This window comes from Heterodontus francisci, chromosome 35, assembly GCF_036365525.1.
Source record: "Heterodontus francisci isolate sHetFra1 chromosome 35, sHetFra1.hap1, whole genome shotgun sequence".
NCBI classification, from domain to species: domain Eukaryota; kingdom Metazoa; phylum Chordata; class Chondrichthyes; order Heterodontiformes; family Heterodontidae; genus Heterodontus; species Heterodontus francisci.
In genome coordinates, this window is record NC_090405.1 from 10337703 (window position 1) to 10481881 (window position 144179).

Below are 144179 nucleotides of genomic sequence, written 5' to 3' on the forward strand. Positions count from 1 at the left end.
CACTCTTTGACACTCTCAGACACTGTCTGACACTCTCTGAAACTCTCTGACACTCTCTGAAAATCCCTGACACTCTCTGAAGTTTTCGGAAAATCTCTGACACTCTGTGACACCCTCTGAAACTCTCTGAAACTCTCGGACACTCTCTGAAACTTTCTGACACTCTCTGAAAGTCTCTGAAACTCTTTGTAACTCTCTGACACTCTCAGAAACTCTCAGAAGCTCTCTGAAACTCTCTGAAACTCTCTGACACTCTCTGACACTCTCTGACACTCTCTGAAACTCTCAGACACTCTCAGACACTCTCTGACACTATCAGGGAGGAAGTTGTCGATCGAGGGAGTCGTGGTTTACTCAAGAAGTTGAAGCGCTTGTCAAGAGGAAGAAGGTGGCTTATGTTAGGATGAGACGTGAAGGCTCAGTTAGGGCGCTTGAGAGTTGCAAGCTAGCCAGGAAGGATCTAAAGGGAGGGCTAAGAAGAGCAAGGAGAGGACACGAGAAGTCATTGGCGTATAGGATCAAAGAAAACCCTAAGGCTTTCTATAGGTATATCAGGAATAAGCGAATGATAAGAGTTAGAACAGGGCCAATCAAGGATAGTAGTGGGAAGTTGTGTGCGGAATCAGAGGAGATAGGGGAAGCGTTAAATGAATATTTTTCGCCAGTATTTACAGTAGAAAAAGAAAATGTTGCCGAGGAGATTACTGAGATACAGCCAACTAGGCTAGATGGGATTGAGATTCACAAGGAGGAGGTGTTAGCAATTTTGGAAAGAGTGAAAATAGATAAGTCCCCTGGGCCAGATGGGATTTATCCTAGGATTCTCTGGGAAGCCAGGGAGGAGATTGCAGAGCCGTTGTTGTTGATCTTTAAGTCGTCATTGTCGACAGGAGTAGTGCCGGAGGACTGGAGGATAGCAAATGTTGTCCCCTTGTTCAAGAAGGGGAGTAGAGACAGCCCTGGTAATTATAGACCTGTGAGCCTTACTTCGGTTGTGGATAAAATGTTGGAAAAGGTTATAAGAGACAGGATTTATAATCATCTTGAAAAGAATAAGTTCATTTGCGATAGTCAGCACGGTTTTGTGAAAGGTAGGTCGTGCCTCACAAACCTTATTGAGTTTTTCGAGAAGGTGACCAAACAGGTGGATGAGGGTAAAGCCGTGGATGTGGTGTATATGGATTTCAGTAAGGCGTTTGATAAGGTTCCCCACGGTAGGCTATTGCAGAAAATACGGAAGTATGGGGTTGAAGGTGATTTAGAGCTTTGGATCAGAAATTGGCTAGCTGAAAGAAGACAGAGGGTGGTGGTTGATGGCAAATGTTCATCCTGGAGTTTAGTTACTAGTGGTGTACCGCAAGGTTCTGTTTTGGGGCCACTGCTGTTTGTCATTTTCATAAACGACCTGGATGAGGGTGTAGAAGGGTGGGTTAGTAAATTTGCGGATGACACGAAGGTCGGTGGAGTTGTGGATAGTGTCGAAGGGTGTTGTAGGTTACAGAGGGACATAGATAGGCTGCAGAGCTGGGCTGAGAGATGGCAAATGGAGTTTAATGCGGAGAAGTGTGAGGTGATTCACTTTGGAAGGAGTAACAGCAATGCAGAGTACTGGGCTAATGGGAAGATTCTTGGTAGTGTAGATGAGCAGAGAGATCTTGGTATCCAGGTACATAAATCCCTGAAAGTTGCTACCCAGGTTAATAGGGCTGTTAAGAAGGCATATGGTGTGTTTGCCTTTATTAGTAGGGGGATCGAGTTTCGGAGCCACGGGGTCATGATGCAGCTGTACAAAACTCTGGTGAGGCCGCACCTGGAGTATTGCGTGCAGTTCTGGTCACCGCATTATAGGAAGGATGTGGAAGCTTTGGAAAGGGTGCAGAGGAGATTTACTAGGATGTTGCCTGGTATGGAAGGAAGGTCTTACGAGGAAAGGCTGAGGGACTTGGGGTTGTTTTCGTTAGAGAGAAGGAGGAGGAGAGGTGACTTAATAGAGACATACAAGATAATCAGAGGGTTAGATAGGGTGGATAGTGAGAGTCTTTTTCCTCGGATGAGGATGGCAAACACGAGGGGACATAGCTTTAAGTTGAGGGGTGAAAGATATAGGAAAGATGTCAGAGGTACTTTCTTTACGCAGAGAGTAGTAGGGGCGTGGAACGCCCTGCCTGCAACAGTAGTAGACTCGCCAACTTTAAGGGCATTTAAGTGGTCATTGGATAGACATATGGATGTAAATGGAATAGTGTAGGTCAGATGATCGGCGCAACATCGAGGGCCGAAGGGCCTGTACTGCGCTGTAATATTCTAATTCTAATAAAAAAATCTGAGACTCTCTGAAACTCTCTGACACTCTCTGACACTCTCTGAAACTCTCTGAAACTCTCTGACACTCTCTGACACTCTCTGAAACTCTCCGACACTCTCTGACACTCTCAGACACTCTCTGACACTCTGTGACACTTTCTGAAACTCTCTGACACTATCTGACACTTTCTGAATCTCTCGGACACTCTCTGAATCTCTCTGAAACTCTCCGACACTCTATGACACTCTCTGAAACTTTCTGGCACTCTCTGACACTCTCTGAAGATCTCTGGCACTCCCTGAAAATCTCTGACACTCTCTGCAACTCTGTGACACTCTCTGAAAGACTCTGACACTCTCTGACACTCTCAGGCACTCTCTGACACTCTCAGACACTTTCTGAAACTCTCTGACACTCTCTGACTCTTTCTGAAACTCTCGGACACCCTCTGACACACTCTGCAACTCTGTGACACTCTGTGACACTCTCTGACACTCTCTGAATCTCTCTGAAAAGCTCTGACACTCTGTGACACTCTCTGAAACTCTCTGAAACTCCCTGACACTCTGTGACTCTCTCTGAAACTTTCTGACACTCTGTGACACTCTGTCAACATCTCTGAAATTCTCTGAAACTCTCTGACACTCTCTGACACTCCCTGACACTCTCTGAAACTCTTTGACACTCTTTGACAATCTCAGACACTGTCTGACTCAATCTGAAACTCTCTGGCACTCTCTGACACTCCCTGACACTGTCTGAAGCTCTCTGACACTCTCTGACACTCTCTGAAACTCTCTGACGATCTCTGACACTCTCAGACACTCTCTGAAACTCTCTGACACTTTCTGAAACTCTCTGACACAATCTGACACTTTCTGAATCTCTCGGACACTCTCTGAATCTCTCTGAAACTCTCCGACACTCTGTGACACTCTCTGAAACTTTCTGGCACTCTCTGACACTCTCTGAAGATCTCTGAAACTCTCTGTCACTCTCTGACACGCTCTGAAACTCTCTGACAATCTCTGGCACTCTCAGACACTCTCAGACACTCTCTGAAGATCTCTGAATCTCTCTGACACTATATGACACTTTCTGAATCTCTCGGACACTCTCTGAATCTCTCTGAAGCTCTCTGACACTCTGTGACACTCTCTGAAACTTTCTCGCTCTCTCTGACACTCTCTGAAGATCTCTGAACCTCTCTGAAATTCTCTGACACTATCAGAAACTCTGTGAAACTCTCTGAAACACTCTGACACTCTCTGACATTCTCAGACACTCTCTGACACTCTCTGACACTTTCTGAAAATCTCTGACACTATCTGACACTTTCTGAAACTCTCTGACACTATCTGACACTTTCTGAAACTCTCGGACACTCTCTGACACACTCTGCAACTCTGTGTCATTCTGTGACACTCTCTGACATTCTCTGACACTCTCTGAATCTCTCTGAAACTCGCTGACACTCTGTGACACTCTCTGTAACTCTCCGAAACTCCCTGACACTCTCGGACACTCTCTGAAACTTTCTGACACTCTCTGACACTCTCTGAACATCTCTGAAATTCTCTGAAAATCTCTGACACTCTCTGACACTCTGTGACACTCTCAGATACTCTCTGACTCCCGCGGACACACTTCGACACACTCAGAAACTCTCAGAAACTCTCTGGCACTCTCTGACACTTTCAGAATGTCTCTGAAACTCTCTGACACACTCTGAAACTCTCTGACACTCTCTGACACTCTCTGAAACTCTTTGACACTCTTTGACACTCTCAGACACTGTCGGACTCTCTCTGAAACTCTCTGACACTCTCTGACACTCCCTGACACTCTCTGAAACTCTCTGACACTCTCTGACACTCTCTGAAACTCTTTGACACTTTCTTACAATCTCCGACACTGTCTGATTCTATCTGAAACTCTCTGACACTCTCAGACACTCCCTGACACTGTCTGAAGCTCTCTGACACTCTCTGAAACTCTCTGAAACTCTCTGACACTCTCTGACACTCTCTGAAACTCTCTGACACTCTCTGAAACTCTCCGAAACGCTCTGACACTCTCTGACACTCTCTGAAACTCTCTGACAATCTCTGACACTCTCAGACACTCTCTGACACTCTCTGTCACTTTCTGAAACTCTCTGACACTATCTGACACTTTCTGAATCTCTCGGACACTCTCTGAATCTCTCTGAAACACTCCGACACTCTGTGACATTCTCTGACACTCTCTGAAACTCTCTGACACTCTCTGAAACTCTCCGAAACGCTCTGACACTCTCTGACTCTCTCTGAAACTCCCTGACACTCTCCGACTCTCTCTGAAACTTTCTGACACTCTCTGACAATCTCTGAACATCTCTGAAACTCTCTGAAATTCTCTGACACTCTCTGACACTCTGTGACACACCCAGATACTCTCCGACTCCCGCAGACACACTTCGACGCACTCAGAAACTCTCTGGCACTCTCTGACACTCTCCGAAAGTCTCTGAAACTCTCTGACACTCTCTGAAACTCTTTGACACTCTTTGACAATCTCAGACACTGTCTGACTCCATCTGAAACTCTCTGACACTCCCTGACACTGTCTGAAGCTCTCTGACACTCTCTGAATCTCTCTGAAACTCTCTGACACTCTCTGACATTCTCTGAAACTCTCTGACAATCTCTGACACTCTCAGACACTCTCTGACACTCTCTGACACTTTCTGAAACTCTCTGACACTATCTGACACTTTCTGAATCTCTCGGACACTCTCTGAATCTCTCTGAAACTCTCCGACACTCTGTGACACTCTCTGAAACTTTCTGGCACTCTCTGACACTCTCTGAAGATCTCTGAAACTCTCTGAAAATCTCTGACACTCTCTGACACTCTCTGACACTCACTGAAACTCTGTGGCACTCACTGAAACTCTCTGAAGATCTCTGAAACTCTCTGAAAATCTCTGACACTCTCTGACACTCTCTGACACTCACTGAAACTCTGTGGCACTCACTGAAACTCTCTGAAGATCTCTGAACCTCTCAGACACTACCTGACACTTTCTGAATCTCTCGGACAAACTCTGAATCTCTCTGAAACTCTCCGACACTCTGTGACACTCTCTGAAACTTTCTCGCACTCTCTGACACTCTCTGAAGATCTCTGAAACTCTCTGAAAATCTCTGACACTCTCTGAAACTCTTTGACACTCTTTGACACTCTCAGACACTGTCTGACTCTCTCTGAAACTCTCTGACACTCTCTGACACTCCCTGACACTCTCTGAAACTCTCTGACACTCTCTGACACTCTCTGAAACTCTTTGACACTTTCTTACAATCTCCGACACTGTCTGATTCTATTTGAAACTCTCTGACACTCTCAGACACTCCCTGACACTGTCTGAAGCTCTCTGACACTCTCTGACACTCTCTGAAACTCTCTGAAACTCTCTGACACTCTCTGACACTCTCTGAAACTCTCTGACACTCTCTGAAACTCTCTGAAACGCTCTGACACTCTCTGACATTCTCTGAAACTCTCTGACAATCTCTGACACTCTCAGACACTCTCTGACACTCTCTGTCACTTTCTGAAACTCTCTGACACTATCTGACACTTTCTGAATCTCTCGGACACTCTCTGAATCTCTCTGAAACTCTCCGACACTCTGTGACTCTCTGTGACACTCTCTGAAACTTTCTGGCAATATCCGACACTCTCTGAAGATCTCTGAAACTCTCTGAAAATCTCTGACATTCTCTGAAACTCTCTGACACTCACTGACACTCTGTGGCACTCACTAACACTCACTGAAGATCTCTGAAACTCTCTGAAAATCTCTGACACTCTCTGAAACTCTGCGACACTCTCTGAAACACTCTGACTCTCTCTGAAACTCCCTGACACTCTCCGACTCTCTCTGAAACTTTCTGACACTCTCTGACAATCTCTGAACATCTCTGAAACTCTCTGAAATTCTCTGACACTCTCTGACACTCTGTGACACACCCAGATACTCTCCGACTCCCGCAGACACACTTCGACGCACTCAGAAACTCTCTGGCACTCTCTGACACTCTCCGAAAGTCTCTGAAACTCTCTGACACTCTCTGAAACTCTTTGACACTCTTTGACAATCTCAGACACTGTCTGACTCCATCTGAAACTCTCTGACACTCCCTGACACTGTCTGAAGCTCTCTGACACTCTCTGAATCTCTCTGAAACTCTCTGACACTCTCTGACATTCTCTGAAACTCTCTGACAATCTCTGACACTCTCAGACACTCTCTGACACTCTCTGACACTTTCTGAAACTCTCTGACACTATCTGACACTTTCTGAATCTCTCGGACACTCTCTGAATCTCTCTGAAACTCTCCGACACTCTGTGACACTCTCTGAAACTTTCTGGCACTCTCTGACACTCTCTGAAGATCTCTGAAACTCTCTGAAAAATCTCTGACACTCTCTGACACTCTCTGACACTCACTGAAACTCTGTGGCACTCACTGAAACTCTCTGAAGATCTCTGAAACTCTCTGAAAATCTCTGACACTCTCTGACACTCTCTGACACTCACTGAAACTCTGTGGCACTCACTGAAACTCTCTGAAGATCTCTGAAACTCTCAGACACTATCTGACACTTTCTGAATCTCTCGGACAAACTCTGAATCTCTCTGAAACTCTCCGACACTCTGTGACACTCTCTGAAACTTTCTCGCACTCTCTGACACTCTCTGAAGATCTCTGAAACTCTCTGAAAATCTCTGACACTCTCTGAAACTCTTTGACACTCTTTGACACTCTCAGACACTGTCTGACTCTCTCTGAAACTCTCTGACACTCTCTGACACTCCCTGACACTCTCTGAAACTCTCTGACACTCTCTGACACTCTCTGAAACTCTTTGACACTTTCTTACAATCTCCGACACTGTCTGATTCTATCTGAAACTCTCTGACACTCTCAGACACTCCCTGACACTGTCTGAAGCTCTCTGACACTCTCTGACACTCTCTGAAACTCTCTGAAACTCTCTGACACTCTCTGACACTCTCTGAAACTCTCTGACACTCTCTGAAACTCTCCGAAACGCTCTGACACTCTCTGACATTCTCTGAAACTCTCTGACAATCTCTGACACTCTCAGACACTCTCTGACACTCTCTGTCACTTTCTGAAACTCTCTGACACTATCTGACACTTTCTGAATCTCTCGGACACTCTCTGAATCTCTCTGAAACTCTCCGACACTCTGTGACACTCTGTGACACTCTCTGAAACTTTCTGGCAATATCTGACACTCTCTGAAGATCTCTGAAACTCTCTGAAAATCTCTGACAATCTCTGAAACTCTCTGACACTCACTGACACTCTGTGGCACTCTCTGAAACACTCTGACTCTCTCTGAAACTCCCTGACACTCTCCGACTCTCTCTGAAACTTTCTGACACTCTCTGACAATCTCTGAACATCTCTGAAACTCTCTGAAATTCTCTGACACTCTCTGACACTCTGTGACACACCCAGATACTCTCCGACTCCCGCAGACACACTTCGACGCACTCAGAAACTCTCTGGCACTCTCTGACACTCTCCGAAAGTCTCTGAAACTCTCTGACACTCTCTGAAACTCTTTGACACTCTTTGACAATCTCAGACACTGTCTGACTCCATCTGAAACTCTCTGACACTCCCTGACACTGTCTGAAGCTCTCTGACACTCTCTGAATCTCTCTGAAACTCTCTGACACTCTCTGACATTCTCTGAAACTCACTGACAATCTCTGACACTCTCAGACACTCTCTGACACTCTCTGACACTTTCTGAAACTCTCTGACACTATCTGACACTTTCTGAATCTCTCGGACACTCTCTGAATCTCTCTGAAACTCTCCGACACTCTGTGACACTCTCTGAAACTTTCTGGCACTCTCTGACACTCTCTGAAGATCTCTGAAACTCTCTGAAAATCTCTGACACTCTCTGACACTCTCTGACACTCACTGAAACTCTGTGGCACTCACTGAAACTCTCTGAAGATCTCTGAAACTCTCTGAAAATCTCTGACACTCTCTGACACTCTCTGACACTCACTGAAACTCTGTGGCACTCACTGAAACTCTCTGAAGATCTCTGAAACTCTCAGACACTATCTGACACTTTCTGAATCTCTCGGACAAACTCTGAATCTCTCTGAAACTCTCCGACACTCTGTGACACTCTCTGAAACTTTCTCGCACTCTCTGACACTCTCTGAAGATCTCTGAAACACTCTGAAAATCTCTGACACTCTCTGAAACTCTTTGACACTCTTTGACACTCTCAGACACTGTCTGACTCTCTCTGAAACTCTCTGACACTCTCTGACACTCCCTGACACTCTCTGAAACTCTCTGACACTCTCTGACACTCTCTGAAACTCTTTGACACTTTCTTACAATCTCCGACACTGTCTGATTCTATCTGAAACTCTCTGACACTCTCAGACACTCCCTGACACTGTCTGAAGCTCTCTGACACTCTCTGACACTCTCTGAAACTCTCTGAAACTCTCTGACACTCTCTGACACTCTCTGAAACTCTCTGACACTCTCTGAAACTCTCTGAAACGCTCTGACACTCTCTGACATTCTCTGAAACTCTCTGACAATCTCTGACACTCTCAGACACTCTCTGACACTCTCTGTCACTTTCTGAAACTCTCTGACACTATCTGACACTTTCTGAATCTCTCGGACACTCTCTGAATCTCTCTGAAACTCTCCGACACTCTGTGACACTCTGTGACACTCTCTGAAACTTTCTGACACTCTCTGACAATCTCTGAACATCTCTGAAACTCTCTGAAATTCTCTGACACTCTCTGACACTCTGTGACACACCCAGATACTCTCCGACTCCCGCAGACACACTTCGACGCACTCAGAAACTCTCTGGCACTCTCTGACACTCTCCGAAAGTCTCTGAAACTCTCTGACACTCTCTGAAACTCTTTGACACTCTTTGACAATCTCAGACACTGTCTGACTCCATCTGAAACTCTCTGACACTCCCTGACACTGTCTGAAGCTCTCTGACACTCTCTGAATCTCTCTGAAACTCTCTGACACTCTCTGACATTCTCTGAAACTCTCTGACAATCTCTGACACTCTCAGACACTCTCTGACACTCTCTGACACTTTCTGAAACTCTCTGACACTATCTGACACTTTCTGAATCTCTCGGACACTCTCTGAATCTCTCTGAAACTCTCCGACACTCTGTGACACTCTCTGAAACTTTCTGGCACTCTCTGACACTCTCTGAAGATCTCTGAAACTCTCTGAAAATCTCTGACACTCTCTGACACTCACTGAAACTCTGTGGCACTCACTGAAACTCTCTGACGATCTCTGAAACTCTCTGAAAATCTCTGACACTCTCTGACACTCTCTGACACTCACTGAAACTCTGTGGCACTCACTGAAACTCTCTGAAGATCTCTGAAACTCTCAGACACTATCTGACACTTTCTGAATCTCTCGGACAAACTCTGAATCTCTCTGAAACTCTCCGACACTCTGTGACACTCTCTGAAACTTTCTCGCACTCTCTGACACTCTCTGAAGATCTCTGAAACTCTCTGAAAATCTCTGACACTCTCTGAAACTCTTTGACACTCTTTGACACTCTCAGACACTGTCTGACTCTCTCTGAAACTCTCTGACACTCTCTGACACTCCCTGACACTCTCTGAAACTCTCTGACACTCTCTGACACTCTCTGAAACTCTTTGACACTTTCTTACAATCTCCGACACTGTCTGATTCTATCTGAAACTCTCTGACACTCTCAGACACTCCCTGACACTGTCTGAAGCTCTCTGACACTCTCTGACACTCTCTGAAACTCTCTGAAACTCTCTGACACTCTCTGACACTCTCTGAAACTCTCTGACACTCTCTGAAACTCTCTGAAACGCTCTGACACTCTCTGACATTCTCTGAAACTCTCTGACAATCTCTGACACTCTCAGACACTCTCTGACACTCTCTGTCACTTTCTGAAACTCTCTGACACTATCTGACACTTTCTGAATCTCTCGGACACTCTCTGAATCTCTCTGAAACTCTCCGCACTCTGTGACACTCTGTGACACTCTCTGAAACTTTCTGGCAATATCTGACACTCTCTGAAGATCTCTGAAACTCTCTGAAAATCTCTGACAATCTCTGAAACTCTCTGACACTCACTGACACTCTGTGGCACTCACTAACACTCTCTGAAGATCTCTGAAACTCTCTGAAAATCTCTGACACTCTCTGAAACTCTGCGACACTCTCTGAAACACTCTGACTCTCTCTGAAACTCCCTGACACTCTCCGACTCTCTCTGAAACTTTCTGACACTCTCTGACAATCTCTGAACATCTCTGAAACTCTCTGAAATTCTCTGACACTCTCTGACACTCTGTGACACACCCAGATACTCTCCGACTCCCGCAGACACACTTCGACGCACTCAGAAACTCTCTGGCACTCTCTGACACTCTCTGAAAGTCTCTGAAACTCTCTGACACTCTCTGAAACTCTTTGACACTCTTTGACAATCTCAGACACTGTCTGACTCCATCTGAAACTCTCTGACACTCCCTGACACTGTCGGAAGCTCTCTGACACTCTCTGAATCTCTCTGAAACTCTCTGACACTCTCTGACATTCTCTGAAACTCTCTGACAATCTCTGACACTCTCAGACACTCTCTGACACTCTCTGACACTTTCTGAAACTCTCTGACACTATCTGACACTTTCTGAATCTCTCGGACACTCTCTGAATCTCTCTGAAACTCTCCGACACTCTGTGACACTCTCTGAAACTTTCTGGCACTCTCTGACACTCTCTGAAGATCTCTGAAACTCTCTGAAAATCTCTGACACTCTCTGACACTCTCTGACACTCACTGAAACTCTGTGGCACTCACTGAAACTCTCTGAAGATCTCTGAAACTCTCAGACACTATCTGACACTTTCTGAATCTCTCGGACAAACTCTGAATCTCTCTGAAACTCTCCGACACTCTGTGACACTCTCTGAAACTTTCTCGCACTCTCTGACACTCTCTGAAGATCTCTGAAACTCTCTGAAAATCTCTGACACTCTCTGAAACTCTTTGACACTCTTTGACACTCTCAGACACTGTCTGACTCTCACTGAAACTCTCTGACACTCTCTGACACTCCCTGGCACTCTCTGAAACTCTCTGACACTCTCTGACACTCTCTGAAACTCTTTGACACTTTCTTACAATCTCCGACACTGTCTGATTCTATCTGAAACTCTCTGACACTCTCAGACACTCCCTGACACTGTCTGAAGCTCTCTGACACTCTCTGACACTCTCTGAAACTCTCTGAAACTCTCTGACACTCTCTGACACTCTCTGAAACTCTCTGACACTCTCTGAAACTCTCTGAAACGCTCTGACACTCTCTGACATTCTCTGAAACTCTCTGACAATCTCTGACACTCTCAGACACTCTCTGACACTCTCTGTCACTTTCTGAAACTCTCTGACACTATCTGACACTTTCTGAATCTCTCGGACACTCTCTGAATCTCTCTGAAACTCTCCGACACTCTGTGACACTCTGTGACACTCTCTGAAACTTTCTGGCAATATCTGACACTCTCTGAAGATCTCTGAAACTCTCTGAAAATCTCTGACAATCTCTGAAACTCTCTGACACTCACTGACACTCTGTGGCACTCACTAACACTCTCTGAAGATCTCTGAAACTCTCTGAAAATCTCTGACACTCTCTGAAACTCTGCGACACTCTCTGAAACACTCTGACTCTCTCTGAAACTCCCTGACACTCTCCGACTCTCTCTGAAACTTTCTGACACTCTCTGACAATCTCTGAACATCTCTGAAACTCTCTGAAATTCTCTGACACTCTCTGACACTCTGTGACACACCCAGATACTCTCCGACTCCCGCAGACACACTTCGACGCACTCAGAAACTCTCTGGCACTCTCTGACACTCTCCAAAAGTCTCTGAAACTCTCTGACACTCTCTGAAACTCTTTGACACTCTTTGACAATCTCAGACACTGTCTGACTCCATCTGAAACTCTCTGACACTCCCAGACACTGTCTGAAGCTCTCTGACACTCTCTGAATCTCTCTGAAACTCTCTGACACTCTCTGACATTCTCTGAAACTCTCTGACAATCTCTGACACTCTCAGACACTCTCTGACACTCTCTGACACTTTCTGAAACTCTCTGACACTATCTGACACTTTCTGAATCTCTCGGACACTCTCTGAATCTCTCTGAAACTCTCCGACACTCTGTGACACTCTCTGAAACTTTCTGGCACTCTCTGACACTCTCTGAAGATCTCTGAAACTCTCTGAAAATCTCTGACACTCTCTGACACTCACTGAAACTCTGTGGCACTCACTGAAACTCTCTGAAGATCTCTGAAACTCTCTGACACTATCAGAAACTCTGTGAAACTCTCTGAAACACTCTGACACTCTCTGACATTCTCAGACACTCTCTGACACTCTCTGACACTTTCTGAAACTCTCTGACACTCTCTGAAACTTTCTGAAACTCTCTGACACTCTCTGAAAATCTTTGACACTCTTTGACACTCTCAGACACTGTCTGTCTCTCTCTGAAACTCTCTGACACACTCTGAAGCTCTCTGAAACACGCTGACACTCGGTGACACTCTCTGAAACTCTCTGACACTCTCTGAAACTTTCTGACACTCTCTGAAAATCTCTGAAGCTCTCTGAAACTCTCTGAAACTCTCTGACTCTCTCAGAAACACTCAGAAACTCTCTGAAACTCTCTGACACTCGCTGACACTCTGTGACACTCTCTGAAATTCTCTGACAATCTCTGACTCTCTCTGACAAACTCAGAAACTTTCAGAAACTCTGTGACACTCTCTGAAACTCTCAGACACTCTCTGAAACTCTCTGACACTCTCTGAAACTCTCTGAAACTCTCTGACAATCAGTGACACTCTCTGAAATTCGCTGACAATCCCTGACACCCTGTGACACTCTCTGAAACTCTCAGACACTCTCTGACACTCTCTGACACTCTCTGAAGCTCTCTGAAACCCTCTGACACCCTGTGACACACTCTGAAACTCTCTGACAGGCTCTGACACTCTCTGAAACTCTCTGAAGCTCTCTGAAACTCTCTGAAACTCTCGGAAAGTCTCTGACACTCTCTGAAAATCTCTGACACTCTCTGACAAACTCAGAAACTCTCAGAAACTCTCTGACACTCTCTGAAACTCTCTGACACTCTGACTCTCTCTGAAACTCTCTGACACTGTGACATTCTCTGAAACTCTCTGACATTCTCTGACACTCTCTGACACTCCCTGACACTCTCTGAAACTCTCTGAAATTCTCTGACACTCTCTGACACTCTGTGACACACCCAGATACTCTCCGACTCCCGCAGACACACTTCGACGCACTCAGAAACTCTCTGGCACTCTCTGACACTCTCTGAAAGTCTCTGAAACTCTCTGACACTCTCTGAAACTCTTTGACACTCTTTGACAATCTCAGACACTGTCTGACTCCATCTGAAACTCTCTGACACTCCCAGACACTGTCTGAAGCTCTCTGACACTCTCTGAATCTCTCTGAAACTCTCTGACACTCTCTGACATTCTCTGAAACTCTCTGACAATCTCTGACACTCTCAGACACTCTCTGACACTCTCTGACACTTTCTGAAACTCTCTGACACTATCTGACACTTTCTGAATCTCTCGGACACTCTCTGAATCTCTCTGAAACTCTCCGACACTCTGTGACACTCTCTGAAACTTTCTGGCACTCTCTGACACTCTCTGAAGATCTCTGAAACTCTCTGAAAATCTCTGACACTCTCTGACACTCACTGAAACTCTGTGGCACTCACTGAAACTCTCTGAAGATCTCTGAAACTCTCTGACACTATCAGAAACTCTGTGAAACTCTCTGAAACACTCTGACACTCTCTGACATTCTCAGACACTCTCTGACACTCTCTGACACTTTCTGAAACTCTCTGACACTCTCTGAAACTTTCTGAAACTCTCTGACACTCTCTGAAAATCTTTGACACTCTTTGACACTCTCAGACACTGTCTGTCTCTCTCTGAAACTCTCTGACACACTCTGAAGCTCTCTGAAACACGCTGACACTCGGTGACACTCTCTGAAACTCTCTGACACTCTCTGAAACTTTCTGACACTCTCTGAAAATCTCTGAAGCTCTCTGAAACTCTCTGAAACTCTCTGACTCTCTCAGAAACACTCAGAAACTCTCTGAAACTCTCTGACACTCGCTGACACTCTGTGACACTCTCTGAAATTCTCTGACAATCTCTGACTCTCTCTGACAAACTCAGAAACTTTCAGAAACTCTGTGACACTCTCTGAAACTCTCAGACACTCTCTGAAACTCTCTGACACTCTCTGAAACTCTCTGAAACTCTCTGACAATCAGTGACACTCTCTGAAATTCGCTGACAATCCCTGACACCCTGTGACACTCTCTGAAACTCTCAGACACTCTCTGACACTCTCTGACACTCTCTGAAGCTCTCTGAAACCCTCTGACACCCTGTGACACACTCTGAAACTCTCTGACAGGCTCTGACACTCTCTGAAACTCTCTGAAGCTCTCTGAAACTCTCTGAAACTCTCGGAAAGTCTCTGACACTCTCTGAAAATCTCTGACACTCTCTGACAAACTCAGAAACTCTCAGAAACTCTCTGACACTCTCTGAAACTCTCTGACACTCTGACTCTCTCTGAAACTCTCTGACACTGTGACATTCTCTGAAACTCTCTGACATTCTCTGACACTCTCTGACACTCCCTGACACTCTCTGAAACTCTCTGAAATTCTCTGACACTCTCTGACACTCTGTGACACACCCAGATACTCTCCGACTCCCGCAGACACACTTCGACGCACTCAGAAACTCTCTGGCACTCTCTGACACTCTCTGAAAGTCTCTGAAACTCTCTGACACTCTCTGAAACTCTTTGACACTCTTTGACAATCTCAGACACTGTCTGACTCCATCTGAAACTCTCTGACACTCCCTGACACTGTCGGAAGCTCTCTGACACTCTCTGAATCTCTCTGAAACTCTCTGACACTCTCTGACATTCTCTGAAACTCTCTGACAATCTCTGACACTCTCAGACACTCTCTGACACTCTCTGACACTTTCTGAAACTCTCTGACACTATCTGACACTTTCTGAATCTCTCGGACACTCTCTGAATCTCTCTGAAACTCTCCGACACTCTGTGACACTCTCTGAAACTTTCTGGCACTCTCTGACACTCTCTGAAGATCTCTGAAACTCTCTGAAAATCTCTGACACTCTCTGACACTCTCTGACACTCACTGAAACTCTGTGGCACTCACTGAAACTCTCTGAAGATCTCTGAAACTCTCAGACACTATCTGACACTTTCTGAATCTCTCGGACAAACTCTGAATCTCTCTGAAACTCTCCGACACTCTGTGACACTCTCTGAAACTTTCTCGCACTCTCTGACACTCTCTGAAGATCTCTGAAACTCTCTGAAAATCTCTGACACTCTCTGAAACTCTTTGACACTCTTTGACACTCTCAGACACTGTCTGACTCTCACTGAAACTCTCTGACACTCTCTGACACTCCCTGGCACTCTCTGAAACTCTCTGACACTCTCTGACACTCTCTGAAACTCTTTGACACTTTCTTACAATCTCCGACACTGTCTGATTCTATCTGAAACTCTCTGACACTCTCAGACACTCCCTGACACTGTCTGAAGCTCTCTGACACTCTCTGACACTCTCTGAAACTCTCTGAAACTCTCTGACACTCTCTGACACTCTCTGAAACTCTCTGACACTCTCTGAAACTCTCTGAAACGCTCTGACACTCTCTGACATTCTCTGAAACTCTCTGACAATCTCTGACACTCTCAGACACTCTCTGACACTCTCTGTCACTTTCTGAAACTCTCTGACACTATCTGACACTTTCTGAATCTCTCGGACACTCTCTGAATCTCTCTGAAACTCTCCGACACTCTGTGACACTCTGTGACACTCTCTGAAACTTTCTGGCAATATCTGACACTCTCTGAAGATCTCTGAAACTCTCTGAAAATCTCTGACAATCTCTGAAACTCTCTGACACTCACTGACACTCTGTGGCACTCACTAACACTCTCTGAAGATCTCTGAAACTCTCTGAAAATCTCTGACACTCTCTGAAACTCTGCGACACTCTCTGAAACACTCTGACTCTCTCTGAAACTCCCTGACACTCTCCGACTCTCTCTGAAACTTTCTGACACTCTCTGACAATCTCTGAACATCTCTGAAACTCTCTGAAATTCTCTGACACTCTCTGACACTCTGTGACACACCCAGATACTCTCCGACTCCCGCAGACACACTTCGACGCACTCAGAAACTCTCTGGCACTCTCTGACACTCTCCAAAAGTCTCTGAAACTCTCTGACACTCTCTGAAACTCTTTGACACTCTTTGACAATCTCAGACACTGTCTGACTCCATCTGAAACTCTCTGACACTCCCAGACACTGTCTGAAGCTCTCTGACACTCTCTGAATCTCTCTGAAACTCTCTGACACTCTCTGACATTCTCTGAAACTCTCTGACAATCTCTGACACTCTCAGACACTCTCTGACACTCTCTGACACTTTCTGAAACTCTCTGACACTATCTGACACTTTCTGAATCTCTCGGACACTCTCTGAATCTCTCTGAAACTCTCCGACACTCTGTGACACTCTCTGAAACTTTCTGGCACTCTCTGACACTCTCTGAAGATCTCTGAAACTCTCTGAAAATCTCTGACACTCTCTGACACTCACTGAAACTCTGTGGCACTCACTGAAACTCTCTGAAGATCTCTGAAACTCTCTGACACTATCAGAAACTCTGTGAAACTCTCTGAAACACTCTGACACTCTCTGACATTCTCAGACACTCTCTGACACTCTCTGACACTTTCTGAAACTCTCTGACACTCTCTGAAACTTTCTGAAACTCTCTGACACTCTCTGAAAATCTTTGACACTCTTTGACACTCTCAGACACTGTCTGTCTCTCTCTGAAACTCTCTGACACACTCTGAAGCTCTCTGAAACACGCTGACACTCGGTGACACTCTCTGAAACTCTCTGACACTCTCTGAAACTTTCTGACACTCTCTGAAAATCTCTGAAGCTCTCTGAAACTCTCTGAAACTCTCTGACTCTCTCAGAAACACTCAGAAACTCTCTGAAACTCTCTGACACTCGCTGACACTCTGTGACACTCTCTGAAATTCTCTGACAATCTCTGACTCTCTCTGACAAACTCAGAAACTTTCAGAAACTCTGTGACACTCTCTGAAACTCTCAGACACTCTCTGAAACTCTCTGACACTCTCTGAAACTCTCTGAAACTCTCTGACAATCAGTGACACTCTCTGAAATTCGCTGACAATCCCTGACACCCTGTGACACTCTCTGAAACTCTCAGACACTCTCTGACACTCTCTGACACTCTCTGAAGCTCTCTGAAACCCTCTGACACCCTGTGACACACTCTGAAACTCTCTGACAGGCTCTGACACTCTCTGAAACTCTCTGAAGCTCTCTGAAACTCTCTGAAACTCTCGGAAAGTCTCTGACACTCTCTGAAAATCTCTGACACTCTCTGACAAACTCAGAAACTCTCAGAAACTCTCTGACACTCTCTGAAACTCTCTGACACTCTGACTCTCTCTGAAACTCTCTGACACTGTGACATTCTCTGAAACTCTCTGACATTCTCTGACACTCTCTGACACTCCCTGACACTCTCTGAATCTCTCTGAAACTCTCTGACACACTCTGACACTCTCTGAAACTCTCTGAAACCATCTGACATTCTCTGACGCGCTCTTAAACTCTCTGACACTCTGTGACACTCTCTGAAACTCTATGACAATCTCCGACACACTCAGAATCTGTCAGAAACTCTCAGGCACTCTCTGACACTCTCAGAAAGTCTCTGAAACTCTCTGCTCTCTCTGAAACTCTCTGACACTCTCTGAAGCTCTCTGATACTCTCTGACACTCTGTGACACTCTCTGAAACTCTCTGAAAGGCTCTGACACTCTCTGGCACTCTCCGAAACTTTCCGACACTCTCTGAAACACACTGAAGCTCTCTGAAACTCTCTGACACTCTCAGAAACTCTCTGATACTCTCTGAAACTCTCTGACTCTCAGAAACTCTCAGAAACTCTCTGAAACTTTCTGACACACTCTGACACTCTCTGACACTCTCTGACACTCACTGACACTCTGTGACACTCTCTGAAACTCTCTGACAGTCTCTGACACTCTCTGACACTCTATGAAACTCTCAAACACTCTCTGACACTATCTGACACTCTCTGAAACTCTCGGACACTCTCTGACACTCTGTGACACACTGTGTATCTCTCTGACACTCTCTGACACTGACACTCTGTGGCACTCTCTGAAACTCTCTGACAGTCTCTGACACTCTCTGAAACTCTCTGACACTCTCTGACACACTCAGAAAATCTCAGAGCCCTCTGAATGTCTCTGACACTATCTGACACTCTCTGAAACTCACAGATAATTTCTGAATCTCTGTGATACTATCTGAAACTTTCTGAAACACTCTGACACTCTCTGACACTCTCTGAAGATCTCTGACACTCTCTGAATCTCCCTGAAGCACTCTGACACTCTGTGACACTCTCTGAAACTCTCTGACAGTCTCTGAAACTTTCTGACACTCTCTGAAACTCTCTGAAGCTCTCTGAAACTCTCTGAAACTCTCTGACTCCCTCAGAAACACTCAGAAACTCTCTGAAAGTCTCTGAAACACTCTGACACTCTCTGACACTCTCTGAGACTCTCTGAAACTCTCTGACACTCTCTGACACTCTCTGAAACTCTCTGGAACTCTCTGACACTCTCTGAAACTCTCTGACAATCTCTGACACTCTCAGACACTCTCTGACACTTTCTGAAACTCTCTGACACTATCTGACACTTTCTGAATCTCTCGGACACTATCTGAATCTCTCTGAAACTCTCCGACACTCTGTGACACACTCTGAAACTTTCTGGCACTCTCTGACACTCTCTGAAGATCTCTGAAACTCTCTGAAAATCTCTGACACTCTCTGAAACTCTGTGACACTCTCTGAAACACTCTGACACTCTCTGACATTCTCAGACACTCTCTGACACTCTCTGACACTTTCTGAAGCTCTCTGACACTATCTGACACGTTCTGAATATCTCGGACACTCTCTGGCACACTCTGCAACTCTGTGTCACTCTGTGACCCTTCCTGACACTCTCTGAATCTCTCTGAAACTCTCTGACAATCTGTGAAACTCTCTGTAACTCTCTGAAATTCTTTGACACTCTCTGACACTCTCTGAAACTTTCTGACACTTTCTGAACATCGATGAAACTCTGTGTCACTCTGTGACACTCTGTGACACTCTTCAAAACTCTCTGAATCTCTCTGAAACTCTCTGACACTCTGTGACACTCTCTGTAACTCTCTGACACTCTCTGACACTCTGTGACACTCTCAGATACTCTCTGACTCCCGCAGACACACTTCGACACACTCAGAATCTCTCAGAAACTCTCTGGCACTCTCTGACACTCTCGGAAAGTCTCTGAAACTCTCTGACACTCTGTGAAACTCTCTGACACTCTCTGAAACTCTCTGAAACTCTTTGACACTCTTTGACACTCTCAGACACTGTCTGTCTCTCTCTGAAACTCTCTGACACTCTCTGAAGCTCTCTGAAACTCTCTGACACTCTCTGAAGCTCTCTGAAACTCTCTGACACTCTCTGAAACTTTCTGACACTCTCTGAAACTCTCTGAAGCTCTCTGAAACTCTCTGAAACTCTCTGACTCTCTCAGAAACACTCAGAAACTCTCTGACACTCTCTGACACTCGCTGACACTCTGTGACACTCTCTGAAATTCTCTGACACTATCTGACTCTCTCTGACAAACTCAGAAACTTTCAGAAACTCTGTGACACTCTCTGAAACTCTCAGACACTCTCTGAAACTCTCTGACACTCTCTGAAACTCTCTGAAACTATCTGACAATCAGTGACACTCTCTGAAATTCGCTGACAATCCCTGACACCCTGTGACACTCTCTGAAACTCTCAGACACTCTCTGACACTCTCTGACACTCTCTGAAGCTCTCTGAAACCCTCTGACACCCTGTGACACACTCTGAAACTCTCTGACAGGCTCTGACACCCTCTGAAACTCTCTGAAGCTCTCTGAAACTCTCTGAAACTCTCTGAAACTCTCTGACATTCTCTGACACTCTCTGACACTCCCTGACACTCTCTGAATCTCTCTGAAACTCTCTGACACACTCTGACACTCTCTGAAACTCTCTGAAACCATCTGACATTCTCTGACGCGCACTTAAACTCTCTGACACTCTGTGACACTCTCTGAAACTCTATGACAATCTCCGACACACTCAGAATCTGTCAGAAACTCACAGGCACTCTCTGACACTCTCAGAAAGTCTCTGAAACTCTCTGCTCTCTCTGAAACTCTCTGACACTCTCTGAAGCTCTCTGATACTCTCTGACACTCTGTGACACTCTCTGAAACTCTCTGAAAGGCTCTGACACTCTCTGGCACTCTCCGAAACTTTCCGACACTCTCTGAAACACACTGAAGCTCTCTGAAACTCTTTGAAACTCTCTGACTCTCTCAGAATCTCACAGAAACTCTCTGACACTCTCTGACACTCTCTGACACTCTCTGACACTCACTGACACTCTGTGACACTCTCTGAAACTCTCTGACAGTCTCTGACACTCTCTGACACTCTCTGAAACTCTCAAACACTCTCTGACACGATCTGACACTCTCTGAAACTCTCGGACACTCTCTGACACTCTGTGACACACTGTGTATCTCTCTGACACTCTCTGACACTGACACTCTGTGGCACTCTCTGAAACTCTCTGACAGTCTCTGACACTCTCTGAAACTCTCTGACACTCTTTGACACACTCAGAAAATCTCAGAACCCTCTGAAAGACTCTGACACTATCTGACACTCTCTGACAAACTCAGAAACTCTCAGAAACTCTCTGACACTCTCTGAAACTCTCTGATACTCTCTGACACTCGCTGACACTCTCTGATAATCTCTGACACTCACTGACACTATCTGACACTCTCTGAAACTCTCTGACACTCACTGACACTCTGTGACAATCTCTGAAACTCTCTGACACTCTCTGGCACTCTCTGAAACTCTCTGACACTCTCTGACACACTCAGAAAATCTCAGAGCCCTCTGACAGTCTCTGAAACTCTCTGACACTCTCTGAAACTCACAGATAATTTCTGAAACTCTGTGATACTATCTGAAACTTTCTGAAACACTCTGACACTCTCTGACATTCTCTGACACTCTGTGAATTTCTCTGAAACCCTCCGAAACTCTGTTACACTCTCTGAAAATCTCTGAAGATCTCTGAAACTCTCTGAAACTCCGTGACACACTCTGACACACTCCGACACACTCAGAAAGTCTCCGTAACTCGCTGGCACTGTCTGACACTCTCAGAAAGTCTCTGAGACTCTCTGACATTCTCTGAAAATCTCTGACTCTCTCTGAAGCTCTCTGAAACTCTCTGACACCCGGTGACACTCTTTGACACTCTCTGAAACTCTCTGAAGCTTTCTGAAACATTCTGAAACTCTCTGAAACTCTCAGAAACTCTCAGAAACTCTCTGAAAGTCTCTGACTATCTCTGACACTCTGTGAAACTCTCTGAAAATCTCTGACACTCTCTGGCACTCTCTGACAAACTCAGAAACTCTCAGAAACTCTCTGACACTATCTGAAAATATCTGACAATCTCTGACACGCTCTGAAACTCTCTGACACTATCTGACACTTTCTGAAACTTCCTGACTCTCTCTGACACTCTCTGACACTCTCTGATACTCTCATAAACTCTCTGACTCTCTCTGACACTCTCTGACACTCTCAGACACTCTCTGAAACTCTCTGAAACTCTCTGACACTCTCTGACACTCTCTGAATCTCACTGACACTCTCTGACACTCTCTGAAAATCTCTGACACTCTCTGACACTCTCTGAAACACTCTGACACTTTCTGAAACTCTTTGACACTCGCTGACACTCTCAGACACTCTCTGACACTCTCTGACACTTTCTGACACTCTCTGACACTCTCTGAAGCTCTCTCAAACTCTCTGACACCCTGTGACTCTCTCTGAATCTCTCTGACAGGCTCTGACACTCTCTGAAACTCTCTGACGCTCTCTGACACTCTCTGAAACCCTCTGGCACCCTCTGAAACTCTCTGAAACTCTCTGACACTCTCAGACACTCTCTGACACTCTCTAACACTCTCAGACACTCTCTGACTCTCTCTGACACTCTCTGATACACTCTGACACTCTCTGACACTCATTGAAACTCTTCGACACATTCTGGCACTCTCAGATACTATCTGACACTCTTTGAAAATCTCTGACATTCTCTGACACTCCCTGACACTCTCTGAATCTCTCTGAAACTCTCTGACCCTCTGTGACACTCAATGAAACTTTCTGACACTCTGACACTCTCTGAAGATCTCTGAAATCCACTGAAAATCTCTGACACTCTCTGACACTCTGTGACACTCTCTGAAACTCTCTGACACTCTCTGAAACTCTCTGACACTCTCCGACACACTCAGAAATTGTCAGAAACTCTCAGGCACTCTCTGACACTCTCAGAAATTCTCTGAAACTCTATGACACTCTCTGACACTCTCTGAAACTCATTGACACTCTTTGACACTCTCAGACACTGTCTGACACTCTCTGGAACTCTCTACACTCTCTGAAACTCTGTTACACTCTCTGAAAATCTCTGAAGATCTCTGAAACTCTCTGAAACTCTGTGACACACTCTGACACTCTCTGACACACTCCGACACACTCAGAAAGTCTCCGAAACTCGCTGGCACTGTCTGACACTCTCTGAAAGTCTCTGAGACTCTCTGACATTCTCTGAAAATCTCTGACTCTCTCTGAAACTCTCTGACACCCGTTGACACTCTTTGACACTCTCTGAAACTCTCTGAAGCTCTCTGAAACATTCTGAAACTCTCTGAAACTCTCTGAAACTCTCAGAAACTCTCTGAAAGTCTCTGACACTCTCTGACACTCTGTGAAACTCTCTGAAAATCTCTGACACTCTCTGGCACTCTCTGACAAACTCTGAAACTCTCTGACACTCTCTGACACTCTCTGAAACTCTCTGACAATCTCTGACACTCTCAGACACTCTCTGACACTTTCTGAAACTCTCTGACACTATCTGACACTTTCTGAATCTCTCGGACACTCTCTGAATCTCTCTGAAACGGTCCGACACTCTGTGACACTCTCTGACACTCTCTGATACTCTCATAAACTCTCTGACTCTCTCTGACACTCTCTGACACTCTCAGACACTCTCTGAAACTCTCTGAAACTCTCTGACACTCTCTGACACTCTCTGAATCTCACTGACACTCTCTGACACTCTCTGAAAATCTCTGACACTCTCTGACACTCTCTGAAACTCTCTGACACTTTCTGAAACTCTTTGACACTCGCTGACACTCTCAGACACTCTCTGACACTCTCTGACACTTTCTGACACTTTCTGAAACTTCCTGACTCTCTCTGACACTCTCTGACACTCTCTGATACTCTCATAAACTCTCTGACTCTCTCTGACACTCTCTGACACTCTCAGACACTCTCTGAAACTCTCAAACTCTCTGACACTCTCTGACACTCTCTGAATCTCACTGACACTCTCTGACACTCTCTGAAAATCTCTGACACTCTCTGACACTCTTTGAAACTCTCTGACACTTTCTGAAACTCTTTGACACTCGCTGACACTCTCAGACACTCTCTGACACTCTCTGACACTTTCTGACACTCTCTGACACTCTCTGAAGCTCTCTCAAACTCTCTGACACCCTGTGACTCTCTCTGAATCTCTCTGACAGGCTCTGACACTCTCTGAAACTCTCTGACGCTCTCTGACACTCTCTGAAACTCTCTGGCACCCTCTGAAACTCTCTGAAACTCTCTGACACTCTCAGACACTCTCTGATACTCTCTAACACTCTCAGACACTCTCTGACTCTCTCTGACACTCTCTGATACACTCTGACACTCTCTGACACTCATTGAAACTCTTCGACACATTCTGGCACTCTCAGATACTATCTGACACTCTTTGAAAATCTCTGACATTCTCTGACACTCCCTGACACTCTCTGAATCTCTCTGAAACTCTCTGACCCTCTGTGACACTCAATGAAACTTTCTGACACTCTGACACTCTCTGAAGATCTCTGAAATCCACTGAAAATCTCTGACACTCTCTGACACTCTGTGACACTCTCTGAAACTCTCTGACACTCTCTGAAACTCTCTGACACTCTCCGACACACTCAGAAATTGTCAGAAACTCTCAGGCACTCTCTGACACTCTCAGAAATTCTCTGAAACTCTATGACACTCTCTGACACTCTCTGAAACTCATTGACACTCTTTGACACTCTCAGACACTGTCTGACACTCTCTGGAACTCTCTACACTCTCTGAAACTCTCTGAAACTCTGTGACACACTCTGACACTCTCTGACACACTCCGACACACTCAGAAAGTCTCCGAAACTCGCTGGCACTGTCTGACACTCTCTGAAAGTCTCTGAGACTCTCTGACATTCTCTGAAAATCTCTGACTCTCCCTGAAACTCTCTGACACCCGTTGACACTCTTTGACACTCTCTGAAACTCTCTGAAGCTCTCTGAAACATTCTGAAACTCTCTGAAACTCTCTGAAACTCTCAGAAACTCTCTGAAAGTCTCTGACACTCTCTGACACTCTGTGAAACTCTCTGAAAATCTCTGACACTCTCTGGCACTCTCTGACAAACTCTGAAACTCTCTGACACTCTCTGACACTCTCTGAAACTCTCTGACAATCTCTGACACTCTCAGACACTCTCTGACACTTTCTGAAACTCTCTGACACTATCTGACACTTTCTGAATCTCTCGGACACTCTCTGAATCTCTCTGAAACGGTCCGACACTCTGTGACACTCTGTGAAACTTTCTGGCACTCTCTGACACTCTCTGAAAATCTCTGACACTCTCTGACACTCTCTGAAACTCTCTGACACTTTCTGAAACTCTTTGACACTCGCTGACACTCTCAGACACTCTCTGACACTCTCTGAAACTCTCTGGCACCCTCTGAAACTCTCTGAAACTCTCTGACACTCTCAGACACTCTCTGATACTCTCTAACACTCTCAGACACTCTCTGACTCTCTCTGACACTCTCTGATACACTCTGACACTCTCTGACACTCATTGAAACTCTTCGACACATTCTGGCACTCTCAGATACTATCTGACACTCTTTGAAAATCTCTGACATTCTCTGACACTCCCTGACACTCTCTGAATCTCTCTGAAACTCTCTGACCCTCTGTGACACTCAATGAAACTTTCTGACACTCTGACACTCTCTGAAGATCTCTGAAATCCACTGAAAATCTCTGACACTCTCTGACACTCTGTGACACTCTCTGAAACTCTCTGACACTCTCTGAAACTCTCTGACACTCTCCGACACACTCAGAAATTGTCAGAAACTCTCAGGCACTCTCTGACACTCTCAGAAATTCTCTGAAACTCTATGACACTCTCTGACACTCTCTGAAACTCATTGACACTCTTTGACACTCTCAGACACTGTCTGACACTCTCTGGAACTCTCTACACTCTCTGAAACTCTCTGAAACTCTGTGACACACTCTGACACTCTCTGACACACTCCGACACACTCAGAAAGTCTCCGAAACTCGCTGGCACTGTCTGACACTCTCTGAAAGTCTCTGAGACTCTCTGACATTCTCTGAAAATCTCTGACTCTCTCTGAAACTCTCTGACACCCGTTGACACTCTTTGACACTCTCTGAAACTCTCTGAAGCTCTCTGAAACATTCTGAAACTCTCTGAAACTCTCTGAAACTCTCAGAAACTCTCTGAAAGTCTCTGACACTCTCTGACACTCTGTGAAACTCTCTGAAAATCTCTGACACTCTCTGGCACTCTCTGACAAACTCTGAAACTCTCTGACACTCTCTGACACTCTCTGAAACTCTCTGACAATCTCTGACACTCTCAGACACTCTCTGACACTTTCTGAAACTCTCTGACACTATCTGACACTTTCTGAATCTCTCGGACACTCTCTGAATCTCTCTGAAACGGTCCGACACTCTGTGACACTCTGTGAAACTTTCTGGCACTCTCTGACACTCTCTGAAAATCTCTGACACTCTCTGACACTCTCTGAAACTCTCTGACACTTTCTGAAACTCTTTGACACTCGCTGACACTCTCAGACACTCTCTGACACTCTCTGACACTTTCTGACACTCTCTGACACTCTCTGAAGCTCTCTCAAACTCTCTGACACCCTGTGACTCTCTCTGAATCTCTCTGATAGGCTCTGACACTCTCTGAAACTCTCTGAAGCTCTCTGAAACATTCTGAAACTCTCTGAAACTCTCAGACACTCTCTGACACTTTCTGAAACTCTCTGACACTATCTGACACTTTCTGAATCTCTCGGACACTATCTGAATCTCTCTGAAACTCTCCGACACTCTGTGACACACTCTGAAACTTTCTGGCACTCTCTGACAATCTCTGAAGATCTCTGAAACTCTCTGAAAATCTCTGACACTCTCTGAAACTCTGTGACACTCTCTGAAACACTCTGAAACTCTCTGACATTCTCAGACACTCTCTGACACTCTCTGACACTTTCTGAAGCTCTCTGACACTATCTGACACTTTCCGAAACTCTCGGACACTCTCTGGCACACTCTGCAAATCTGTGTCACTCTGTGACACTCTCTGACACTCTCTGAATCTCTCTGAAACTCTCTGACAATCTGTGAAACTCTCTGTAACTCTCTGAAACTCTTTCACACTCTCTGACACTCTCTGAAACTTTCTGACACTTTCTGAACATCGATGAAACTCTCTGACACTCTGTGACACTCTCTGACACTCTTTAAAACTCTCTGAATCTCTCTGAAACTCTCTGACACTCTGTGACACTCTCTGTAACTCTCTGACACTCTCTGACACTCTGTGACACTCTCAGATACTCTCTGACTCCCGCAGACACACTTCGACACACTCAGAATCTCTCAGAAACTCTCTGGCACTCTCTGACACTCTCGGAAAGTCTCTGAAACTCTCTGACACTCTGTGAAACTCTCTGACACTCTCTGAAACTCTCCGAAACTCTTTGACACTCTTTGACACTCTCAGACACTGTCTGTCTCTCTCTGAAACTCTCTGACACTCTCTGAAGCTCTCTGAAACACTCTGACACTCTGTGACACTCTCTGAAACTCTCTGACACTCTCTGAATCTTTCTGACTCTCTCTGAAACACTCAGAAACTCTCTGAAACTCTCTGACACTCGCTGACACTCTGTGACACTCTCTGAAATTCTCTGACACTATCTGACTCTCTCTGACAAACTCAGAAACTTTCAGAAACTCTGTGACACTCTCTGAAACTCTCAGACACTCTCTGAAACTCTCTGACACTCTCTGAAACTCTCTGAAACTATCTGACAATCAGTGACACTCTCTGAAATTCGCTGACAATCCCTGACACCCTGTGACACTCTCTGAAACTCTCAGACACACTCTGACACTGTCTGACACTCTCTGAAGCTCTCTGAAACCCTCTGACACCCTGTGACACACTCTGAAACTCTCTGACAGGCTCTGACACTCTCTGAAACTCTCTGAAGCTCTCTGAAACTCTCTGAAACTCTCAGAAAGTCTCTGACACTCTCTGAAAATCTCTGACACTCTCTGACAAACTCAGAAACTCTCAGAAACTCTCTGACACTCTCTGAAACTCTCTGACACTCTCTGACTCTCTCTGAAACTCTCTGACACTGTGACATTCTCTGAAACTCTCTGACATTCTCTGACACTCTCTGACACTCCCTGACACTCTCTGAATCTCTCTGAAACTCTCTGACACACTCTGACACTCTCTGAAACTCTCTGAAACCATCTGACATTCTCTGACGCGCTCTTAAACTCTCTGACACTCTGTGACACTCTCTGAAACTCTATGACAATCTCCGACACACTCAGAATCTGACAGAAACTCACAGGCACTCTCTGACACTCTCAGAAAGTCTCTGAAACTCTCTGCTCTCTCTGAAACTCTCTGACACTCTCTGAAGCTCTCTGATACTCTCTGACACTCTGTGACACTCTCTGAAACTCTCTGAAAGGCTCTGACACTCTCTGGCACTCTCCGAAACTTTCCGACACTCTCTGAAACACACTGAAGCTCTCTGAAACTCTTTGAAACTCTCTGACTCTCTCAGAATCTCTCAGAAACTCTCTGACACTCTCTGACACTCTCTGACACTCACTGACACTCTGTGACACTCTCTGAAACTCTCTGACAGTCTCTGACACTCTCTGACACTCTCTGAAACTCTCAAACACTCTCTGACACGATCTGACACTCTCTGAAACTCTCGGACACTCTCTGACACTCTGTGACACACTGTGTATTACTCTGACACTCTCTGACACTGACACTCTGTGGCACTCTCTGAAACTCTCTGACAGTCTCTGAAACTCTCTGACACTCTTTGACACACTCAGAAAATCTCAGAGCCCTCTGAAAGACTCTGACACTATCTGACACTCTCTGACAAACTCAGAAACTCTCAGAAACTCTCTGACACTCTCTGAAACTCTCTGACACTCTCTGACACTCGCTGACACTCTCTGATAATCTCTGACACTCACTGACACTATCTGACACTCTCTGAAACTCTCTGGCACTCACTGACACTCTGTGACAATCTCTGAAACTCTCTGACACTCTCTGGCACTCTCTGAAACTCTCTGACACTCTCTGACACACTCAGAAAATCTCAGAGCCCTCTGACAGTCTCTGAAACTCTCTGACACTCTCAGAAACTCACAGATAATTTCTGAAACTCTGTGATACTATCTGAAACTTTCTGAAACACTCTGACACTCTCTGACATTCTCTGACACTCTGTGAATTTCTCTGAAACCCTCCGAAACTCTGTTACACTCTCTGAAAATCTCTGAAGATCTCTGAAACTCTCTGAAACTCCGTGACACACTCTGACACACTCCGACACACTTAGAAAGTCTCCGAAACTCGCTGGTACTGTCTGACACTCTCAGAAAGTCTCTGAGACTCTCTGACATTCTCTGAAAATCTCTGACTCTCTCTGAAGCTCTCTGAAACTCTCTGACACCCGTTGACACTCTTTGACACTCTCTGAAACTCTCTGAAGCTTTCTGAAACATTCTGAAACTCTCTGAAACTCTCAGAAACTCTCAGAAACTCTCTGAAAGTCTCTGACACTCTCTGACACTTTGTGAAACTCTCTGAAAATCTCTGACACTCTCTGGCACTCTCTGACAAACTCAGAAACTCTCAGAAACTCTCTGACACTATCTGAAAATATCTGACAATCTCTGACACGCTCTGAAACTCTCTGACACTATCTGACACTTTCTGAAACTTCCTGACTCTCTCTGACACTCTCTGACACTCTCTGATACTCTCAGAAACTCTCTGACTCTCTCTGACACTCTCTGACACTCTCAGACACTCTCTGAAACTCTCTGAAACTCACTGACACTCTCTGACACTCTCTGAATCTCACTGACACTCTCTGACACTCTCTGAAAATCTCTGACACTCTCTGAAACTCTCTGACACTTTCTGAAACTCTTTGACACTCGCTGACACTCTCAGACACTCATTGACACTCTCTGACACTTTCTGACACTCTCTGACACTCTCTGAAGCTCTCTCAAACTCTCTGACACCCTGTGACTCTCTCTGAATCTCTCTGACAGGCTCTGACACTCTCTGAAACTCTCTGACGCTCTCTGACACTCTCTGAAACTCTCTGGCACCCTCTGAAACTCTCTGAAACTCTCTGACATTCTCTGACACTCTCAGACACTCTCTGACACTCTCTAACACTCTCAGACACTCTCTGACTCTCTCTGACACTCTCTGATACACTCTGACACTCTCTGACACTCATTGAAACTCTTCGACACATTCTGGCACTCTCAGATACTATCTGACACTCTTTGAAAATCTCTGACATTCTCTGACACTCCCTGACACTCTCTGAATCTCTCTGAAACTCTCTGACCCTCTGTGACACTCAATGAAACTTTCTGACACTCTGACACTCTCTGAAGATCTCTGAAATCCACTGAAAATCTCTGACACTCTCTGACACTCTGTGACACTCTCTGAAACTCTCTGACACTCTCTGAAACTCTCTGACACTCTCCGACACACTCAGAAATTGTCAGAAACTCTCAGGCACTCTCTGACACTCTCAGAAATTCTCTGAAACTCTATGACACTCTCTGACACTCTCTGACACTCTCTGAAACTCTTTGACACTCTTTGACACTCTCAGACACTGTCTGTAACTCTCTGGAACTCTCTACACTCTCTGAAACTCTGTTACACTCTCTGAAAATCTCTGAAGATCTCTGAAACTCTCTGAAACTCTGTGACACACTCTGACACTCTCTGACACACTCCGACACACTCAGAAAGTCTCCGAAACTCGCTGGCACTGTCTGACACTCTCTGAAAGTCTCTGAGACTCTCTGACATTCTCTGAAAATCTCTGACTCTCCCTGAAACTCTCTGACACCCGTTGACACTCTTTGACACTCTCTGAAGCTCTCTGAAACATTCTGAAACTCTCTGAAACTCTCTGAAACTCTCAGAAACTCTCTGAAAGTCTCTGACACTCTCTGACACTCTGTGAAACTCTCTGAAAATCTCTGACACTCTCTGGCACTCTCTGACACACTCCGACACACTCAGAAAGTCTCCGAAACTCGCTGGCACTGTCTGACACTCTCTGAAAGTCTCTGAGACTCTCTGACATTCTCTGAAGCTCTCCGACACTCTCAGACTCTTTCTGAAACTCTCTGACACTATCTGACACTTTCTGAATCTCTCGGACACTCTCTGAATCTCTCTGAAACTCTCCGACACTCTATGACATTCTCTGAAACTTTCTGGCACTCTCTGACACTCTCTGAAGATCTCTGGCACTCTGTGAAAATCTCTGACACTCTCTGAAACTCTCTGAAGCTCTCTGAAACATTCTGAAACTCTCTGAAACTCTCAGAAACTCTCAGAAACTCTCTGAAAGTCTCTGACACTCTCTGACACTCTGTGAAACTCTCTGAAAATCTCTGACACTCTCTGGCACTCTCTGACAAACTCAGAAACTCTCAGAAACTCTCTGACACTATCTGAAACTCTCTGACAATCTCTGACACGCTCTGAAACTCTCTGACACTATCTGACACTTTCTGAAACTTCCTGACTCTCTCTGACACTCTCTGACACTCTCTGATACTCTCAGAAACTCTCTGACTCTCTCTGACACTCTCAGACACTCTCTGAAACTCTCTGAAACTCTCTGACTCTCTCTGACACTCTCTGAATCTCACTGACACTCTCTGACACTCTCTGAAAATCTCTGACACTCTCTGACACTCTCTGAAACTCTCTGACACTTTCTGAAACTCTTTGACACTCGCTGACACTCTCAGACACCCTCTGACACTATCTGACTCTCTCTGACAAACTCAGAAACTTTCAGAAACTCTGTGAAACTCTCTGAAACTCTCAGACACTCTCTGAAACTCTCTGACACTCTCTGAAACTCTCTGAAACTATCTGACAATCAGTGACACTCTCTGAAATTCGCTGACAATCCCTGACACCCTGTGACACTCTCTGAAACTCTCAGACACTCTCTGACACTCTCTGACACTCTCTGAAACTCTTTGACACTCTTTGACACTCTCAGACACTGTCTGTAACTCTCTGGAACTCTCTACACTCTCTGAAACTCTGTTACACTCTCTGAAAATCTCTGAAGATCTCTGAAACTCTCTGAAACTCTGTGACACACTCTGACACTCTCTGACACACTCCGACACACTCAGAAAGTCTCCGAAACTCGCTGGCACTGTCTGACACTCTCTGAAAGTCTCTGAGACTCTCTGACATTCTCTGAAAATCTCTGACTCTCCCTGAAACTCTCTGACACCCGTTGACACTCTTTGACACTCTCTGAAACTCTCTGAAGCTCTCTGAAACATTCTGAAACTCTCTGAAACTCTCTGAAACTCTCAGAAACTCTCTGAAAGTCTCTGACACTCTCTGACACTCTGTGAAACTCTCTGAAAATCTCTGACACTCTCTGGCACTCTCTGACAAACTCAGAAACTCTCAGAAACTCTCTGACACTATCTGAAAATCTCTGACAATCTCTGACACGCTCTGATACTCTCAGAAACTCTCTGACTCTCTCTGACACTCTCAGACGCTCTCTGAAACTCTCTGAAACTCTCTGACACACTCTGACACTCTCTGAATCTCACTGACACTCTCTGACACTCTCTGAAAATCTCTGACACTCTCTGACACTCTCTGAAACTCTCTGACACTTTCTGAAACTCTTTGACACTCGCTGACACTCTCTGACACTCACTGACACTTTCTGACACTTTCTGACACTCTCTGACACTCTCTGAAGCTCTGTCAAACTCTCTGACACCCTGTGACTCTCTCTGAATCTCTCTGACAGGCTCTGACACTCTCTGAAACTCTCTGAAGCTCTCTGAAACATTCTGAAACTCTCTGAAACTCTCTGAAACTCTCAGAAACTCTCAGAAACTTTCTGAAAGTCTCTGACACTCTCTGACACTCTGTGACACTCTCTGAAACTCTCTGAAACTCTCTGACACTCTCTGACACTCTCTAAATCTCGCAGACACTCTCTGAAACTCTTTGACACTCTCTTAAACTCTCTGACGCTCTCTGACACTCTCTGAAACTCTCTGGCACCCTCTGAAACTTTCTGAAACTCTCTGTCACTCTCTGACACTCTCAGACACTCTCTGACACTCTCCAACACTCTCAGACACTCTCTGACACTTTCTGACACTCTTTGACAATCTCTGACTCTCTCTGACACTCATTGAAACTCTGCGACACATTCTGGCACTCTCAGATACTATCTGACACTCTTTGAAAATCTCTGACATTCTCTGACACTCCCTGACACTCTCTGAATCTCTCTGAAACTCTCTGACCCTCTGTGACACTCAATGAAACTTTCTGACACTCTGACACTCTCTGAAGATCTCTGAAATCCACTGAAAATCTCTGACACTCTGACACTCTGTGACACTCTCTGAAACTCTCTGACACTCTCCGACACACTCAGAAATTGTCAGAAACTCTCAGGCACTCTCTGACACTCTCAGAAAGTCTCTGAAACTCTCTGACTCTCTCTGAAACTCTCAGAAACTCTTTGACACTCTTTGACACTCTCAGACACTGTCTGACTCTCTCTGGAACTCTCTACACTCTCTGAAACTCTCTGACACTCTCTGAAGCTAGCTGATACTCGCTGACACTCTGTGACACTCTCTGAAACACTCTGAAAGTCTCTGACACTCTCTGGCACTCTCTGAAACTCTCTGACAATCTCTGACACTCTCTGAAACTCTCTGACACTCTCTGAAGCTCTCCGACACTCTCAGACTCTTTCTGAAACTCTCTGACACTATCTGACACTTTCTGAATCTCTCGGACACTCTCTGAATCTCTCTGAAACTCTCCGACACTCTATGACATTCTCTGAAACTTTCTGGCACTCTCTGACACTCTCTGAAGATCTCTGGCACTCTGTGAAAATCTCTGACACTCTCTGAAACTCTCTGAAGCTCTCTGAAACATTCTGAAACTCTCTGAAACTCTCAGAAACTCTCAGAAACTCTCTGAAAGTCTCTGACACTCTCTGACACTCTGTGAAACTCTCTGAAAATCTCTGACACTCTCTGGCACTCTCTGACAAACTCAGAAACTCTCAGAAACTCTCTGACACTATCTGAAACTCTCTGACAATCTCTGACACGCTCTGAAACTCTCTGACACTATCTGACAGTTTCTGAAACTTCCTGACTCTCTCTGACACTCTCTGACACTCTCTGATACTCTCAGAAACTCTCTGACTCTCTCTGACACTCTCAGACACTCTCTGAAACTCTCTGAAACTCTCTGACTCTCTCTGACACTCTCTGAATCTCACTGACACTCTCTGACACTCTCTGAAAATCTCTGACACTCTCTGACACTCTCTGAAACTCTCTGACACTTTCTGAAACACTTTGACACTCGCTGACACTCTCAGACACCCTCTGACACTATCTGACTCTCTCTGACAAACTCAGAAACTTTCAGAAACTCTGTGAAACTCTCTGAAACTCTCAGACACTCTCTGAAACTCTCTGACACTCTCTGAAACTCTCTGAAACTATCTGACAATCAGTGACACTCTCTGAAATTCGCTGACAATCCCTGACACCCTGTGACACTCTCTGAAACTCTCAGACACTCTCTGACACTCTCTGACACTCTCTGACGCTCTCTGAAACCCTCTGACACCTTGTGACACACTCTGAAACTCTCTGACAGGCTCTGACACCCTCTGAAACTCTCTGAAGCTCTCTGAAACTCTCTGAAACTCTCGGAAAGTCTCTGACACTCTCTGAAAATCTCTGACACTCTCTGACAAACTCAGAAACTCTCAGAAACTCTCTGACACTCTCTGAAACTTTCTGACACTCTCTGACTCTCTCTGAAACTCTCTGACACTGTGACATTCTCTGAAACTCTCTTACATTCTCTGACACTCTCTGAATCTCTCTGAAACTCTCTGACACACTCTGACACTCTCTGAAACTCTCTGAAACCATCTGACATTCTCTGACGCGCTCTTAAACTCTCTGACACTCTGTGACACTCTCTGAAACTCTATGACAATCTCCGACACACTCAGAATCTGTCAGAAACTCACAGGCACTCTCTGACACTCTCAGAAAGTCTCTGAAACTCTCTGCTCTCTCTGAAACTCTCTGACACTCTCTGAAGCTCTCTGATACTCTCTGACACTCTGTGACACTCTCTGAAACTCTCTGAAAGGCTCTGACACTCTCTGGCACTCTCCGAAACTTTCCGACACTCTCTGAAACACACTGAAGCTCTCTGAAACTCTTTGAAACTCTCTGACTCTCTCAGAATCTCTCAGAAACTCTCTGACACTCTCTGACACTCTCTGACACTCTCTGACACTCACTGACACTCTGTGACACTCTCTGAAACTCTCTGACAGTCTCTGACACTCTCTGACACTCTCTGAAACTCTCAAACACTCTCTGACACGATCTGACACTCTCAGAAACTCTCGGACACTCTCTGACACTCTGTGACACACTGTGTATCTCTCTGACACTCTCTGACACTGACACTCTGTGGCACTCTCTGAAACTCTCTGACAGTCTCTGACACTCTCTGAAACTCTCTGACACTCTTTGACACACTCAGAAAATCTCAGAGCCCTCTGAAAGACTCTGACACTATCTGACACTCTCTGACAAACTCAGAAACTCTCAGAAACTCTCTGACACTCTCTGAAACTCTCTGACACTCTCTGACACTCGCTGACACTCTCTGATAATCTCTGACACTCACTGACACTATCTGACACTCTCTGAAACTCTCTGACACTCACTGACACTCTGTGACAATCTCTGAAACTCTCTGACACTCTCTGGCACTCTCTGAAACTCTCTGACACTCTCTGACACACTCAGAAAATCTCAGAGCCCTCTGACAGTCTCTGAAACTCTCTGACACTCTCAGAAACTCACAGATAATTTCTGAAACTCTGTGATACTATCTGAAACTTTCTGAAACACTCTGACACTCTCTGACATTCTCTGACACTCTGTGAATTTCTCTGAAACCCTCCGAAACTCTGTTACACTCTCTGAAAATCTCTGAAGATCTCTGAAACTCTCTGAAACTCCGTGACACACTCTGACACACTCCGACACACTCAGAAAGTCTCCGAAACTCGCTGGCACTGTCTGACACTCTCAGAAAGTCTCTGAGACTCTCTGACATTCTCTGAAAATCTCTGACTCTCTCTGAAGCTCTCTGAAACTCTCTGACACCCGTTGACACTCTTTGACACTCTCTGAAACTCTCTGAAGCTTTCTGAAACATTCTGAAACTCTCCGAAACTCTCAGAAACTCTCAGAAACTCTCTGAAAGTCTCTGACACTCTCTGACACTCTGTGAAACTCTCTGAAAATCTCTGACACTCTCTGGCACTCTCTGACAAACTCAGAAACTCTCAGAAACTCTCTGACACTATCTGAAAATATCTGACAATCTCTGACACGCTCTGAAACTCTCTGACACTATCTGACACTTTCTGAAACTTCCTGACTCTCTCTGACACTCTCTGACACTCTCTGATACTCTCAGAAACTCTCTGACTCTCTCTGACACTCTCTGACACTCTCAGACACTCTCTGAAACTCTCTGAAACTCTCTGACACTCTCTGACACTCTCTGAATCTCACTGACACTCTCTGACACTCTCTGAAAATCTTTGACACTCTCTGACACTCTCTGAAACTCTCTGACACTTTCTGAAACTCTTTGACACTCGCTGACACTCTCAGACACTCTCTGACACTCTCTGACACTTTCTGACACTCTCTGACACTCTCTGAAGCTCTCTCAAACTCTCTGACACCCTGTGACTCTCTCTGAAACTCTCTGACGCTCTCTGACACTCTCTGAAACTCTCTGGCACCCTCTGAAACTCTCTGAAACTCTCTGACACTCTCTGACACTCTCAGACACTCTCTGACACTCTCTAACACTCTCAGACACTCTCTGACACTCTCTGACACTCTCTGATACACTCTGACACTCTCTGACACTCATTGAAACTCTTCGACACATTCTGCCACTCTCAGATACTATCTGACACTCTTTGAAAATCTCTGACATTCTCTGACACTCCCTGACACTCTCTGAATCTCTCTGAAACTCTCTGACCCTCTGTGACACTCAATGAAACTTTCTGACACTCTGACACTCTCTGAAGATCTCTGAAATCCACTGAAAATCTCTGACACTCTCTGACACTCTGTGACACTCTCTGAAACTCTCTGACACTCTCTGAAACTCTCTGACACTCTCCGACACACTCAGAAATTGTCAGAAACTCTCAGGCACTCTCTGACACTCTCAGAAATTCTCTGAAACTCTATGACACTCTCTGACACTCTCTGACATTCTCTGAAACTCTTTGACACTCTTTGACACTCTCAGACACTGTCTGTAACTCTCTGGAACTCTCTACACTCTCTGAAACTCTGTTACACTCTCTGAAAATCTCTGAAGATCTCTGAAACTCTCTGAAACTCTGTGACACACTCTGACACTCTCTGACACACTCTGACACACTCAGAAAGTCTCCGAAAATCGCTGGCACTGTCTGACACTCTCTGAAAGTCTCTGAGACTCTCTGACATTCTCTGAAAATCTCTGACTCTCTCTGAAACTCTCTGACACCCGTTGACACTCTTTGACACTCTCTGAAACTCTCTGAAGCTCTCTGAAACATTCTGAAACTCTCTGAAACTCTCTGAAACACTCAGAAACTCTCTGAAAGTCTCTGACACTCTCTGACACTCTGTGAAACTCCCTGAAAATCTCTGACACTCTCTGGCACTCTCTGACAAACTCAGAAACTCTCAGAAACTCTCTGACACTATCTGAAAATCTCTCACAATCTCTGACACGCTCTGAAACTCTCTGACACTATCTGACACTTTCTGAAACTTCCTGACTCTCTCTGACACTCTCTGACACTCTCTGATACTCTCAGAAACTCTCTGACTCTCTCTGACACTCTCAGACGCTCTCTGAAACTCTCTGAAACTCTCTGACACACTCTGACACTCTCTGAATCTCACTGACACTCTCTGACACACTCTGAAAATCTCTGACACTCTCTGACACTCTCTGAAACTCTCTGACACTTTCTGAAACTCTTTGACACTCGCTGACACTCTCAGACACTCTCTGACACTCTCTGACACTTTCTGACACTCTCTGACACTCTCTGAAGCTCTCTCAAACTCTCTGACACCCTGTGACTCTCTCTGAATCTCTCTGACAGGCTCTGACACTCTCTGAAACTCTCTGAAGCTCTCTGAAACATTCTGAAACTCTCTGAAACTCTCTGAAACTCTCAGAAACTCTCAGAAACTTTCTGAAAGTCTCTGACACTCTCTGACACTCTGTGACACTCTCTGAAACTCTCTGAAACTCTCTGACACTCTCTGACACTCTCTAAATCTCGCAGACACTCTCTGAAACTCTCTGACACTCTCTTAAACTCTCTGACGCTCTCTGACACTCTCTGAAACTCTCTGGCACTTTCTGAAACTCTGTGAAACTCTCTGACACTCTCTAACACTCTCAGACACTCTCTGACACTCTCCAGCACTCTCAGACACTCTCTGACACTCTCTGACACTTTCTGACACTCTTTGACAATCTCTGACTCTCTCTGACACTCATTGAAACTCTGCGACACATTCTGGCACTCTCAGATACTATCTGACACTTTTTGAAAATCTCTGACATTCTCTGACACTCCCTGACACTCTCTGAATCTCTCTGAAACTCTCTGAAACTCTCAGAAACTCTAAGAAACTTTCTGAAAGTCTCTGACACTCTCTGACACTCTGTGACACTCTCTGAAAATCTCTGACACTCTCTGACACTCTCAGACACTCTCTGACACTCTCCAACACTCTCAGACACTCTCTGACACTCTCTGACACTTTCTGACACTCATTGAAACTCTTCGACACATTCTGGCACTCTCAGATACTATCTGACACTCTTTGAAAATGTCTGACATTCTCTGACACTCCCTGACACTCTCTGAATCTCTCTGAAACTCTCTGACCTCTGTGACACTCAATGTAACTTTCTGACACTCTGACACTCTCTGAAGATCTCTGAAATCCACTGAAAATCTCTGACACTCTCTGACACTCTGTGACACTCTCTGAAACTCTCTGACACTCTCTGAAACTCTCTGACACTCTCCGACACACTCAGAAATTGTCAGAAACTCTCAGGCACTCTCGGACACTCTCAGAAAGTCTCTGAAACTCTCTGACACTCTCTGACACTCTCTGAAACTCTTTGACACTCTTTGACACTCTCAGACACTGTCTGACTCTCTCTGGAACTCTCCACACACTCTGAAACTCTCTGACACTCTCTGAAGCTAGCTGATACTCGCTGACACTCCGTGACATTCTCTGAAACACTCTGAAAGTCTCTGACACTCTCTGGCACTCTCTGAAACTCTCTGACAATCTCTGACACTCTCAGACACTCTCAGACACTCTCTGAAGATCTCTGAAACTCTCTGACAATATCTGACACTTTCTGAATCTCTCGGACACTCTCTGAATCTCTCTGAAACTCTCCGACACTCTGTGACACTCTCTGAAACTTTCTCGCACTCTCTGACACTCTCTGAAGATCTCTGACACTCTCTGACATTCTCAGACACTCTCTGACACTCTCTGACACTCTCTGAAACTCTCTGACAGTATCTGACACTTTCTGAAACTCTCGGACACTCTCTGACACACACTGCAACTCTGTGTCACTCTGTGACACTCTGTGACACTCTCTGACACTCTCTGAATCTCTCTGTAACTCTCTGAAACTCCCTGACACTCTCTGAACATCTCTGAAGCTCTCTGAAAATCTCTGACACTCTCTGACACTCTGTGACACTCTCAGATACTCTCTGACTCCCGCAGACACACTTCGACACACTCAGAAACTCTCAGAAACTCTCTGGCACTGTCTGACACTCTCAGAAACTCTCTGAAACTCTTTGACACTCTCTGAAACTCTCTGACACTCTCTGACACTCTCTGAAACTCTCAGACACTCTCTGACATTCTCTGACTCTTTCTGAAACTCGTGACACTCTCTGAAACTCTCTGATACTCTCTGACAATCTCTGACACGCTCTGAAACTCGCTGACACTCTCTGAAACTCTCTGACACTCTCTGACAATTTGTGAAACTTTCTGACACTCTCTGACACTCTCTGACACTCTCTGGCTCTCTCTGATACTCTCGGACACTCTCGGACACTCTCTGACACTCTCTGAAACTCTCTGACACTCTCTGACACTCTCCGATACTGTCTGACACTCGCTGAAACTCTCTGACACTCTCTGAAACTCTCTGACACTCTCTGACTCTCCCTGACACTCTCTGAATCTCTCTGAAACTTTCTGACACTCTCGGACAATCTCTTACAAACTCCGAAACTCTCAGAAACTCTCTGACACTCTCTGAAACTCTCTGACACTCTCTGACTCTCTCTGAAACTCTCTGACACTGTGACACTCTCTGAAACTCTCTGACATTCTCTGACAGTCTTTGACACTCCCTGACACGCTCTGAATCTCTCTGAAACTCTCTGACACACTCTGACATTCTCTGAAACTCTCTGAAACCATCTGACAATCTCTGACGCGCTCTGAAACTCTCTGACACACTCTGAAACTCTATGACACTCTCCGACACACTCAGAATCTGTCAGAAACTCTCAGGCACTCTCTGACACTCTCAGAAAGTCTCTGAAACTCTCTGTAACTCTCTGACACTCTCTGAAACCCTTTGACACTCTTTGACTCTATCAGACACTGTCTGACTCTCTCTGAAACTCTCTACTCTCTCTGACACTCTCTGACACTCTCTGAAGCTCTCTGATACTCTCTGACCCTCTGTGACACTCTCTGAAACTCTCTGAAAGGCTCTGACACTCTCTGAAACTCTCAGAAACTCTCTGAAAGTCTCTGACACTCTCTGACACTCTCTGACAAACTCAGAAACTCTCTGACATTCTCTGAAACTCTCTGACACTCTTTGAAACTCTCAGACACTCTCCGACATTCTCTGACACTCTCTGAAACACTCTGACACTCTCTGAAACTCTCTCATACTCTCTGACAATCTCTGACACGCTCTGAAACTCTCTGACACTCTCTGACACTCATAGCCACTCTCTGACACTCTCTGACACTTTCTGAATCTCTCTGACATTATCTGACACTTTCTGAAACTTTCTGACACTCTCCGACACTCTCTGATACTCTCTGACACTCTCGGACACTCTCTGACACTCTCTGAAACTCTCTGACACTCTCTGACACTCTCAGATACTGTCTGACACTCGCTGAAACTCTCTGACACTCTCTGAAACTCTCTGACACTCTCTGACTCTCCCTGACACTCTCTGAATCTCTCTGAAACTTTCTGACACTCTCGGACAATCTCTGAAAATCTCTGACACTCTCTGAAAATCTCCGACACTCTCAGAAACTTTCAGAAACTCTCTGAAACTCTCTGACACTCTCTGACACTCTGTGACACTCTCTGAAATTCTCTGACAATCTCTGACACACTCTTACAAACTCAGAAACTCTCAGAAACTCTCTGACACTCTCTGACAATCTCAGACACTCTCTGAAACTCTTTGACACTCTCTGAAAATCTCTTAAACTCTCAGAAGGTCTCTGACACTCTCTGACACTCTCTGAAAATCTCTGACACTCTCGGACACTCTCTTACAAACTCCGAAACTCTCAGAAATTCTCTGACACTCTCTGAAACTCTCTGACACTCTCTGACTCTCTCTGAAACTCTCTGACACTGTGACACTCTCTGAAACTCTCTGACATTCTCTGACAGTCTTTGACACTCCCTGACACTCTCTGAATCTCTCTGAAACTCTCTGACACACTCTGACATTCTCTGAAACTCTCTGAAACCATCTGACAATCTCTGACGCGCTCTGAAACTCTCTGACACTCTCTTACAAACTCCGAAACTCTCAGAAACTCTCTGACACTCTCTGAAACTCTATGACACTCTCTGACACTCTCTGACACTCTCTGACAAACTCAGAAACTCTCTGACATTCTCTGAAACTCTCTGACACTCTCTGAAACTCTCAGACACTCTCTGACAGTCTCTGACACTCTCTGAAACACTCTGACACTCTCTGAAACTCTCTGATACTCTCTGACAATCTCTGACACGCTCTGAAACTCTCTGACACTCTCTGACACTCACAGCCACTCTCTGACACTCTCTGACACTTTCTGAAACTCTCTGACTCTTTCTGACACTCTCTGAAACACTTTGACACCCTTTGACACTCTCAGACAGTGTCTGACTCTCTCTGAAACTCTCTGACACTCTCTGAAACTGACTGAAACTCTCTGACACTCTCTGACACTCTCTGACACTCTCTGAAGCTCTCTGAAACTCTATGACACCCCGTGACATTCTCTGAAACTCTCTGACAGGCTCTGACACTCTCTGAAACTCTCTGAAGCTCTCTGAAACTCTCTGAAAGGCTCTGACACTATCTGAAACTCTCTGAAGCTCTCTGAAACTCTCTGAAACTCTCAGAAACACTCAGAAACACTCTTAAAGTCTCTGACACTCTCTGACACTCTCTGAAACTCTGAAACTCTCTGAAACTCTCTGATACTCTCTGACAATCTCTGACACGCTCTGAAACTCTCTGACACTCTCTGAAACTCTCAGACACTCTCTGAAACTCTCTGACACTTTCTGAAACTCTCTGACACTATCTGATACTTTCTGAAACTTTCTGACACTCTCTGACACTCTCGGACACTCTCTGATACTCTCTGACACTCTCGGACAATCTCTGACACTCTCTGACAAACTCACAAACTCTCAGAAACTCTCTGACTCTCTCTGACTCTCTCAGACACTCTCAGAAACTCTCAGAAACCCACTGGCACTCTCTGACACTCTCAGAAAATCTCTGAAACTCTCTGACACACTCTGAAACTCTTTGACACTCACTGAAACTCTCTGACACTCTCTGACACTCTCTGAATCTCTCAGACACACTCTGACACTCTCTGACACTCTCTGACACTCTTTGAAAATCTCTGAAACTCTCTGACACTCTCTGAATCTCTCTGAAACCCTCTGGCACCCTCTGAAACTCTCTGACACGCTCTGACACTTTCTGAAACTCTCTGACACTCTCTGACACTCTCTGACACTTTCTGACACTCTCTGGCACTCTCTGAAGCTCTCTCAAACTGTCTGACACCCTGTGACACTCTCTGAAACTCTCTGACAGGCTCTGACACTCACTGAAACATTCTGAAACTCTCTGAAACTCTCAGAAACTCTCAGAAACTCTCTGAAAGTCTCTGACACTCTCTGACGCTCTGTGAAACTCTCTGAAAATCTCTGACACTCTCTGGCACTCTCTGACAAACTCAGAAACTCTCAGAAACTCTCTGACACTATCTGAAACACTCTGACACTCTGTGACACTCTCTGAAAATCTCTGACACTCTCTGACACTCTCTGACAAACTCAGAAACTGTCAGAAACTCTCTGACACTCTCTGAAACTCTCTGACAATCTCTGACACGCTCTGAAACTCTCTGCCACACTCTGACACTCACAGATAATTTCTGAAACTCTCTGACACTATCTGACACTTTCTGAAGCTCTCTGAAACTCTCTGACGCCCTGTGACACTCTCTGAAACTCTCTGACAGGCTCTGACAATCTCTGAAACTGTCTGAAGCTCTCTGAAAGTCTCTGAAACTCTCTGAAACTCTCAGAAACTCTCTGAAACTCTCTGAAAGTCTCTGACACTCTCTGACACTCTGTGACACTCTCTGAAAATCTCTGACACTCTCTGACCAGCTGAGAAACTCTCAGAAACTCTCTGACACTCTCTGAAACTCTCTGACACTCTCTGACACTCTCTGAAAATCTCAGACACTCTCTGACATTGTCTGACACTCTCTGAAACTCTCTGACACTCTCTGAAACTCTCTGATACTCTCTGACAATCTCTGACACGCTCTGAAAATCGCTGACACTCTCTGACACTCTCTGACAATTTCTGAATCTCTCTGAAACTCTCCGACACTCTGTGACACTCTCTGAAACTTTCTGGCACTCTCTGACAATCTCTGAAGATCTCTGACACTTTCTGAAACTCTATGACACTATCTGATTCTTTCTGAAACTCTCGGACACTCTCTGACACTCTCTGAATCTCTCTGAAACTTTCTGACACTCTGTGACACTCTCTGAACATCTCTGAAACTCTCTGAAAATCTCTGACACTCTCTGACACTCTGTGACACTCTCAGATACTCTCTGACTCTCTCAGACACACTCCGACACACTCAGAAACTCTCAGAAACTCTCTGACATTCTCTGACGATCTCTGACACTCTCTGAAACTCTGTGACACTCTTTGACACTCTCTGACACTCACAGACTCTCTCTGAAACTCTCTGACACTCTCTGAAACTCTCTGAAACTGTCTGACGCTCTCTGACAATCTCTGACTCTCTCTGAATCTCTCCGAATCACTCTGACACTCTGTGACACTCTCTGAAACTCTCTGACACTCTCTGAAACTTTCTGACACTCTCTGAAAATCTCTGAAGCTCTCTGAAACTTTCAGAAACTCTCTGTATCTCTCAGAAACACTCAGAAACGCTGTGAAACTCTCTGACACTCTCTGACACTCTCTGAGACTCTCTGAAACTCTCTGACACTCTCTGAAACTCTCTGAAACTCTGTGAAACTCTCTGACACTATCTGATTCTTTATGAAACTCTCGGACACTCTCTGACACTCTCTGAATCTCTCTGAAACTTTCTGACACTCTGTGACACTCTCTGAACATCTCTGAAACTCTCTGAAAATCTCTGACACTCTCTGACACTCTGTGACACTCTCAGATACTCTCTGACTCTCTCAGACACACCCCGACACACTCAGAAACTCTCAGAAACTCTCTGACACTCTCTGACGATCTCTGACACTCTCTGAAACTCTGTGGCACTCTTTGACACTCTCTGACACTCACTGACTATCTCTGAAACTCTCTGACACTCTCTGAAACTCTCTGAAACTGTCTGACGCTCTCTGACACTCTCTGACAAACTCAGAAACTGTCAGAAACTCTCTGACACTCTCTGAAACTCTCTGACAATCTCTGACACGCTCTGAAACTCTCTGACACTCTCAGACACTCTCTGACACTCTCTGACACTTTATGAAACTCTTTGACACTATCAGACACTTTCAGAAACTTCCTGACACTCTCTGACAATCTCTGACACTCTCTGACACTCTCTGATACTCTCTGACACTCTCGGACAATCTCTGACACTCTCTGACAAACTCACAAACTCTCAGAAACTCTATGACTCTCTCAGACACTCTCAGACACTCTCTGGCACTCTCTGAAACTTTCTGACACTCTCTGAAACACACTGAAGCTCTCTGAAACTCTCTGAAACTCTCTGACAATCTCAGGAACTCTCTGACACTCTCTGAAACTCTCTGAAACTCTCTGACACTCTCTGACACTCTCTGAAGCTCTCTGAAACTCTCTGAAACTCTCTGACACTCTCTGAGACTCTCAGAAACTCTCTGACACTCTCTGACACTCGCTGCACTCTCTGCCTCCGCTGACACTGTCTGATACTCTCTGACACTCACTGACACTATCTGACACTCTCTGAAACTCTCTGACACTCACTGACACTCTGTGACACTCTCTGAAACTCTCTAACGCTCTCTGACACACTCTGAAAATCTCTGACACTCTCTGACACACTCAGAAAATCTCAGAGCCCTCTGACAGTCTCTGAAACTCTCTGACATTCTCTGACACTCTGTGAATATCTCTGAAACTCTCTGAAACTCCCTGACATTCTCTCAAACTCTGTGACACTCTCTGAAAATCTCTGAATATCTCTGAAACTCTCTGACACTCTGTGACACTCTCTGACACTCTCTGACACTCTCCGACACACTCAGTAACTCTCAGAAAACTCTCTGGCATTCTCTGACACTCTCAGAATGTCTCTGAGACTCTCTGACACTCTCTGAAACTCTCTGAAACTCTCTGACACTATCTGACACTCTCTGAAACACTTTGACACTCTTTGACACTCTCAGACACTGTCTGAAACTCTCTGAAACTCTCTGACACTCTCTGAAACTGTCTGAAACTATCTGACACTCTCTGACACTCTCTGAAGCTCTCTGAAACTCTCTGACACCCTGTGACACTCTCTGAAACTCTCTGACAGGCTCTGACACTCTCTGAAGCTCTCTGAAACTCTCTGAAACTCTCAGAAACTCTCTGAAACTCTCTGAAAGTCTCTGACACGCTCTGACACTCTCTGACACTCTGTGACACTCTCTGAAAATCTCTGACGCTCCCTTACACTCTCTGACACTCTCTGACTCTCGCTGACACTCTCTGATACTCTCTGACATTCACTGACACTATCTGACTCTCGCTGACAATCTCTGATACTCTCTGACACTCACTGACAATATCTGACACTCTCTGAAACTCTCTGACAGTCTCTGACAATCTCTGACACTCTCTGACAGTCTGTGACACTCTCTGAAAATCTCTGACACTCTCTGAAACTCTCTGACGCCCTGTGACACTCTCTGAAACTCTCTGACAGGCTCTGACAATCTCTGAAACTGTCTGAAGCTCTCTGAAAGTCTCTGAAACTCTCTGAAACTCTCAGAAACTCTCTGAAACTCTCTGAAAGTCTCTGACACTCTCTGACACTCTGTGACACTCTCTGAAAATCTCTGACACTCTCTGACCAGCTGAGAAACTCTCAGAAACTGTCTGACACTCTCTGAAACTCTCTGACACTCTCTGACACTCTCTGAAAATCTCAGACACTCTCTGACATTGTCTGACACTCTCTGAAACTCTCTGACACTCTCTGAAACTCTCTGATACTCTCTGACAATCTCTGACACGCTCTGAAAATCGCTGACACTCTCTGACACTCTCTGACAATTTCTGAATCTCTCTGAAACTCTCCGACACTCTGTGACACTCTCTGAAACTTTCTGGCACTCTCTGACAATCTCTGAAGATCTCTGACACTTTCTGAAACTCTATGACACTATCTGATTCTTTCTGAAACTCTCGGACACTCTCTGACACTCTCTGAATCTCTCTGAAACTTTCTGACACTCTGTGACACTCTCTGAACATCTCTGAAACTCTCTGACACTCTCTGACACTCTGTGACACTCTCAGATACTCTCTGACTCTCTCAGACACACTCCGACACACTCAGAAACTCTCAGAAACTCTCTGACACTCTCTGACGATCTCTGACACTTTCTGAAACTCTGTGACACTCTTTGACACTCTCTGACACTCACTGAAACTCTCTGAAACTCTCTGACACTCTCTGAAACTCTCTGAAACTGTCTGACGCTCTCTGACACTCTCTGAAGCTCTCTGAAACTCTCTGACACCCTGTGACACTCTCTGAAACTCTCTGACAGGCTCTGACACTCTCTGAAGCTCTCTGAAACTCTCTGAAACTCTCAGAAACTCTCTGAAACTCTCTGAAAGTCTCTGACACGCTCTGACACTCTCTGACACTCTGGACACTCTCTGAAAATCTCTGACGCTCCCTTACACTCTCTGACACTCTCTGACTCTCGCTGACACTCTCTGATACTCTCTGACATTCACTGACACTATCTGACTCTCGCTGACAATCTCTGATACTCTCTGACACTCACTGACAATATCTGACACTCTCTGAAACTCTCTGACAGTCTCTGACAATCTCTGACACTCTCTGACAGTCTGTGACACTCTCTGAAAATCTCTGACACTCTCTGAAACTCTCTGACGCCCTGTGACACTCTCTGAAACTCTCTGACAGGCTCTGACAATCTCTGAAACTGTCTGAAGCTCTCTGAAAGTCTCTGAAACTCTCTGAAACTCTCAGAAACTCTCTGAAACTCTCTGAAAGTCTCTGACACTCTCTGACACTCTGTGACACTCTCTGAAAATCTCTGACACTCTCTGACCAGCTGAGAAACTCTCAGAAACTGTCTGACACTCTCTGAAACTCTCTGACACTCTCTGACACTCTCTGAAAATCTCAGACACTCTCTGACATTGTCTGACACTCTCTGAAACTCTCTGACACTCTCTGAAACTCTCTGATACTCTCTGACAATCTCTGACACGCTCTGAAAATCGCTGACACTCTCTGACACTCTCTGACAATTTCTGAATCTCTCTGAAACTCTCCGACACTCTGTGACACTCTCTGAAACTTTCTGGCACTCTCTGACAATCTCTGAAGATCTCTGACACTTTCTGAAACTCTATGACACTATCTGATTTTTTCTGAAACTCTCGGACACTCTCTGACACTCTCTGAATCTCTCTGAAACTTTCTGACACTCTGTGACACTCTCTGAACATCTCTGAAACTCTCTGACACTCTCTGACACTCTGTGACACTCTCAGATACTCTCTGACTCTCTCAGACACACTCCGACACACTCAGAAACTCTCAGAAACTCTGTGACACTCTCTGACGATCTCTGACACTTTCTGAAACTCTGTGACACTCTTTGACACTCTCTGACACTCACTGAAACTCTCTGAAACTCTCTGACACTCTCTGAAACTCTCTGAAACTGTCTGACGCTCTCTGACACTCTCTGACACTCTCTGAAACTCTCTGACAATCTCTGACACTCTCAGACACTCTCTGACACTCTCTGACACTTTCTGAATCTCTCTGACACTATCTGACACTTTCTGAATCTCTCGGACACTCTCTGAATCTCTCTGAAACTCTCCGACACTCTGTGACACTGTCCGAAACTTTCTGGCACTCTCTGACACTCTCTGAAGATCTCTGAAACTCTCTGAAAATCTCTGACACTCTCAGAAACTCTCTGACACTCACTGACACTCTGTGGCACTCACTGACACTCTCTGAAGATGTCTGAAACTCTCTGAAAATCTCTGACACTCTCTGAAACTCTGTGACACTCTCTGAAACACTCTGACACTCTCTGAAATTCTCTGAAACTCTCAGACACTCTCTGAATCTCTCTGAAATTCTCCGACACTCTGTGACACTCTCTGAAACGTTCTGGCACTCTCTGACACTCTCTGAATATCTCTGGCACTCTCTGACACTCTCAGACACTCTCTGCCACTCTCTGACACTTTCTGAAACTCTCTGACACTCTCTGACTCTTTCTGAAACTTTCGGACACTCTCTGACACACTCTGCAACTCTCTGACACTCTGTGACACTCTCTGACACTCTCTGAAACTCTCTGAAACTCCCTGACACTCTCTGACTCTCTCTGAAACTTTCTGACACTCTCTGACACTCTCAAAACATCTGTGAAACTCTCTGAAACTCTCTGACACTCTCTGACACTCTGTGACTCTCTCAGATACTCTCTGACTCTCTCAGACACACTCCGACACACTCAGAAACTCTCAGAAACTCTCTGGAACTCTCTGACACTCTCAGAAAGTCTCTGACACTCTCTGAAACTCTCTGACACTCTCTGACGCTCCCTGACACTCTCTGAAACTCTGTGACACTCTTTGTTACTATCTGACACTCACTGACTCTCTCTGAAACTCTCTGACACTCTCTGAAACTCTCTGAAACTGTCTGACACTCTCTGACAATCTCTGACACTCTCTGAATCTCTCTGAATCACTCTGACACTCTGTGACACTCTCTGAAACTCTCTGACACACTCTGAAACTTTCTGACACTCTCTGAAACTCTCTGAAGCTCTCTGAAACTCTCTGAAACTCTCTGACACTCTCTGACACTCTCTGAAACTCTCTGACACTCTCTGACACTCTCTGAAACTCTCTGAAACTCTCTGACACTCTCTGAAACTCTCTGAAACTTTCTGACAATCTCTGGCACTCTCAGACACTCTCAGACACTCTCAGACACTCTCTGAAGATCTCTGAATCTCTCAGACACTATCTGACACTTTCTGAATCTCTCGGACAAACTCTGAATCTCTCTGAAACTCTCCGACACTCTGTGACACTCTCTGAAACTTTCTCGCACTCTCTGACACTCTCTGAAGATCTCTGAAACTCTCTGAAAATCTCTGACACTCTCTGAAACTCTTTGACACTCTTTGACACTCTCAGACACTGTCTGACACTCTCTGAAACTCTCTGACACTCTCTGACACTCCCTGACACTCTCTGAAACTCTCTGACACTCTCTGACACTCTCTGAAACTCTTTGACACTCTTTGACAATCTCAGACACTGTCTGACTCTATCTGAAACTCTCTGACACTCTCTGACACTCCCTGACACTGTCTGAAGCTCTCTGACACTCTCTGACACTCTCTGAAACTCTCTGAAACTCTCTGACACTCTCTGACACTCTCAGACACTCTCTGACACTCTCTGACACTTTCTGAAACTCTCTGACACTATCTGACACTTTCTGAATCTCTCGGACACTCTCTGAATCTCTCTGAAACTCTCCGACACTCTGTGAAACTCTCTGAAACTTTTTGGCACTCTCTGACACTCTCTGAAGATCTCTGAAACTCTCTGAAAATCTCTGACACTCTCAGAAACTCTCTGACACTCACTGACACTCTGTGGCACTCACTGACACTCTCTGAAGATGTCTGAAACTCTCTGAAAATCTCTGACACTCTCTGAAACTCTGTGACACTCTCTGAAACACTCTGACACTCTCTGAAATTCTCTGAAACTCTCAGACACTCTCTGACACTCTGTGGCACTTTCTGAAACTCTCTGACACTATCTGACACTTTCTGAATCTCTCGGACACTCTCTGAATCTCTCTGAAATTCTCCGACACTCTGTGACACTCTCTGAAACGTTCTGGCACTCTCTGACACTCTCTGAATATCTCTGGCACTCTCTGACACTCTCAGACACTCTCTGCCACTCTCTGACACTTTCTGAAACTCTCTGACACTATCTGACTCTTTCTGAAACTTTCGGACACTCTCTGACACACTCTGCAACTCTCTGACACTGTGACACTCTCTGACACTCTCTGAAACTCTCTGAAACTCCCTGACACTCTCTGACTCTCTCTGAAACTTTCTGACACTCTCTGACACTCTCAGAACATCTGTGAAACTCTCTGAAAATCTCTGACACTCTCTGACACTCTGTGACTCTCTCAGATACTCTCTGACTCTCTCAGACACACTCCGACACACTCAGAAACTCTCAGAAACTCTCTGGAACTCTCTGACACTCTCAGAAAGTCTCTGACACTCTCTGAAACTCTCTGACACTCTCTGACGCTCCCTGACACTCTCTGAAACTCTGTGACACTCTTTGTTACTATCTGACACTCACTGACTCTCTCTGAATCACTCTGACACTCTGTGACACTCTCTGAAACTCTCTGACACACTCTGAAACTTTCTGACACTCTCTGAAACTCTCTGAAGCTCTCTGAAACTCTCTGAAACACTCTGACACTCTCTGAAATTCTCTGAAACTCTCAGACACTCTCTGACACTCTGTGACACTTTCTGAAACTCTCTGACACTATCTGACACTTTCTGAATCTCTCGGACACTCTCTGAATCTCTCTGAAACTCTCCGACACTCTGTGACACTCTCTGAAACATTCTGGCACTCTCTGACACTCTCTGAATATCTCTGGCACTCTCTGACACTCTCAGACACTCTCTGCCACTCTCTGACACTTTCTGAAACTCTCTGACACTATCTGACTCTTTCTGAAACTATAGGACACTCTCTGACACACTCTGCAACTCTCTGACACTCTGTGACACTCTCTGACACTCTCTGAAACTCTCTGAAACTCCCTGACACTCTCTGCCTCTCTCTGAAACTTTCTGACACTCTCTGACACTCTCAAAACATCTGTGAAACTCTCTGAAAATCTCTGACACTCTCTGACACTCTGTGACTCTCTCAGATACTCTCTGACTCTCTCAGACACACTCCGACACACTCAGAAACTCTCAGAAACTCTCTGGAACTCTCTGACACTCTCAGAAAGTCTCTGACACTCTCTGAAACTCTCTGACACTCTCTGACGCCCTCTGACACTCTCTGAAACTCTGCGACACTCTTTGTTACTATCTGACACTCACTGACTCTCTCTCTGAAACTCTCTGACACTCTCTGAAACTCTCTGAAACTGTCTGACACTCTCTGACAATCTCTGACACTCTCTGAATCTCTCTGAATCACTCTGACACTCTGTGACACTCTCTGAAACTCTCTGACACACTCTGAAACTTTCTGACACTCTCTGAAACTCTCTGAAGCTCTCTGAAACTCTCTGAAACTCTCTGACACTCTCTGACACTCTCTGAAACTCTCTGAAACTCTCTGACACTCTCTGAAACTCTCTGAAACTTTCTGACAATCTCTGGCACTCTCAGACACTCTCAGACACTCTCTGAAGATCTCTGAATCTCTCAGACACTATCTGACACTTTCTGAATCTCTCGGACACTCTCTGAATCTCTCTGAAACTCTCCGACACTCTGTGACACTCTCTGAAACTTTCTCGCACTCTCTGACACTCTCTGAAGATCTCTGAAACTCTCTGAAAATCTCTGACACTCTCTGAAACTCTGTGAAACTCTCTGATACACTCTGACACTCTCTGACATTCTCAGACACGCTCTGACACTCTCTGACACTTTCTGAAACTCTCTGACAGTATCTGACACTTTCTGAAACTCTGGGACACTCTCTGACACACTCTGCAACTCTGTGTCACTCTGTGACACTCTCTGACACTCTCTGACACTCTCTGAATCTCTCTGAAACTCCCTGACACTCACTGACACTCTCTGAAACTCTCTGACACTGTCTGACACTCTCTGACAATCTCTGACACTCTCTGAATCTCTCTGAATCACTCTGACACTCTGTGACACTCTCTGAAACTCTCTGACACACTCTGAAACTTTCTGACACTCTCTGAAACTCTCTGAAGCTCTCTGAAACTCTCTGAAACTCTCTGACACTCTCTGACACTCTCTGAAACTCTCTGAAACTCTCTGACACTCTCTGAAAATCTCTGAAAATTTCTGAAAATCTCTGGCACTCTCAGACACTCTCAGACACTCTCAGACACTCTCTGAAGATCTCTGAATCTCTCAGACACTATCTGACACTTTCTGAATCTCTCGGACACTCTCTGAATCTCTCTGAAACTCTCCGACACTCTGTGACACTCTCTGAAACTTTCTCGCACTCTCTGACACTCTCTGAAGATCTCTGAAACTCTCTGAAAATCTCTGACACTCTCTGAAACTCTGTGAAACTCTCTGATACACCCTGACACTCTCTGACATTCTCAGACACGCTCTGACACTCTCTGACACTTTCTGAAACTCTCTGACAGTATCTGACACTTTCTGAAACTCTGGGACACTCTCTGACACACTCTGCAACTCTGTGTCACTCTGTGACACTCTCTGACACTCTCTGACACTCTCCGAATCTCTCTGAAACTCCCTGACACTCTCTGACACTCTCTGAAACTCTCTGAAACTGTCTGACACTCTCTGACAATCTCTGACACTCTCTGAATCTCTCTGAATCACTCGGACACTCTGTGACTCTCTCTGAAACTCTCTGACACTCTCTGAAACTTTCTGACAATCTCTGAAAATCTCTGAAGCTCTCTGAAACTTTCTGACACACTCTCTGAATCTCTCAGAAACACTCAGAAACTCTGTGAAACTCTCTGACACTCTCTGACACTCTCTGAGACTCTCTGAAACTCTCTGACACTCTCTGAAACTCTCTGAAACTCTCTGACACTCTCTGACACACTCTGACACTCTCTGAAACTCTCTGACAATCTCTGGCACTCTCAGACACTCTCAGACACTCTCTGAAGATCTCTGAAACTCTCTGACACTATCTGACACTTTCTGAATCTCTCGGACACTCTCTGAATCTCTCTGAAACTCTCCGACACTCTGTGACACTCTCTGAAACTCTCTGAAACTCTCTGACACTCTCTGACACTCTCTGAAACTCTCTGACACTCTCTGGCACTCTCAGACACTCTCAGACACTCTCAGACACTCTCTGAAGATCTCTGAAACTCTCAGACACTATCTGACACTTTCTGAATCTCTCGGACACTCTCTGAATCTCTCTGAAACTCTCCGACAATCTGTGACACTCTCTGAAACTTTCTCGCACTCTCTGACACTCTCTGAAACTCTCTGACAATCTCTGGCACTCTCAGAAACTCTCAGACACTCTCTGACATTCTCAGACACTCTCTGACACTCTCTGACACTTTCTGAAACTCTCTGACATTATCTGACACTTTCTGAAACTCTCGGACACTCTCTGACACACTCTGCAACTCTATGACACTCTGTGACACTCTCTGACACTCTCTGACATTCTCTGAATCTCTCTGAAACTCTCTGACACTCTGTGAATCTCTCTGAAACTTTCTGACACTCTCTGACACTCTCTGAACATCTCTGAACATCTCTGAAAATCTCTGACACTCTCTGACACTCTGTGACACTCTCAGATACTCTCTGACTCCCGCAGACACACTTCGACACACTCAGAAACTCTCAGAAACTCTCTGGCACTCTCTGACACTCTCAGAAACTCTCTGAAACTCTTTGACACTCTCTGAAATCCTCTGACACTCTCTGACACTCTCTGACAGTCTCTGAAACTCTTTGACACTCTTTGACACTGTCTGACTCTCTCTGAAACTCTCTGACAGTCTCTGACACTCCCTGACACTCTCTGAAACTCTCTGACACTCTCTGAAGCTCTTTGACACTCTTTGACAATCCCAGACACTGTCTGACTCTATCTGAAACTCTCTGACACTCTCTGACACTCCCTGACACTGTCTGAAGCTCTCTGACACTCTCTGACACTCTCTGAAACTCTCTGAAACTCTCTGACACTCTCTGACACTCTCTGAAACTCTCTGACAATCTCTGACACTCTCAGACACTCTCTGACACTCTCTGACACTTTCTGAAACTCTCTGACACTATCTGACACTTTCTGAATCTCTCGGACACTCTCTGAATCTCTCTGAAACTCTCCGTCACTCTGTGACACTCTCTGAAACTTTCTGGCACTCTCTGACACTCTCTGAAGATCTCTGAAACTCTCTGAAAATCTCTGACACTCTCAGAAACTCTCTGACACTCACTGACACTCTGTGGCACTCACTGACACTCTCTGAAGATCTCTGAAACTCTCTGAAAATCTCTGACACTCTCGGAAACTCTCTGACACTCTCTGACACTCTCAGACACTCTCTGACACTCTCTGAAGATCTCTGAAACTCTCTGAAAATCTCTGACACTCTCAGACACTCTCTGCCACTCTCTGACACTTTCTGAAACTCTCTGACACTTTTATCTGACTCTTTCTGAAACTTTCGGACACTCTCTGACACACTCTGCAACTCTCTGACACTCTGTGACACTCTCTGACACTCTCTGAAACTCTCTGAATCTCCCTGACACTCTCTGACTCTCTCTGAAACTTTCTGACACTCTCTGACACTCTCAAAACATCTGTGAAACTCTCTGAAAATCTCTGACACTCTCTGACACTCACTGACTCTCTCTGAAACTCTCTGACACTCTCTGAAACTCTCTGAAACTGTCTGACACTCTCTGACAATCTCTGACACTCTCTGAATCTCTCTGAATCACTCTGACACTCTGTGACACTCTCTGAAACTCTCTGACACACTCTGAAACTTTCTGAAACCCTCTGAAACACTCTGAAGCTCTCTGAAACTCTCTGAAACTCTCTGACACTCTCTGACACTCTCTGAAACTCTCTGAAACTCTCTGACACTCTCTGACACTCTCTGAAAATCTCTGACAATCTCTGGCACTCTCAGACACTCTCAGACACTCTCAGACACTCTCTGAAGATCTCTGAAACTCTCAGACACTATCTGACACTTTCAGAATCACTCGGTCACTCTCTGAATCTCTCTGAAACTCTCCGACACTCTGCGCCACTCTCTGAAACTTTCTCGCACTCTCTGACACTCTCTGAAGATCTCTGAAACACTCTGAAAATCTCTGAAACTCTGTGAAACTCTCTGATACACTCTGACACTCTCTGACATTCTCAGACATTCTCTGACACTTTCTGAAACTCTCTGACAGTATCTGACATTTTCTGAAACTCTGGGACACTCTCTGACACACTCTGCAACTCTGTGTCACTCTGTGACACTCTCTGACACTCTCTGACACTCTCTGAATCTCTCTGAAACTCCCTGACACTCTCTGACACTCTCTGAACATCTCTGAAACTCTCTGAAACTCTCTGAAACTGTCTGACACTCTCTAACAATCTCTAACACTCTCTGAATCTCTCTGAATCTCTCGGACACTCTGAGACACTCTCTGAAACTCTCTGACACTCTCTGAAACTTTCTGACACTCTCTGAAAATCTCTGAAGCTCTCTGAAACTTTCTGACACACTCTCTGAATCTCTCAGAGACACTCAGAAACTCTGTGAAACTCTCTGACACTCTCTGACACTCTCTGAGACTCTCTGAAACTCTCTGACACTGTCTGAAACTCTCTGAAACTCTCTGACACTGTCTGACACACTCTGAAACTCTCTGACAATCTCTGGCACTCTCAGACACTCTCAGACACTCTCTGAAGATCTCTGAAACGCTCTGACACTATCTGACACTTTCTGAATCTCTCGGACACTCTCTGAATCTCTCTGAAACTCTCCGACACTCTGTGACACTCTCTCAAACTTTCTCGCACTCTCTGACACTCTCTGAAGATCTCTGAAACTCTCTGACATTCTCAGACACTCTCTGACACTCTCTGACACTTTCTGAAACTCTCTGACAGTATCTGACACTTTCTGAAACTCTCGGACACTCTCTGACACACTCTGCAACTCTATGACACTCTGTGACACTCTCTGACACTCTCTGACATTCTCTGAATCTCTCTGAAACTCTCTGACACTCTGTGACACTCTCTGAATCTTTCTGACACTCTCTGACACTCTCTGAACATCTCTGAAACTCTCTGAAAATCTCTGACACTCTCTGACACTCTGTGACACTCTCAGATACTCTCTGACTCCCGCAGACACACTTCGACACACTCAGAAACTCTCAGAAACTCTCTGGCACTCTCTGACACTCTCAGAAACCCTCTGACACTCCTTGACACTCTCTGAACCCCTCTGACACTCTCTGACACTCTCTGACAGTCTCTGAAACTCTTTGTCACTCTTTGACACTCTCAGACACTGTCAGACTCTCTCTGAAACTCTCTGACACTCTCTGACACTCCGTGACACTCTCTGAAACTCTCTGACACTCTCTGACACTCTCTGAAACTCTTTGACACTCTTTGACAATCTCAGACACCGTCTGACTCTATATGAAACTCTCTGACACTCTCTGACACTCCCTGACACTGTCTGAAACTCTCTGACACTCTCTGACACTCTCTGAAACTCTCTGAAACTCTCTGACACTCTCTGACACTCTCAGACACTCTCTGACACTCTCTGACACTTTCTGAAACTCTCTGACACTATCTGACACTTTCTGAATCTCGCGGACACTCTCTGAATCTCTCTGAAACTCTCCGACACTCTGTGACACTCTGAGACTTTCTGGCACTCTCTGACACTCTCTGAAGATCTCTGAAACTCTCTGAAACTCTCTGACAATCTCTGGCACTCTCAGACACTCTCAGACACTCTCAGACACTCTCTGAAGATCTCTGAAACTCTCAGACACTATCTGACACTTCCTGAATCTGTCGGACACTCTCTGAATCTCTCTGAAACTCTCCGACACTCTGCGACACTCTCTGAAACTTTCTCGCACTCTCTGACACTCTCTGAAGATCTCTGAAACACTCTGAAAATCTCTGAAACTCTGTGAAACTCTCTGATACACTCTGACACTCTCTGACATTCTCAGACATTCTCTGACACTTTCTGAAACTCTCTGACAGTATCTGACATTTTCTGAAACTCTGGGACACTCTCTGACACACTCTGCAACTCTGTGTCACTCTGTGACACTCTCTGACACTCTCTGACACTCTCTGAATCTCTCTGAAACTCCCTGACACTCTCTGACACTCTCTGAACATCTCTGAAACTCTCTGAAACTCTCTGAAACTGTCTGACACTCTCTAACAATCTCTAACACTCTCTGAATCTCTCTGAATCACTCGGACACTCTGTGACACTCTCTGAAACTCTCTGACACTCTCTGAAACTTTCTGACACTCTCTGAAAATCTCTGAAGCTCTCTGAAACTTTCTGACACACTCTCTGAATCTCTCAGAGACACTCAGAAACTCTGTGAAACTCTCTGACACTCTCTGACACTCTCTGAGACTCTCTGAAACTCTCTGACACTGTCTGAAACTCTCTGAAACTCTCTGACACTCTCTGACACACTCTGAAACTCTCTGACAATCTCTGGCACTCTCAGACACTCTCAGACACTCTCTGAAGATCTCTGAAACTCTCTGACACTATCTGACACTTTCTGAATCTCTCGGACACTCTCTGAATCTCTCTGAAACTCTCCGACACTCTGTGACACTCTCTCAAACTTTCTCGCACTCTCTGACACTCTCTGAAGATCTCTGAAACTCTCTGACATTCTCAGACACTCTCTGACACTCTCTGACACTTTCTGAAACTCTCTGACAGTATCTGACACTTTCTGAAACTCTCGGACACTCTCTGACACACTCTGCAACTCTATGACACTCTGTGACACTCTCTGACACTCTCTGACATTCTCTGAATCTCTCTGAAACTCTCTGACACTCTGTGACACTCTCTGAATCTTTCTGACACTCTCTGACACTCTCTGAACATCTCTGAAACTCTCTGAAAATCTCTGACACTCTCTGACACTCTGTGACACTCTCAGATACTCTCTGACTCCCGCAGACACACTTCGACACACTCAGAAACTCTCAGAAACTCTCTGGCACTCTCTGACACTCTCAGAAACCCTCTGACACTCCTTGACACTCTCTGAACCCCTCTGACACTCTCTGACACTCTCTGACAGTCTCTGAAACTCTTTGTCACTCTTTGACACTCTCAGACACTGTCAGACTCTCTCTGAAACTCTCTGACACTCTCTGACACTCCCTGACACTCTCTGAAACTCTCTGACACTCTCTGACACTCTCTGACACTCTCTGAAACTCTTTGACACTCTTTGACAATCTCAGACACCGTCTGACTCTATATGAAACTCTCTGACACTCTCTGACACTCCCTGACACTGTCTGAAGCTCTCTGACACTCTCTGACACTCTCTGAAACTCTCTGAAACTCTCTGACACTCTCTGACACTCTCTGAAACTCTCTGACAATCTCTGACACTCTCAGACACTCTCTGACACTCTCTGACACTTTCTGAAACTCTCTGACACTATCTGACACTTTCTGAATCTCGCGGACACTCTCTGAATCTCTCTGAAACTCTCCGACACTCTGTGACACTCTGAGACTTTCTGGCACTCTCTGACACTCTCTGAAGATCTCTGAAACTCTCTGAAACTCTCTGACAATCTCTGGCACTCTCAGACACTCTCAGACACTCTCAGACACTCTCTGAAGATCTCTGAAACTCTCAGACACTATCTGACACTTCCTGAATCTGTCGGACACTCTCTGAATCTCTCTGAAACTCTCCGACACTCTGCGACACTCTCTGAAACTTTCTCACACTCTCTGACACTCTCTGAAGATCTCTGAAACACTCTGAAAATCTCTGAAACTCTGTGAAACTCTCTGATACACTCTGACACTCTCTGACATTCTCAGACACTCTCTGACACTTTCTGAAACTCTCTGACAGTATCTGACACTTTCTGAAACTCTGGGACACTCTCTGACACACTCTGCAACTCTGTGTCACTCTGTGACACTCTCTGACACTCTCTGACACTCTCTGAACATCTCTGAAACTCTCTGAAACTCTCTGAAACTGTCTGACACTCTCTGACAATCTCTGACACTCTCTGAATCTCTCTGAATCACTCGGACACTCTGTGACACTCTCTGAAACTCTCTGACACTCTCTGAAACTTTCTGACACTCTCTGAAAATCTCTGAAGCTCGCTGAAACTTTCTGACACACTCTCTGAATCTCTCAGAAACACTCAGAAACGCTGTGAAACTCTCTGACACTCTCTGACACTCTCTGAGACTCTGAAACTCTCTGACACTGTCTGAAACTCTCTGAAACTCTCTGACACTCTCTGACACACTCTGACACACTCTGAAACTCTCTGACAATCTCTGGCACTCTCAGACACTCTCAGACACTCTCTGAAGATCTCTGAAACTCTCTGACACTATCTGACACTTTCTGAATCTCTCGGACACTCTCTGAATCTCTCTGAAACTCTCCGTCACTCTGTGACACTCTCTGAAACTTTCTCGCACTCTCTGACACTCTCTGAAGATCTCTGAAACTCTCTGACATTCTCAGACACTCTCTGACACTCTCTGACACTTTCTGCAACTCTCTGACAGTATCTGACACTTTCTGAAACTCTCGGACACTCTCTGACACACTCTGCAACTCTATGACACTCTGTGACACTCTCTGACACTCTCTGAATCTCTCTGAAACTCTCTGACACTCTGTGACACTCTCTGAAACTTTCTGACACTCTCTGACACTCTCTGAACATCTCTGAAACTCTCTGAAAATCTCTGACACTCTCTGACACTCTGTGACACTCTCAGATACTCTCTGACTCCCGCAGACACACTTCGACACACTCAGAAACTCTCAGAAACTCTCTGGCACTCTCTGACACTCTCAGAAACTCTCTGACACTCTTTGACACTCTCTGAACCCCTCTGACACTCTCTGACACTCTCTGACAGTCTCTGAAACTCTTTGTCACTCTTTGACACTCTCAGACTCTGTCAGACTCTCTCTGAAACTCTCTGACAATCTCTGACACTCCCTGACACTCTCTGAAACTCTCTGACACTCTCTGACACTCTCTGAAACTCTTTGACACTCTTTGACAATCTCAGACACCGTCTGACTCTATCTGAAACTCTCTGACACTCTCTGACACTCCCTGACACTGTCTGAAGCTCTCTGACACTCTCTGACACTCTCTGAAACTCTCTGAAACTCTCTGACACTCCCTGACACTCTCTGACAATCTCTGACACTCTCAGACACTCTCAGACACTCTCTGACACTTTTTGAAACTCTCTGACACTATCTGACACTTTCTGAATCTCTCGGACACTCTTTGAATCTCTCTGAAACTCTCCGACACTTTGTGACACTCTGAGACTTTCTGGCACTCTCTGACACTCTGTGAAGATCTCTGAAACTCTCTGAAAATCTCTGACACTCTCAGAAACTCTCTGACACTCACTGACACTCTGTGGCCCTCACTGACAATCTCTGAAGATCTCTGAAACTCTCTGAAAATCTCTGACACTCTCTGAAACTCTGTGACACTCTCTGAAACACTCTGACACTCTCTGAAATTCTCTGAAACTCTCTGACACTCTCTGACACTCTCTGAAACTCTCTGACACTCTCTGACACTCTCAGACACTCTCTGACACTCTGTGACACTTTCTGAAACTCTCTGACACTATCTGACACTTTCTGAATCTCTCGGACACTCTCTGAATCTCTCTGAAACTCTCCGACACTCTGTGACACTCTCTGAAACGTTCTGGCACTCTCTGACACTCTCTGAATATCTCTGGCACTCTCTGACACTCTCAGACACTCTCTGCCACTCTCTGACACATTCTGAAACTCTCTGACACTATCTGACTCTTTCTGAAACTTTCGGACACTCTCTGACACTCTCTGCAACTCGCTGACACTCTGTGACACTCTCTGATACTCTCTGACACTCTCTGAAACTCCCAGACACTCTCTGACTCTCTCTGAAACTTTCTGACACTCTCTGACACTCTCAGAACATCTCTGAAACTCTCTGAAAATCTCTGACACTCTCTGACACTCTGTGACACTCTCAGATACTCTCTGACTCTCTCAGACACACTCCGACACACTCTGAAACTCTCAGAAACTCTCTGGAACTCTCTGACACTCTCAGAAAGTCTCTGACACTCTCTGACACTCTCTGACACTCTCTGACGCTCCCTGACACTCTCTGAAACTCTGTGACACTCTTTGTTACTCTCTGACACTCACTGACTCTCTCTGAAACTCTCTGACACACTCTGAAACTCTCTGAAACTGTCTGACACTCTCTGACAATCTCTGACACTCTCTGAATCTCTCTGAATTACTCTGACTCTCTGTGACTCTCTCTGAAACTCTCTGACACACTCTGAAACTTTCAAACACTCTCTGAAACTCTCTGAAGCTCTCTGAAACTCTCTGAAACTCTCTGACACTCTCTGACACTCTCTGAAACTCTCTGAAACTCTCTGACACTCTCTGACACTCTCTGAAACTCTCTGACAATCTCTGGCACTCTCAGACACTCTCAGACACTCTCTGAAGATCTCTGAAACTCTCAGACACTATCTGACACTGTCTGAATCTCTTGGAGACTCTCTGAATCTCTCTGAAACTCTCCGACACTCTGTGACACTCTCTGAAACTTTCTCGCACTCTCTGACACTCTCTGAAGATCTCTGAAACTCTCTGAAAATCTCTGACACTCTCTGAAACTCTGTGAAACTCTCTGATACACTCTGACACTCTCTGACATTCTCGGACACTCTCTGACACTCTCTGACACTTTCTGAAACTCTCTGACAGTATCTGAAACTTTCTGAAAGTCTCGGACACTCTCTGACACACTCTGCAACTCTGTGTCACCCTGTGACACTCTCTGACACTCTCTGACACTCTCTAAATCTCTCTGAAACTCCCTGACACTCTCTGACACTCTCTGAACATCTCTGAAACTCTCTGAAAATCTCTGACACTCTCTGACACTCTGTGACACTCTCAGATACTCTCTGACTCCCGCAGACACACTTCGGCACACTCAGAAACTCTCTGGCACTCTCTGACACTCTCAGAACCTCTCTGAAACTCTTTGACACACTCTGAAACTCTCTGACACTCTCTGGCACTCTCTGACACTCTCAGAACCTCTCTGAAACTCTTTGACACTCTCTGAAACTCTCTGACTCTCTCTGAAACTCTCTGACACTCTGTGACACTCTCTGAAACTTTCTCGCAATCTCTGACACTCTCTGAAGATCTCTGAAACACTCTGAAAATCTCTGAAACTCTGTGAAACTCTCTGATACACTCTGACACTCTCTGACATTCTCAGACACTCTCTGACACTTTCTGAAACTCTCTGACAGTATCTGACACTTTCTGAAACTCTGGGACACTCTCTGACACACTCTGCAACTCTGTGTCACTCTGTGACACTGTCTGACACTCTCTGACACTCTCTGAATCTCTCTGAAACTCCCTGACACTCTCTGAGACTCTCTGAACATCTCTGAAACTCTCTGAAACTTTCTGAAACTGTTTGACACTCTCTGACAATCTCTGACACTCTCTGAATCTCTCTGAATCACTCGGACACTCTGTGACACTCTCTGAAACTCTCTGACACTCTCTGAAACTTTCTGACACTCTCTGAAAATCTCTGAAGCTCTCTGAAACTTTCTGACACACTCTCTGAATCTCTCAGTAACACTCAGAAACGCTGTGAAACTCTCTGACACTGTCTGAAACTCTCTGAAACTCTCTGACACTCTCTGACACACTCTGACACACTCTGAAACTCTCTGACAATCTCTGGCACTCTCAGACACTCTCAGACACTCTCTGAAGATCTCTGAAACTCTCTGACACTATCTGACACTTTCTGAATCTCTCGGACACTCTCTGAATCTCTCTGAAACTCTCCGACACTCTGTGACACTCTCTGAAACTTTCTTGCACTCTCTGACACTCTCTGAAGATCTCTGAAACTCTCTGACATTCTCAGACACTCTCTGACACTCTCTGACACTTTCTGAAACTCTCTGACAGTATCTGACACTTTCTGAAACTCTCGGACACTCTCTGACACACTCTGCAACTCTATGACACTCTGTGACACTCTCTGACACTCTCTGACATTCTCTGAATCTCTCTGAAACTCTCTGACACTCTGTGACACTCTCTGAAACTTTCTGACACTCTCTGACACTCTCTGAACATCTCTGAAACTCTCTGAAAATCTCTGACTCTCTCTGACACTCTGTGACACTCTCAGATACTCTCTGACTCCCGCAGACACACTTCGACACACTCAGAAACTCTCAGAAACTCTCTGGCACTCTCTGACACTCTCAGAAACTCTCTGACACTCTTTGACACTCTCTGAACCCCTCTGACACTCTCTGACACTCTCTGACAGTCTCTGAAACTCTTTGTCACACTTTGACACTCTCAGACACTGTCAGACTCTCTCTGAAACTCTCTGAAACTCTCTGACACTCCCTGACACTCTCTGAAACTCTCTGACACTCTCTGACACTCTCTGAAACTCTTTGACACTCTTTGACAATCTCAGACATCGTCTGACTCTATCTGAAACTCTCTGACACTCTCTGACACTCCCTGACACTGTCTGAAGCTCTCTGACACTCTCTGACACTCTCTGAAACTCTCTGAAACTCTCTGACACTCCCTGACACTCTCTGAAACTCTCTGACAATCTCTGACACTCTCAGGCACTCTCTGACACTTTCTGAAACTCTCTGACACTATCTGACACTTTCTGAATCTCTCGGACACTCTCTGAATCTCACTGAAACTCTCCGACACTCTGTGACACTCTGAGACATTCTGGCACTCTCTGACACTCTCTGAAGATCTCTGAAACTCTCTGAAAATCTCTGACACTCTCAGAAACTCTCTGACACTCACTGACACTCTGTGGCACTCACTGACAATCTCTGAAGATCTCTGAAACTCTCTGAAAATCTCTGACACTCTCTGAAACTCTGTGACACTCTCTGAAACACTCTGACACTCTCTGAAATTCTCTGAAACTCTCTGACACTCTCTGACACTCTCTGAAATCCTCTGACACTCTCTGACTCTCTCAGACACTCTCTGACACTCTGTGACACTTTCTGAAACTCTCTGACACTATCTGACACTTTCTGAATCTCTCGGACACTCTCTGAATCTCTCTGAAACTCTCCGACACTCTGTGACACTCTCTGAAACGTTCTGGCACTCTCTGACACTCTCTGAATATCTCTGGCACTCTCTGACACTCTCAGACACTCTCTGCCACTCTCTGCCACTTTCTGAAACTCTCTGACACTATCTGACTCTTTCTGAAACTTTCGGACACTCTCTGACACACTCTGCAACTCTCTGACACTCTGTGACACTCTCTGATACTCTCTGACACTCTCTGAAACTCCCAGACACTCTCTGACTCTCTCTGAAACTTTCTGACACTCTCTGACACTCTCAGAACATCTCTGAAACTCTCTGAAAATCTCTGACACTCTCTGACACACTGTGACACTCTCAGATACTCTCTGACTCTCTCAGACACACTCCGACACACTCTGAAACTCTCAGAAACTCTCTGGAACTCTCTGACACTCTCAGAAAGTCTCTGACACTCTCTGACACTCTCTGACACTCTCTGACGCTCCCTGACACTCTCTGAAACTCTGTGACACTCTGTGTTACTCTCTGACACTCACTTACTCTCTCTGAAACTCTCTGACACACTCTGAAACTCTCTGAAACTGTCTGACACTCTCTGACAATCTCTGACACTCTCTGAATCTCTCTGAATTACTCTGACTCTCTGTGACTCTCTCTGAAACTCTCTGACACACTCTGAAACTTTCAAACACTCTCTGAAACTCTCTGAAGCTCTCTGAAACTCTCTGAAACTCTCTGACACTCTCTGACACTCTCTGAAACTCTCTGAAACTCTCTGACACTCTCTGACACTCTCTGAAACTCTCTGACAATCTCTGGCACTCTCAGACACTCTCTGACACTCTCTGAAGATCTCTGAAACTCTCAGACACTATCTGACACTGTCTGAATCTCTTGGACACTCTCTGAATCTCTCTGAAACTCTCCGACACTCTGTGACACTCTCTGAAACTTTCTCGCACTCTCTGACACTCTCTGAAGATCTCTGAAACTCTCTGAAAATCTCTGACACTCTCTGAAACTCTGTGGAACTCTCTGATACACTCTGACACTCTCTGACATTCTCAGACACTCTCTGACACTCTCTGACACTTTCTGAAACTCTCTGACAGTATCTGAAACTTTCTGAAACTCCCGGACACTCTCTGACACACTCTGCAACTCTGTGTCACCCTGTGACACTCTCTGACACTCTCTAAATCTCTCTGAAACTCCCTGACACTCTCTGACACTCTCTGAACATCTCTGAAACTCTCTGAAAATCTCTGACACTCTCTGACACTCTGTGACACTCTCAGATACTCTCTGACTCCCGCAGACACACTTCGGCACACTCAGAAACTCTCTGGCACTCTCTGACACTCTCAGAACCTCTCTGAAACTCTTTGACACTCTCTGAAACTCTCTGACACTCTCTGGCACTCTCTGACACTCTCAGAACCTCTCTGAAACTCTTTGACACTCTCTGAAACTCTCTGACTCTCTCTGAAACTCTCTGACACTCCCTGACACTCTCTGAAACTCTCTGACACTGTCTGACTCTATCTGAAACTCTCTGACACTCTCTGACACTCCCTGACACTGTCTGAAGCTCTCTGACACTCTCTGACACTCTCTGAAACTCTCTGAAACTCTCTGACACTCTCTGACACTCTCTGAAACTCTCTGACAATCTCTGGCACTTTCTGAATCTTTCGGACACTCTCTGAATCTCTCTGAAACTCTCCGACACTCAGTGACACTCTCTGAAACTTTCTGGCACTCTCTGACACTCTCTAAAGATCTCTGAAACTCTCTGAAAATCTCTGACACTCTCTGAATCTCTCTGACACTCACTGACACTCTGTGGCACTCACTGACACTCTCTGAAGATCTCTGAAACACTCTGAAAATCTCTGACACTCTCTGAAACTCTGTGATACTCTCCGGCACACTCAGAAACTGTCAGAAACTCTCATGCACTCTCTGACACTCTCAGAAATTCTCTGAAACTCTCTGACACTCTCTGAAACCCTCTGACACTCTCTGACACTCTCTGAAACTCTTTGACACTCTTTGACACTCTCAGACACTGTCTGACTCTCTCTGAAACTCTCTGAAACTCCCTGACACTCGCTGACACTCCCTGACACTCTCTGAAGCTTTCTGAAACTCTCTGACACTCTGTAACACCCTCTGAAACTCTCTGAAACTCTAGGACACTCTCTGAAACTTTCTGACACTCTCTGAAACACTCTGAAACTCTTTGTAACTCTCTGACACTCTCAGAAACTCTCAGAAGCTCTCTGAAACTCTCTGACACTCTCTGACACTCTCTGAAACTCTCAGACACTCTCACACACTCTCTGACACTCTCTGACACTATCTGAGACTCTCTGAAACTCTCTGACACTCTCTGAAACTCTCTGACACTCTCTGACACTCTCTGACACTCTCTGAAACTCTCTGACAATCTCTCACACTCTCAGACAATCTCTGACACTCTGTGACACTTTCTGAAACTCTCTGACACTATCTGACACTTTCTGAATCTCTCGGACACTCTCTGAATCTCTCTGAAACTCTCTGACACTCTGTGACACTCTCTGAAACTTTCTGGCACTCTCTGACACTCTCTGAAGATCTCTGGCACTCTCTGAAAGACTCTGACACTCTCTCACACTCTCAGACACTCTCTGACACTCTCTGACACTCTCTGACACTTTCTGAAACTCTCTGACACTATATGACTCTTTCTGAAACTCTCGGACACTCTCTGACACACTCTGCAACTCTATGATACTATGTGACACTCACTGACACTCTCTGAATCTCTCTGAAAAGCTCTGACACTCTGTGACACTCTCTGACACTCTCTGAAACTCTCTGTAAGTCCCTGACACTCTCTGACTCTCTCTGAAACTTTCTGACACTCTCTGACACTCTCTGAACATCTCTGAAACTCTCTGAAAATCTCTGACACTCTCTGACACTCTGTGACACTCTCAGATACTCTCTGACTCTCTCAGACACACTCCGACACACTCAGAAACTCTCAGAAACTCTCTGGAACTCTCTGACACTCTCAGAAATTCTCTGAAACGCTCAGACTCTCTCTGAAACTCTCTGACACTCTCTGACGCTCTCTGACTCTCTCTGAAACTCTGTGACACTTTCTGACACACTCTGAAACTCTCTGAAGCTCTCTGAAACTCTCTGAAACTCTCTGACACTCTCTGACACTCTCTGAAACTCTCTGAAACTCTCTGACACTCTCTGACACTCTCTGAAACTCTCTGACAATCTCTGGCACTCTCAGACACTCTCAGACACTCTCTGAAGATCTCTGAAACTCTCTGACACTATCTGACACTTTCTGAATCTCTCGGACACTCTCTGAATCTCTCTGAAACTCTCCGACACTTTGTGACACTCTCTGAAGCTTTCTGGCACTCTCTGACACTCTCTGAAGATCTCTGAAACTCTCTGAAAATCTCTGACACTCTCTGAAACTCTGTGAAACTCTCTGAAACACTCTGACACTCTCTGACATTCTCAGACACTCTCTGACACTCTCTGACACTTTCTGAAACTCTCTGACAGTATCTGACACTTTCTGAAACTCTCGGACACTCTCTGACACACTCTGCAACTCTGTGTCACTCTGTGACACTCTCTGACACTCTCTGAATCTCTCTGAAACTGTCTGATACTCTGTGACACTCTGTAACTCTCTGAAACCCCCTGACACTCTCTGAAACTTTCTGACACGCTCTGACACTCTCTGAACATCTCTGAAACTCTCTGAAAATCTCTGACACTCTCTGACACTCTGTGACACTCTCAGATACTCTCTGACTCCCGCAGACACACTTCGACACACTCAGAAACTCTCAGAAACTCTCTGGCACTCTCTGACTTTCTCAGAAACTCTCTGAAACTCTTTCACACTCTCTGAAACTCTCTGAAACTCTCTGACACTCCCTGACACTCTCTGAAACTCTCTGACACTCTCTGAAACTCTTTGACACTCTTTGACAATCTCAGACACTGTCTGACTCTATCTGAAACTCTCTGACACTCTCTGACACTCCCTGACACTGTCTGAAGCTCTCTGACAATCTCTGACACTCTCAGACACTCTCTGACACTCTTTGACACTATCTGACACTATCTGAGACTCTCTGAAACTCTCTGACACTCTCTGAAACTCTCTGAAACTCTCGGACACTCTCTGAAACTCTCTGACAATCTCTGACACTCTCAGACACTCTCTGACACTCTCTGACACTTTGTGAAACTCTCTGACACTATCTGACACTTTCTGAATCTCTCGGACACTCTCTGAATCTCTCTGAAACTCTCCGACACTCTGTGACACTCTCTGAAACTTTCTGGCACTCTCTGACACTCTCTGAAGATCTCTGGCACTCTCTGAAAATCTCTGAAACTCTCTGAAACTCTGTGACACTCTCTGAAAGACTCTGACACTCTCTCACACTCTCAGACACTCTCTGACACTCTCTGACACTCTCTGACACTTTCTGAAACTCTCTGACACTATATGACTCTTTCTGAAACTCTCGGACACTCTCTGACACACTCTGCAACTCTATGACACTATGTGACACTCACTGACACTCTCTGAATCTCTCTGAAAAGCTCTGACACTCTGTGACACTCTCTGACACTCTCTGAAACTCTCTGTAAGTCCCTGACACTCTCTGACTCTCTCTGAAACTTTCTGACACTCTCTGACACTCTCTGAACATCTCTGAAACTCTCTGAAAATCTTTGACACTCTCTGGCACTCTGTGACACTCTGAGATACTCTCTGACTCTCTCAGACACACTCCGACACACTCAGAAACTCTCAGAAACTCTCTGGAACTCTCTGACACTCTCAGAAATTCTCTGAAACGCTCTGACTCTCTCTGAAACTCTCTGACACTCTCTGACGCTCTCTGACTCTCTCTGAAACTCTGTGACACTTTCTGACACACTCTGAAACTCTCTGAAGCTCTCTGAAACTCTCTGAAACTCTCTGACACTCTCTGACACTCTCTGAAACTCTCTGAAACTCTCTGACACTCTCTGACACTCTCTGAAACTCTCAGACACTCTCAGACACTCTCTGAAGATCTCTGAAACTCTCTGACACTATCTGACACTTTCTGAATCTCTCGGACACTCTCTGAATCTCTCTGAAACTCTCTGACACTTTGTGACACTCTCTGAAACTTTCTGGCACTCTCTGACACTCTCTGAAGATCTCTGAAACTCTCTTAAAATCTCTGACACTCTCTGAAACTCTGTGAAACTCTCTGAAACACTTTGACACTCTCTGACATTCTCAGACACTCTCTGACACTCTCTGACACTTTCTGAAACTCTCTGACAGTATCTGACACTTTCTGAAACTCTCGGACACACTCTGACACACTCTGCAACTCTGCGTCACTCTGTGACACTCTCTGACACTCTCTGAATCTCTCTGAAACTGTCTGATACTCTGTGACACTCTGTAACTCTCTGAAACCCCCTGACACTCTCTGACACTCTCTGAAACTTTCTGACACGCTCTGACACTCTCTGAACATCTCTGAAACTCTCTGAAAATCTCTGACACTCTCTGACACTCTGTGACACTCTCAGATACTCTCTGACTCCCGCAGACACACTTCGACACACTCAGAAACTCTCAGAAACTCTCTGGCACTCTCTGACTTTCCCAGAAACTCTCTGAAACTCTTTGACACTCTCTGAAACTCTCTGAAACTCTCTGACACTCTCTGCCACTCTCCAAAACTCTTTGACACTCTTTGACACTCTGTGACACTGTCTGACTCTCTCTGAAACTCTCTGACACTCTCTGACACTCCCTGACACACTCTGAAACTCTCTGACACTCTCTGAAACTCTCTGACACTCTCTGCCACTCTCCAAAACTCTTTGACACTCTTTGACAATCTCAGACACTGTCTGACTCTATCTGAAACTCTCTGACACTCTCTGACACTCCCTGACACTGTCTGAAGATCTCTGACACTCTCTGACACTCTCTGAAACTCTCTGAAACTCTCTGAAACTCTCTGACACTCTCTCAAACTCTCTGACAATCTCTGACACTCTCAGACACTCTCTGACACTCTCTGACTCTTTGTGAAACTCTCTGACACTATCTGACACTTTCTGAATCTCTCGGACACTCTCTGAATCCTTCTGAAACTCTCCGAAACTCTGTGACACTCTCTGAAACTTTCTGGCACTCTCTGACACTCTCTGAAGATCTCTGAAAATCTCTGAAAATCTCTGACACTCTCTGAAACTCTCTGACACTCACTGACACTCTCAGACACTCTCTGACACTCTCTGACACTTTCTGAAACTCTCTGACACTATCTGACACTTTCTGAATCTCTCGGACACTCTCTGAATCTCTCTGAAACTCTCCGACACTCCGTGACACTCTCTGAAACTTTCTGGCACTCTCTGACACTCTCTGACACTCTCAGATACTCTCTGACTCTCTCAGACACACTCCGACACACTCAGAAACTCTAAGTAACCCTCTGGAACTCTCTGAAACTCTCAGAAAGTCTCAGAAACACTCTGACACTCTCTGAAACTCTGTGACACACTTTGACACTCTCTGACACTCACTGACTCCCTCTGAAACTCACTGACATTCTCTGAAACTCTCTGAAACTGTCTGACAATCTCTGGCAATCTCTGACACGCTCTGAATCTCTCCGAATCACTCTGACACTCTGTGACACTCTCTGAAACTCTCTGACACTCTCTGAAACTTTCTGACACTCTCTGAAACTCTCTGAAGCTCTCTGAAACTCTCTGACACTCTCTGAAACTCTCTGAAACTCTCTGAAACTCTCTGACACTCTCTGTCTCTCTCTGAATCTCTCTGACAATCTCTGGCACTCTCAGACACACTCAGACACTCTCTGAAGATCTCTTAAACTCTCTGACACTATCTGACACTCTGTCACACTCTCTGAAACTTTCTGACACTCTCTGAATCTCTTTGACACTCTTTGACAATCTCAGACACTGTCTGACTCTATCTGAATCTCTCGGACACTCTCTGAATCTCTCTGAAACTCTCCGACACTCTGTCACACTCTCTGAAACTTTCTGAATCTCTCTGACACTATCTGACACTTTCTGAAACTCTCGGACACTCTCTGACACACTCTGCAACTCTGTGTCGCACTGTGACACTCTCTGACACTCTTTGACACTCTCTGAATCTCTCTGAAACTCTCTGACACTCTGTGACACTCTGTAACTCTCTGAAACTCCCTGACACTCTCTGATACTCTCTGAAACTTTCTGACACTCTCTGACACTCTCTGAACATCTCTGAAACTCTCTGAAAATCTCTGACACTCTCTGACACTCTGTGACACTCTGAGATACTCTCTGACTCTCTCAGACACACTCCGACACACTCAGAAACTCTCAGAAACTCTCTGACACTCTCTGACGATCTCTGACACTCTCTGAAACTTTGTGACACTCTTTGACACTCTCTGACACTCACAGACTCTCTCTGAAACTCTCTGACACTCTCTGAAACTCTCTGAAACTGTCTGACGCTCTCTGACAATCTCTGACTCTCTCTGAATCTCTCTGAATCACTCTGACACTCTGTGACACTCTCTGAAACTCTCTGACACTCTCTGAAACTTTCCGACACTCTCTGAAAATCTCTGAAGCTCTCTGAAACTTTCTGAAACTCTCTGTATCTCTCAGAAACACTCAGAAACGCTGTGAAACCCTCTGACACTCTCTGACACTCTCTGAGACTCTCTGAAACTCTCTGACACTCTCTGAAACTCTCTGAAACTCTGTGAAACTCTCTGACACTATCTGATTCTTTATGAAACTCTCGGACACTCTCTGACACTCTCTGAATCTCTCTGAAACTTTCTGACACTCTGTGACACTCTCTGAACATCTCTGAAACTCTCTGAAAATCTCTGACACTCTCTGACACTCTGTGACACTCTCAGATACTCTCTGACTCTCTCAGGCACACTCCGACACACTCAGAAACTCTCAGAAACTCTCTGACACTCTCTGACGATCTCTAACACTCTCTGAAACGCTGTGACACTCTTTGACACTCTCTGACACTCACTGACTCTCTCTGAAACTCTCTGACACTCTCTGAAACTCTCTGAAACTGTCTGACGCTCTCTGACACTCTCTGACAAACTCAGAAACTGTCAGAAACTCTCTGACACTCTCTGAAACTCTCTGACAATTTCTGACACGCTCTGAAACTCTCTGACACTCTCAGACACTCTCTGACACTCTCTGACACTTTATGAAACTCTTTGACACTATCAGACACTTTCAGAAATTTCCTTACAATCTCTGACAATCTCTGACACTCTCTGACACTCTCTGATACTCTCTGACACTCTCGGACAATCTCTGACACTCTCTGACAAACTCACAAACTCTCAGAAACTCTATGACTCTCTCAGACACTCTCAGACACTCTCTGGCACTCTCTGAAACTTTCTGACACTCTCTGAAACACACTGAAGCTCTCTGAAACTCTCTGAAACTCTCTGACAATCTCAGGAACTCTCTGACACTCTCTGAAACTCTCTGACACTCTCTGACACTCTCTGAAGCTCTCTGACACTCTCTGAAACTCTTCGACACTCTCTGAGACTCTCAGAAACTCTCTGACACTCTCTGACACTCGCTGCACTCTCTGCCTCCGCTGACACTGTCTGATACTCTCTGACACTCACTGACACTATCTGACACTCTCTGAAACTCTCTGACACTCACTGACACTCTGTGACACTCTCTGAAACTCTCTAACGCTCTCTGACACACTCTGAAAATCTCTGACACTCTCTGACACACTCAGAAAATCTCAGAGCCCTCTGACAGTCTCTGAAACTCTCTGACATTCTCTGACACTCTGTGAATATCTCTGAAACTCTCTGAAACTCCCTGACATTCTCTCAAACTCTGTGACACTCTCTGAAAATCTCTGAATATCTCTGAAACTCTCTGACACTCTGTGACACTCTCTGACACTCTCTGACACGCTCCGACACACTCAGTAACTCTCAGAAAACTCTCTGGCACTCTCTGACACTCTCAGAAAGTCTCTGAGACTCTCTGACACTCTCTGAAACTCTCTGAAACTCTCTGACACTCTCTGACACTCTCTGAAACTCTTTGACACTCTTTGACACTCTCAGACACTGTCTGAAACTCTCTGAAACTCTCTGACACTCTCTGAAACTGTCTGAAACTATCTGACACTCTCTGACACTCTCTGAAGCTCTCTGAAACTCTCTGACACCCTGTGACACTCTCTGAAACTCTCTGACAGGCTCTGACACTCTCTGAAGCTCTCTGAAACTCTCTGAAACTCTCAGAAACTCTCTGAAACTCTCTGAAAGTCTCTGACACGCTCTGACACTCTCTGACACTCTCTGACACTCTGTGACACTCTCTGAAAATCTCTGACGCTCCCTTACACTCTCTGACACTCTCTGACTCTCGCTGACACTCTCTGATACTCTCTGACACTCACTGACAATATCTGACACTCTCTGAAACTCTCTGACAGTCCCTGACAATCTCTGACACTCTCTGACAGTCTGTGACACTCTCTGAAAATCTCTGACACTCTCTGAAACTCTCTGACGCCCTGTGACATTCTCTGAAACTCTCTGACAGGCTCTGACAATCTCTGAAACTGTCTGAAGCTCTCTGAAAGTCTCTGAAACTCTCTGAAACTCTCAGAAACTCTCTGAAACTCTCTGAAAGTCTCTGACACTCTCTGACACTCTGTGACACTCTCTGAAAATCTCTGACACTCTCTGACCAGCTGAGAAACTCTCAGAAACTGTCTGACACTCTCTGAAACTCTCTGACACTCTCTGACACTCTCTGAAAATCTCAGACACTCTCTGACATTGTCTGACACTCTGAAACTCTCTGACACTCTCTGAAACTCTCTGATACTCTCTGACAATCTCTGACACGCTCTGAAAATCGCTGACACTCTCTGACACTCTCTGGCAATTTCTGAATCTCTCTGAAACTCTCCGACACTCTGTGACACTCTCTGAAACTTTCTGGCACTCTCTGACAATCTCTGAAGATCTCTGACACTTTCTGAAACTCTATGACACTATCTGATTCTTTCTGAAACTCTCGGACACTCTCTGACACTCTCTGAATCTCTCTGAAACTTTCTGACACTCTGTGACACTCTCTGAACATCTCTGAAACTCTCTGGACATCTCTGACACTCTCTGACACTCTGTGACACTCTCAGATACTCTCTGACTCTCTCAGACACACTCCGACACACTCAGAAACTCTCAGAAACTCTCTGACACTCTCTGACGATCTCTGACACTTTCTGAAACTCTGTGACACTCTTTGACACTCTCTGACACTCACTGAAACTCTCTGAAACTCTCTGACACTCTCTGAAACTCTCTGAAACTGTCTGACGCTCTCTGACAATCTCTGACTCTCTCTGAATCTCTATGAATCACTCTGACACTCTGTGACACTCTCTGAAACTCTCTGACACTCTCTGAAACTTTCTGACACTCTCTGAAAATCTCTGAAGCTCTCTGAAACTTTCCGAAACTCTCTGAATCTCTCAGAAACACTCAGAAACGCTGTGAAACTCTCTGACACTCTCTGACACTCTCTGAGACTCTCTGAAACTCTCTGACACTCTCTGAAACTCTCTGAAACTCTGTGAAACTCTCTGACACTATCTGATTCTTTATGAAACTCTCGGACACTCTCTGACACTCTCTGAATCTCTCTGAAACTTTCTGACACTCTGTGACACTCTCTGAACATCTCTGAAACTCTCTGAAAATCTCTGACACTCTCTGACACTCTGTGACACTCTCAGATACTCTCTGACTCTCTCAGACACACTCCGACACACTCAGAAACTCTCAGAAACTCTCTGACACTCTCTGACGATCTCTGACACTCTCTGAAACTCTGTGACACTCTTTGACACTCTCTGACACTCACTGACTCTCTCTGAAACTCTCTGACACTCTCTGAAACTCTCTGAAACTGTCTGACGCTCTCTGACAATCTCTGACTCTCTCTGAATCTCTCTGAATCACTCTGACACTCTGTGACACTCTCTGAAACTCTCTGACACTCTCTGAAACTCTCTGACAATCTCTGGCACTCTCAGACACTCTCAGACACTCTCTGAAGATCTCTGAAACTCTCTGACACTATCTGACACTTTCTGAATCTCTCGGACAATCTCTGAATCTCTCTGAAACTCTCCGACACTCTGTGACACGCTCTGAAACTTTCTCGCACTCTCTGACACTCTCTGAAGATCTCTGAAACTCTCTGACATTCTCAGACACTCTCTGACACTCTCTGACACTTTCTGAAACTCTCTGACAGTATCTGACAGTTTCTGAAACTCTCGGACACACTCTGACACACTCTGCAACTCTATGACACTCTGTGACACTCTCTGACACTCTCTGACATTCTCTGAATCTCTCTGAAACTCTCTGACACTCTGTGACACTCTCTGAAACTTTCTGACACTCTCTGAACATCTCTGAAACTCTCTGAAAATCTCTGACACTCTCTGACACTCTGTGACACTCTCAGATACTCTCTGACTCCCGCAGACACACTTCGACACACTCAGAAACTCTCAGAAACTCTCTGGCACTCTCTGACACTCTCAGAAACTCTCTGAAACTCTTTGACACTCTCTGAAACCCTCTGACACTCTCTGACACTCTCTGACACTCTCTGAAACTCTTTGACACTCGTTGACACTCTCAGACACTGTCTGACTCTCTCTGAAACTCTCTGACACTCTCTGACACTCCCTGACACTCTCTGAAAGTCTCTGACACTCTCTGACACTCACTGAAACTCCCTGACACTGTCTGAAGCTCTCTGACACTCTCTGAAACTCTCTGAAACTCTCTGACACTCTCTGACACTCTCTGAAACTCTCTGACAATCTCTGACACTCTCAGACACTCTCTGACACTCTCTGACACTTTCTGAAACTCTCTGACACTATCTGACACTTTCTGAATCTCTCGGACACTCTCTGAATCTCTCTGAAACTCTCCGACACTCTGTGACACTCTCTGAAACTTTCTGGCACTCTCTGACACTCTCTGAAGATCTCTGAAACTCTCTGAAAATCTCTGACACTCTCAGAAACTCTCTGACACTCACTGACACTCTGTGGCACTCACTGACACTCTCTGAAGATGTCTGAAACTCTCTGAAAATCTCTGACACTCTCTGAAACTCTGTGACACTCTCTGAAACACTCTGACACTCTCTGAAATTCTCTGAAACTCTCAGACACTCTCTGACACTCTGTGACATTTTCTGAAACTCTCTGACACTATCTGACACTTTCTGAATCTCTCGGACACTCTCTGAATCTCTCTGAAATTCTCTGACACTCTGTGACACTCTCTGAAACTTTCTGGCACTCTCTGACACTCTCTGAATATCTCTGGCACTCTCTGACACTCTCAGACACTCTCTGCCACTCTCTGACACTTTCTGAAACTCTCTGAGACTATCTGACTCTTTCTGAAACTTTCGGACACTCTCTGACACACTCTGCAACTCTCTGACACTCTGTGACACTCTCTGACACTCTCAGAAACTCTCTGAAACTCCCTGACACTCTGTGACTCTCTCTGAAACTTTCTGACACTCTCTGATACTCTGTGACTCTCTCAGATACTCTCTGACTCTCTCAGACACACTCCGACACACTCAGAAACTCTCAGAAACTCTCTGGAACTCTCTGATACTCTCAGAAAGTCTCTGACACTCTCTGAAACTCTCTGACACTCTCTGACGCTCCCTGACACTCTCTGAAACTCTGTGACACTCTTTGTTACTATCTGACACTCACTGACTCTCTCTGAAACTCTCTGACACTCTCTGAAACTCTCTGAAACTGTCTGACACTCTCTGACAATCTCTGACACTCTCTGAATCTCTCTGAATCACTCTGACACTCTGTGACACTCTCTGAAACTCTCTGACACACTCTGAAACTTTCTGACACTCTCTGAAACTCTCTGAAGCTCTCTGAAACTCTCTGAAACTCTCTGACACTCTCTGACACTCTCTGAAACTCTCTGAAATTCTCTGACACTCTCTGAAACTCTCTGAAACTTTCTGGCAATCTCTGGCACTCTCAGACACTCTCAGACACTCTCACACACTCTCTGAAGATCTCTGAATCTCTCAGACACTATCTGACACTTTCTGAATCTCTCGGACAAACTCTGAATCTCTCTGAAACTCTCCGACACTCTGTGACACTCTCTGAAACTTTCTCGCACTCTCTGACACTCTCTGAAGATCTCTGAAACTCTCTGAAAATCTCTGACACTCTCTGAAACTCTTTGACACTCTTTGACACTCTCAGACACTGTCTGACTCTCTCTGAAACTCTCTGACACTCTCTGACACTCCCTGACACTCTCTGAAACTCTCTGACACTCTCTGACACTCTCTGAAACTCTTTGACACTCTTTGACAATCTCAGACACTGTCTGACTCTATCTGAAACTCTCTGACACTCTCTGACACTCCCTGACACTGTCTGAAGCTCTCTTACACTCTCTGGCACTCTCTGAAACTCTCTGAAACTCTCTGACACTCTCTGACACTCTCTGAAACTCTCTGACAATCTCTGACACTCTCAGACACTCTCTGACACTCTCTGACACTTTCTGAAACTCTCTGACACTATCTGACACTTTCTGAATCTCTCGGACACTCTCTGAATATCTCTGAAACTCTCCGAAAATCTGTGACACTCTCTGAAACTTTTTGGCACTCTCTGAAGATCTCTGAAACTCTCTGAAAATCTCTGACACTCTCAGAAACTCTCTGACACTCACTGACACTCTGTGGCACTCACTGACACTCTCTGAAGATGTCTGAAACTCTCTGAAAATCTCTGACACTCTCTGAAACTCTCTGAAATTCTCTGACACTCTCTGAAACTCTCTGAAACTTTCTGGCAATCTCTGGCACTCTCAGACACTCTCAGACACTCTCACACACTCTCTGAAGATCTCTGAATCTCTCAGACACTATCTGACACTTTCTGAATCTCTCGGACAAACTCTGAATCTCTCTGAAACTCTCCGAAACTCTGTGACACTCTCTGAAACTTTCTCGCACTCTCTGACACTCTCTGAAGATCTCTGAAACTCTCTGAAAATCTCTGACACTCTCTGAAACTCTTTGACACTCTTTGACACTCTCAGACACTGTCTGACTCTCTCTGAAACTCTCTGACACTCTCCGACACTCCCTGACACTCTCTGAAACTCTCTGACACTCTCTGACACTCTCTGAAACTCTTTGACACTCTTTGACAATCTCAGACACTGTCTGACTCTATCTGAAACTCTCTGACACTCTCTGACACTCCCTGACACTGTCTGAAGCTCTCTGACACTCTCTGGCACTCTCTGAAACTCTCTGAAACTCTCTGACACTCTCTGACACTCTCTGAAACTCTCTGACAATCTCTGACACTCTCAGACACTCTCTGACACTCTCTGACACTTTCTGAAACTCTCTGACACTATCTGACACTTTCTGAATCTCTCGGACACTCTCTGAATATCTCTGAAACTCTCCGACACTCTGTGACACTCTCTGAAACTTTTTGGCACTCTCTGACACTCTCTGAAGATCTCTGAAACTCTCTGAAAATCTCTGACACTCTCAGAAACTCTCTGACACTCACTGACACTCTGTGGCACTCACTGACACTCTCTGAAGATGTCTGAAACTCTCTGAAAATCTCTGACACTCTCTGAAACTCTGTGACACTCTCTGAAACACTCTGACACTCTCTGAAATTCTCTGAAACTCTCAGACACTCTCTGACACTCTGTGGCACTTTCTGAAACTCTCTGACACTATCTGACACTTTCTGAATCTCTCGGACACTCTCTGAATCTCTCTGAAATTCTCCGACACTCTGTGACACTCTCTGAAACGTTCTGGCTCTCTCTGACACTCTCTGAATATCTCTGGCACTCTCTGACACTCTCAGACACTCTCTGCCACTCTCTGACACTTTCTGAAACTCTCTGACACTATCTGACTCTTTCTGAAACTTTCGGACACTCTCTGACACACTCTGCAACTCTGTGACACTCTGTGACACTCTCTGACACTCTCTGAAACTCTCTGAAACTCCCTGACACTCTCTGACTCTCTCTGAAACTTTCTGACACTCTCTGACACTCTAAAAACATCTGTGAAACTCTCTGAAAATCTCTGACACTCTCTGACACTCTGTGACTCTCTCAGATACTCTCTGACTCTCTCAGACACACTCCGACACACTCAGAAACTCTCAGAAACTCTCTGGAACTCTCTGACACTCTCAGAAAGTCTCTGACACTCTCTGAAACTCTCTGACACTCTCTGACGCTCCCTGACACTCTCTGAAACTCTGTGACACTCTTTGTTACTATCTGACACTCACTGACTCTCTCTGAAACTCTCTGACACTCTCTGAAACTCTCTGAAACTGTCTGACACTCTCTGACAATCTCTGACACTCTCTGAATCTCTCAGAATCACTCTGACACTCTGTGACACTCTCTGAAACTCTCTGACACACTCTGACACTCTCTGAAACTCTCTGAAACTCTCTGACACTCTCTGAAACTCTCTGAAACTTTCTGACAATCTCTGGCACTCTCAGACACTCTCAGACACTCTCAGACACTCTCTGAAGATCTCTGAATCTCTCAGACACTATCTGACACTTTCTGAATCTCTCGGACACTCTCTGAATCTCTCTGAAACTCTCCGACACTCTGTGACACTCTCTGAAACTTTCTCGCACTCTCTGACACTCTCTGAAGATCTCTGAAACTCTCTGAAAATCTCTGACACTCTCTGAAACTCTGTGAAACTCTCTGATACACTCTGACTCTCTCTGACATTCTCAGACACGCTCTGACACTCTCTGACACTTTCTGAAACTCTCTGACAGTATCTGACACTTTCTGAAACTCTGGGACACTCTCTGACACACTCTGCAACTCTGTGTCACTCTGTGACACTCTCTGACACTCTCTGACACTCTCTGAATCTCTCTGAAACTCCCTGACACTCTCTGAAACTGTCTGAAACTATCTGACACTCTCTGACACTCTCTGAAGCTCTCTGAAACTCTCTGACACCCTGTGACACTCTCTGAAACTCTCTGACAGGCTCTGACACTCTCTGAAGCTCTCTGAAACTCTCTGAAACTCTCAGAAACTCTCTGAAACTCTCTGAAAGTCTCTGACACGCTCTGACACTCTCTGACACTCTGTGACACTCTCTGAAAATCTCTGACGCTCCCTTACACTCTCTGACACTCTCTGACTCTCGCTGACAATCTCTGATACTCTCTGACACTCACTGACAATATCTGACACTCTCTGAAACTCTCTGGCAGTCTCTGACAATCTCTGACACTCTCTGACAGTCTGTGACACTCTCTGAAAATCTCTGACACTCTCTGAAACTCTCTGACGCCCTGTGACACTCTCTGAAACTCTCTGACAGGCTCTGACAATCTCTGAAACTGTCTGAAGCTCTCTGAAAGTCTCTGAAACTCTCTGAAACTCTCAGAAACTCTCTGAAACTCTCTGAAAGTCTCTGACACTCTCTGACACTCTGTGACACTCTCTGAAAATCTCTGACACTCTCTGACCAGCTGAGAAACTCTCAGAAACTGTCTGACACTCTCTGAAACTCTCTGACACTCTCTGACACTCTCTGAAAATCTCAGACACTCTCTGACATTGTCTGACACTCTCTGAAACTCTCTGACACTCTCTGAAACTCTCTGATACTCTCTGACAATCTCTGACACGCTCTGAAAATCGCTGACACTCTCTGACACTCTCTGGCAATTTCTGAATCTCTCTGAAACTCTCCGACACTCTGTGACACTCTCTGAAACTTTCTGGCACTCTCTGACAATCTCTGAAGATCTCTGACACTTTCTGAAACTCTATGACACTATCTGATTCTTTCTGAAACTCTCGGACACTCTCTGACACTCTCTGAATCTCTCTGAAACTTTCTGACACTCTGTGACACTCTCTGAACATCTCTGAAACTCTCTGAAAATCTCTGACACTCTCTGACACTCTGTGACACTCTCAGATACTCTCTGACTCTCTCAGACACACTCCGACACACTCAGAAACTCTCAGAAACTCTCTGACACTCTCTGACGATCTCTGACACTTTCTGAAACTCTGTGACACTCTTTGACACTCTCTGACACTCACTGAAACTCTCTGAATCTCTCTGACACTCTCTGAAACTCTCTGAAACTATCTGACGCTCTCTGACAATCTCTGACTCTCTCTGAATCTCTCTGAATCACTCTGACACTCTGTGACACTCTCTGAAACTCTCTGACACTCTCTGAAACTTTCTGACACTCTCTGAAAATCTCTGAAGCTCTCTGAAACTTTCTGAAACTCTCTGAATCTCTCAGAAACACTCAGAAACGCTGTGAAACTCTCTGACACTCTATGACACTCTCTGAAACTCTCTGACACTCTGTGACACTCTCAGATACTCTCTGACTCTCTCAGACACACTCCGACACACTCAGAAACTCTCAGAAACTCTCTGACACTCTCAGACGATCTCTGACACTCTCTGAAACTCTGTGACACTCTTTGACACTCTCTGACACTCACTGACTCTCTCTGAAACTCTCTGACACTCTCTGAAACTCTCTGAAACTGTCTGACGCTCTCTGACAATCTCTGACTCTCTCTGAATCTCTCTGAATCACTCTGACACTCTGTGACACTCTCTGAAACTCTCTGACACTCTCTGAAACTTTCTGACACTCTCTGAAAAGCTCTGAAGCTCTCTGAAACTTTCTGAAACTCTCTGAATCTCTCAGAAACACTCAGAAACGCTGTGAAACTCTCTGACACTCTCTGACACTCTCTGAGACTCTCTGAAACTCTCTGACACTCTCTGAAACTCTCTGAAACTCTGTGAAACTCTCTGACACTCTCTGACACTCTCTGAAACTCTCTGACAATCTCTGGCACTCTCAGACACTCTCAGACACTCTCTGAAGATCTCTGAAACTCTCTGACACTATCTGACACTTTCTGAATCTCTCGGACAATCTCTGAATCTCTCTGAAACTCTCCGACACTCTGTGACACTCTCTGAAACTTTCTCGCACTCTCTGAAGATCTCTGAAACTCTCTGACATTCTCAGACACTCTCTGACACTCTCTGACACTTTCTGAAACTCTCTGACAGTATCTGACAGTTTCTGAAACTCTCGGACACTCTCTGACACACTCTGCAACTCTATGACACTCTGTGACACTCTCTGACACTCTCTGACATTCTCTGAATCTCTCTGAAACTCTCTGACACTCTGTGACACTCTCTGAAACTTTCTGACACTCTCTGACACTCTCTGAACATCTCTGAAACTCTCTGAAAATCTCTGACACTCTCTGACACTCTGTGACACTCTCAGATACTCTCTGACTCCCGCAGACACACTTCGACACACTCAGAAACTCTCAGAAACTCTCTGGCACTCTCTGACACTCTCAGAAACTCTCTGAAACTCTTTGACACTCTCTGAAACCCTCTGACACTCTCTGACACTCTCTGACACTCTCTGAAACTCTTTGACACTCGTTGACACTCTCAGACACTGTCTGACTCTCTCTGAAACTCTCTGACACTCTCTGACACTCCGTGACACTCTCTGAAACTCTCTGACACTCTCTGACACTCACTGAAACTCTTTGACATTCTTTGACAATATCAGACACTGTCTGACTCTATCTGAAACTCTCTGACACTCTCTGACACTCACTGACACTGTCTGAAGCTCTCTGACACTCTCTGAAACTCTCTGAAACTCTCTGACACTCTCTGACACTCTCTGAAACTCTCTGACAATCTCTGACACTCTCAGACACTCTCTGAAACTCTCTGACACTTTCTGAAACTCTCTGACACTATCTGACGCTTTCTGAATCTCTCGGACACTCTCTGAATCTCTCTGAAACTCTCCGACACTCTGTGACACTCTCTGAAACTTTCTGGCACTCTCTGACACTCTCTGAAGATCTCTGAAACTCTCTGAAAATCTCTGACACTCTCAGAAACTCTCTGACACTCACTGACACTCTGTGGCACTCACTGACACTCTCTGAAGATGTCTGAAACTCTCTGAAAATCTCTGACACTCTCTGAAACTCTCTGAAACTGTCTGACGCTCTCTCACAATCTCTGACTCTCTCTGAATCACTCTGAATCACTCTGACACTCTGTGACACTCTCTGAAACTCTCTGACACTCTCTGAAACTTTCTGACACTCTCTGAAAAGCTCTGAAGCTCTCTGAAACTTTCTGAAACTCTCTGAATCTCTCAGAAACACTCAGAAACGCTGTGAAACTCTCTGACACTCTCTGACACTCTCTGAGACTCTCTGAAACTCTCTGACACTCTCTGAAACTCTCTGAAACTCTGTGAAACTCTCTGACACTCTCTGACACTCTCTGAAACTCTCTGACAATCTCTGGCACTCTCAGACACTCTCAGACACTCTCTGAAGATCTCTGAAACTCTCTGACACTATCTGACACTTTCTGAATCTCTCGGACAATCTCTGAATCTCTCTGAAACTCTCCGACACTCTGTGACACTCTCTGAAACTTTCTCGCACTCTCTGACACTCTCTGAAGATCTCTGAAACTCTCTGACATTCTCAGACACTCTCTGACACTCTCTGACACTTTCTGAAACTCTCTGACAGTATCTGACAGTTTCTGAAACTCTCGGACACTCTCTGACACACTCTGCAACTCTATGATACTCTGTGACACTCTCTGACACTCTCTGACATTCTCTGAATCTCTCTGAAACTCTCTGACACTCTGTGACACTCTCTGAAACTTTCTGACACTCTCTGACACTCTCTGAACATCTCTGAAACTCTCTGAAAATCTCTGACACTCTCTGACACTCTGTGACACTCTCAGATACTCTCTGACTCCCGCAGACACACTTCGACACACTCAGAAACTCTCAGAAACTCTCTGGCACTCTCTGACACTCTCTGAAACCCTCTGACACTCTCTGACACTCTCTGACAATCTCTGAAACTCTTTGACACTCGTTGACACTCTCAGACACTGTCTGACTCTCTCTGAAACTCTCTGACACTCTCTGACACTCCCTGACACTCTCTGAAACTCTCTGACACTCTCTGACACTCACTGAAACTCTTTGACACTCTTTGACAATCTCAGACACTGTCTGACTCTATCTGAAACTCTCTGACACTCTCTGACACTCCCTGACACTGTCTGAAGCTCTCTGACACTCTCTGAAACTCTCTGAAACTCTCTGACACTCTCTGACACTCTCTGAAACTCTCTGACAATCTCTGACACCCTCAGACACTCTCTGAAACTCTCTGACACTTTCTGAAACTCTCTGACACTATCTGACACTTTCTGAATCTCTCGGACACTCTCTGAATCTCTCTGAAACTCTCCGACACTCTGTGACACTCTCTGAAACTTTCTGGCACTCTCTGACACTCTCTGAAGATCTCTGAAACTCTCTGAAACTCTTTGACACTCTCTGAAACCCTCTGACACTCTCTGACACTCTCTGAAACTCTTTGACACTCGTTGACACTCTCAGACACTGTCTGACTCTCTCTGAAACTCTCTGACACTCTCTGACACTCCGTGCACTCTCTGAAACTCTCTGACACTCTCTGACACTCACTGAAACTCTTTGACACTCTTTGACAATATCAGACACTGTCTGACTCTATCTGAAACTCTCTGACACTCTCTGACACTCCCTGACACTGTCTGAAGCTCTCTGACACTCTCTGAAACTCTCTGAAACTCTCTGACACTCTCTGACACTCTCTGAAACTCTCTGACAATCTCTGACACTCTCAGACACTCTCTGAAACTCTCTGACACTTTCTGAAACTCTCTGACACTATCTGACGCTTTCTGAATCTCTCGGACACTCTCTGAATCTCTCTGAAACTCTCCGACACTCTGTGACACTCTCTGAAACTTTCTGGCACTCTCTGACACTCTCTGAAGATCTCTGAAACTCTCTGAAAATCTCTGACACTCTCAGAAACTCTCTGACACTCACTGACACTCTGTGGCACTCACTGACACTCTCTGAAGATGTCTGAAACTCTCTGAAAATCTCTGACACTCTCTGAAACTCTCTGAAACTGTCTGACGCTCTCTGACAATCTCTGACTCTCTCTGAATCTCTCTGAATCACTCTGACACTCTGTGACACTCTCTGAAACTCTCTGACACTCTCTGAAACTTTCTGACACTCTCTGAAAATCTCTGAAGCTCTCTGAAACTTTCTGAAACTCTCTGAATCTCTCAGAAACACTCAGAAACGCTGTGAAACTCTCTGACACTCTCTGACACTCTCTGAGACTCTCTGAAACTCTCTGACACTCTCTGAAACTCTCTGAAACTCTGTGAAACTCTCTGACACTCTCTGACACTCTCTGAAACTCTCTGACAATCTCTGGCACTCTCAGACACTCTCAGACACTCTCTGAAGATCTCTGAAACTCTCTGACACTATCTGACACTTTCTGAATCTCTCGGACAATCTCTGAATCTCTCTGAAACTCTCCGACACTCTGTGACACTCTCTGAAACTTTCTCGCACTCTCTGACACTCTCTGAAGATCTCTGAAACTCTCTGACATTCTCAGACACTCTCTGACACTCTCTGACACTTTCTGAAACTCTCTGACAGTATCTGACAGTTTCTGAAACTCTCGGACACTCTCTGACACACTCTGCAACTCTATGATACTCTGTGACACTCTCTGACACTCTCTGACATTCTCTGAATCTCTCTGAAACTCTCTGACACTCTGTGACACTCTCTGAAACTTTCTGACACTCTCTGACACTCTCTGAACATCTCTGAAACTCTCTGAAAATCTCTGACACTCTCTGACACTCTGTGACATTCTCAGATACTCTCTGACTCCCGCAGACACACTTCGACACACTCAGAAACTCTCAGAAACTCTCTGGCACTCTCTGACACTCTCTGAAACCCTCTGACACTCTCTGACACTCTCTGACACTCTCTGAAACTCTTTGACACTCGTTGACACTCTCAGACACTGTCTGACTCTCTCTGAAACTCTCTGACACTCTCTGACACTCCCTGACACTCTCTGAAACTCTCTGAAACTCTCTGACACTCACTGAAACTCTTTGACACTCTTTGACAATCTCAGACACTGTCTGACTCTATCTGACACTCTCTGAGACTCTCTGAAACTCTCTGACACTCTCTGAAACTCTCTGACACTCTCTGAAACTCTCTGAAACTCTCTGACACTCTCTGACACTCTCTGAAACTCTCTGAAACTCTCTGACACTCTCTGACACTCTCTGAAACTCTCTGACAATCTCTGACACTCTCAGACACTCTCTGAAACTCTCTGACACTTTCTGAAACTCTCTGACACTATCTGACACTTTCTGAATCTCTCGGACACTCTCTGAAACTCTCTGAAACTCTCCGGCACTCTGTGACACTCTCTGAAACTTTCTGGCACTCTCTGACACTCTCTGAAGATCTCTGAAACTCTCTGAAAATCTCTGACACTCTCAGAAACTCTCTGACACTCACTGACACTCTGTGGCACTCACTGACACTCTCTGAAGATGTCTGAAACTCCCTGAAAATCTCTGACACTCTCTGAAACTCTGTGACACTCTCTGAAACACTCTGACACTCTCTGAAATTCTCTGAAACTCTCAGACACTCTCTGACACTCTGTGACATTTTCTGAAACTCTCCGACACTATCTGACACTTTCTGAATCTCTCGGACACTCTCTGAATCTCTCTGAAATTCTCTGACACTCTGTGACACTCTCTGAAACGTTCTGGCACTCTCTGACACTCTCTGAATATCTCTGGCACTCTCTGACACTCTCAGACACTCTCTGCCACTCTCTGACACTTTCTGAAACTCTCTGACACTATCTGACTCTTTCTGAAACTTTCGGACACTCTCTGACACACTCTGCAACTCTCTGACACTCTGTGACACTCTCTGACACTCTCTGAAACTCTCTGAAACTCCCTGACACTCTCTGACTCTCTCTGAAACTTTCTGACACTCTCTGACACTCTCCAAACATCTGTGAAACTCTCTGAAAATCTCTGACACTCTCTGACACTCTGTGACTCTCTCAGATACTCTCTGACTCTCTCAGACACACTCCGACACACTCAGAAACTCTCAGAAACTCTCTGGAACTCTCTGAAACTCGCAGAAAGTCTCTGACACTCTCTGAAACTCTCTGACACTCTCTGACGCTCCCTGACACTCTCTGAAACTCTGTGACACTCTTTGTTACTATCTGACACTCACTGACTCTCTCTGAAACTCTCTGACACTCTCTGAAACTCTCTGAAACTGTCTGACACTCTCTGACACTTTCTGAAACTCTGTGACACTATCTGACACTTTCTGAATCTCTCGGATACTCTCTGAATCTCTCTGAAATTCTCTGACACTCTGTGACACTCTCTGAAACTTTCTGGCACTCTCTGACACTCTCTGAATATCTCTGGCACTCTCTGACACTCTCAGACACTCTCTGCCACTCTCTGACACTTTCTGAAACTCTCTGACACTATCTGACTCTTTCTGAAACTTTCGGACACTCTCTGACACACTCTGCAACTCTCTGACACTCTGTGACACTCTCTGACACTCTCTGAAACTCTCTGAAACTCCCTGTCACTCTCTGACTCTCTCTGAAACTTTCTGACACTCTCTGACACTCTCAAAACATCTGTGAAACTCTCTGAAAATCTCTGACACTCTCTGACACTCTGTGACTCTCTCAGATACTCTCTGACTCTCTCAGACACACTCCGACACACTCAGAAACTCTCTGGAACTCTCTGACACTCTCAGAAAGTCTCTGACACTCTCTGAAACTCTCTGACACTCTCTGACGCTCCCTGACACTCTCTGAAACTCTGTGACACTCTTTGTTACTATCTGACACTCACTGACTCTCTCTGAATCTCTCTGACACTCTCTGAAACTCTCTGAAACTGTCTGACACTCTCTGACACTTTCTGAAACTCTCTGACACTATCTGACGCTTTCTGAATCTCTCGGACACTCTCTGAATCTCTCTGAAACTTTCCGACACTCTGTGACACTCTCTGAAACTTTCTGGCACTCTCTGACACTCTCTGAAGATCTCTGAAACTCTCTGAAAATCTCTGACACTCTCAGAAACTCTCTGACACTCACTGACACTCTGTGGCACTCACTGACACTCTCTGAAGATGTCTGAAACTCTCTGAACATCTCTGACACTCTCTGAAACTCTCTGAAACTGTCTGACGCTCTCTGACAATCTCTGAATCTCTCTGAATCTCTCTGAATCACTCTGACACTCTGTGACACTCTCTGAAACTCTCTGACACTCTCTGAAACTTTCTGACACTCTCTGAAAATCTCTGAAGCTCTCTGAAACTTTCTGAAACTCTCTGAATCTCTCAGAAACACTCAGAAACGCTGTGAAACTCTCTGACACTCTCTGACACTCTCTGAGACTCTCTGAAACTCTCTGACACTCTCTGAAACTCTCTGAAACTCTGTGAAACTCTCTGACACTCTCGGACACTCTCTGAAACTCTCTGACAATCTCTGGCACTCTCAGACACTCTCAGTCACTCTCTGAAGATCTCTGAAACTCTCTGACACTATCTGACACTTTCTGAATCTCTCGGACAATCTCTGAATCTCTCTGAAACTCTCCGACACTCTGTGACACTCTCTGAAACTTTCTCGCACTCTCTGACACTCTCTGAAGATCTCTGAAACTCTCTGACATTCTCAGACACTCTCTGACACTCTCTGACACTTTCTGAAACTCTCTGACAGTATCTGACAGTTTCTGAAACTCTCGGACACTCTCTGACACACTCTGCAACTCTATGACACTCTGTGACACTCTCTGACACTCTCTGACATTCTCTGAATCTCTCTGAAACTCTCTGACACTCTGTGACACTCTCTGAAACTTTCTGACACTCTCTGACACTCTCTGAACATCTCTGAAACTCTCTGAAAATCTCTGACACTCTCTGACACTCTGTGACACTCTCAGATACTCTCTGACTCCCGCAGACACACTTCGACACACTCAGAAACTCTCAGAAACTCTCTGGCACTCTCTGACACTCTCAGAAACTCTCTGAAACTCTTTGACACTCTCTGAAACCCTCTGACACTCTCTGATACTCTCTGACACTCTCTGAAACTCTTTGACACTCGTTGACACTCTCAGACACTGTCTGACTCTCTCTGAAACTCTCTGACACTCTCTGACACTCCCTGACACTCTCTGAAACTCTCTGACACTCTCTGACACTCACTGAAACTCTTTGACACTCTTTGACAATCTCAGACACTGTCTGACTCTATCTGAAACTCTCTGACACTCTCTGACACTCCCTGACACTGTCTGAAGCTCTCTGACACTCTCTGAAACTCTCTGAAACTCTCTGACACCCTCTGACACTCTCTGAAACTCTCTGACAATCTCTGACACTCTCAGACACTCTCTGAAACTCTCTGACACTTTCTGAAACTCTCTGACACTATCTGACACTTTCTGAATCTCTCGGACACTCTCTGAATCTCTCTGAAACTCTCCGACACTCTGTGACACTCTCTGAAACTTTCTGGCACTCTCTGACTCTCTCTGAAGATCTCTGAAACTCTCTGAAAATCTCTGACACTCTCAGAAACTCTCTGACACTCACTGACACTCTGTGGCACTCACTGACACTCTCTGAAGATGTCTGAAACTCTCTGAAAATCTCTGACACTCTCTGAAACTCTGTGACACTCTCTGAAACACTCTGACACTCTCTGAAATTCTCTGAAACTCTCAGACACTCTCTGACACTCTGTGACATTTTCTGAAACTCTCTGACACTATCTGACACTTTCTGAATCTCTCGGACACTCTCTGAATCTCTCTGAAATTCTCTGACACTCTGTGACACTCTCTGAAACTTTCTGGCACTCTCTGACACTCTCTGAATATCTCTGGCACTCTCTGACACTCTCAGACACTCTCTGCCACTCTCTGACACTTTCTGAAACTCTCTGACACTATCTGACTCTTTCTGAAACTTTCGGACACTCTCTGACACACTCTGCAACTCTCTGACACTCTGTGACACTCTCTGACACTCTCTGAAACTCTCTGAAACTCCCTGACACTCTCTGACTCTCTCTGAAACTTTCTGACACTCTCTGACAATCTCAAAACATCTGTGAAACTCTCTGAAAATCTCTGACACTCTCTGACACTCTGTGACTCTCTCAGATACTCTCTGACTCTCTCAGACACACTCCAACACACTCAGAAACTCTCAGAAACTCTCTGGAACTCTCTGACACTCTCAGAAAGTCTCTGACACTCTCTGAATCTCTCTGACACTCTCTGACGCTCCCTGACACTCTCTGAAACTCTGTGACACTCTTTGTTACTATCTGACACTCACTGACTCTCTCTGAAACTCTCTGACACTCTCTGAAACTCTCTGAAACTGTCTGACACTCTCTGACAATCTCTGACACTCTCTGAATCTCTCTGAATCACTCTGACACTCTGTGACACTCTCTGAAACTCTCTGACACACTCTGAAACTTTCTGACACTCTCTGAAACTCTCTGAAGCTCTCTGAAACTCTCTGAAACTCTCTGACACTCTCTGACACTCACTGAAACTCTCTGAAATTCTCTGACACTCTCTGAAACTCTCTGAAACTTTCTGACAATCTCTGGCACTCTCAGACACTCTCAGACACTCTCAGACAATCTCTGAAGATCTCTGAATCTCTCAGACACTATCTGACACTTTCTGAATCTCTCGGACAAACTCTGAATCTCTCTGAAACTCTCCGACACTCTGTGACACTCTCTGAAACTTTCTCGCACTCTCTGACACTCTCTGAAGATCTCTGAAACTCTCTGAAAATCTCTGACACTCTCTGAAACTCTTTGACACTCTTTGACACTCTCAGACACTGTCTGACTCTCTCTGAAACTCTCTGACACTCTCTGACACTCCCTGACACTCTCTGAAATTCTCTGACACTCTCTGACACTCTCTGAAACTCTTTGACACTCTGTGACAATCTCAGACACTGTCTGACTCTATCTGAAACTCTCTGACACTCTCTGACACCCCCTGACACTGTCTGAAGCTCTCTGACACTCTCTGACACTCTCTGACACTCTCTGAAACTCTCTGACAATCTCTAACACTCTCAGACACTCTCTGACACTCTCTGACACTCTCTGAAACTCTCTGAAACTCTCTGACACTCTCTGACACTCTCTGAAACTCTCTGACAATCTCTGAAACTCTCTGAAAATCTCTGACACTCTCTGAAACTCTGTGACACTCTCTGAAACACTCTGACACTCTCTGAAATTCTCTGAAACTCTCAGACACTCTCTGACACTCAGTGACATTTTCTGAAACTCTCTGACACTATCTGACACTTTCTGAATCTCTCGGACACTCTCTGAATCTCTCTGAAATTCTCTGACACTCTGTGACACTCTCTGAAACTTTCTGGCACTCTCTGACACTCTCTGAATATCTCTGGCACTCGCTGACACTCTCAGACACTCTCTGCCACTCTCTGACACTTTCTGAAACTCTCTGACACTATCTGACTCTTTCTGAAACTTTCGGACACTCTCTGACACACTCTGCAACTCTCTGACACTCTGTGACACTCTCTGACACTCTCTGAAACTCTCTGAAACTCCCTGACACTCTCTGACTCTCTCTGAAACTTTCTGACACTCTCTGACACTCTCAAAACATCTGTGAAACTCTCTGAAAATCTCTGACACTCTCTGACACTCTGTGACTCTCTCAGATACTCTCTGACTCTCTCAGACACACTCCGACACACTCAGAAACTCTCAGAAACTCTCTGGAACTCTCTGACACTCGCAGAAAGTCTCTGACACTCTCTGAAACTCTCTGACACTCTCTGACGCTCCCTGACACTCTCTGAAACTCTGTGACACTCTTTGTTACTATCTGACACTCACTGACTCTCTCTGAAACTCTCTGACACTCTCTGAAACTCTCTGAAAGTGTCTGACACTCTCTGACAATCTCTGACACTCTCTGAATCTCTCTGAATCACTCTGACACTCTGTGACACTCTCTGAAACTCTCTGACACACTCTGAAACTTTCTGACACTCTCTGAAACTCTCTGAAGCTCTCTGAAACTCTCTGAAACTCTCTGACACTCTCTGACACTCTCTGAAACTCTCTGAAATTCTCTGACACTCTCTGAAACTCTCTGAAACTTTCTGACAATCTCTGGCACTCTCAGACACTCTCAGACACTCTCAGACAATCTCTGAAGATCTCTGAATCTCTCAGACACTATCTGACACTTTCTGAATCTCTCGGACAAACTCTGAATCTCTCTGAAACTCTCCGACACTCTGTGACACTCTCTGAAACTTTCTCGCACTCTCTGACACTCTCTGAAGATCTCTGAAACTCTCTGAAAATCTCTGACACTCTCTGAAACTCTTTGACACTCTTTGACACTCTCAGACACTGTCTGACTCTCTCTGAAACTCTCTGACACTCTCTGACACTCCCTGACACTCTCTGAAATTCTCTGACACTCTCTGAAACTCTTTGACACTCTGTGACAATCTCAGACACTGTCTGACTCTATCTGAAACTCTCTGACACTCTCTGACACTCCCTGACACTGTCTGAAGCTCTCTGACACTCTCTGACACTCTCTGAAACTCTCTGAAACTCTCTGACACTCTCTGACACTCTCTGAAACTCTCTGACAATCTCTGACACTCTCAGACACTCTCTGACACTCTCTGACACTTTCTGAAACTCTCTGACACTATCTGACACTTTCTGAATCTCTCGGACACTCTCTGAATCTCTCTGAAACTCTCCGACACTCTGTGACACTCTCTGAAACTTTTTGGCACTCTCTGACACTCTCTGAAGATCTCTGAAACTCTCTGAAAATCTCTGACACTCTCAGAAACTCTCTGACACTCACTGACACTCTGTGGCACTCACTGACACTCTCTGAAGATGTCTGAAACTCTCTGAAAATCTCTGACACTCTCTGAAACTCTGTGACACTCTCTGAAACACTCTGACACTCTCTGAAATTCTCTGAAACTCTCAGACACTCTCTGACACTCTGTGGCACTTTCTGAAACTCTCTGACACTATCTGACACTTTCTGAATCTCTCGGATACTCTCTGAATCTCTCTGAAATTCTCCGACACTCTGTGACACTCTCTGAAACGTTCTGGCACTCTCTGACACTCTCTGAATATCTCTGGCACTCTCTGACACTCTCAGACACTCTCTGCCACTCTCTGACACTTTCTGAAACTCTCTGACACTATCTGACTCTTTCTGAAACTTTCGGACACTCTCTGACACACTCTGCAACTCTCTGACACTCTGTGACACTCTCTGACACTCTCTGAAACTCTCTGAAACTCCCTGACACTCTCTGACTCTCTCTGAAACTTTCTGACACTCTCTGACACTCTCAAAACATCTGTGAAACTCTCTGAAAATCTCAGACACTCTCTGACACTCTGTGACTCTCTCAGATACTCTCTGACTCTCTCAGACACACTCCGACACACTCAGAAACTCTCAGAAACTCTCTGGAACTCTCTGACACTCTCAGAAAGTCTCTGACACTCTCTGAAACTCTCTGACACTCTCTGACGCTCCCTGACACTCTCTGAAACTCTGTGACACTCTTTGTTACTATCTGACACTCACTGACTCTCTCTGAAACTCTCTGACACTCTCTGAAACTCTCTGAAACTGTCTGACACTCTCTGACAATCTCTGACACTCTCTGAATCTCTCAGAATCACTCTTACACTCTGTGACACTCTCTGAAACTCTCTGACACACTCAGAAACTTTCTGACACTCTCTGAGACTCTCTGAAGCTCTCTGAAACTCTCTGAAACTCTCTGACACTCTCTGACACTCTCTGAAACTCTCTGAAACTCTCTGACACTCTCTGAAACTCTCTGAAACTTTCTGACAATCTCTGGCACTCTCAGACACTCTCAGAAACTCTCAGACACTCTCTGAAGATCTCTGAATCTCTCAGACACTATCTGACACTTTCTGAATCTCTCGGACACTCTCTGAATCTCTCTGAAACTCTCCGACACTCTCTGAAACTCTCTGAAACTTTCTCGCACTCTCTCACACTCTCTGAAGATCTCTGAAACTCTCTGAAAATCTCTGACACTCTCTGAAACTCTGTGAAACTCTCTGATACACTCTGACACTCTCTGACATTCTCAGACACGCTCTGACACTCTCTGACACTTTCTGAAACTCTCTGACAGTATCTGACACTTTCTGAAACTCTGGGACACTCTCTGACACACTCTGCAACTCTGTGTCACTCTGTGACACTCTCTGACACTCTCTGAACATCTCTGACACTCTCTGAAACTCTCTGACACTCTCTGAAACTCTCTGAAACTGTCTGACACTCTCTGACAATCTCTGACACTCTCTGAATCTCTCTGAATCACTCGGACACTCTGTGACACTCTCTGAAACTCTCTGACACTCTCTGAAACATTCTGACACTCTCTGAAAATCTCTGAAGCTCTCTGAAACTTTCTGACACACTCTCTGAATCTCTCAGAAACACTCAGAAACTCTGTGAAACTCTCTGACACTCTCTGAGATTCTCTGAAACTCTCTGACACTCTCTGAAACTCTCTGAAACTCTCTGACACTCTCTGACACACTCTGACACTCTCTGAAACTCTCTGACAATCTCTGGCACTCTCAGACACTCTCAGACACTCTCCGAAGATCTCTGAAACTCTCTGACACTATCTGACACTTTCTGAATCTCTCGGACACTCTCTGAATCTCTCTGAAACTCTCCGACACTCTGTGACACTCTCTGAAACTCTCTGAAACTCTCTGACACTCTCTGACACTCTCTGAAACTCTCTGACAATCTCTGGCACTCTCAGACACTCTCAGACACTCTCAGACACTGTCTGACTCTCTCTGAAACTCTCTGACACTCTCTGACACTCCCTGACACTCTCTGAAACTCTCTGACACTCTCTGACACTCTCTGAAACTCTTTGACACTCTTTGACAATCTCAGACACTGTCTGACTCTATCTGAAACTCTCTGACACTCTCTGACACTCCCTGACACTGTCTGAAGCTCTCTGACACTCTCTGAAACTCTCTGAAACTCTCTGACACTCTCTGACACTCTCTGAAACTCTCTGACAATCTCTGACACTCTCAGACACTCTCTGACACTCTCTGACACTCTCTGACACTTTCTGAAACTCTCTGACACTATCTGACACTTTCTGAATCTCTCGGACACTCTCTGAATCTCTCTGAAACTCTCCGACACTCTGTGACACTGTCTGAAACTTTCTGGCACTCTCTGACACACTCTGAAGATCTCTGAAACTCTCTGAAAATCTCTGACACTCTCAGAAACTCTCTGACACTCACTGACACTCTGTGGCACTCACTGACACTCTCTGAAGATGTCTGAAACTCTCTGAAAATCTCTGACACTCTCTGAAACTCTGTGACACTCTCTGAAACACTCTGACACTCTCTGAAATTCTCTGAAACTCTCAGACACTCTCTGAATCTCTCTGAAATTCTCCGACACTCTGTGACACTCTCTGAAACGTTCTGGCACTCTCTGACACTCTCTGAATATCTCTGGCACTCTCTGACACTCTCAGACACTCTCTGCCACTCTCTGACACTTTCTGAAACTCTCTGACACTATCTGACTCTTTCTGAAATTTTCGGACACTCTCTGACACACTCTGCAACTCTCTGACACTCTGTGACACTCTCTGACACTCTCTGAAACTCTCTGAAACTCCCTGACACTCTCTGACTCTCTCTGAAACTTTCTGACACTCTCTGACACTCTCAAAACATCTGTGAAACTCTCTGAAAATCTCTGACACTCTCTGACACTCTGTGACTCTCTCAGATACTCTCTGACTCTCTCAGACACACTCCGACACACTCAGAAACTCTCAGAAACTCTCTGGAACTCTCTGACACTCTCAGAAAGTCTCTGACACTCTCTGAAACTCTCTGACACTCTCTGAAGCTCCCTGACACTCTCTGAAACTCTGTGACACTCTTTGTTACTATCTGACACTCACTGACTCTCTCTGAATCACTCTGACACTCTGTGACACTCTCTGAAACTCTCTGACACTCTCTGACACTCTCAAAACATCTGTGAAACTCTCTGAAAATCTCTGACACTCTCTGACACTCTGTGACTCTCTCAGATACTCTCTGACTCTCTCAGACACACTCCGACACACTCAGAAACTCTCAGAAACTCTCTGGAACTCTCTGACACTCTCAAAAAGTCTCTGACACTCTCTGACACTCTCTGACACTCTCTGAAACTCTCTGAAACTGTCTGACACTCTCTGACAATCTCTGACACTATCTGAATCTCTCTGAATCACTCTGACACTCTCTGAAACTCTTTGACACTCTGTGACAATCTCAGACACTGTCTGACTCTATCTGAAACTCTCTGACACTCTCTGACACTCCCTGACACTGTCTGAAGCTCTCTGACACTCTCTGACACTCTCTGAAACTCTCTGAAACTCTCTGACACTCTCTGACACTCTCTGAAACTCTCTGACAATCTCTGACACTCTCAGACACTCTCTGACACTCTCTGACACTCTCTGAAACTCTCTGAAACTCTCTGACACTCTCTGAAACTCTCTGAAAGTGTCTGACACTCTCTGACAATCTCTGACACTCTCTGAATCTCTCTGAATCACTCTGACACTCTGTGACACTCTCTGAAACTCTCTGACACACTCTGAAACTTTCTGACACTCTCTGAAACTCTCTGAAGCTCTCTGAAACTCTCTGAAACTCTCTGACACTCTCTGACACTCTCTGAAACTCTCTGAAATTCTCTGACACTCTCTGAAACTCTCTGAAACTTTCTGACAATCTCTGGCACTCTCAGACACTCTCAGACACTCTCAGACAATCTCTGAAGATCTCTGAATCTCTCAGACACTATCTGACACTTTCTGAATCTCTCGGACAAACTCTGAATCTCTCTGAAACTCTCCGACACTCTGTGACACTCTCTGAAACTTTCTCGCACTCTCTGACACTCTCTGAAGATCTCTGAAACTCTCTGAAAATCTCTGACACTCTCTGAAACTCTTTGACACTCTTTGACACTCTCAGACACTGTCTGACTCTCTCTGAAACTCTCTGACACTCTCTGACACTCCCTGACACTCTCTGAAATTCTCTGACACTCTCTGACACTCTCTGAAACTCTTTGACACTCTGTGACAATCTCAGACACTGTCTGACTCTATCTGAAACTCTCTGACACTCTCTGACACTCCCTGACACTGTCTGAAGCTCTCTGACACTCTCTGACACTCTCTGAAACTCTCTGAAACTCTCCGACACTCTCTGACACTCTCTGAAACTCTCTGACAATCTCTGACACTCTCAGACACTCTCTGACACTCTCTGACACTTTCTGAAACTCTCTGACACTATCTGACACTTTCTGAATCTCTCGGACACTCTCTGAATCTCTCTGAAACTCTCCGACACTCTGTGACACTCTCTGAAACTTTTTGGCACTCTCTGACACTCTCTGAAGATCTCTGAAACTCTCTGAAAATCTCTGACACTCTCAGAAACTCTCTGACACTCACTGACACTCTGTGGCACTCACTGACACTCTCTGAAGATGTCTGAAACTCTCTGAAAATCTCTGACACTCTCTGAAACTCTGTGACACTCTCTGAAACACTCTGACACTCTCTGAAATTCTCTGAAACTCTCAGACACTCTCTGACACTCTGTGGCACTTTCTGAAACTCTCTGACACTATCTGACACTTTCTGAATCTCTCGGACACTCTCTGAATCTCTCTGAAATTCTCCGACACTCTGTGACACTCTCTGAAACGTTCTGGCACTCTCTGACACTCTCTGAATATCTCTGGCACTCTCTGACACTCTCAGACACTCTCTGCCACTCTCTGACACTTTCTGAAACTCTCTGACACTATCTGACTCTTTCTGAAACTTTCGGACACTCTCTGACACACTCTGCAACTCTCTGACACTCTGTGACACTCTCTGACACTCTCTGAAACTCTCTGAAACTCCCTGACACTCTCTGACTCTCTCTGAAACTTTCTGACACTCTCTGACACTCTCAAAACATCTGTGAAACTCTCTGAAAATCTCTGACACTCTCTGACACTCTGTGACTCTCTCAGATACTCTCTGACTCTCTCAGAGACACTCCGACACACTCAGAAACTCTCAGAAACTCTCTGGAACTCTCTGACACTCTCAGAAAGTCTCTGACACTCTCTGAAACTCTCTGACACTCTCTGACGCTCCCTGACACTCTCTGAAACTCTGTGACACTCTTTGTTACTATCTGACACTCACTGACTCTCTCTGAAACTCTCTGACACTCTCTGAAACTCTATGAAACTGTCTGACACTCTCTGACAATCTCTGACACTCTCTGAATCTCTCAGAATCACTCTGACACTCTGTGACACTCTCTGAAACTCTCTGACACACTCAGAAACTTTCTGACACTCTCTGAGACTCTCTGAAGCTCTCTGAAACTCTCTGAAACTCTCTGACACTCTCTGACACTCTCTGAAACTCTCTGAAACTCTCTGACACTCTCTGAAACTCTCTGAAACTTTCTGACAATCTCTGGCACTCTCAGACACTCTCAGACACTCTCAGACACTCTCTGAAGATCTCTGAATCTCTCAGACACTATCTGACACTTTCTGAATCTCTCGGACACTCTCTGAATCTCTCTGAAACTCTCCGACACTCTGTGACACTCTCTGAAACTTTCTCGCACTCTCTGACACTCTCTGAAGATCTCTGAAACTCTCTGAAAATCTCTGACACTCTCTGAAACTCTGTGAAACTCTCTGATACACTCTGACACTCTCTGACATTCTCAGACACGCTCTGACACTCTCTGACACTTTCTGAAACTCTCTGACAGTATCTGACACTTTCTGAAACTCTGGGACACTCTCTGATACACTCTGCAACTCTGTGTCACTCTGTGACACTCTCTGACACTCTCTGAACATCTCTGACACTCTCTGAAACTCTCTGAAACTGTCTGACACTCTCTGACAATCTCTGACACTCTCTGAATCTCTCTGAATCACTCGGACACTCTGTGACACTCTCTGAAACTCTCTGACACTCTCTGAAACTTTCTGACACTCTCTGAAAATCTCTGAAGCTCTCTGAAACTTTCTGACACACTCTCTGAATCTCTCAGAAACACTCAGAAACTCTGTGAAACTCTCTGACACTCTCTGAGACTCTCTGAAACTCTCTGACACTCTCTGAAACTCTCTGAAACTCTCTGACACTCTCTGACACTCCCTGACACTGTCTGAAGCTCTCTGACACTCTCTGAAACTCTCTGAAACTCTCTGACACTCTCTGAAACTCTCTGAAACTCTCTGACACTCTCTGACACACTCTGACACTCTCTGAAACTCTCTGACAATCTCTGGCACTCTCAGACACTCTCAGACACTCTCCGAAGATCTCTGAAACTCTCTGACACTATCTGACACTTTCTGAATCTCTCGGACACTCTCTGAATCTCTCTGAAACTCTCCGTCACTCTGTGACACTCTCTGAAACTCTCTGAAACTCTCTGACACTCTCTGACACTCTCTGAAACTCTCTGACAATCTCTGGCACTCTCAGACACTCTCAGACTCTCTCAGACACTGTCTGACTCTCTCTGAAACTCTCTGACACTCTCTGACACTTCCTGACACTCTCTGAAACTCTCTGACACTCTCTGACACTCTCTGAAACTCTTTGACACTCTTTGACAATCTCAGACACTGTCTGACTCTATCTGAAACTCTCTGACACTCTCTGACACTCCCTGACACTGTCTGAAGCTCTCTGACACTCTCTGAAACTCTCTGAAACTCTCTGACAATCTCTGACACTCTCAGACACTCTCTGACACTCTCTGACACTTTCTGAAACTCTCTGACACTATCTGACACTTTCTGAATCTCTCGGACACTCTCTGAATCTCTCTGAAACTCTCCGACACTCTGTGACACTGTCTGAAACTTTCTGGCACTCTCTGACACTCTCTGAAGATCTCTGAAACTCTCTGAAAATCTCTGACACTCTCAGAAACTCTCTGACACTCACTGACACTCTGTGGCACTCACTGACACTCTCTGAAGATGTCTGAAACTCTCTGAAAATCTCTGACACTCTCTGAAACTCTGTGACACTCTCTGAAACTCTCAGACACTCTCTGAATCTCTCTGAAATTCTCCGACACTCTGTGACACTCTCTGAAACGTTCTGGCACTCTCTGACACTCGCTGAATATCTCTGGCACTCTCTGACACTCTCAGACACTCTCTGCCACTCTCTGACACTTTCTGAAACTCTCTGACACTATCTGACTCTTTCTGAAATTTTCGGACACTCTCTGACACACTCTGCAACTCTCTGACACTCTGTGACACTCTCTGACACTCTCTGAAACTCTCTGAAACTCCCTGACACTCTCTGACTCTCTCTGAAACTTTCTGACACTCTCTGACACTCTCAAAACATCTGTGAAACTCTCTGAAAATCTCTGACACTCTCTGACACTCTGTGACTCTCTCAGATACTCTCTGACTCTCTCAGACACACTCCGACACACTCAGAAACTCTCAGAAACTCTCTGGAACTCTCTGACACTCTCAGAAAGTCTCTGACACTCTCTGAAACTCTCTGACACTCTCTGACGCTCCCTGACACTCTCTGAAACTCTGTGACACTCTTTGTTACTATCTGACACTCACTGAATCTCTCTGAATCACTCTGACACTCTGTGACACTCTCTGAAACTCTCTGACACTCTCTGACACTCTCTGAGACTCTCTGAAACTCTCTGCAAATCTCTGACACTCTCTGACACTCTGTGACTCTCTCAGATACTCTCTGACTCTCTCAGACACACTCCGACACACTCAGAAACTCTGTGAAACTCTCTGACACTCTCTGAGACTCTCTGAAACTCTCTGACACTCTCTGAAACTCTCTGAAACTCTCTGACACTCTCTGACACTCTCTGAAACTCTCTGAAACTCTCTGACACTCTCTGAAACTCTCTGAAACTTTCTGACAATCTCTGGCACTCTCAGGCACTCTCAGACACTCTCAGACACTCTCTGAAGATCTCTGAATCTCTCAGACACTATCTGACACTTTCTGAATCTCTCGGACACTCTCTGAATCTCTCTGAAACTCTCCGACACTCTGTGACACTCTCTGAAACTCTCTGAAACTGTCTGACACTCTCTGACAATCTCTGACACTCTCTGAATCTCTCTGAATCACTCGGACACTCTGTGACACTCTCTGAAACTCTCTGACACTCTCTGAAACTTTCTGACACTCTCTGAAAATCTCTGAAGCTCTCTGAAACTTTCTGACACACTCTCTGAATCTCTCAGAAACACTCAGAAGCTCTGTGAAACTCTCTGACACTCTCTGACACTCTCTGAGACTCTCTGAAACTCTCTGACACTCTCTGAAACTCTCTGAAACTCTCTGACACTCTCTGACACACTCTGACACTCTCTGAAACTCACTGACAATCTCTGGCACTCTCAGACACTCTCAGACACTCTCTGAAGATCTCTGAAACTCTCTGACACTATCTGACACTTTCTGAATCTCTCGCACACTCTCTGAATCTCTCTGAAACTCTCCGACACTCTGTGACACTCTCTGAAACTCTCTGAAACTCTCTGACACTCTCTGACACTCTCTGAAACTCTCTGACAATCTCTGGCACTCTCAGACACTCTCAGACACTCTCAGACACTCTCTGAAGATCTCTGAAACTCTCAGACACTATCTGACACTTTCTGAATCTCACGGACACTCTCTGAATCTCTCTGAAACTCTCCGACAATCTGTGACACTCTCTGAAACTTTCTCGCACTCTCTGACACTCTCTGAAACTCTCTGACAATCTCTGGCACTCTCAGAAACTCTCAGACACTCTCTGACATTCTCAGACAATCTCTGACACTCTCTGACACTTTCTGAAACTCTCTGACATTATCTGACACTTTCTGAAACTCTCGGACACTCTCTGACAGACTCTGCAACTCTATGACACTCTGTGACACTCTCTGACACTCTCTGACATTCTCTGAATCTCTCTGAAACTCTCTGACACTCTGTGAATCTCTCTGAAACTTTCTGACACTCTCTGACACTCTCTGAACATCTCTGAACATCTCTGAAAATCTCTGACACTCTCTGACACTCTGTGACACTCTCAGATACTCTCTGACTCCCGCAGACACACTTCGACACACTCAGAAACTCTCAGAAACTCTCTGGCACTCTCTGACACTCTCAGAAACTCTCTGAAACTCTTTGACACTCTCTGAAACCCTCTGACACTCTCTGACACTCTCTGACACTCTCTGAAACTCTTTGACACTCTTTGACACTGTCTGACTCTCTCTGAAACTCTCTGACAGTCTCTGACACTCCCTGACACTCTCTGAAACTCTCTGACACTCTCTGAAGCTCTTTGACACTCTTTGACAATCCCAGACACTGTCTGACTCTATCTGAAACTCTCTGACACTCTCTGACACTCCCTGACACTGTCTGAAGCTCTCTGACACTCTCTGACACTCTCTGAAACTCTCTGAAACTCTCTGACACTCTCTGACACTCTCTGAAACTCTCTGACAATCTCTGACACTCTCAGACACTCTCTGACACTCTCTGACACTTTCTGAAACTCTCTGACACTATCTGACACTTTCTGAATCTCTCGGACACTCTCTGAATCTCTCTGAAACTCTCCGACACTCTGTGACACCCTCTGAAACTTTCTGGCACTCTCTGACACTCTCTGAAGATCTCTGAAACTCTCTGAAAATCTCTGACACTCTCAGAAACTCTCTGACACTCACTGACACTCTGTGGCACTCACTGACACTCTCTGAAGATCTCTGAAACTCTCTGAAAATCTCTGACACTCTCTGAAACTCTCTGACACTCTCTGACACTCTCAGACACTCTCTGACACTCTCTGAAGATCTCTGAAACTCTCTGAAAATCTCTGACACTCTCTGAAACGTTCTGGCACTCTCTGACACTCTCTGAATATCTCTGGAACTCTCTGACACTCTCAGACACTCTCTGCCACTCTCTGACACTTTCTGAAACTCTCTGACACTTTTATCTGACTCTTTCTGAAACTTTCGGACACTCTCTGACACACTCTGCAACTCTCTGACACTCTGTGACACTCTCTGACACTCTCTGAAACTCTCTGAAACTCCCTGACACTCTCTGACTCTCTCTGAAACTTTCTGACACTCTCTGACACTCTCAAAACATCTGTGAAACTCTCTGAAAATCTCTGACACTCTCTGACACTCTGTGACACTCTCAGATACTCTCTGACTCTCTCAGACACACTCCGACACACTCAGAAACTCTCAGAAACTCTCTGGAACTCTCTGACACTCTCAGAAAGTCTCTGACACTCTCTGAAACTCTCTGACACTCTCTGACGCTCCCTGACACTCTCTGAAACTCTGTGACGCTCTTTGTTACTCTCTGACACTCACTGACTCTCTCTGAAACTCTCTGACACTCTCTGAAACTCTCTGAAACTGTCTGACACTCTCTGACAATCTCTGACACTCTCTGAATCTCTCTGAATCACTCTGACACGCTGTGACACTCTCTGAAACTCTCTGACACACTCTGAAACTTTCTGAAACCCTCTGAAACACTCTGAAGCTCTCTGAAACTCTCTGAAACTCTCTGACAGTCTCTGACACTCTCTGAAACTCTCTGAAACTCTCTGACACTCTCTGACACTCTCTGAAACTCTCTGACAATCTCTGGCACTCTCATAAACTCTCAGACACTCTGCGACACTCTCTGAAACTTTCTCGCACTCTCTGACACTCTCTGAAGATCTCTGAAACACTCTGAAAATCTCTGAAACTCTGTGAAACTCTCTGATACACTCTGACACTCTCTGACATTCTCAGACACACTCTGACACTTTCTGAAACTCTCTGACAGTATCTGACACTTTCTGAAACTCTGGGACACTCTCTGACACACTCTGCAACTCTGTGTCACTCTGTGACACTCTCTGACACTCTCTGAATCTCTCTGAAACTCCCTGACACTCTCTGACACTCTCTGAACATCTCTGAAACTCTCTGAAACTCTCTGAAACTGTCTGACACTCTCTAACAATCTCTAACACTCTCTGAATCTCTCTGAATCACTCGGACACTCTGTGACACTCTCTGAAACTCTCTGACACTCTCTGAAACTTTCTGACACTCTCTGAAAATCTCTGAAGCTCTCTGAAACTTTCTGACACACTCTCTGAATCTCTCAGAAACACTCAGAAACGCTGTGAAACTCTCTGACACTCTCTGAGACTCTCTGAAACTCTCTGACACTGTCTGAAACTCTCTGAAACTCTCTGACACTCTCTGACACACTCTGAAACTCTCGGACAATCTCTGGCACTCTCAGACACTCTCAGACACTCTCTGAAGATCTCTGAAACTCTCTGACACTATCTGACACTTTCAGAATCTCTCGGACACTCTCTGAATCTCTCTGAAACTCTCCGACACTCTGTGACACTCTCTCAAACTTTCTCGCACTCTCTGACACTCTCTGAAGATCTCTGAAACTCTCTGACATTCTCAGACACTCTCTGACACTCTCTGACACTTTCTGACACTCTCTGACAGTATCTGACACTTTCTGAAACTCTCGGACACTCTCTGACACACTCTGCAACTCTATGACACTCTGTGACACTCTCTGACACTCTCTGACATTCTCTGAATCTCTCTGAAACTCTCTGACACTCTGTGACACTCTCTGAAACTTTCTGACACTCTCTGACACTCTCTGAACATCTCTGAAACTCTCTGAAAATCTCTGAAACTCTCTGACACTCTGTGACACTCTCAGATACTCTCTGACTCCCGCAGACACACTTCGACACACTCAGAAACTCTCAGAAACTCTCAGACACTCTCTGACACTCTCAGAAACCCTCTGACACTCCTTGACACTCTCTGAACCCCTCTGACACTCTCTGACACTCTCTGACAGTCTCTGAAACTCTTTGTCACTCTTTGACACTCTCAGACACTGTCAGACTCTCTCTGAAACTCTCTGACACTCTCTGACACTCCCTGACACTCTCTGAAACTCTCTGACACTCTCTGACACTCTCTGAAACTCTTTGACACTCTTTGACAATCTCAGACACCGTCTGACTCTATATGAAACTCTCTGACACTCTCTGACACTCCCTGACACTGTCTGAAGCTCTCTGACACTCTCTGACACTCTCTGAAACTCTCTGAAACTCTCTGACACTCTCTGACACTCTCTGAAACTCTCTGACAATCTCTGACACTCTCAGACACTCTCTGACACTCTCTGACACTTTCTGAAACTCTCTGACACTATCTGACACTTTCTGAATCTCTCGGACACTCTCTGAATCTCTCTGAAACTCTCCGACACTCTGTGACACTCTGAGACTTTCTGGCACTCTCTGACACTCTCTGAAGATCTCTGAAACTCTCTGAAACTCTCTGACAATCTCTGGCACTCTCAGACGCTCTCAGACACTCTCAGACACTCTCTGAAGATCTCTGAAACTCTCAGACACTATCTGACACTTCCTGAATCTCTCGGACACTCTCTGAATCTCTCTGAAACTCTCCGACACTCTGCGACACTCTCTGAAACTTTCTCGCACTCTCTGACACTCTCTGAAGATCTCTGAAACACTCTGAAAATCTCTGAAACTCTGTGAAACTCTCTGATACACTCTGACACTCTCTGACATTCTCAGACACTCTCTGACACTTTCTGAAACTCTCTGACAGTATCTGACACATTCTGAAACTCTGGGACACTCTCTGACACACTCTGCAACTCTGTGTCACTCTGTGACACTCTCTGACACTCTCTGACACTCTCTGAACATCTCTGAAACTCTCTGAAACTCTCTGAAACTGTCTGACACTCTCTGACAATCTCTGACACTCTCTGAATCTCTCTGAATCACTCGGACACTCTGTGACACTCTCTGAAACTCTCTGACACTCTCTGAAACTTTCTGACACTCTCTGAAAATCTCTGAAGCGCTCTGAAACTTTCTGACACACTCTCTGAATCTCTCAGAAACACTCAGAAACTCTGTGAAACTCTCTGACACTCTCTGACACTCTCTGAGACTCTGAAACTCTCTGACACTGTCTGAAACTCTCTGAAACTCTCTGACACTCTCTGACACACTCTGACACACTCTGAAACTCTCTGACAATCTCTGGCACTCTCAGACACTCTCAGACACTCTCTGAAGATCTCTGAAACTCTCTGACACTATCTGACACTTTCTGAATCTCTCGGACACTCTCTGAATCTCTCTGAAACTCTCCGACACTCTGTGACACTCTCTGAAACTTTCTCGCACTCTCTGACACTCTCTGAAGATCTCTGAAACTCTCTGACATTCTCAGACACTCTCTGACACTCTCTGACACTTTCTGCAACTCTCTGACAGTATCTGACACTTTCTGAAACTCTCGGACACTCTCTGACACACTCTGCAACTCTATGACACTCTGTGACACTCTGTGACACTCTCTGACATTCTCTGAATCTCTCTGAAACTCTCTGACACTCTGTGACACTCTCTGAAACTTTCTGACACTCTCTGACACTCTCTGAACATCTCTGAAACTCTCTGAAAATCTCTGACACTCTCTGACACTCTGTGACACTCTCAGATACTCTCTGACTCCCGCAGACACACTTCGACACACTCAGAAACTCTCAGAAACTCTCTGGCACTCTCTGACACTCTCAGAAACTCTTTGACACTCTCAGACACTGTCAGACTCTCTCTGAAACTCTCTGACACTCTCTGACACTCCCTGACACTCTCTGAAACTCTCTGACAATCTCTGACACTCTCTGAAACTCTTTGACACTCTTTGACAATCTCAGACACCGTCTGACTCTATCTGAAACTCTCTGACACTCTCTGACACTCCCTGACACTGTCTGAAGCTCTCTGACACTCTCTGACACTCTCTGAAACTCTCTGAAACTCTCTGACAATCTCTGACACTCTCAGACACTCTCAGACACTCTCTGACACTTTCTGAAACTCTCTGACACTATCTGACACTTTCTGAATCTCTCGGACACTCTCTGAATCTCTCTGAAACTCTCCGACACTCTGTGACACTCTGAGACTTTCTGGCACTCTCTGACACTCTCTGAAGATCTCTGAAACTCTCTGAAAATTTCTGACACTCTCAGAAACTCTCTGACACTCACTGACACTCTGTGGCACTCACTGACAATCTCTGAAGATCTCTGAAACTCTCTGAAAATCTCTGACACTCTCTGAAACTCTGTGACACTCTCTGAAACACTCTGACACTCTCTGAAATTCTCTGAAACTCTCTGACACTCTCTGACACTCTCTGAAACTCTCTGACACTCTCTGACACTCTCAGACACTCTCTGACACTCTGTGACACTTTCTGAAACTCTCTGACACTATCTGACACTTTCTGAATCTCTCGGACACTCTCTGAATCTCTCTGAAACTCTCCGACACTCTGTGACACTCTCTGAAACGTTCTGGCACTCTCTGACACTCTCTGAATATCTCTGGCACTCTCTGACACTCTCAGACACTCTCTGCCACTCTCTGACACATTCTGAAACTCTCTGACACTATCTGACTCTTTCTGAATCTTTCGGACACTCTCTGACACTCTCTGCAACTCGCTGACACTCTGTGACACTCTCTGATACTCTCTGACACTCTCTGAAACTCCCAGACACTCTCTGACTCTCTCTGAAACTTTCTGACACTCTCTGACACTCTCAGAACATCTCTGAAACTCTCTGAAAATCTCTGACACTCTCTGACACTCTGTGACACTCTCAGATACTCTCTGACTCTCTCAGACACACTCCGACACACTCTGAAACTCTCAGAAACTCTCTGGAACTCTCTGACACTCTCAGAAAGTCTCTGACACTCTCTGACACTCTCTGACACTCTCTGACGCTCCCTGACACTCTTTGAAACTCTGTGACACTCTTTGTTACTCTCTGACACTCACTGACTCTCTCTGAAACTCTCTGACACACTCTGAAACTCTCTGAAACTGTCTGACACTCTCTGACAATCTCTGACACTCTCTGAATCTCTCTGAATTACTCTGACTCTCTGTGACTCTCTCTGAAACTCTCTGACACACTCTGAAACTTTCAAACACTCTCTGAAACTCCCTGAAGCTCTCTGAAACTCTCTGAAACTCTCTGACACTCTCTGACACTCTCTGAAACTCTCTGAAACTCTCTGACACTCTCTGACACTCTCTGAAACTCTCTGACAATCTCTGGCACTCTCAGACACTCTCAGACACTCTCTGAAGATCTCTGAAACTCTCAGACACTATCTGACACTGTCTGAATCTCTTGGACACTCTCTGAATCTCTCTGAAACTCTCCGACACTCTGTGACACTCTCTGAAACTTTCTCGCACTCTCTGACACTCTCTGAAGATCTCTGAAACTCTCTGAAAATCTCTGACACTCTCTGAAACTCTGTAAAACTCTCTGATACACTCTGACACTCTCTGACATTCTCAGACACTCTCTGACACTCTCTGACACTTTCTGAAACTCTCTGACAGTATCTGAAACTTTCTGAAACTCTCGGACACTCTCTGACACACTCTGCAACTCTGTGTCACCCTGTGACACTCTCTGACACTCTCTGACACTCTCTAAATCTCTCTGAAACTCCCTGACACTCTCTGACACTCTCTGAACATCTCTGAAACTCTCTGAAAATCTCTGACACTCTCTGACACTCTGTGACACTCTCAGATACTCTCTGACTCCCGCAGACACACTTCGGCACACTCAGAAACTCTCTGGCACTCTCTGACACTCTCAGAACCTCTCTGAAACTCTTTGACACACTCTGAAACTCTCTGACACTCTCTGGCACTCTCTGACACTCTCAGAATCTCTCTGAAACTCTTTGACACTCTCTGAAACTCTCTGACTCTCTCTGAAACTCTCTGACACTCTGTGACACTCTCTGAAACTTTCTCGCAATCTCTGACACTCTCTGAAGATCTCTGAAACACTCTGAAAATCTCTGAAACTCTGTGAAACTCTCTGATACACTCTGACACTCTCTGACATTCTCAGACACTCTCTGACACTTTCTGAAACTCTCTGACAGTATCTGACACTTTCTGAAACTCTGGGACACTCTCTGACACACTCTGCAACTCTGTGTCACTCTGTGACACTCTCTGACACTCTCTGACACTCTCTGAACATCTCTGAAACTCTCTGAAACTTTCTGAAACTGTCTGACACTCTCTGACAATCTCTGACACTCTCTGAATCTCTCTGAATCACTCGGACACTCTGTGACACTCTCTGAAACTCTCTGACACTCTCTGAAACTTTCTGACACTCTCTGAAAATCTCTGAAGCTCTCTGAAACTTTCTGACACACTCTCTGAATCTCTCAGAAACACTCAGAAACGCTGTGAAACTCTCTGACACTCTCTGACACTCTCTGAGACTCTCTGAAACTCTCTGACACTGTCTGAAACTCTCTGAAATTCTCTGACACTCTCTGACACACTCTGACACTCTCTGAAACTCTCTGACAATCTCTGGCACTCTCAGACACTCTCAGACACTCTCTGAAGATCTCTGAAACTCTCTGACACTATCTGACACTTTGTGAATCTCTCGGACACTCTCTGAATCTCTCTGAAACTCTCCGACACTCTGTGACACTCTCTGAAACTTTCTCGCACTCTCTGACACTCTCTGAAGATCTCTGAAACTCTCTGAAAGACTCTGACACTCTCTGACACTCTCTGACACTTTCTGAAACTCTCTGACAGTATCTGACACTTTCTGAAACTCTCGGACACTCTCTGACACACTCTGCAACTCTATGACACTCTGTGACACTCTCTGACACTCTCTGACATTCTCTGAATCTCTCTGAAACTCTCTGACACTCTGTGACACTCTCTGAAACTTTCTGACACTCTCTGACACTCTCTGAACATCTCTGAAACTCTCTGAAAATCTCTGACTCTCTCTGACACTCTGTGACACTCTCAGATACTCTCTGACTCCCGCAGACACACTTCGACACACTCAGAAACTCTCAGAAACTCTCTGGCACTCTCTGACACTCTCAGAAACTCTCTGACACTCTTTGACACTCTCTGAACCCCTCTGACACTCTCTGACACTCTCTGACAGTCTCTGAAACTCTTTGTCACACTTTGACACTCTCAGACACTGTCAGACTCTCTCTGAAACTCTCTGACACTCTCTGACACTCCCTGACACTCTCTGAAACTCTCTGACACTCTCTGACACTCTCTGAAACTCTTTGACACTCTTTGACAATCTCAGACACCGTCTGACTCTATCTGAAACTCTCTGACACTCTCTGACACTCCCTGACACTGTCTGAAGCTCTCTGACACTCTCTGACACTCTCTGAAACTCTCTGAAACTCTCTGACACTCCCTGACACTCTCTGAAACTCTCTGACACTATCTGACACTTTCTGAATCTCTCGGACACTCTCTGAATCTCACTGAAACTTTCCGACACTCTGTGACACTCTGAGACATTCTGGCACTCTCTGACACTCTCTGAAGATCTCTGAAACTCTCTGAAAATCTCTGACACTCTCAGAAACTCTCTGACACTCACTGACACTCTGTGGCACTCACTGACAATCTCTGAAGATCTCTGAAACTCTCTGAAAATCTCTGACACTCTCTGAAACTCTGTGACACTCTCTGAAACACTCTGACACTCTCTGAAATTCTCTGAAACTCTCTGACACTCCCTGACACTCTCTGAAACTCTGTGACACTCTCTGACTCTCTCAGACACTCTCTGACACTCTGTGACACTTTCTGAAACTCTCTGACACTATCTGACACTTTCTGAATCTCTCGGACACTCTCTGAATCTCTCTGAAACTCTCCGACACTCTGTGACACTCTCTGAAACGTTCTGGCACTCTCTGACACTCTCTGAATATCTCTGGCACTCTCTGACACTCTCAGACACTCTCTGCCACTCTCTGCCACTTTCTGAAACTCTCTGACACTATCTGACTCTTTCTGAAACTTTCGGACAGTCTCTGACACACTCTGCAACTCTCTGACACTCTGTGACACTCTCTGATACTCTCTGACACTCTCTGAAACTCCCAGACACTCTCTGACTCTCTCTGAAACTTTCTGACACTCTCTGACACTCTCAGAACATCTCTGAAACTCTCTGAAAATCTCTGACACTCTCTGACACTCTGTGACACTCTCAGATACTCTCTGACTCTCTCAGACACACTCCGACACACTCTGAAACTCTCAGAAACTCTCTGGAACTCTCTGACACTCTCAGAAAGTCTCTGACACTCTCTGACACTCTCTGACACTCTCTGACGCTCCCTGACACTCTCTGAAACTCTGTGACACTCTGTGTTACTCTCTGACACTCACTTACTCTCTCTGAAACTCTCTGACACACTCTGAAACTCTCTGAAACTGTCTGACACTCTCTGACAATCTCTGACACACTCTGAATCTCTCTGAATTACTCTGACTCTCTGTGACTCTCTCTGAAACTCTCTGACACACTCTGAAACTTTCAAACACTCTCTGAAACTCTCTGAAGCTCTCTGAAACTCTCTGAAACTCTCTGACACTCTCTGACACTCTCTGAAACTCTCTGAAACTCTCTGACACTCTCTGACACTCTCTGAAACTCTCTGACAATCTCTGGCACTCTCAGAACTCTCAGACACTCTCTGAAGATCTCTGAAACTCTCAGACACTATCTGACACTGTCTGAATCACTTGGACACTCTCTGAATCTCTCTGAAACTCTCCGACACTCTGTGACACTCTCTGAAACTTTCTCGCACTCTGTGACTCTCTCTGAAGATCTCTGAAACTCTCTGAAAATCTCTGACACTCTCTGAAACTCTGTGGAACTCTCTGATACACTCTGACACTCTCTGACATTCTCAGACACTCTCTGACACTCTATGACACTTTCTGAAACTCTCTGACAGTATCTGAAACTTTCTGAAACTCCCGGACACTCTCTGACACACTCTGCAACTCTGTGTCACCCTGTGACACTCTCTGACACTCTCTGACACTCTCTAAATCTCTCTGAAACTCCCTGACACTCTCTGACACTCTCTGAACATCTCTGAAACTCTCTGAAAATCTCTGACACTCTCTGACACTCTGTGACACTCTCAGATACTCTCTGACTCCCGCAGACACACTTCGGCACACTCAGAAACTCTCTGGCACTCTCTGACACTCTCAGAACCTCTCTGAAACTCTTTGACACTCTCTGAAACTCTCTGACACTCTCTGGCACTCTCTGACACTCTCAGAACCTCTCTGAAACTCTTTGACACTCTCTGAAACTCTCTGACTCTCTCTGAAACTCTCTGACACTCCCTGACACTCTCTGAAACTCTCTGACACTGTCTGACTCTATCTGAAACTCTCTGACACTCTCTGACACTCCCTGACACTGTCTGAAGCTCTCTGACACTCTCTGACACTCTCTGAAACTCTCTGAAACTCTCTGACACTCTCTGACACTCTCTGAAACTCTCTGACAATCTCTGGCACTTTCTGAATCTTTCGGACACTCTCTGAATCTCTCTGAAACTCTCCGACACTCAGTGACACTCTCTGAAACTTTCTGGCACTCTCTGACACTCTCTAAAGATCTCTGAAACTCTCTGAAAATCTCTGACACTCTCTGAATCTCTCTCACACTCACTGACACTCTGTGGCACTCACTGACACTCTCTGAAGATCTCTGAAACACTCTGAAAATCTCTGACACTCTCTGAAACTCTGTGATACTCTCCGGCACACTCAGAAACTGTCAGAAACTCTCATGCACTCTCTGACACTCTCAGAAATTCTCTGAAACTCTCTGACACTCTCTGAAACCCTCTGACACTCTCTGACACTCTCTGAAACTCTTTGAAACTCTTTGACACTCTCAGACACTGTCTGACTCTCTCTGAAACTCTCTGAAACTCCCTGACACTCGCTGACACTCCCTGACACTCTCTGAAGCTTTCTGAAACTCTCTGACACTCTGTAACACCCTCTGAAACTCTCTGAAACTCTAGGACACTCTCTGAAACTTTCTGACACTCTCTGAAACACTCTGAAACTCTTTGTAACTCTCTGACACTCTCAGAAACTCTCAGAAGCTCTCTGAAACTCTCTGACACTCTCTGACACTCTCTGAAACTCTCAGACACTCTCACACACTCTCTGACACTCTCTGACACTATCTGAGACTCTCTGAAACTCTCTGACACTCTCTGAAACTCTCTGACACTCTCTGACACTCTCTGACACTCTCTGAAACTCTCTGACAATCTCTCACACTCTCAGACAATCTCTGACACTCTGTGACACTTTATGAAACTCTCTGACACTATCTGACACTTTCTGAATCTCTCGGACACTCTCTGAATCTCTCTGAAACTCTCCGACACTCTGTGACACTCTCTGAAACTTTCTGGCACTCTCTGACACTCTCTGAAGATCTCTGGCACTCTCTGAAAGACTCTGACACTCTCTCACACTCTCAGACACTCTCTGACACTCTCTGACACTCTCTGACACTTTCTGAAACTCTCTGACACTATATGACTCTTTCTGAAACTCTCGGACACTCTCTGACACACTCTGCAACTCTATGATACTATGTGACACTCACTGACACTCTCTGAATCTCTCTGAAAAGCTCTGACACTCTGTGACACTCTCTGACACTCTCTGAAACTCTCTGTAAGTCCCTGACACTCTCTGACTCTCTCTGAAACTTTCTGACACTCTCTGACACTCTCTGAACATCTCTGAAACTCTCTGACACTCTGTGACACTCTCAGATACTCTCTGACTCTCTCAGACACACTCCGACACACTCAGAAACTCTCAGAAATTCTCTGGAACTCTCTGACACTCTCAGAAATTCTCTGAAACGCTCTGACTCTCTCTGAAACTCTCTGACACTCTCTGACGCTCTCTGACTCTCTCTGAAACTCTGTGACACTTTCTGACACACTCTGAAACTCTCTGAAGCTCTCTGAAACTCTCTGAAACTCTCTGACACTCTCTGAAACTCTCTGACAATATCTGGCACTCTCAGACACTCTCAGACACTCTCTGAAGATCTCTGAAACTCTCTGACACTAACTGACACTTTCTGAATCTCTCGGACACTCTCTGAATCTCTCTGAAACTCTCCGACACTTTGTGACACTCTCTGAAACTTTCTGGCACTCTCTGACACTCTCTGAAGATCTCTGAAACTCTCTGAAAATCTCTGACACTCTCTGAAACTCTGTGAAACTCTCTGAAACACTCTGACACTCTCTGACATTCTCAGACACTCTCTGACACTCTCTGACACTTTCTGAAACCCTCTGACAGTATCTGACACTTTCTGAAACTCTCGGACACTCTCTGACACACTCTGCAACTCTGTGTCACTCTGTGACACTCTCTGACACTCTCTGAATCTCTCTGAAACTGTCTGATACTCTGTGACACTCTGTAACTCTCTGAAACCCCCTGACACTCTCTGAAACTTTCTGACACGCTCTGACACTCTCTGAACATCTCTGAAACTCTCTGAAAATCTCTGACACTCTCTGACACTCTGTGACACTCTCAGATACTCTCTGACTCCCGCAGACACACTTCGACACACTCAGAAACTCTCAGAAACTCTCTGGCACTCTCTGACTTTCTCAGAAACTCTCTGAAACTCTTTGACACTCTCTGAAACTCTCTGACACTCCCTGACACACTCTGAAACTCTCTGACACTCTCTGAAACTCCTTGACACTCTTTGACAATCTCAGACACTGTCTGACTCTATCTGAAACTCTCTGACACTCTCTGACACTCCCTGACACTGTCTGAAGCTCTCTGACACTCTCTGACACTCTCTGAAACTCTCTGAAACTCTCGGACACTCTCTGAAACTCTCTGACAATCTCTGACACTCTCAGACACTCTCTGACACTCTCTGACACTTTGTGAAACTCTCTGACACTATCTGACACTTTCTGAATCTCTCGGACACTCTCTGAATCTCTCTGAAACTCTCCGACACTCTGTGACACTCTCTGAAACTTTCTGGCACTCTCTGACACTCTCTGAAGATCTCTGGCACTCTCTGAAAATCTCTGAAACTCTCTGAAACTCTGTGACACTCTCTGAAAGACTCTGACACTCTCTCACACTCTCAGACACTCTCTGACACTCTCTGACACTCTCTGACACTTTCTGAAACTCTCTGACACTATATGACTCTTTCTGAAACTCTCGGACACTCTCTGACACACTCTGCAACTCTATGACACTATGTGACACTCACTGACACTCTCTGAATCTCTCTGAAAAGCTCTGACACTCTGTGACACTCTCTGACACTCTCTGAAACTCTCTGTAAGTCCCTGACACTCTCTGACTCTCTCTGAAACTTTCTGACACTCTCTGACACTCTCTGAACATCTCTGAAACTCTCTGAAAATCTCTGACACTCTCTGACACTCTGTGACACTCTCAGATACTCTCTGACTCTCTCAGACACACTCCGACACACTCAGAAACTCTCAGAAACTCTCTGGAACTCTCTGACACTCTCAGAAATTCTCTGAAACGCTCTGACTCTCTCTGAAACTCTCTGACACTCTCTGACGCTCTCTGACTCTCTCTGAAACTCTGTGACACTTTCTGACACACTCTGAAACTCTCTGAAGCTCTCTGAAACTCTCTGAAACTCTCTGACACTCTCTGACACTCTCTGAAACTCTCTGAAACTCTCTGACACTCTCTGACACTCTCTGAAACTCTCTGACAATCTCTGGCACTCTCAGACACTCTCAGACACTCTCTGAAGATCTCTGAAACTCTCTGACATTATCTGACACTTTCTGAATCTCTCGGACACTCTCTGAATCTCTCTGAAACTCTCTGACACTTTGTGACACTCTCTGAAACTTTCTGGCACTCTCTGACACTCTCTGAAGATCTCTGAAACTCTCTTAAAATCTCTGACACTCTCTGAAACTCTGTGAAACTCTCTGAAACACTCTGACACTCTCTGACATTCTCAGACACTCTCTGACACTCTCTGACACTTTCTGAAACTCTCTGACAGTATCTGACACTTTCTGAAACTCTCGGACACTCTCTGACACACTCTGCAACTCTGCGTCACTCTGTGACACTCTCTGACACTCTCTGAATCTCTCTGAAACTGTCTGATACTCTGTGACACTCTGTAACTCTCTGAAACCCCCTGACACTCTCTGACACTCTCTGAAACTTTCTGACACGCTCTGACACTCTCTGAACATCTCTGAAACTCTCTGAAAATCATAGACACTCTCTGACACTATGTGACACTCTCAGATACTCTCTGACTCCCGCAGACACACTTCGACACACTCAGAAACTCTCAGAAACTCTCTGGCACTCTCTGACTTTCTCAGAAACTCTCTGAAACTCTTTGACACTCTCTGAAACTCTCTGAAACTCTCTGACACTCTCTGACACTCTCCAAAACTCTTTGACACTCTTTGACACTCTGTGACACTGTCTGACTCTCTCTGAAACTCTCTGACACTCTCTGACACTCCCTGACACTCTCTGAAACTCTCTGACACTCTCTGAAACTCTTTGACACTCTTTGACAATCACAGACACTGTCTGACTCTATCTGAAACTCTCTGACACTCTCTGACACTCCCTGACACTGTCTGAAGATCTCTGACACTCTCTGACACTCTCTGAAACTCTCTGAAACTCTCTGACACTCTCTGAAACTCTCTGACAATCTCTGACACTCTCAGACACTCTCTGACACTCTCTGACTCTTTGTGAAACTCTCTGACACTATCTGACACTTTCTGAATCTCTCGGACACTCTCAGAATCTCTCTGAAACTCTCCGTCACTCTGTGACACTCTCTGAAACTTTCTGGCACTCTCTGACACTCTCTGAAGATCTCTGAAACTCTCTGAAAATCTCTGAGACTCTCTGAAACTCTCTGACACTCACTGACACTCTCAGACACTCTCTGACACTCTCTGACACTTTCTGAAACTCTCTGACACTATCTGACACTTTCTGAATCTCTCGGACACTCTCTGAATCTCTCTGAAACTCTCCGACACTCTGTGACACTCTCTGAAACTTTCTGGCACTCTCTGACACTCTCTGTAGATCTCTGAAACTCTCTGAAAATCTCTGACACTCTCTGACACTCTGTGACACTCTCAGATACTCTCTGACTCCCGCAGACACACTTCGACACACTCAGAAACTCTCAGAAACTCTCTGGCACTCTCTGACTTTCTCAGAAACTCTCTGAAACTCTTTGACACTCTCTGAAACTCTCTGAAACTCTCTGACACTCCCTGACACTCTCTGAAACTCTCTGACACTCTCTGAAACTCTTTGACACTCTTTGACAATCTCAGACACTGTCTGACTCTATCTGAAACTCTCTGACACTCTCTGACACTCTCTGACACTGTCTGAAGCTCTCTGACACTCTCTGACACTCTCTGAAACTCTCTGAAACTCTCGGACACTCTCTGAAACTCTCTGACAATCTCTGACACTCTCAGACACTCTCTGACACTCTCTGACACTTTGTGAAACTCTCTGACACTATCTGACACTTTCTGAATCTCTCGGACACTCTCTGAATCTCTCTGAAACTCTCCGACACTCTGTGACACTCTCTGAAACTTTCTGGCACTCTCTGACACTCTCTGAAGATCTCTGGCACTCTCTGAAAATCTCTGAAACTCTCTGAAACTCTGTGACACTCTCTGAAAGACTCTGACACTCTCTGACACTCTCTGACACTTTCTGAAACTCTCTGACACTATATGACTCTTTCTGAAACTCTCGGACACTCTCTGACACACTCTGCAACTCTATGACACTATGTGACACTCACTGACACTCTCTGAATCTCTCTGAAAAGCTCTGACACTCTGTGACACTCTCTGACACTCTCTGAAACTCTCTGTAAGTCCCTGACACTCTCTGACTCTCTCTGAAACTTTCTGACACTCTCTGACACTCTCTGAACATCTCTGAAACTCTCTGAAAATCTCTGACACTCTCTGACACTCTGTGACACTCTCAGATACTCTCTGACTCTCTCAGACACACTCCGACACACTCAGAAACTCTCAGAAACTCTCTGGAACTCTCTGACACTCTCAGAAATTCTCTGAAACGCTCTGACTCTCTCTGAAACTCTCTGACACTCTCTGACGCTCTCTGACTCTCTCTGAAACTCTGTGACACTTTCTGACACACTCTGAAACTCTCTGAAGCTCTCTGAAACTCTCTGAAACACTCTGACACTCTCTGACACTCTCTGAAACTCTCTGAAACTCTCTGACACTCTCTGACACTCTCTGAAACTCTCTGACAATCTCTGGCACTCTCAGACACTCTCAGACACTCTCTGAAGATCTCTGAAACTCTCTGACACTATCTGACACTTTCTGAATCTCTCGGACACTCTCTGAATCTCTCTGAAACTCTCTGACACTTTGTGACACTCTCTGAAACTTTCTGGCACTCTCTGACACTCTCTGAAGATCTCTGAAACTCTCTTAAAATCTCTGACACTCTCTGAAACTCTGTGAAACTCTCTGAAACACTCTGACACTCTCTGACATTCTCAGACACTCTCTGACACTCTCTGACACTTTCTGAAACTCTCTGACAGTATCTGACACTTTCTGAAACTCTCGGACACTCTCTGACACACTCTGCAACTCTGCGTCACTCTGTGACACTCTCTGACACTCTCTGAATCTCTCTGAAACTGTCTGATACTCTGTGACACTCTGTAACTCTCTGAAACTCCCTGACACTCTCTGACACTCTCTGAAACTTTCTGACACGCTCTGACACTCTCTGAACATCTCTGAAACTCTCTGAAAATCATAGACACTCTCTGACACTCTGTGACACTCTCAGATACTCTCTGACTCCCGCAGACACACTTCGACACACTCAGAAACTCTCAGAATCTCTCTGGCACTCTCTGACTTTCTCAGAAACTCTCTGAAACTCTTTGACACTCTCTGAAACTCTCTGAAACTCTCTGACACTCTCTGACACTCTCCAAAACTCTTTGACACTCTTTGACACTCTGTGACACTGTCTGACTCTCTCTGAAACTCTCTGACACTCTCTGACACTCCCTGACACTCTCTGAAACTCTCTGACACTCTCTGAAACTCTTTGACACTCTTTGACAATCACAGACACTGTCTGACTCTATCTGAAACTCTCTGACACTCTCTGACACTCCCTGACACTGTCTGAAGATCTCTGACACTCTCTGACACTCTCTGAAACTCTCTGAAACTCTCTGACACTCTCTGAAACTCTCTGACAATCTCTGACACTCTCAGACACTCTCTGACACTCTCTGACTCTTTGTGAAACTCTCTGACACTATCTGACACTTTCTGAATCTCTCGGACACTCTCTGAATCTCTCTGAAACTCTCCGACACTCTGTGACACTCTCTGAAACTTTCTGGCACTCTCTGACACTCTCTGAAGATCTCTGAAACTCTCTGAAAATCTCTGAGACTCTCTGAAACTCTCTGACACTCACTGACACTCTCAGACACTCTCTGACACTCTCTGACACTTTCTGAAACTCTCTGACACTATCTGACACTTTCAGAATCTCTCGGACACTCTCTGAATCTCTCTGAAACTCTCCGACACTCTGTGACACTCTCTGAAACTTTCTGGCACTCTCTGACACTCTCTGTAGATCTCTGAAACTCTCTGAAAATCTCTGACACTCTCTTACACTCTGTGACACTCTCAGATACTCTCTGACTCTCTCAGACACACTCCGACACACTCAGAAACTCTAAGTAACCCTCTGGAACTCTCTGAAACTCTCAGAAGGTCTCTGAAACACTCTGACACTCTCTGAAACTCTGTGACACTCTTTGACACTCTCTGACACTCACTGACTCTCTCTGAAACTCACTGACATTCTCTGAAACTCTCTGAAACTGTCTGACAATCTCTGGCAATCTCTGACACGCTCTGAATCTCTCCGAATCACTCTGACACTCTGTGACACTCTCTGAAACTCTCTGACACTCTCTGAAACTTTCTGACACTCTCTGAAACTCTCTGAAGCTCTCTGAAACTCTCTGACACTCTCTGAAACTCTCTGAAACTCTCTGAAACTCTCTGACACTCTCTGTCACTCTCTGAATCTCTCTGACAATCTCTGGCACTCTCAGACACACTCAGACACTCTCTGAAGATCTCTTAAACTCTCTGACACTATCTGACACTCTGTCACACTCTCTGAAACTTTCTGACACTCTCTGAATCTCTTTGACACTCTTTGACAATCTCAGACACTGTCTGACTCTATCTGAATCTCTCGGACACTCTCTGAATCTCTCTGAAACTCTCCGACACTCTGTCACCCTCTCTGAAACTTTCTGAATCTCTCTGACACTATCTGACACTTTCTGAAACTCTCGGACACTCTCTGACACACTCTGCAACTCTGTGTCGCACTGTGACACTCTCTGACACTCTTTGACACTCTCTGAATCTCTCTGAAACTCTCTGACACTCTGTGACACTCTGTAACTCTCTGAAACTCCCTGACACTCTCTGATAGTCTCTGAAACTTTCTGACACTCTCTGACACTCTCTGAACATCTCTCAAACTCTCTGAAAATCTCTGACACTCTCTGACACTCTGTGACACTCTCAGATACTCTCTGACTCCCGCAGACACACTTCGACACACTCAGAAACTCTCAGAAACTCTCTGGCTCTCTCTGACACTCTCAGAAACTCTCTGAAACTCTTTGACACTCTCTGAAACTCTCTGACACGCTCTGAAACTCTCTGACACTCTCTGAAACTCTTGGACACTCTTTGACACTCTCAGTCACTGTCTGACTCTCTCTGAAACTCTCTGACACTCTCTGACACTCCCTGACACTCTCTGATACTCTCTGACACTCTCTGAAACTCTTTGACACTCTTTGACAATCTCAGACACTGTCTAACTCTATCTGAAACTCTCTGACACTCTCTGACAATCTCTGAAACTCTCTGAAACTCCCTGACACTCTCTGATTCTCTCTGAAACTTTCTGACACTCTCTGACACTCTCTGAACATCTCTGAAACTCTCTGAAAATCTCTGACACTCTCTGAAACTCTGTGACACTCTTTGACACTCTCTGACACTCACTGACTCTCTCTGAAACTCTCTGACACTCTCTGAAACTCTCTGAAACTGTCTGACGCTCTCTGACAATCTCTGACTCTCTCTGAATCTCTCTGAATCACTCTGACACTCTGTGACACTCTCTGAAACTCTCTGACACTCTCTGAAACTTTCTGACACTCTCTGAAAATCTCTGAAGCTCTCTGAAACTTTCTGGAACTCTCTGAATCTCTCAGAAACACTCAGAAACGCTGTGAAACTCTCTGACACTCTCTGACACTCTCTGAGACTCTCTGAAACTCTCTGACACTCTCTGACACTCTCTGAAACTCTCTGAAACTCTCTGACGCTCTCTGACACTCTCTGAAACTCTCTGACAATCTCTGGCACTCTCAGACACTCTCAGACACTCTCTGAAGATCTCTGAAACTCTCAGACACTATCTGACACTGTCTGAATCTCTTGGACACTCTCTGAATCTCTCTGAAACTCTCCGACACTCTGTGACACTCTCTGAAACTTTTTCGCACTCTCTGACACTCTCTGAAGATCTCTGAAACTCTCTGAAAATCTCTGACACTCTCTGAAACTCTGTGAAACTCTCTGATACACTCTGACACTCTCTGACATTCTCAGACACTCTCTGACACTCTCTGACACTTTCTGAAACTCTCTGACAGTATCTGAAACTTTCTGAAACTCTCGGACACTCTCTGACACACTCTGCAACTCTGTGTCACCCTGTGACACTCCCTGACACTCTCTGACACTCTGTGACACTCTCAGATACTCTCTGACTCCCGCAGACACACTTCGGCACACTCAGAAACTCTCTGGCACTCTCTGACACTCTCAGAACCTCTCTGAAACTCTTTGACACTCTCTGAAACTCTCTGACACTCTCTGGCACTCTCTGACACTCTCAGAACCTCTCTGAAACTCTTTGACACTCTCTGAAACTCTCTGACTCTCTCTGAAACTCTCTGACACTCCCTGACACTCTCTGAAACTCTCTGACACTGTCTGACTCTATCTGAAACTCTCTGAAACTCTCTGACACGCCCTGACACTGTCTGAAGCTCTCTGACACTCTCTGACACTCTCTGAAACTCTCTGAAACTCTCTGACACTCTCTGACACTCTCTGAAACTCTCTGACAATCTCTGGCACTTTCTGAATCTTTCGGACACTCTCTGAATCTCTCTGAAACTCTCCGACACTCAGTGACACTCTCTGAAAATCTCTGACACTCTCTGAATCTCTCTGACACTCACTGACACTCTGTGGCACTCACTGACACTCACTGAAGATCTCTGAAACACTCTGAAAATCTCTGACACTCTCTGAAACTCTGTGATACTCTCCGGCACACTCAGAAACTGTCAGAAACTCTCATGCACTCTCTGACACTCTCAGAAATTCTTTGAAACTCTCTGACACTCTCTGAAACCCTCTGACACTCTCTGACACTCTCTGAAACTCTTTGACACTCTTTGACACTCTCAGACACTGTCTGACTCTCTCTGAAACTCTCTGAAACTCTAGGACACTCTCTGAAACTTTCTGACACTCTCTGAAACACTCTGAAACTCTTTGTAACTCTCTGACACTCTCAGAAACTCTCAGAAGCTCTCTGAAACTCTCTGACACTCTCTGACACTCTCTGAAACTCTCAGACACTCTCACACACTCTCTGACACTCTCTGACACTATCTGAGACTCTCTGAAACTCTCTGACACTCTCTGAAACTCTCTGACACTCTCTGACACTCTCTGACACTCTCTGAAACTCTCTGACAATCTCTGACACTCTCAGACAATCTCTGACACTCTGTGACACTTTCTGAAACTCTCTGACACTATCTGACACTTTCTGAATCTCTCGGACACTCTCTGAATCTCTCTGAAACTCTCCGACAGTCTGTGACACTCTCTGAAACTTTCTGGCACTCTCTGACACTCTCTGAAGATCTCTGGCACTCTCTGAAAATCTCTGACACTCTCTGAAACTCTGTGACACTCTCTGAAAGACTCTCACACTCTCTCACACTCTCAGACACTCTCTGACACTCTCTGACACTCTCTGACACTTTCTGAAACTCTCTGACACTATATGACTCTTTCTGAAACTCTCGGGCACTGTCTGACACACACTGCAACTCTATGACACTATGTGACACTCACTGACACTCTCTGAATCTCTCTGAAAAGCTCTGACACTCTGTGACACTCTCTGACACTCTCTGACGCTCTCTGACTCTCTCTGGAACTCTGTGACACTTTCTGACACACTCTGAAACTCTCTGAAGCTCTCTGAAACTCTCTGAAACTCTCTGACACTCTCTGACACTCTCTGAAACTCTCTGAAACTCTCTGACACTCTCTGACACTCTGATACTCTCTGACAATCTCTGGCACTCTCAGACACTCTCAGACACTTTCTGAAGATCTCTGAAACTCTCTGACACTATCTGACACTTTCTGAATCTCTCGGACACTCTCTGAATCTCTCTGAAACTCTCCGACACTTTGTGACACTCTCTGAAACTTTCTGGCACTCTCTGACACTCTCTGAAGATCTCTGAAACTCTCTGAAAATCTCTGACACTCTCTGAAACTCTGTGAGACTCTCTGAAACACTCTGACACTCTCTGACATTCTCAGACACTCTCTGACACTCTCTGACACTTTCTGAAACTCTCTGACAGTATCTGACACTTTCTGAAACTCTCGGACACTCTCTGACACACTCTGCAACTCTGTGTCACTCTGTGACACTCTCTGACACTCTCTGAATCTCTCTGAAACTGTCTGATACTCTGTGACACTCTGTAACTCTCTGAAACCCCCTGACACACTCTGACACTCTCTGAAACTTTCTGACACGCTCTGACACTCTCTGAACATCTCTGAAACTCTCTGAAAATCTCTGACACTCTCTGACACTCTGTGACACTCTCTGAAACTCTCTGACTCCCGCAGACACACTTCGACACACTCAGAAACTCTCAGAAACTCTCTGGCACTCTCTGACTTTCTCAGAAACTCTCTGAAACTCTTTGACACTCTCTGAAACTCTCTGAAACTCTCTGACACTCTCTGACACTCTCTGAAACTCTTTGACACTCTCTGACACTCTCTGACACTCCCTGACACTCTCTGAAACTCTCTGACACTCTCTGAAACTCTCTGACAATCTCTGGCACTCTCAGACACTCTCAGACACTCTCTGAAGATCTCTGAAACTCTCAGACACTATCTGACACTGTCTGAATCTCTTGGACACTCTCTGAATCTCTCTGAAACTCTCAGACACTCTGTGACACTCTCTGAAACTTTCTCGCACTCTCTGACACTCTCTGAAGATCTCTGAAACTCTCTGAAAATCTCTGACACTCTCTGAAACTCTGTGAAACTCTCTGATACACTCTGACACTCTCTGGCATTCTCAGACACTCTCTGACACTCTCTGACACTTTCTGAAACTCTCTGACAGTATCTGAAACTTTCTGAAACTCTCGGACACTCTCTGACACACTCTGCAACTCTGTGTCACCCTGTGACACTCTCTGACACTCTCTGACACTCTCTAAATCTCTCTGAAACTCCCTGACACTCTCTGACACTCTCTGAACATCTCTGAAACAGTCTGAAAATCTCTGACACTCTCTGACACTCTGTGACACTCTCAGATACTCTCTGACTCCCGCAGACACACTTCGGCACACTCAGAAACTCTCTGGCACTCTCTGACACTCTCAGAACCTCTCTGAAACTCTTTGACACTCTCTGAAACTCTCTGACTCTCTCTGAAACTCTCTGACACTCCCTGACACTCTCTGAAACTCTCTGACACTGTCTGACTCTATGTGAAACTCTCTGACACTCTCTGACACTCCCTGACACTGTCTGAAGCTCTCTGACACTCTCTGACATTCTCTGAAACTCTCTGAAACTCTCTGACACTCTCTGACACTCTCTGAAACTCTCTGACAATCTCTGGCACTTTCTGAATCTTTCGGACAGTCTCTGAATCTCTCTGAAACTCTCCAACACTCAGTGACACTCTCTGAAACTTTCTGGCACTCTCTGACACTCTCTAAAGATCTCTGAAACTCTCTGAAAATCTCTGACACTCTCTGAATCTCTCTGTCACTCACTGACACTCTGTGGCACTCACTGACACTCTCTGAAGATCTCTGAAACACTCTGAAAATCTCTGACACTCTCTGAAACTCTGTGATACTCTCCGGCACACTCAGAAACTGTCAGAAACTCTCATGCACTCTCTGACACTCTCAGAAATTCTCTGAAACTCTCTGACACTCTCTGAAACCCTCTGACACTCTCTGACACTGTCTGAAACTCTTTGACACTCTTTGACACTCTCAGACACTGTCTGACTCTCTCTGAAACTCTCTGAAACTCCCTGACACTCTCTGACACTCCCTGACTCTCTCTGAAGCTTTCTGAAACTCTCTGACACTCTGTAACACCCTCTGAAACTCTCTGAAACTCTAGGACACTCTCTGAAACTTTCTGACACTCTCTGAAACACTCTGAAACTCTTTGTAACTCTCTGACACTCTCAGAAACTCTTAGAAGCTCTCTGAAACTCTCTGACACTCTCTGACACTCTCAGACACTCTCACACACTCTCTGACACTCTTTGACACTATCTGAGACTCTCTGAAACTCTCTGACACTCTCTGAAACTCTCTGACACTCTCTGACACTCTCTGACACTCTCTGAAACTCTCTGACAATCTCTCACACTCTCAGACAATCTCTGACACTCTGTGACACTTTCTGAAACTCTCTGAGACTATCTGACACTTTCTGAATCTCTCGGACACTCTCTGAATCTCTCTGAAACTCTCCGACACTCTGTGACACTCTCTGAAACTTTCTGGCACTCTCTGACACTCTCTGAAGATCTCTGGCACTCTCTGAAAATCTCTGACACTCTCTGAAACTCTGTGACACTTTCTGAAAGACTCTGACACTCTCTCACACTCTCAGACACTCTCTGACACTCTCTGACACTCTCTGACACTTTCTGAAACTCTCTGCCACTATATGACTCTTTCTGAAACTCTCGGACACTCTCTGACACACTCTGCAACTCTATGACACTATGTGACACTCACTGACACTCTCTGAATCTCTCTGTAAGTCCCTGACACTCTCTGACTCTCTCTGAAACTTTCTGACACTCTCTGACACTCTCTGAACATCTCTGAAACTCTCTGAAAATCTCTGACACTCTCTGACACTCTGTGACACTCTCAGATACTCTCTGACTCTCTCAGACACACTCCGACACACTCAGAAACTCTCAGAAACTCTCTGGAACTCTCTGACACTCTCAGAAATTCTCTGAAACGCTCTGACTCTCTCTGAAACTCTCTGACACTCTCTGACGCTCTCTGACTCTCTCTGAAACTCTCTGAAACTCTCCGACACTCTCTGACACTCTCTGAAACTCTCTGACAATCTCTGGCACTCTCAGACACTCTCAGACACTCTCTGAAGATCTCTGAAACTCTCTGACACTATCTGACACTTTCTGAATCTCTCGGACACTCTCTGAATCTCTCTGAAACTCTCCGATACTTTGTGACACTCTCTGAAACTCTCTGGAACTCTCTGACACTCTCAGAAATTCTCTGAAACGCTCTGACTCTCTCTGAAACTCTCTGAAATTCTCTGACACTCTCTGACACTCTCTGAAACTCTCTGAAACTCTCCGACACTCTCTGACACTCTCTGAAACTCTCTGACAATCTCTGGCACTCTCAGACACTCTCAGACACTCTCTGAAGATCTCTGAAACTCTCTGACACTATCTGACACTTTCTGAATCTCTCGGACACTCTCTGAATCTCTCTGAAACTCTCCGATACTTTGTGACACTCTCTGAAACTTTCTGGCACTCTCTGACACTCTCTGAAGATCTCTGAAACTCACTGAAAATCTCTGACACTCTCTGAAACTCTGTGAAACTCTCTGAAATGCTCTGACACTCTCTGACCTTCTCAGACACTCTCTGACACTCTCTGACACTTTCTGAAACTCTCTGACAGTATCTGACACTTTCTGAAACTCTCGGACACTCTCTGACACACTCTGCAACTCTGTGTCACTCTGTGACACTCTCTGACACTCTCTGAATCTCTCTGAAACTGTCTGATACTCTGTGACACTCTGTAACTCTCTGAAACCCCCTGAAACTCTCTGACACTCTCTGAAACTTTCTGACACGCTCTGACACTCTCTGAACATCTCTGAAACTCACTGAAAATCTCTGACACTCTCTGACACTCTGTGACACTCTCAGATACTCTCTGACTCCCGCAGACACACTTCGACACACTCAGAAACTCTCAGAAACTCTCTGGCACTCTCTGACTTTCTCAGAAACTCTCTGAAACTCTTTGACACTCTCTGAAACTCTCTGAAACTCTCTGACACTCTCTGACACTCTCTGAAACTCTTTGACACTCTTTGACACTCTGTGACACTGTCTGACTCTCTCTGAAACTCTCTGACACTCTCTGACACTCCCTGACACTCTCTGAAACTCTCTGACACTCTCTGAAATTCTTTGACACTCTTTGACAATCTCAGACACTGTCTGACTCTATCTGAAACTCTCTGACACTCTCTGACACTCCCTGACACTGTCTGAAGCTCTCTGACACTCTCTGACACTCTCTGAAACTCTCTGAAACTCTCTGACACTCTCTGAAACTCTCTGACAATCTCTGACACTCTCAGACACTCTCTGACACTCTCTGACACTTTGTGAAAATCTCTGACACTATCTGACACTTTCTGAATCTCTCGGACACTCTCTGAATCTCTCTGAAACTCTCCGACACTCTGTGACACTCTCTGAAACTTTCTGGCACTCTCTGACACTCTCTGAAGATCTCTGAAACTCTCTGAAGATCTCTGAAACTCTCTGAAAATCTCTGACACTCTCTTACACTCTGTGACACTCTCAGATACTCTCTGACTCTCTCAGACACACTCCGACACACTCAGAAACTCTCAGAAACCCTCTGGAACTCTCTGACACTCTCAGAAAGTCTCTGACACACTCTGACACTCTCTGAAACTCTGTGACACACTTTGACACTCTCTGACACTCACTGACTCTCTCTGAAACTCACTGACTTTCTCTGAAACTCTCTGAAACTGTCTGACAATCTCTGGCAATCTCTGACACGCTCTGAATCTCTCTGAATCACTCTGACACTCTGTGACACTCTCTGAAACTCTCTGAAACTCTCTGAAGCTCTCTGAAACTCTCTGAAGCTCTCTGAAACTCTCTGAAACTCTCTGACACTCTCTGAAACTCTCTGAAACTCTCTGAAACTCTCTGAAACTCCCTGACACTCGCTGACACCCCCTGACACTCTCTGAAGCTTTCTGAAACTCTCTGACACTCTGTAACACCCTCTGAAACTTTCTGAAACTCTAGGACACTCTCTGAAACTTTCTGACACTCTCTGAAACACTCTGAAACTCTTTGTAACTCTCTGACACTCTCTGAAACTCTCTGAAACTCTCTGAAGCTCTCTGAAACTCTCTGAAGCTCTCTGAAACTCTCTGAAACTCTCTGACACTCTCTGAAACTCTCTGGAACTCTCTGACACTCTCAGAAATTCTCTGAAACGCTCTGACTCTCTCTGAAACTCTCTGACACTCTCTGACGCTCTCTGACTCTCTCTGAAACTCTGTGACACTTTCTGACACACTCTGAAACTCTCTGAAGCTCTCTGAAACTCTCTGAAACTCTCTGACACTCTCTGACACTCTCTGAAACTCTCTGAAACTCTCCGACACTCTCTGACACTCTCTGAAACTCTCTGACAATCTCTGGCACTCTCAGACACTCTCAGACACTCTCTGAAGATCTCTGAAACTCTCTGACACTATCTGACACTTTCTGAATCTCTCGGACACTCTCTGAATCTCTCTGAAACTCTCCGACACTTTGTGACACTCTCTGAAACTTTCTGGCACTCTCTGACACTCTCTGAAGATCTCTGAAACTCACTGAAAATCTCTGACACTCTCTGAAACTCTGTGAAACTCTCTGAAACGCTCTGACACTCTCTGACATTCTCAGACACTCTCTGACACTCTCTGACACTTTCTGAAACTCTCTGACAGTATCTGACACTTTCTGAAACTCTCGGACACTCTCTGACACACTCTGCAACTCTGTGTCACTCTGTGACACTCTCTGACACTCTCTGAATCTCTCTGAAACTGTCTGATACTCTGTGACACTCTGTAACTCTCTGAAACCCCCTGACACTCTCTGACACTCTCTGAAACTTTCTGACACGCTCTGACACTCTCTGAACATCTCTGAAACTCTCTGAAAATCTCTGACACTCTCTGACACTCTGTGACACTCTCAGATACTCTCTGACTCCCGCAGGCACACTTCGACACACTCAGAAACTCTCAGAAACTCTCTGGCACTCTCTGACTTTCTCAGAAACTCTCTGAAACTCTTTGACACTCTCTGAAACTCTCTGAAACTCTCTGACACTCTCTGACACTCTCTGAAACACTTTGACACTCTTTGACACTCTGTGACACTGTCTGACTCTCTCTGAAACTCTCTGACACTCTCTGACACTCCCTGACACTCTCTGAAACTCTCTGACACTCTCTGAAACTCTTTGACACTCTTTGACACTCTGTGACACTGTCTGACTCTCTCTGAAACTCTCTGACACTCTCTGACACTCCCTGACACCCTCTGACACTCTCTGAAACTCTGTGATACTCTCCGGCACACTCAGAAACTGTCAGAAACTCTCATGCACTCTCTGACACTCTCAGAAATTCTCTGAAACTCTCTGACACTCTCTGAAACCCTCTGACACTCTCTGACACTGTCTGAAACTCTTTGACACTCTTTGACACTCTCAGACACTGTCTGACTCTCTCTGAAACTCTCTGAAACTCCCTGACACTCGCTGACACTCCCTGACTCTCTCTGAAGCTTTCTGAAACTCTCTGACACTCTGTAACACCCTCTGAAACTCTCTGAAACTCTAGGACACTCTCTGAAACTTTCTGACACTCTCTGAAACACTCTGAAACTCTTTGTAACTCTCTGACACTCTCAGAAACTCTTAGAAGCTCTCTGAAACTCTCTGACACTCTCTGACACTCTCAGACACTCTCACACACTCTCTGACACTCTTTGACACTATCTGAGACTCTCTGAAACTCTCTGACACTCTCTGAAACTCTCTGACACTCTCTGACACTCTCTGACACTCTCTGAAACTCTCTGACAATCTCTCACACTCTCAGACAATCTCTGACACTCTGTGACACTTTCTGAAACTCTCTGAGACTATCTGACACTTTCTGAATCTCTCGGACACTCTCTGAATCTCTCTGAAACTCTCCGACACTCTGTGACACTCTCTGAAACTTTCTGGCACTCTCTGACACTCTCTGAAGATCTCTGGCACTCTCTGAAAATCTCTGACACTCTCTGAAACTCTGTGACACTCTCTGAAAGACTCTGACACTCTCTCACACTCTCAGACACTCTCTGACACTCTCTGACACTCTCTGACACTTTCTGAAACTCTCTGACACTATATGACTCTTTCTGAAACTCTCGGACACTCTCTGACACACTCTGCAACTCTATGACACTATGTGACACTCACTGACACTCTCTGAATCTCTCTGTAAGTCCCTGACACTCTCTGACTCTCTCTGAAACTTTCTGACACTCTCTGACACTCTCTGAACATCTCTGAAACTCTCTGAAAATCTCTGACACTCTCTGACACTCTGTGACACTCTCAGATACTCTCTGACTCTCTCAGACACACTCCGACACACTCAGAAACTCTCAGAAACTCTCTGGAACTCTCTGACACTCTCAGAAATTCTCTGAAACGCTCTGACTCTCTCTGAAACTCTCTGACACTCTCTGACGCTCTCTGACTCTCTCTGAAACTCTGTGACACTTTCTGACACACTCTGAAACTCTCTGAAGCTCTCTGAAACTCTCTGAAATTCTCTGACACTCTCTGACACTCTCTGAAACTCTCTGAAACTCTCCGACACTCTCTGACACTCTCTGAAACTCTCTGACAATCTCTGGCACTCTCAGACACTCTCAGACACTCTCTGAAGATCTCTGAAACTCTCTGACACTATCTGACACTTTCTGAATCTCTCGGACACTCTCTGAATCTCTCTGAAACTCTCCGATACTTTGTGACACTCTCTGAAACTTTCTGGCACTCTCTGACACTCTCTGAAGATCTCTGAAACTCACTGAAAATCTCTGACACTCTCTGAAACTCTGTGAAACTCTCTGAAATGCTCTGACACTCTCTGACCTTCTCAGACACTCTCTGACACTCTCTGACACTTTCTGAAACTCTCTGACAGTATCTGACACTTTCTGAAACTCTCGGACACTCTCTGACACACTCTGCAACTCTGTGTCACTCTGTGACACTCTCTGACACTCTCTGAATCTCTCTGAAACTGTCTGATACTCTGTGACACTCTGTAACTCTCTGAAACCCCCTGAAACTCTCTGAAACTCTCTGAAACTTTCTGACACGCTCTGACACTCTCTGAACATCTCTGAAACTCACTGAAAATCTCTGACACTCTCTGACACTCTGTGACACTCTCAGATACTCTCTGACTCCCGCAGACACACTTCGACACACTCAGAAACTCTCAGAAACTCTCTGGCACTCTCTGACTTTCTCAGAAACTCTCTGAAACTCTTTGACACTCTCTGAAACTCTCTGAAACTCTCTGACACTCTCTGACACTCTCTGAAACTCTTTGACACTCTTTGACACTCTGTGACACTGTCTGACTCTCTCTGAAACTCTCTGACACTCTCTGACACTCCCTGACACTCTCTGAAACTCTCTGACACTCTCTGAAATTCTTTGACACTCTTTGACAATCTCAGACACTGTCTGACTCTATCTGAAACTCTCTGACACTCTCTGACACTCCCTGACACTGTCTGAAGCTCTCTGACACTCTCTGACACTCTCTGAAACTCTCTGAAACTCTCTGACACTCTCTGAAACTCTCTGACAATCTCTGACACTCTCAGACACTCTCTGACACTCTCTGACACTTTGTGAAAATCTCTGACACTATCTGACACTTTCTGAATCTCTCGGACACTCTCTGAATCTCTCTGAAACTCTCCGACACTCTGTGACACTCTCTGAAACTTTCTGGCACTCTCTGACACTCTCTGAAGATCTCTGAAACTCTCTGAAGATCTCTGAAACTCTCTGAAAATCTCTGACACTCTCTTACACTCTGTGACACTCTCAGATACTCTCTGACTCTCTCAGACACACTCCGACACACTCAGAAACTCTCAGAAACCCTCTGGAACTCTCTGACACTCTCAGAAAGTCTCTGACACACTCTGACACTCTCTGAAACTCTGTGACACACTTTGACACTCTCTGACACTCACTGACTCTCTCTGAAACTCACTGACTTTCTCTGAAACTCTCTGAAACTGTCTGACAATCTCTGGCAATCTCTGACACGCTCTGAATCTCTCTGAATCACTCTGACACTCTGTGACACTCTCTGAAACTCTCTGAAACTCTCTGAAGCTCTCTGAAACTCTCTGAAGCTCTCTGAAACTCTCTGAAACTCTCTGACACTCTCTGAAACTCTCTGAAACTCTCTGAAACTCTCTGAAACTCCCTGACACTCGCTGACACCCCCTGACACTCTCTGAAGCTTTCTGAAACTCTCTGACACTCTGTAACACCCTCTGAAACTTTCTGAAACTCTAGGACACTCTCTGAAACTTTCTGACACTCTCTGAAACACTCTGAAACTCTTTGTAACTCTCTGACACTCTCTGAAACTCTCTGAAACTCTCTGAAGCTCTCTGAAACTCTCTGAAGCTCTCTGAAACTCTCTGAAACTCTCTGACACTCTCTGAAACTCTCTGGAACTCTCTGACACTCTCAGAAATTCTCTGAAACGCTCTGACTCTCTCTGAAACTCTCTGACACTCTCTGACGCTCTCTGACTCTCTCTGAAACTCTGTGACACTTTCTGACACACTCTGAAACTCTCTGAAGCTCTCTGAAACTCTCTGAAACTCTCTGACACTCTCTGACACTCTCTGAAACTCTCTGAAACTCTCCGACACTCTCTGACACTCTCTGAAACTCTCTGACAATCTCTGGCACTCTCAGACACTCTCAGACACTCTCTGAAGATCTCTGAAACTCTCTGACACTATCTGACACTTTCTGAATCTCTCGGACACTCTCTGAATCTCTCTGAAACTCTCCGACACTTTGTGACACTCTCTGAAACTTTCTGGCACTCTCTGACACTCTCTGAAGATCTCTGAAACTCACTGAAAATCTCTGACACTCTCTGAAACTCTGTGAAACTCTCTGAAACGCTCTGACACTCTCTGACATTCTCAGACACTCTCTGACACTCTCTGACACTTTCTGAAACTCTCTGACAGTATCTGACACTTTCTGAAACTCTCGGACACTCTCTGACACACTCTGCAACTCTGTGTCACTCTGTGACACTCTCTGACACTCTCTGAATCTCTCTGAAACTGTCTGATACTCTGTGACACTCTGTAACTCTCTGAAACCCCCTGACACTCTCTGACACTCTCTGAAACTTTCTGACACGCTCTGACACTCTCTGAACATCTCTGAAACTCTCTGAAAATCTCTGACACTCTCTGACACTCTGTGACACTCTCAGATACTCTCTGACTCCCGCAGACACACTTCGACACACTCAGAAACTCTCAGAAACTCTCTGGCACTCTCTGACTTTCTCAGAAACTCTCTGAAACTCTTTGACACTCTCTGAAACTCTCTGAAACTCTCTGACACTCTCTGACACTCTCTGAAACTCTTTGACACTCTTTGACACTCTGTGACACTGTCTGACTCTCTCTGAAACTCTCTGACACTCTCTGACACTCCCTGACACTCTCTGAAACTCTGTGACACTCTCTGAAACTCTTTGACACTCTTTGACACTCTGTGACACTGTCTGACTCTCTCTGAAACTCTCTGACACTCTCTGACACTCCCTGACACCCTCTGAAACTCTCTGAAACTCTAGGACACTCTCTGAAACTTTCTGACACTCTCTGAAACACTCTGAAACTCTTTGTAACTCTCTGACACTCTCAGAAACTCTTAGAAGCTCTCTGAAACTCTCTGACACTCTCTGACACTCTCTGAAACTCTCAGACACTCTCACACACTCTCTGACACTCTTTGACACTATCTGAGACTCTCTGAAACTCTCTGACACTCTCTGAAACTCTCTGACACTCTCTGACACTCTCTGACACTCTCTGAAACTCTCTGACAATCTCTCACACTCTCAGACAATCTCTGACACTCTGAGACACTTTCTGAAACTCTCTGACACTATCTGACACTTTCTGAATCTCTCGGACACTCTCTGAATCTCTCTGAAACTCTCCGACACTCTGTGACACTCTCTGAAACTTTCTGGCACTCTCTGACACTCTCTGAAGATCTCTGGCACTCTCTGAAAATCTCTGACACTCTCTGAAACTCTGTGACACTCTCTGAAAGACTCTGACACTCTCTCACACTCTCAGACACTCTCTGACACTCTCTGAAACTCTCTGACACTATATGACTCTTTCTGAAACTCTCGGACACTCTCTGACACACTCTGCAACTCTATGACACTATGTGACACTCACTGACACTCTCTGAATCTCTCTGTAAGTCCCTGACACTCTCTGACTCTCTCTGAAACTTTCTGACACTCTCTGACACTCTCTGAACATCTCTGAAACTCTCTGAAAATCTCTGACACTCTCTGACACTCTGTGACACTCTCAGATACTCTCTGACTCTCTCAGACACACTCCGACACACTCAGAAACTCTCAGAAACTCTCTGGAACTCTCTGACACTCTCAGAAATTCTCTGAAACGCTCTGACTCTCTCTGAAACTCTCTGACACTCTCTGACGCTCTCTGACTCTCTCTGAAACTCTGTGACACATTCTGACACACTCTGAAACTCTCTGAAGCTCTCTGAAACTCTCTGAAACTCTCTGACACTCTCTGACACTCTCTGAAACTCTCTGAAACTCTCCGACACTCTCTGACACTCTCTGAAACTCTCTGACAATCTCTGGCACTCTCAGACACTCTCAGACACTCTCTGAAGATCTCTGAAACTCTCTGACACTATCTGACACTTTCTGAATCTCTCGGACACTCTCTGAATCTCTCTGAAACTCTCCGACACTCTGTGACACTCTCTGAAACTTTCTGGCACTCTCTGACACTCTCTGAAGATCTCTGGCACTCTCTGAAAATCTCTGACACTCTCTGAAACTCTGTGACACTCTCTGAAAGACTCTGACACTCTCTCACACTCTCAGACACTCTCTGACACTCTCTGACACTCTCTGACACTTTCTGAAACTCTCTGACACTATATGACTCTTTCTGAAACTCTCGGACACTCTCTGACACACTCTGCAACTCTATGACACTATGTGACACTCAGTGACACTCTCTGAATCTCTCTGTAAGTCCCTGACACTCTCTGACTCTCTCTGAAACTTTCTGACACTCTCTGACACTCTCTGACACTCTGTGACACTCTCAGATACTCTCTGGAACTCTCTGACACTCTCAGAAATTCTCTGAAACGCTCTGACTCTCTCTGAAACTCTCTGACACTCTCTGACGCTCTCTGACTCTCTCTGAAACTCTGTGAGACTTTCTGACACACTCTGAAACTCTCTGAAGCTCTCTGAAACTCTCTGAAACTCTCTGACACTCTCTGACACTCTCTGAAACTCTCTGAAACTCTCCGATACTCTCTGACACTCTCTGAAACTCTCTGACAATCTCTGGCACTCTCAGACACTCTCAGACACTCTCTGAAGATCTCTGAAACTCTCTGACACTATCTGACACTTTCTGAATCTCTCGGACACTCTCTGAATCTCTCTGAAACTCTCCGACACTCTCTGACACTCCCTGACACTCTCTGAAACTTTCTGACACTCTCTGAAACTCTTTGACACTCTTTGACACTCTGTGACACTGTCTGACTCTCTCTGAAACTCTCTGACACTCTCTGACACTCCCTGACACTGTCTGAAGCTCTCTGACACTCTCTGACACTCTCTGAAACTCTCTGAAACTCTCTGACACTCTCTGAAACTCTCTGACAATCTCTGACACTCTCAGACACTCTCTGACACTCTCTGACACTTTGTGAAACTCTCTGACACTATCTGACACTTTCTGAATCTCTCGGACACTCTCTGAATCTCTCTGAAACTCTCCGACACTCTGTGACACTCTCTGAAACTTTCTGGCACTCTCTGACACTCTCTGAAGATCTCTGAAACTCTCTGAAGATCTCTGAAACTCTCTGAAAATCTCTGACACTCTCTTACACTCTGTGACACTCTCAGATACTCTCTGACTCTCTCAGACACACTCCGACACACTCAGAAACTCTCAGAAACCCTCTGGAACTCTCTGACACTCTCAGAAAGTCTCTGACACACTCTGACACTCTCTGAAACTCTGTGACACACTTTGACACTCTCTGACACTCACTGACTCTCTCTGAAACTCACTGACATTCTCTGAAACTCTCTGAAACTGTCTGACAATCTCTGGCAATCTCTGACACGCTCTGAATCTCTCTGAATCACTCTGACACTCTGTGACACTCTCTGAAACTCTCTGACACTCTCTGAAACTTTCTGACACTCTCTGAAACTCTCTGAAGCTCTCTGAAACTCTCTGAAACTCTCTGACACTCTCTGAAACTCTCTGAAACTCTCTGAAACTCTCTGACACTCTCTGTCACTCTCTGAATCTCTCTGACAATCTCTGGCCCTCTCAGACACACTCAGACACTCTCTGAAGATCTCTTAAACTCTCTGACACTATCTGACACTCTGTCACACTCTCTGAAACTTTCTGACACTCTCTGAATCTCTTTGACACTCTTTGACAATCTCAGACACTGTCTGACTCTATCTGAATCTCTTGGACACTCTCTGAATCTCTCTGAAACTCTCCGACACTCTGTCACACTCTCTGAAACTTTCTCGCACACTCTGACACTCTCTGAAGATCTCTGAAACTCTCTGAAAATCTCTGACACTCTCTGAAACTCTGTGAAACTCTCTGAAACACTCTGACACTCTCTGACATTCTCAGAAACTCTCTGACACTCTCTGACACTTTCTGTATCTCTCTGACACTATCTGACACTTTCTGAAACTCTCGGACACTCTCTGACACACTCTGCAACTCTCTGTAGCTCTGTGACACTCTCTGACACTCTTTGACACTCTCTGAATCTCTCTGAAACTCTCTGACCCTCTGTGACACTCTGTAACTCTCTGAAACTCCCTGACACTCTCTGACACTCTCTGAAACTTTCTGACACTCTCTGACACTCTCTGAACATCTCTGAAACTCTCTGAAAATCTCTGACACTCTCTGACACTCTGTGACACTCTCAGATACTCTCTGACTCCCGCAGACACACTTCGACACACTCAGAAACTCTCAGAAACTCTCTGGCACTCTCTGACACTCTCAGAAACTCTCTGAAACTCTTTGGCACTCTCTGAAACTCTCTGACACTCTCTGACACTCTCTGACACTCTCTGAAACTCTTTGACACTCTTTGACACTCTCAGACACTGTCTGACTCTCTCTGAAACTCTCTGACACTCTCTGACACTCCCTGACACTCTCTGAAACTCTCTGACACTCTCTGACAATCTCTGAAACTCTCTGAAACTCCCTGACACTCTCTGACTCTCTCTGAAACTTTCTGACACTCTCTGACACTCTCTGAACATCTCTGAAACTCTCTGAAAATCTCTGACACTCTCTGACACTCTGTGACACTGTCAGATACTCTCTGACTCTCTCAGACACACTCCGACACACTCAGAAGCTTTCAGAAACCCTCTGGAACTCTCTGAAACTCTCAGAAAGTCTCTGAAACACTCTGACACTCTCTGAAACTCTCTGACACTCTCTGACGCTCTCTGACACTCTCTAAAACTCTGTGACACACTTTGACACTCTCTGACACTCACTGACTCTCTCTGAAACTCACTGACATTCTTTGAAACTCTCTGAAACTGTCTGACAATCTCTGGCAATCTCTGACACGCTCTGAATCTCTCTGAATCACTCTGACACCCTGTGACACTCTCTGAAACTCTCTGACACTCTCTGAAACTTTCTGACACTCTCTGAAACTCTCTGAAGCTCTCTGAAACTCTCTGAATCTCTCTGACACTCTCTGACACTCTCTGAAACACTCTGAAACTCTCTGACATTCTCTGACACTCTCTGAAACTCTCTGACAATCTCTGGCACTCTCAGACACTCTCAGACACTCTCAGACACTCTCTGAAGATCTCTGAAACTCTCTGACACTATCTGACACTCTGTCACACTCTCTGACACTCTCTGACACTCTCTGAAACTCTTTGACACTATTTGACAATCTCAGACACTGTCTGACTCTATCTGAAACTCTCTGACACTATCTGACACTTTCTGAAACTCTCTGACACTATCTGACACTTTCTGAATCTCTCGGACACTCTCTGAATCTCTCTGAATCTCTCCGACACTCTGTGACACTCTCTGAAACTTTCTGGCACTCTCTGACACTCTCTGAAGATCTCTGAAACTCTCTGAAAATCTCTGACACTCTCTGAAACTCTCTGACACTCACTGACACTCTGTGGCACTGACTGACACTCTCTGAAGATCTCTGAAACTCTCTGAAAATCTCTGACACAATCTGAAACTCTGTGACACTCTCTGAAACACTCTGACACTCTCTGACACTCTCCGGCACACTCAGAAACTGTCAGAAACTCTCAGGCACTCTCTGACACTCTCAGAAATTCTCTGAAACTCTCTGACACTCTTTGAAACCCTCTGACACTCTCTGACACTCTCTGACACTCTCTGAAACTCTTTGACACTCTTTGACACTCTCAGACACTGTCTGACTCTCTCTGAAACTCTCTGAAACTCTCTGACACTCTCAGACACTCCCTGACACTCTCTGAAGCTTTCTGAAACTCTCTGACACTCTGTGACACTCTCTGAAACTCTCCGAAACTCTCGGACACTCTCTGAAACTTTCTGACACTCTCTGAAACTCTCTGAAACTCTTTGTAACTCTCTGACACTCTCAGAAACTCTTAGAAGCTCACTGAAACTCTCAGACACTCTCAGACACTCTCTGACACTCTCTGACACTATCTGAGACTGTCTGAAACTCTCTGACACTCTCTGAAATTCTCTGAAACTCTCTGACACTCTCTGACACTCTCTGACACTCTCTGACACTCTCTGACACTCTCTGAAACTCTCTGACAATCTCTGACACTCTCAGACAATCTCTGGCACTCTGTGACACTTTCTGAATCTCTCGGACACTCTCTGAATCTCTCTGAAACTCTCCGACACTCTGTGACACTCTCTGAAACTTTCTGGCACTCTCTGACACTCTCTGAAGATCTCTGGCACTCTCTGAATATCTCTGACACTCTCTGAAACTCTGTGACACTCTCTGAAAGACTCTGACACTCTCTCACACTCTCAGACACTCTCTGACACTCTCTGACACTCTCTGACACTTTCTGAAACTCTCTGACACTATATGACTCTTTCTGAAACTCTCGGACACTCTCTGACACACTCTGCAACTCTATGACACTATGTGACACTCACTGACACTCTCTGAATCTCTCTGAAAAGCTCTGACACTCTGTGACACTCTCTGACACTCTCTGAAACTCTCTGTAAGTCCCTGACACTCTCTGACTCGCTCTGAAACTTTCTGACACTCTCTGACACTCTCTGAACATCTCTGAAACTCTCTGAAAATCTCTGACACTCTCTGACACTCTGTGACACTCTCAGATACTCTCTGACTCTCTCAGACACACTCCGACACACTCAGAAAGTCTCAGAAACTCTCTGGAACTCTCTGACACTCTCAGAAATTCTCAGAAACGCTCTGACTCTCTCTGAAACTCTCTGACACTCTCTGACGCTCTCTGACTCTCTCTGAAACTCTGTGACACTTTCTGACACACTCTGAAACTCTCTGAAGCTCTCTGAAACTCTCTGAAACTCTCTGACACTCTCTGACACTCTCTGAAACTCTCTGAAACTCTCTGACACTCTCTGACACTCTCTGAAACTCTCTGACAATCTCTGGCACTCTCAGACACTCTCAGACACTCTCTGAAGATCTCTGAAACTCTCTGACACTATCTGACACTTTCTGAATCTCTCGGACACTCTCTGAATCTCTCTGAAACTCTCCGACACTTTGTGACACTCTCTGAAACTTTCTGGCACTCTCTGACACTCTCTGAAGATCTCTGAAACTCTCTGAAAATCTCTGACACTCTCTGAAACTCTGTGAAACTCTCTGAAACGCTCTGACACTCTCTGACATTCTCAGACACTCTCTGACACTCTCTGACACTTTCTGAAACTCTCTGACAGTATCTGACACTTTCTGAAACTCTGGGACACTCTCTGACACACTCTGCAACTCTGTGTCACTCTGTGACACTCTCTGACACTCTCTGAATCTCTCTGAAACTGTCTGATACTCTGTGACACTCTGTAACTCTCTGAAACCCCCTGACACTCTCTGACACTCTCTGAAACTTTCTGACACGCTCTGACACTCTCTGAACATCTCTGAAACTCTCTGAAAATCTCTGACACTCTCTGACACTCTGTGACACTCTCAGATACTCTCTGACTCCCGCAGACACTCTTCGACACACTCAGAAACTCTCAGAAACTCTCTGGCACTCTCTGACTTTCTCAGAAACTCTCTGAAACTCTTTGACGCTCTCTGAAACTCTCTGAAACTCTCTGACACTCTCTGACACTCTCTGAAACACTTTGACACTCTTTGACACTCTGTGACACTGTCTGACTCTCTCTGAAACTCTCTGACACTCTCTGACACTCCCTGACACTCTCTGAAACTCTCTGACACTCTCTGAAACTCTTTGACACTCTTTGACAATCTCAGACACTGTCTGACTCTATCTGAAACTCTCTGACACTCTCTGACACTCCCTGACACTGTCTGAAGCTCTCTGACACTCTCTGACACTCTCTGAAACTCTCTGAAACTCTCTGACACTCTCTGAAACTCTCTGACAATCTCTGACACTCTCAGACACTCTCTGACACTCTCTGACACTTTGTGAAACTCTCTGACACTATCTGACACTTTCTGAATCTCTCGGACACTCTCTGAATCTCTCTGAAACTCTCCTACACTCTGTGACACTCTCTGAAACTTTCTGGCACTCTCTGAAGATCTCTGAAACTCTCTGAAAATCTCTGACACTCTCTGAAACTCTCTGACACTCACTGACACTCTCAGACACTCTCTGACACTCTCTGACACTTTCTGAAACTCTCTGACACTATCTGAC